This window comes from Chiloscyllium plagiosum, unplaced genomic scaffold, assembly GCF_037043375.1.
Source record: "Chiloscyllium plagiosum isolate Xiang-an unplaced genomic scaffold, Cpla_swu_hap1 HiC_scaffold_3, whole genome shotgun sequence".
Taxonomy (NCBI): domain Eukaryota; kingdom Metazoa; phylum Chordata; class Chondrichthyes; order Orectolobiformes; family Hemiscylliidae; genus Chiloscyllium; species Chiloscyllium plagiosum.
Genome location: NW_028270141.1, coordinates 76,740,302 through 76,884,480, shown reverse-complemented (window position 1 = coordinate 76,884,480; position 144,179 = coordinate 76,740,302). Strand labels below are relative to the sequence as shown.

At 42.4% G+C, this 144,179-nt stretch overlaps 1 protein-coding gene and 1 long non-coding RNA gene across 8 annotated transcripts; one reads left to right on the top strand and one right to left on the bottom strand.

Moving 5' to 3' along the window:
- The first annotated feature begins 54,984 nt into the window (after positions 1–54,984).
- On the top strand, positions 54,985–136,096 carry pkib (protein kinase (cAMP-dependent, catalytic) inhibitor beta). Of its 7 annotated transcripts, XM_087976074.1 has the most exons (4): positions 121,944–122,058; positions 125,951–126,078; positions 132,380–132,554; positions 135,432–136,096. In XM_087976074.1, exons 3-4 carry the CDS (start codon positions 132,407–132,409, stop codon positions 135,509–135,511), a joined length of 228 nt encoding a protein of 75 aa, XP_087832200.1. In that variant the 5' UTR covers positions 121,944–122,058; positions 125,951–126,078; positions 132,380–132,406; the 3' UTR covers positions 135,512–136,096. The 7 variants fall into 7 exon arrangements, with proteins under 7 accessions (XP_087832211.1, XP_087832214.1, XP_087832195.1 ...); XM_087976085.1 differs by lacking the exons at positions 121,944–122,058; positions 125,951–126,078 and adding an exon at positions 54,985–55,082; XM_087976088.1 differs by lacking the exons at positions 121,944–122,058; positions 125,951–126,078 and adding an exon at positions 72,037–72,058.
- Positions 78,418–123,024, bottom strand: LOC148150607 (uncharacterized). The gene is made up of 3 exons (XR_015753616.1): positions 122,872–123,024; positions 103,428–103,600; positions 78,418–78,562 (listed from the first exon to the last, which is right to left on the bottom strand). It is a non-coding gene; the product is annotated as an uncharacterized LOC148150607 (long non-coding RNA).
- Positions 136,097–144,179: the final 8,083 nt, after the last annotated feature.

The following is a 144,179-nucleotide window of genomic DNA, read 5'->3' as shown; positions in this document are numbered from 1 at the left end:
GCGGTGGGATCCCGTCCGCGCTCACCCCAGCCCGGACGGAATTTCAAATTGGCCCCAAGGTCCCGTACTTCCCGCGGGAGCCTGTGCCCCACAACCTGAGCCGCCTCCGAAATTTTAACTTTGTTTCGTTTAGGGAGGTGGAGAGAAAGGCCCTGTATCGACTGCTGCTGCACACCATCCACCTCTTCTCCCTCATCCACCGTCCGGACACGCCTTGGCGTGCCCATTTGCCACCGGGCGGTGGGGATCCCCACTGGAGGGCTCTCTACGCGGGAGTCCTCCCCCTTTCTCTCGGGGATCTGGGGTGGAGGGTGCTGCACGCAGCAGTCCCCTGCAACCGCAGATTGCGGTGGTTCACGGACTCCCAGCCCAACTGCTTGTTCTGTGGCGCTGTGGAGTCCGTGGACCACGTGTATATTGGGTGTGGGCGTTTGCACTCCCTTTTTGATTTTCTGAAAAACCTTCTCCTCTGTTTTTGGCTGCACTTCAGTCCCACGCTCCTGATCTTTGGGCACCCGGTACGGAGGAAGGAGGGCAGGTCTGAAGACCTCCTCGTGGGTCTGCTCCTGGGCCTGGCCAAACTGGCCATCAACAGGTCCAGGCAGCGGGCCGTGGAGGGGGTCGTTAGGGCCGACTGCCTGCCCCTCTTCCGCGGTTACGTTAGAGCCCGGGTGTCCTTGGAGAAGGAGCACGCGGCGTCGACCAACACCCTGGAGTTGTTCAGGGAGAGGTGGGCGCCGCAGGGAGTGGAGTGCATCATTTCTCCCTCCAATTCTATTTTGATTTAGTCCCTACCCTCCCCTTCACTGTTTTGATCACACAGCACTGTCCTTTGATGTGAAGGGCAGTGTTTGTCACTGGCCACCCGGGTGTTTTCCTGTCTTCCTGGTGGTGGAAACTGAATAAAGATTCGTGCACTTTGTGTCTTTCACAGTGTCTTACACCTGCACACACACACCATGGGTGCTGGGGATAAAATAAGCACTACCGCAGTTAGGTGGTAGTGTAGGGTAAAGAAAAAAAATAAAATAAGGAAAAAAAAAAAAAAAAAAAAAAAAAAAATCCCCCCCGGTCTCTCTGGGGAAGAGGCACCGGCCCTCGGAGGGGAGGGACTCTCCTGCAGCGCGCCGACGGTGCTGCCCCTCTCCGGGGGACGAACCTACGGTGCCCCTCGACTGTCCCGCACCGCGGCCCGACTCGCCCAAACCCCCGGGGGCTACAGAGGGCCTCCTGCTGCCTCGAAAAAAAAAAAAAAAAAAAAAATAAATCCCCCCCGGTCTCTCTGGGGAAGAGGCACCGGCCCTCGGAGGGGAGGGACTCTCCTGCAGCGCGCCGGCGGTGCTGCCCTTCTCCGGGGGACGAGCCAACGGTGCCCCTCGACTGTCCCGCACCGCGGCCCGACTCGCCCAAACCCCCGGGGGCTACAGCAGGGCCTCCTGCTGCCTTGACTCCTCCGGCCCCTGGGGAGGACCTCGATGACCACGAGGGCCGTGGTGCGGGCGACGACGGAGGACCCTCTGCTGGGTCGTCGAGCGGTGGAGGGGAGGAGGGTGTTATCCTCGCTCCTCCCTCCCAGACTGTTTTTCCGGGGGCCTTGGCCCTGGGGGACGACCTTTTCCTGGGGGATGACCTTTTCCCCGAGGAGCCAGGCGTCCCGGTGTCGGGAGAGGAGCGGGGCCCCGAGCCTCTGCCGCCCGACGACCCGAACTCGGGGCGTTCCGGGAAGGGGTGCGCCGAGGAAGGTACCGCCGGTGACCCTGGGGGTGGGGTCGCCGGGGGTTTGAGGCCGGTTGGCGGCGCCGGACCAGCCCCCATCCTCTCGGTGGGGGAGGGGTCGGTGACCGAGGGCGACCTCCCGGAGGAGGGTTCGGGATCGGTGGCGGACACCGGGGACGACGCGGACTCCGTCTGCAGTGACTTTTGAGTCCCAGGTGCCCCCCACCGATCTCCCCCTCATCCCCCTCGAGGAACTCCGGGAATTTGTCGAGGAAACTCTGAGTCGCCGGGATAGAGCCCAACTGGCGCTCGACCGCTGGAGCTCCTTTGAAAAAGTTTACTGGTCGACCCTCGCTGCCCGCCAGGCGCCTGGGCTCGGCATTAACGAGCGAAAGCGAGTCAGGAACTTCCTGGGGGCACTCCTGGTGAGGGCGAGGGACTTCAGTGCCCCTCCCTCGTCCTCCCTGTAAATAACGGGCTTGTTAATTGTACCGGTGGTGGTTGCACAAAGCTTCCGACATGGAGACGACTATAGCCAGCCTCAACATCAACGGCAGCAGGGAGTCACAGCGCAGATTCCAGACCCTCTCGGTCCTTCGGGATGGGAGGTATGCGGTGTGCTTCCTGCAAGAAACCCACACTACCCCGGGAGACGAAGCCACCTGGCTCCTGGAGTGGCGAGGGGGGGGTCTACATGAGTCACCGCACCCGCAGATCTGGCGGGGTGGCTATCCTGTTGGCCCCGCATTTTCAGCCGGAAATCTTGGGGGTCAGGGAGCCAGTGCCAGGCCGTTTGCTTCACCTGACGGTTCGGCTGGGGGGCGCGGTGCTTCACTTGGTGAATGTCTACGCTCCCCTGGCCGGGCCGAGGCAAGCGAGCTTCTTCGAAGAAGTGTCCGCTCATCTCGCTTCCATCGACGAGAACCAGTGCGTCGTCCTCGGGGGAGATTTTAACTGCGTCCTCGAGGGCAGGGACCACGGCGGTGCCCGCACTGGCTGCGCGTCGGGGAAGAGGTTGGGGGACTTGGTCAAGTCCTTCGACCTGGTGGACGTCTGGCGGAATCACCATCCCGACTCCATCGCCTTCACCTTCGTGAGGCCTGGGGTCGGAGCGTCCAGAATCGACCGCCTGTACGTTTCGCGGGCGTACGCCTCCTGTTTTCCGAAGGCCTCCACGCGGCAGGTGTCGTGCACGGACCACCACCTGGTGTGGGCGGAACTCCTTCCGTTCGGCGCCAGGCTGGGCTCCGCGTACTGGCACTTTAACAACCTGCTGCTGGAGGACGAGCGGTTCCAGGACTCGTTTCGTCGTTTCTGGGCCGGCTGGAGAAGGAAGCGGGGAAGCTTCCCCTCCCTGAGGCTATGGTGGGACGTGGGCAAGGCTCACGTCCGCGTCTTCTGTCAGGAGTACGCGAGGGGGTCGACGAAGAGGCTGAAATCCAGGATCCGGGAGTTGGAGAGGGAGTTGCTCGACCTGGAGTCACGCCTCGGTCAGCCCGACGCGGACCCGGCCCTGCGCGGGGCGTACGAAGAGAAGAAGGCCGCGCTCCGGGACCTGCAGCTCGTCGGGGCTCGGGGCGCGTACGTGAGGTCGCGGATCCAGCTCCTCCAGGACCTGGACCGCGGCTGCCCCTTCTTCTACTCGCTGGAAAAAAGGCGTGGCACCCGTCAGCAGCTCCTTGTGCTGCTGGCCGACGACGGGTCCCTCGTCTCGGATCCGGAGGGCGTCAGGGCCCACGTCCGGAACTATTACACGGCTCTGTTCTCTCCGGATCCGTCCAGCGAGGATGCTCGCAGAGTTCTGTGGGAGGACCTGCCGCAGCTCAGCCCGGAGGACGCCGGAAGGCTCGACGCTCCCGTCACCTTAGAGGAGCTGACCGGCGCCCTCGACCGGCTCTCGAGGGGCAAAACCCCGGGGCTGGACGGGCTGACTGTGGAGTTCTTCAGGGCGTTCTGGGACGTCCTGGGGAGCGACTACGCACAGGTCCTGGGGGAGTGTCTAAATGCCGGACTGCTGCCCCTTTCTTGGCGCAGGGCGGTCATCGTCCTGCTGCCAAAGAAGGGGGACCTTCGTTCTTTGAAGAACTGGCGTCCGGTCTCCCCCCTCAGCACGGATTACAAAATCTTCGCCAGGGTGTTGTCTTCTCGCCTGGCCTCCGTGCTGGCCCACATGATTCACCCGGACCAGTCCTACACGGTCCCGGGCCGGAGGATACACGATAACGTCCACCTGGTCCGGGACCTGATCCATTTCTGTCGACGGGCTGGTCTGCCGAGCGCCTTCCTGTCTCTCGACCAGGAGAAGGCGTTCGACAGGGTCGATCACGAGTACCTGCTCGGGACTCTGCGGCATTCGGGTTCGGGACGCAGTTCGTCGCCCGGATCCGACTTTTGTACGCCGCCGCAGAGTGTCTGGTTAAAGTTAACGGGTCCCTGACGGCGCCACTTCGCTTCGGGAGAGGAGTGCGTCAAGGCTGCCCCCTGTCCGGCCAGCTGTATTCCCTGTGCGTGGAGCCTTTCCTGCGCCTCTTGCGGAGGAGGTTGTCGGGGCTGGTTCTGCGCGGCGCGGGCACGGGGGTGGTCCTCTCGGCCTACGCCGACGACGTGCTCCTCACTTTCACCGACCCGGCTGACCTGGGGAGGATGCGCGAGTGCCAGGCCGTGTACTCGGCGGCATCTTCCGCCAGGATCAACTGGGCCAAATGTTCCGGACTACTGGTCGGCCCGTGGCGGGTGGACTCTCTGCCGGAGGAGTTACGGGGGTTCAGCTGGAGTACCACCCATCTCCTCTACCTGGGGGTCTACCTCGGCCCGGCCGAGGAATCCTGGCCGGCCAACTGGCAGGAGCTGGAGGCCAAAGTCTCGGCTCGCCTAGGCCGCTGGACAGGACTGCTCCGAGTGCTATCTTACAGGAGTCGAGTGCTGGTCATAAACCAGCTGGTGGCCACCATGCTGTGGTACCGGCTGGTCACTTTGGTCCCTCCTCCTGGCTTTGTCGCTGACATCCAGAGAACGTTGGTCGATTTCTTCTGGGACAAAAAGATGCACTGGGTCGCCGCGCAGGTTCTGAGTCTCCCTATTGAGGAGGGCGGTCAGTCACTGGTGTGCGTCCGCACCCAGGTCGCGACCTTCCGCCTTCAGACCTTGCGGCGATACCTTTACGTCGAGCCTCCTCCTAAGTGGTGCGCCCTGGCGACCGTATTTTTTCCGCCAGGTGCCTAACCTCAACTACGACACGCAGCTCCTGTTCATCGACCGTGACGGTTTGGAGGTCGCCCTCAAGACGCTGCCTGTCTTTTACCAGGATCTGATCACTGTCTGGAACATGGTCGAATCGCGTCGCGCCTACCCTCCGGCTGGAGTAGCGGCTGTCGTCAGGGAGCCGTTGCTCAGGAATCCGCACCTCCGTACTCGCGGGTTCGAGTGGCTGTCGGAGGGGAGGGCCGCGGCGGCGAGGGTGACCAGGGTCGGGGACGTGCTGGGTGCCGGGGGCCTGGGCTGGACGCTGCCGCAGGACATAGCAGGCAGGGCAGCGGTAGACGTCCAGTACGTGGCCACCGCCATCCGACGCCTTAAAACGGCGGTGCTCGGACCCGACGTAGTGCACCAGTTGGAGGACGCTCAGGTGTGCGGTGGGATCCCGTCCGCGCTCACCCCAGCCCGGACGGAATTTCACATTGGCCCCAAGGTCCCGTACTTCCCGCGGGAGCCTGTGCCCCACAACCTGAGCCGCCTCCGAAATTTTAACTTCTTTTTATTTCACTAAACGAAACAAAGAGCCCTGTATCGACTGCTGCTGCACACCGTCCACCTCTTCTCCCTCATCCACCGTCCGGACACGCCTTGGCGTGCCCATTTGCCACCGGGCGGTGGGGATCCCCAGTGGAGGGCTCTCTACGCGGGAGTCCTCCCCCTTTCTCTCGGGGATCTGGGGTGGAGTGTGCTGCACGCAGCAGTCCCCTGCAACCGCAGATTACGGTGGTTCACGGACTCCCAGCCCAACTGCTTGTTCTGTGGCGCTGTGGAGTCCGTGGACCATGTGTACATGGGGTGTGGGCGTTTGCACTCCCTTTTTGATTTTCTTAAAAGCCTCCTCCTCTGCTTTTGGTTGCACTTCAGTCCCACGCTCCTGATCTTTGGGCACCCGGTACGGAGGAAGGAGGGCAGGTCTGAAGACCTCCTCGTGGGTCTGCTCCTGGGCCTGGCCAAACTGGCCATCAACAGGTCCAGGCAGCGGGCCGTGGAGGGGGTCGTTAGGGCCGACTGCCTGCCCCTCTTCCGCGGTTATGTTAGAGCCCGGGTGTCCTTGGAGAAGGAGCACGCGGTGTCCACCAACACCCTGGAGTTGTTCAGGGAGAGGTGGGCGCTGCAGGGAGTGGAGTGCATCATTTCTCCCTCCAATTCTATTTTGATTTAGTCCCTCCCCTCCCCTTCACTGGTTTGATCACACAGCACTGTCCTTTGATGTGAAGGGCAGTGTTTGTCACTAGCCACCCGGGTGTTTTCCTATCTTCCTGGTGGTGGAATTTGAATAAAGATTCGTGCACTTTGTGTCTTCCACTGTGTCTCCCACCTGCACACACACCATGGGTGCTGGGGATAAAATAAGCACTACCGCACTTAGGTGGTAGTGTGGGGGTTAAAAGAAAAAAAAAATAAAAAAAAGGAGGGCCATTATCTTCCTGAAAGAAAAAAAAAATAGACTGCTGCTGCACAGCATCCACCTCTTCTCCCTCGTCCACCGTCCGGGCACGCCTTGGCGTGCCCATTTGCCGCCGGACGGTGGGAATCCTCAGTGGAGGGCTCTCTACGCGGGAGTCCTCCCCCTTTCTCTCAGGGATCCGGGGTGGAGGGTGTTGCACGCAGCATTCCCCTGCAACCGCAGATTGCAGTGGTTCACGGACTCCCAGCCCAACTGCTTGTTCTGTGGCACTGTGGACCACGTGTATATTGGGTGTGGGCGTTTGCACTCCCTTTTTGATTTTCTTAAAAGCCTCCTCCTCTGCTTTTGGTTGCACTTCAGTCCCACGCTCCTGATCTTTGGGCACCTGGTACGGAGGAAGGAGGGCAGGTCTGAAGACCTCCTCGTGGGTCTGCTCCTGGGCCTGGCCAAACTGGCCGTAAACAAGTCCAGGCAGCGGGCCATGGAGGGGGTTATTAGGGCTGAATGCCTGCCCCTCTTCCACGGTTATGTTAGAGCCTGAGTGTCCTTGGAGAAAGAGCACGCAGTCTCCACCACTGCCTGTGGCGCCCACCTTTCTCTCAGGGTGTTGGAGTGCATTATTTCCCCCTCCAACTCTTTTTTGATTTAATCCCTACCCTCCCCTTTTATTGTCTGATCACACAGCATTGCCCTTTGATGTGAAGGGTACTGCTTGTCACTGGCCACTCGGGTGTTTCCTTTCTTCCTGGTGGTGGAAATTTGAATAAAAATTCGTGCACCTTGTCTCTCACTGTGTCTCACACCTGCACGCACACACACACACACAACATGGGTGCTGGAGAAAAATAAGCACTACTGCAATTAAGTGGTAGTGTGGGTGTAATTAAAAAAAAAACAGGAGTGTCAGAGGATCTGATAACAAAGAAAAAGAAAATAAACAGAAGCAACCAGCAATGAACAGGTCCAGGCAGCGGGCCGTGGAGGGGGTCGTTAGGGCCGACTGCCTGCCCCTCTTCTGCGGTTGTGTCAGAGCCCGGGTGCCCCTGGAGAAGGAGCACGCGGTGTCCACCAACACCCTGGAGTTGTTCAGGGAGAGGTGGGCGCCGCAGGGAGTGGAGTGCATCATTTCCCCTTCCAACTCTATTTTGATTTAATCCCTGCCCTCCCCTTCACTATTTGATCACACAGCATTGCCCTTTTGAGAAGGGCACTACTTGTCACTGGCCACTTGGGCCTTTCTTCCTGGTGGTGGAATATAAATGAAGATGTACACACTTGTTGTTTTTCACTGTGTCCGAGATACCTGCACACAAATAACATGTGGGAAATAAAAGAAAAAAAGCAGGAGTGTCACTCTATGAGCCAGCTCTGAACTAGCTGGGTCAATGTCATGTACTATGCAGATGTAAAATAACAGTGATGTGGTGATGGGATTCCAGCATTCATGAAGTAATTTCATATCTGTTTCTATTCATTGCATATCACTGAGAAACATATCATGATATTGGGTCATTGATTCAATGCACAGAGAATTTTGCAAAGCTAAAATAAATGTTTTCACTAACTAAGGCATCAATATAGAATACATTTTGACCAGCTGGTCATAGAAGCAAAAGTATCATAGAGTTGTAATGCATAGAAACAGACTCTTTGGTCCAACTCATCCATGTCAACTAGCTATCTCAAATTGATCTAATCATATTTGCCAGCATTTGGTCCATATCCATTTAAACGTTTTCTATTCAGAGACTCATCCAAATGTCTTTTAATGTTGTAATTGTACCACTTCCTCTGGCAACTCATTCCATACATGAACCACCATCTGTGTGGAAAAGTTGCCCCTAAGGTCTCTTTTATATCTTTCCCTTCTCAACTTAAACCTTTGCCCTCTAGTTTTTAACTCCCCTACTCTGGGTAAAAGACTTTGGTTATTCACCATATCCTCACTGCTCATGATTTTATAAACCTGTATAAGGTCACCCCTCAGCCTCCAACAATCCAGGGAAAATAGCCTCAGCCCATTCAGTCTCTTCTTATAACTCAAAACCTCCAACCCCAGCAATATTCTTGTAAATCTTTTCTGCACCCTTTCAAGTTTAACAACATCTTTCCTATAACAGGGAGACCAGAACTGAATGCAGTATCCCAAAAGTGGGCTAACCAATGTCCTGTATAGCCACAACATGACATTCCATCTCCTATACTCAATACACTGACCAATAAAGACAAGTGTACCAATTGCCTTCTTCACTAATCTGTCAACCTGCAACTCCACTTTCAGGGAACTATGAACTTGCACCTCAAGGTCTTTTTGTTCAGCACACTCCCAGGACTTTACCATTAAATATATGAGTCCTGCCCTCATTTACATTACCAAAATAGATAAATGTGAATTACCTCACATTTATCTAAACTAAACTCCATCTCCCACTCCTTGGCCCATTATTCCATCTGATCAAGGTCACATTGTACTCTGTGATAACCTTCTTCACTGACCACTATACCACTGATTTTGATGTTATCTGCAAACTTACTAACTTTTTTGTATCCAAATGGCTGGCTCTCCTTGGTTTCCATGTGATCCAACCTTGCTAAACTTTGTACCATGTGGAAGCTTGTTGAACACCTTGCTGAAGTTTTTTTCACATCTGCACTATTTGAAGACTGGTAAGACTTTTCTCAACAGAGCTGGAAGATCAATAATCAATTGTGATTCACCAATTAGACACCATCTTATCTTGAGAAATTATGATATTTGATGACTGTTCAAGATCAGCTCAAACATTTACTGTATTATTCAGTGCTGTCAAAGGTTTGTCTGTTTCCTAAGACCAGAAGATGTAGGAACAGGAGTAGGCCTTTCAATCCTAGTAGTGTGTTGTATTTAATGAGGTTGTGGCTGATGTGATAACCCTCATCTCCATTCTTGTGACTTTTCCCCATTAGCCTGGATTCTCTTACTGATTAACAATCTCTCTCTATCACCATTGAATATACTTAATAAGCCAACATCTACAGCAAAGGGATTCATAGATTCACTACCCTCTGAGTGAAAAAATCCCTTTATCTCTGTTTTAAATGAGTGACCCATCTACTTGACTTTCTGAATCACATCGTTTTAACATATATCTTCACTATCCTGTTTGTGGGTGTTTTATGTTCTGTAAAACTGCCATAAACCATCTTTTATGACCATATTATCACATTAGGAATAAACGTTTGGATGATGTGGAGTTTGTAAAATCCAAAATTCAGATTTTCTGCATAGATTGTGCCAAATCTTCTGAAATGTTGGAATCATTATAGCATAGACATTTTTCTTCTTTTTACTTACTGCTATTCAGAGATCTGAGTTTCTGGCCCAACATTTGAATTCAGGCCTCTTCTAAAATGTGGAACATAGCTTTTCAGGAACCCTCCAGCATAATGTGTGATCAACATAGGAGAACAAACCATGCTCCCTTTTTACAGCAGTAACCGGTCTATTCGGGTTCAAAGGCTCAAAGTCTCAGAGAAGAGAAGAAAATAAGTGTGGAAGCTAAGTGGGTGAGAAAGTAGGACGAGGGAGTAGAATTCCTTTGAATAAGGATGTATTTATTGTTGTGAATGAGAGAGTAGGTGGCAGGTGGGTAATGGGAATGAGTGCCAAGTAGATGAGGGATAGAGTGGCAAGTGGGTAATGAGGGTGGGTGGCTGGTGAGTGAGCACATAGTGGCAGGTAATTGAGTGGGGGAATAGGGTGTCAAATGGTTGAGGACGTAATTTGGCAGGTGAAGAAATAGGATGGCAGGTAGGTGACAGAAGTGGGTGGCAGAGGTTGAACAGGTAGGGTGGGTCAGGTATCATGGTCAGGTCAAAGAGTCTGGGGGAGGTGTTTTGGAAGGCTGGTGGGTAAAGGCTGGGTGCTTGAGAGAGGGAGGTGGTTGAATGTCAGGAGCACAGGGCTTCTCGTATATCCAGGTAGGGAGATGGTCAGCTGCCAATTGCTGAGGTGTCAGTGTTTGGGGAGGGTGGTCGAGTCTGGATTTTGTGGATGCATCAGACTGAGTGACCAGGATGAGTGATTGAGGATTCAGTGTGTGTGATCAGGAATTCAGTGTGAGTGATCGGGAGATCAATGTGAGTGATCAGGGGATCAGTGTGAGTGCCCAAGGGATTGGTGTGAGTGGTTGGGGATCAGTGTGAGTGATCGGGGGAATCAGTGTGAATGACCGAGGGATCAGTGTGAGTGCCCAAGGGATTGGTGTGAGTGGTTGGGGATCAGTGTGAGTGATCGGGGATCAGTGAGTGATTAGGGGAATCAGTGTGAGTGATCGGGGGATTGGTGTGAGTGATAGGGGGATCAGTGTGAGTGATTGGGGAATCAGTGTGAGTGATTAGGGGAATCAGTGTGAGTGATTGGGGGAATCAGTGTGAGTGATTGGAGATCAGTGTGAGTGATTGGGAATCAGTGTGAGTGATTAGGGGAATGAGTGTGAGTGATTAGGGATCAGTGTGAGTGATTAGGGGAATCAGTGTGAGTGATTGGGGATCAGTGTGAGTGATTGTGGATCAGTGTGAGTGATTGGGGATCAGTGTGAGTGATCGGGGGATCAGTGTGAGTGATTGGAGGGATCAGTGTTAGTGATTGTGGATCAGTGTGAGTGATTGGGGATCAGTGTGAGTGATCGGGGGATCAATGTGAGTGATCGGAGGATTAGTGTGAGTGATTGCGGATCAGTGTGAGTGATTAGGGGAATCAGTGAGAGTGACTGAGGGATCAATGTGAGTGATTGGGGATCAGTCTGAGTGACCAAAGGATTGGTGTGAGTGATTGGGGAATCAGTGTGAGTGTTTGTGGATCAGTGTGAGTGATTAGGGGAATCAGTGTGAGTGATTGGAGAGATCAGTGTGAGTGACTGAGGGATCAGTGTGAGTGACTGAGGGATCAGTGTGAGTGATTGGAGGGATCAGTGTGAGTGACTGAGGGATCAGTGTGAGTGACCGAGGGATCAGTGTGAGTGATCGGGGATCAATGTGAGTGATTAGGGGAATCAGTGTGAGTGATCGGGGGGTCAGTGTGAGTGGTTGGGTATCAGTGCGAGTGATTGGGGGAATCAGTGTGAGTGATTGGGGATCAGTGTGAGTGATCGGTGGATCAGTGTGAGTGATTGGGAATGAGTGTGAGTGATTAGGGGAATCAGTGTGAGTGATTGGGGATCAGTGTGAGTGATTGTGGAATCAGTGTGAGTGATTAGGGGAATCAGTGTGAGTGGTCGGGGGATCAGTGTGAGTGATTGAGGGAATCAGTGTGATTGATCGGGGGATCAGTGTGAATGATTGGGGATCAGTGTGAGTGGTCGGGGGATCAGTGTGAGTAATTGGGCGAATCAGTGTGAGCGATTGGGGATCAGTGTGAGTGATTGGAGGGATCAGTGTGAGTGATCGGGGATCAGTGTGAGTGATTGGGCCTCAGGGTGAGTGATTGGGGAGTCAGTGTGAGTGATTGGGGATCAGTGAGAGTGATCGGAGGATCAGTGTGAGTGACTGGGGATCAGTGTGAGCGATTGGGGATCAGTGTGAGTGATTAGGGGAATCAGTGTGAGTGATTGGGGATCAGTGTGAGTGATCAGAGGATCAGTGTAAGTGACTGAGGGATCAGTGTAAGTGACTGAGGGATCAGTGTGAGTGATTGGGGATCAGTGTAAGTGATTGGGGATCAGTGTGTGTGACCGAGGGATCAGTGTAAGTGACTGAGGGATCAGTGTGAGTGACTGAGGGATCAGTGTAAGTGACTGAGGGATCAGTGTGAGTGACTGAGGGATCAATGTGAGTGATCGGGGATCAGTGTAAGTGATTGGGGGATCAGTGCGAGTGACCGAGGGATCAGTGTGAGTGATTGGGGATCAGTGTATGTGATTGGGGGATCAGTGTGAGTGATCGTGGGATCAATGTGAGTGACTGAGGGATCAGTGTAAGTGATCGGGGATCAGTGTAAGTGATTGGGGGATCAGTGTGAGTGACCGTGGGATCAATGTGAGTGACTGAGGGATCAGTGTGAGTGATCAGGGATCAGTGTAAGTGATTGGGGATCAGTGTAAGTGATTGGGGATCAGTGTAAGTGACTGAGGGATCAGTGTAAGTGACCGAGGGATCAATGTGAGTGATCGGGAATCAGCGTGAGTGATCAGGAGGTCAGTGTGAGTGATTGGGGATCAGTGAGAGTGATTAGGGGTCCGTGTGAGTGATTGGGGATCAGTGTGAGTGATTGGGGGTATCAGTGTGAGTGATTGGGGAAATCAGTGTGAGTGATTGGGGATCAGTGTGAATGATTAGGGGATTAGTGTGAGTGATTGGGGATCAGTGTGAGTGTTTGGGGATCAGTGTGAGTGACTAGGGAAATCAGTGTGAGTGACTGAGGGATCAGTGTAAGTGATTGGAGATCTATGTGGGTGACGGAGGGATCAGTGTGAGTGATCGGAGATCAGTGTGAGTGATCAGGGATCAGTGTAAGTGATTGGGGATCAGTGTGAGTGATTGGGGAAATCAGTGTGAGTGATTGGGGATCAGTGTGAGTGATTAGGGGATTAGTGTGCGTGATTGGGGATCAGTGTGAGTGTTTGGGGATCAGTGTGAGTGATTGGGGGAATCAGTGTGAGTGACCGAGGGATCAGTATGAGTGACTGAGGGATCAGTGTAAGTGACCGAGGGATCAATGTGAGTGATCGGGGATCAGTGTAAGTGATTGGGGGTTCAGTGTGAGTGATTAGGGGAATCAGTGTGAGTGATCGGGGGGTCAGTGTGAGTGACCGAGGAATCAGTGTGAGTGATTGGGGATCAGTGTGAGTGATTGGGGATCAGTGTGAGTGATTAGGGATCAGTGTGAGTGATTAGGGGAATCAGTGTGAGTGATCGGGGGATCAGTGTGAGTGATTGGGGATCAGTGTGAGTGATTGGGGGAATCAGTGTGAGTGATTAGGGGAATCAGTGTGAGTGATTGGGGAATCAGTGTGAGTGATTGGGGATCAGTGTGAGTGATCGGAGGATCAGTGTGTGTGACTGAGGGATCAGTGTAAGTGACTGAGGGATCAGTGTGAGTGACTGAGGGATCAGTGTAAGTGACTGAGGGATCAGTGTGAGTGACTGAGGGATCAGTGTGAGTGATTGGGGATCAGTGTGTGTGACTGAGGGATCAGTGTAAGTGACTGAGGAATCAGTGTGAGTGACTGAGGGATCAGTGTAAGTGACTGAGGGATCAGTGTGAGTGACTGAGGGATCAGTGTGAGTGATTGGGGATCAGTGTAAGTGATTGGGGATCTGTGTGTGTGACCGAGGGATCAGTGTAAGTGACTGAGGGATCAGTGTGAGTGACTGAGGGATCAGTGTAAGTGACTGAGGGATCAGTGTGAGTGACTGAGGGATCAATGTGAGTGATCGGGGATCAGTGTAAGTGATTGGGGGATCAGTGCGAGTGACCGAGGGATCAGTGTGAGTGATTGGGGATCAGTGTAAGTGATTGGGGGATCAGTGTGAGTGATCGTGGGATCAATGTGAGTGACTGAGGGATCAGTGTAAGTGATCGGGGATCAGTGTAAGTGATTGGGTGATCAGTGTGAGTGACCGTGGGATCAATGTGAGTGACTGAGGGATCAGTGTGAGTGATCAGGGATCAGTGTAAGTGATTGGGGATCAGTGTAAGTGATTGGGGATCAGTGTAAGTGACTGAGGGATCAGTGTAAGTGACCGAGAGATCAATGTGAGTGATCGGGAATCAGCGTGAGTGATCAGGAGGTCAGTGTGAGTGATTGGGGATCAGTGAGAGTGATTAGGGGGTCCGTGTGAGTGATTGGGGATCAGTGTGAGTGATTGGGGGTATCAGTGTGAGTGATTGGGGAAATCAGTGTGAGTGATTGGGGATCAGTGTGAGTGATTAGGGGATTAGTGTGAGTGATTGGGGATCAGTGTGAGTGTTTGGGGATCAGTGTGAGTGACTAGGGAAATCAGTGTGGGTGACGGAGGGATCAGTGTGAGTGATCGGAGATCAGTGTGAGTGATCAGGGATCAGTGTAAGTGATTGGGGATCAGTGATTGGGGAAATCAGTGTGAGTGATTGGGGATCAGTGTGAGTGATTAGGGGATTAGTGTGCGTGATTGGGGATCAGTGTGAGTGTTTGGGGATCAGTGTGAGTGACTAGGGAAATCGGTGTGAGTGACTGAGGGATCAGTGTAAGTGATTGGAGATCAGTGTGGGTGACGGAGGGATCAGTGTGAGTGATCGGAGATCAGTGTGAGTGATCAGGGATCAGTGTAAGTGATTGGGGATCAGTGTGAGTGATTGGGGAAATCAGTGTGAGTGATTGGGGATCAGTGTGAGTGATTAGGGGATTAGTGTGCGTGATTGGGGATCAGTGTGAGTGTTTGGGGATCAGTGTGAGTGACTAGGGAAATCGGTGTGAGTGACTGAGGGATCAGTGTAAGTGATTGGAGATCAGTGTGGGTGACGGAGGGATCAGTGTGAGTGATCGGAGATCAGTGTAAGTGATTGGGGATCAGTGTAAGTGACCGAGGGATCAGTATGAGTGACTGAGGGATCAGTGTAAGTGACCGAGGGATCAGTGTGAGTGATCGGGGATCAGTGTAAGTGATTGGGGATCAGTGTGAGTGTTTGGGGATCAGTGTGAGTGACTAGGGAAATCGGTGTGAGTGACTGAGGGATCAGTGTAAGTGATTGGAGATCAGTGTGGGTGACGGAGGGATCAGTGTGAGTGATCGGAGATCAGTGTAAGTGATTGGGGATCAGTGTAAGTGACCGAGGGATCAGTATGAGTGACTGAGGGATCAGTGTAAGTGACCGAGGGATCAGTGTGAGTGATCGGGGATCAGTGTAAGTGATTGGGGATCAGTGTAAGTGACCGAGGGATCAGTGTGAGTGACTGAGGGATCAGTGTAAGTGACCGAGGGATCAATGTGAGTGATCGGGGATCAGTGTAAGTGATTGGGGGTTCAGTGTGAGTGATTAGGGGAATCAGTGTGAGTGATCCGGAGGTCAGTGTGAGTGACCGAGGAATCAGTGTGAGTGATTGGGGATCAGTGTGAGTGATTGGGGATCAGTGTGAGTGATTAGGGATCAGTGTGAGTGATTAGGGGAATCAGTGTGAGTGATCGGGGGATCAGTGTGAGTGATTGGGGATCAGTGTGAGTGATTGGGGGAATCAGTGTGAGTGATTGGGGGAATCAGTGTGAGTGATTGGGGGAATCAGTGTGAGTGATCGGGTGTCAGTGTGAGTGATTGGGGATCAGTGTGAGTGATTGGGGATCAGTGTGAGTGATTGGGGGAATCAGTGTGAGTGATTAGGGGAATCAGTGTGAGTGATTGGGGAATCAGTGTGAGTGATTGGGGATCAGTGTGAGTGATCGGAGGATCAGTGTGAGTGATTGAGGATCAGTGTGAGTGATTAGGGGAATCTGTGTGAGTGATTGGGGATCAGTGTTAGTGATTTGGGATCAGTGTGAGTGATTGGGGGAATCAGTGTGAGTGACTGAGGGATCAGTGTGAGTGATTTGGGATCAGTGTGAGTGATTAGAGAAATCAGTGTGAATGATCGGAGGATCAGTGTGTGTGATTGGGGGAATCAGTGTGAGTGATCGGGGGATCAGTGTGAGTGATTGGGGGATCAGTGTGAGCGATTGGGGATCAGTGTGAGTGATTGGGAATCAGTGTGAGTGATCGGGGGATCAGTATGAGTGATCGGAGGATCAGTGTGAGTGATTGGGGATCAGTGTGAGTGATTGGAGATCAGTGTGAGTGATCGGGATCAGTGTGAGTGATTAGGGATCAGTGTGAGTGATTGGGGATCAGTGTGAGTGATTGGGGATCAGTATGCGTGATCGGGGATCAGTGTGAGTGATTGGGGATCAGTGTGAGTGATTTGGGATCAGTGTGAGTGATTAGGGGAATCAGTGTGAGTGATCGGGGATCAGTGTTAGTGATTAGGGGAATCATTGTGAGTGATCGGGGATCAGTATGAGTGATTGGGGATCAGTGAGTGATCGGAGGATCAGTATGCGTGATCGGGGATCAGTGTAAGTGATTGGGGATCAGTGTGAGTGATCGGAGGATCAGTGTGAGTGATTGGGGATCAGTGTGAGTGATTAGGGGAATCAGTGTGAGTGATCGGGGATCAGTATGAGTGATTGGGGATCAGTGTGAGTGATCGGGGGATCAGTGTGAGTGATCGGGGGATCAGTGTGAGTGATTAGGGGAATCAGTGTGAGTGATTGGAGCATCAGTGTGAGTGATTGGTGGAAATCAGTGTGAGTGATTAGGGGAATCAATGTGATTGATCGGAGGATCAGTGTGAGTGATTGGGGATCAGTGTGAGTGATTGGGGATCAGTGTGAGTGACCGACGGATCAGTATGAGTGATTGGTGATCAGTGTAAGTGACTGCGGGATCAGTGTGAGTGATCGGGGGATTAGTGTGACTGATTGGGGAACAGTGTGAGTGACTGAGGGATCAGTGTGAGTGATCGGGGGATTAGTGTGAGTGATCAGGGATCAGTGTGAGTGACTGAGGGATCAGTGTGAGTGATCGGGGGATTAGTGTGAGTGATTGGGGATCAGTGTGAGTGATTGGGGATCAGTGTGAGTGATTAGGGGAATCAGTGTGAGTGATCGGGGATCAGTGTGAGTGATTGGGGATCAGTGTGAGTGATCGGGGGATCAGTGTGAGTGATCGGGGGATCAGTGTGAGTGATTAGGGGAATCAGTGTGAGTGATTGGAGGATCAGTGTGAGTGATTGGGGGAAATCAGTGTGAGTGATTAGGGGAATCAGTGTGATTGATCGGAGGATCAGTGTGATTGATTGGAGGATCAGTATGAGTGATTGGTGATCAGTGTGAGTGACCGAGGGATCAGTGTGAGTGATTAGGGGAGTCAGTGTGAGTGATTGGGGATCAGTGTGAGTGACCGATGGATCAGTATGAGTGATTGGTGATCAGTGTAAGTGACTGAGGGATCAGTGTGAGTGATCGGGGGATTAGTGTGAGTGATTGGGGATCAGTGTGAGTGACTGAGGGATCAGTGTGAGTGATCGGGGGATTAGTGTGAGTGATTGGGGATCAGTGTGAGTGATTGGGGATCAGTGTGAGTGATTAGGGGAATCAGTGTGAGTGATTGGAGGATCAGTGTGAGTGATTGGGGGAAATCAGTGTGAGTGATTAGGGGAATCAGTGTGATTGATCGGAGGATCAGTGTGAGTGATTGGGGATCCGTGTGAGTGATTGGGGATCAGTATGAGTGATCGGGGGAATCAGTGTGATTGATCGGAGGATCAGTGTGAGTGATTGGGGATCAGTGTGAGTGATTAGGGGAATCAGTGTGAGTGATTGGAGGATCAGTGTGAGTGATTGGGGGAAATCAGTGTGAGTGATTAGGGGAATCAGTGTGATTGATCGGAGGATTAGTGTGAGTGATTGGGGATCCGTGTGAGTGATTGGGGATCAGTATGAGTGATCGGGGGAATCAGTGTGATTGATCGGAGGATCAGTGTGAGTGATTGGGGATCAGTGTGAGTGATTGGGGATCAGTGTGAGTGACCGACGGATCAGTATGAGTGATTGGTGATCAGTGTAAGTGACTGAGGGATCAGTGTGAGTGATCGGGGGATTAGTGTGAGTGATTGGGGATCAGTGTGAGTGACTGAGGGATCAGTGTGAGTGATCGGGGGATTAGTGTGAGTGATCAGGGATCAGTGTGAGTGATTGGGGATCAGTGTGAGTGATTGGAGATTAGTATGAGTGACCGAGGGATTAGTGTGAGTGATTGGGGATCAGTATGAGTGACTGAGGGATCAGTGTGAGTGATCAGGGATCAATGTAAGTGATTGGGGATCAGTGTAGGTGACCGAGAGATCTGTGTGAGTGATTGGGGATCAGTGTAAGTGATTGGGGGATCAGTGTAAGTGACTGAAGGATCAGTGTGAGTGATCAGGGGATCAGTGGGGAGTTGGGGGATAGAGTTCAGATTTGTAGTTAGCCAGGAGTTGGAGGAGGTTTCCATCCCTGTAGCTTTTCCTGGCTAGTTCCTGAAGTGAGAATAGGCAGAATGTTCCACAATCTCCAACTCTATCTCAGAATTATGGACATTGTCAGAAGATGCTGGGTAATTACACACCCGAAGTGTAGACTTTCCAGCAGCATATCGTTGCATCAATTGCGGAGGGGACCCACAGCACACTTGCCAGGACCTGTCTGGTCTCCAACTCTATGAGGTCAGTAGAACCTGGCCAGTATCTCTCTTTAGGATTTCAAGGAATTGTTCCTAAATAAAGAGATGAACCCATTGTACTTCAGCAGGGAGAATTCCTGACAATGTTTTGATGAAATTAATCAGGAGTATTTGATGTAAATGATAGACGTCAATGGCACAAAACTCTCCTAAGCCCCTTCCTGTCCAAACTTTCCTTAACATTTTAAAAGAAGGCCATTTTTACCTTCCACAAGAGGGCGCTGTACTCATAGTATTGCCACAAGTTTGATAAATGTCACAAAAGAAATTCTCTCAAAATTGGGCTATGTCAGTTTCAGAGAGCTTCATGGAGAGTTTCCCTTTGTGAGCTCTGGCAAATTATTTCATGGAGATTTATGCTGCTCGCCTTACAAATATGTACCACATCTCCAAGGCACCACTCTTGTGATAGCTTACACTCACCAGCAACAGAAGCACTGGACATTGCAGCATTCATGAGGGAAGTGAATGTATTGCAGCCAAGTTTGTGGATGACACAAAACTAGGGAGGAAGGTGAATACCGAGGGTGACAGAGTCTGCAGAGAGATATAGACAGTATGTGAGTGGGCAAAAACTTAACAGATGTAACAAAATATAAGAAAATGTGAGGTTATACACTTTGGCAGGAAGACTTAAAGGAATTGAATATTATTTTAAAGGAAAAAGACTACAGAAAGCTGTAGCACAGAGAGATTGGGAGTCCACGTGTATTGTTGTGGTTCTGTTCGCCGAGCTGGGAATTTGTGTTGCAGACGTTTCGTCCCCTGTCTAGGTGACATCCTCAGTGCTTGGGAGCCTCCTGTGAAGCGCTTCTGTGATCTTTCCATGTGTGTGGATTTCAAATGTTAGCATCTAAGTTCAGCACTTAAGAGGGAAGGCAAGTGGAACTTTGGCCTTTATTTCAAAGGGAATGGAGTGTGAAAATAGGGATGTCTATAATTATGTAAAACTATACTAAGCACTAGTCGGCCCACAGCTGGAACGGTTTTGGGTCATTTTATCCACGGAAAGATATACTAGCATCTAAGGCGGTCCAGAGAAGTTTTGCTCGATTGATCCTGAGTACAGAGGCATTGTCTTATCAGACAAAGTTGACCAGGTTGGGCCTAGACTCATTGGAGCTTAGAAGAATGAGAGGAGACCTTATTGAAAATGGTTCTTAAGGAACTTATCAGGGTAGATGCAAAGAGATTGTTTCCCCTTCTCGGGCCAGAGGGCATAATCACAGAGTAAAGGGGTAATCCAGTTAAAACAGAGATTACAAGAAATTTCTTCTCTCAGTTGGCAGAGAATCTATGGAATTCTGTGCCGCAAGGAGTTCTTAAGGCTAGATCATTCAGAATATTCAAGGCTAAGATCAATAGATTTTTAATCATTCACAGGATTATTAATCAGTAAAAGAAAGGAAAATAGAGTTGAGAATGATTAGATCAAGAATGATCTCATTGAGTGGCTAAGCAGACTCGATCAGCCAAATGACATAGTTCCGTTTCGATCTCTTATTGTCTCCATGCCTCTTTAAATCAAGTTTACACCCCAGATGACAACCAGTCGAAATGCTGCAAGCCAGAAATTTCCTTCCACGGTTCCTGTGTTTCAAGAATTTTAAAGGAGGTGCTGAATAGAGGCAAATTGGCATCCAATTTTACCAACAGGGAACTGGAGTCCCTTCAGGGTGGAATGGTGGAGAGAAGGGCCATCCTCTTTTCACCAAAGGAGACCATGGTACCAAATCCTGCCAGTCTGTCCAATGTTGTTTTCCAGATCAGAGCCAATTCTTTTGCCAACCAGCAATGGCACAAGAATGTCAATGACTTCTGTGCTGCATAAAGGTAAGTGTCACCATGTTTTCTCTGCCACCTTACATTCCTAACTCTGCCACTGCACCCACCTCCCACCATAATTCAGAGTTTACCACTCTCACAATTGCAAGCACTATCTTGTTAACTCTCACTTACCTGGGACCGCTCAACATGTTTCCCCCACCTGCACGAATAGCAGTGCCAGCCATTTTCATCTCACTCAAGCCCTCCTGTACAATAATGCTCCCATTTGCATCCAAGCGTGCTGCCTCCAATCCCCACTACAACACAGCCACATGATAATGCCTCCATGACCTTTACTGCACAAACTTCATGATTCAACATCCCGATTGATATTGGCCAGAGCCCTGACTGATCTCTACACAGCTCCTCAACTGATTTATCACTAATCTCAGACAGGTTGGAATCAAGCTCTGAACTGACTGTGGCCCACTGTCTGGATTGCAATAACATGGAGCTCAAACCCTCACTACATCAAATAGCCAACTGCAGGAAACTACAGACCAGCCAGTTTAATATCTAACATAGAAAATTTTTTAGAAGCTCTTATTAAAGGAGCTACAACAGTATTCATGTCAAGTTTAAAGAAACCAGGCAGAGTCATCATGGTTTTTAGAGAATGAAATAATTTTGACCAATTTCTTTTGAGAAGACGACACATGCCGAAGATAAAGGGGAGCCAGGGGATGTTCTGTACTTAGATTTCCAAGACAATTGTTAATGTACTGCGCCAAAGTTTATTGTGGGAAATGAGACATTTTGGTGTAGAGTGAAGCATGTTGGTGTGGTTGGAAGATTGGCTGCCTAACAGGAACCAGAGTATAGGCATAAATGGGTCTTTTACAGGTTGGCAAGCTGTGGTGCTACAGGGATTGGTGCTGGGACTGAAATTGGCAGGAACCTGGATTGTATTTACTAGCATGTCACAAATACTCATCAACACTCCAGCAATGATGGGATTACCTAAAAATGGGAAACAAGTTTGTTTACAACTCTGACTTCCTATACTTTCTCCAACCTCTGGTTGATACCAACTTCACTAATTGAACTACATCAGAAAATATTTTTTGTGCAAATACTTATAGTGTTAGGCTGAAGCCAGTCTATATTCAGTAGTTTAACAGAAGTGTCATTCATAAATAGTTTACCATCTTGTTTATTAGAATCTACAATGTTAGGAGTGAAGGCTCAATTTGGCTCATGAGCTTGTCCACAGGAGACAGCACACTGACTGATTTAAGAAAACCTGACCAGGTCTGGTAAACAGGGCTTAACTTAAAAGAGGGAGCCGCATAAATGGGGAAGGAATCTAAAGAGGTACCAACCTAAAAGGGGCAAGAACTGAAAAAAATGAGCAAAGAGATACGCTGTGTGAAAATGAAAGGTAGGGTGTGGGACTCAAAGGGTGTGATTGTCAGGGTGCAATTCTCTGGAATGGAGGGTACAAATTGTGAATGCAGAGAGCAAGTCATTGGTGCAAGGGGGACAATGAAGACTGGGAGCTGGACATTAAGAGTGAATAAAGGACAGTGTTAACATAACATGACTAGAGAGGCTGTCAACTACATCTACAACCTTGATGGATTTAAATGAAACTTCATATAATATGCACGCAGGAGTACAGTGAAAATGTCCATTTACCAGATTTGGTGTGTTGCTTCCCTGGTGCCAGGATCAAGGATGTCTCAGAAAGGGTGCAGAATGTTCTCACGGGGGAGAGGGGCCAGCAAGAGGTCATTGTCCACATTGGACACAGGAAAGGAAAAGGTTGAGATTCTGAAGGGAGATTACAAAGAGTTAGGCAGGAACTTAAAAAGGAGGTCCTTGAGAGTAGTAATATCTGGATCACTCCCAGTGCTATGAGCTAGTGAGGGCAGGAATAGGGGGATAGAGCAGATGAATGCATGGCTGAGGAGCTGGTGTATGGGAGAAGGATTCACATTTTTGGATCATTGGAATCTCTTTTGGGGTAGAAGTGACCTGTACAAGAAGTTCGGATTGCACCTAAATTGGAAGGGGACTAATATAGTGGCAGGGAGATTTGCTAGTTGCTCGGGCGGATTTAAACTAGTAAGGTGGAGGGGTGGGACCCAGGGAGATAGCGAGGAAAAAGATCAATCTGAGACTGGTACAGTTGAGAACAGAAGCAAGTCAAACAGTCAGGGCAGACAGGGACAAGGTCGGACTAATAAATTAAACTGCATTTATTTCAAGCAAGAGGCCGAACAGCGAAGGCAGATAAACTCAGGGCATGGTTAGGAACATGGCACTGGGATATCATAGCGCTTACAGAAACATGACTCAGGGATGGACAGGACTGGCAGCTTAATGTTCCAGGATACAAATGCTACAGGAAGGATAGAAAGGGAGGCAAGAGAGGAGGAGGAGTGGCATTTTTGATAAGGGATAGCAGTACAGCTGTGCTGAGGGAGGATATTCCTGGAAATACATCCAGGGAAGTTATTTGGAACTGAGAAATAAGAATGGGATGATCACTTTATTGGGATGGTATTATAGACCCCCGAATAGTCAGAGGGAAATTGAGAAACAAATTTGTAAGGAGATCTCAGCTATCTGTAAGAATAATAGAGTGGTTATGTTCGGGGATTTTAACTTTCCAAACATAGACTGGGACTGCCATAGTGTTAAGGGTTTAAATGGAGAGGAATTTGTTAAGTATGTACAAGAACATTTTCTGATTCAGTATGTGGATGTACCTACTAGAGAAGGTGCAAAGCTTGACCTATTCTTGGGAAATAAGGCAGGGCAGGTGACTGAGGTGTCAGTGGGGGAGCACTTTGGGGCCAGCGACCATAATTCTATTAGATTTAAAATAGTGATGGAAAAGGATAGACCAGATCTATAAATTGAAGTTCTAAATTGGAGAAAGGCCAATTATGATGCTTTTGGGCAAGAACTTTCATCACTGATGTCACACCACTTCCTCCCCCACCAATGCCACTCACCTGCATTCTGCTGACACACGCCCCACAGATCCCACTGTCACCATCCCCGCCCCCAGAACCCTGAGGGGAACATCACCCCTGCTCATAAATCCACCCCCATTCCCTCTACCACCATGCCCACTCCAGTCACAGGCTCTGCCCCCACTCCCAGCTCCACACCTATACCAGGTCCCAGGTCCTAGCTCCCAGCCCTGCTGAGATTTCACCATCCCCCCAGACCTTCCCCTCACTGAGAACAAACGATCAGTCCACAACAAAGGCCTTGCCTTTATCCCCCTCCGTCCACAGATCAATGAATTTAAAACGTTGTGCACTACTTCCGCCGCCTCCGCCTCCGAGCTTACTTTTACAACCAGGACTCCCGCCCACCTTCCGAGGACCCCTTCACCCACCTCCAACACACACCATCCACCTGGACACCCCGTGCTGGCCTAATACCCACCCTTGACCTCTTCATTACCAACTGCTGCCGGGACATTAACCGCCTCAACCTGTCTACCCCACTCCCCCACTCCAACCTCTCACCCTCACAACGCGCTGCCCTCCACCCCTTCTGCTCCAGCCCAATCTCACCATTAAGCCAGCGGATAAAGGGGGCGCAGTGGTAGTCTGGCGCACTGACCTCTACACCGCTGAAGCCAGACACCAACTCGAGGACACCTCCTCCGACCGCCTCCTCGACCATGATCCCACCCCCCATCACCAAACCATAATCTCCCAGGCCATACAAAACCTCATCACCTCAGGAGATCTCCCACCCACAGCTTCCAACCTCATTGTCCGGGAACCCCGCACAGCCTGATTCTACCTCCTTCCCAAGGTCCACAAGCCTGACCACCCTGGCCGACCCATTGTCTCAGCATGCTCCTGCCCCACTGAACTCATCTCTACCTACCTCGACACTGTCCTATCCCCCCAGTCCAGGAATTCCCCACCTACGTTCGAGACACCACCCACGCCTTCCACCTCCTCCAAGACTTCCGTTTCCTCGGCCCTCAATGCCTCATCTTCACCAATCTCTCTACACCTCCATCTGCCATGACCAGGGCCTCCAAGACCTCCATTTTTTCCTCTTCTGACGTCCCCAACAGTACCCTTCCACTGACACTCTCATTCGTTTGGCTGAACTGGTCCTCACCCTTAACAATTTCTCCTTTGAATCCTTCCACTTCCTCCAGCCCAGGGGTAGCCATGGGCACCCATATGGGCCCCAGCTATGCCTGTCTCTTTGTTGGCTACGTAGAACAGTCCATCTTCCGTAGTTACACCGGCACCACTCCCCACCTCTTCCTCCACTACATTGATGACTGCATTGATGACCATGAGGAGGTTGAGCAATTAATCAACTTCACCAACACATTCCACCCTGACCTTAAATTTACCTGGACCATCTCTGACACCTCCCTCCCCTTCCTGGACATCTCCATCTCCATTAATGATGACCGACTTGACACTGACATTTTTTACAAACCCACCGACTCCCACAGCTACCTGGATTACACCTCTTCCCACCCTACCTCCTGCAAAAATGCCATTCCATATTCCCAATTCCTCTGCCTCTGCCGTATTTGCTCCCAAGAGGACCAGTTCCACCAAGAACACACCAGATGGCCTCCTTCTTTAAAGACCGCAATTTCCCTTCCCACGTGGTTAAAGATGCCCACCAACGCATCTCGTCCACATCCCGTACCTCCGCCCTCAGACCCCACCCCTCTAACCGTAACAAGGACAGAACGCCCCCGGTCCTCACTTTCCATCCTAGAACCTTCGCATAAACCAAATCATCCGACGACATTTCCGCCACTTCCAAACGGACCCCACCACCAGGAATATATTTCCCTCCCCACCCCTTTCCGCCTTCCGCAAAGACCGTTCCTTCCGTGACTACCTGGTCAGGTCCACGCCCCCCCAACAACCAACACTCCAATCCTGGCACCCTCCCCTGCCATCGCAGGAATTGCAAAACCTGCGTCCACACCTCCATCCAAGGCCCCAAAGGAGCCTTCCACATCCATCAAATTTTCACTTCCACATCCACCAATGTCATTTATTGTATCCGTTGCTCCTGATGCGGTCTCCTCTACATTGGGGAGACTGGACGCCTCCCAGCAGAGAGCTAGGGAACATCTCCGGGACTCCCGCACCAATCAACCCCACCATCCCTCCCACTCTGCTGAGGACATGCAGGTCCTGGGGCTCCTCGACCGCCGCTCCCTCACCACCCGACGCCTGGAGGAAGAACGCCTCATCTTCCACCTCAGAACACTTCAACCCAAATGTGGACTTCACCACTTTCCTCATTTCCCTTCCCCCCACCTTACATCAGTTCCAACCTTCCAGCTCAGCATTGTCCTCACGATCTGTCCTACCTGCCTATTTCCCTTCCTGCCTATCCCCCTTCCCGCCTATCTCCCTTCCCTCCTATCTCCCTTCCCTCTATCTCCCTTCCCTCCTATCCCCCTTCCCGCCTATCCCACTTCCCGCCTATCTCCCTTCCCGCCTATCACCCTTCCCTCCTATCTCCCTTCCCTCCTATCTCCCTTCACCCATCTCCCTTCCCTCCTATCTCCCTTCCCGCCTATTTCCCATCCCCCTATCTCCCATCCCGCCTATCTCCCTTCCCGCCTATCTCTCTTCCCGCCTATCCCCCTTCCCTCCTATCTCCCTCCCCTCCTATTTCCCTTCCCTCCTATCTCCCTTCCCTCCTATCTCTCTTCTCGCCTATCTCCCTTCCCTCCTATCTCCCTTCTCGCCTAGCTCCCTTCCCTCCTATCTCCCTTCCCTCCTATCTCCCTTCCCGCCTACCTCCCTTCCCTCCTATCTCCCTTCCTGCCTATCCCCCTTCCCCCTATCTCCCTTCCCTCCTATCTCCCTTCCCTCCTATCTCCCTTCTCGCCTAGCTCCCTTCCCTCCTATCTCCCTTCCCTCCTATCTCCCTTCTCGCCTATCTCCCTTCCCTCCTATCTCCCTTCTCGCCTAGCTCCCTTCCCTCCTATCTCCCTTCCCTCCTATCTCCCTTCCCTCCTATCTCCCTTCCTGCCTATCCCCCTTCCCCCATCTCCCTTCCCTCCTATCTCCCTTCCCTCCTATCTCCCTTCCCTCCTATCTCCCTTCCCGCCTATCCCCTTCCCGCCTATCTCCCTTCCCTCCTATCTCCCTTCCCACCTATCTCCCTTCCCTCCTATCTCCCTTCCCACCTATCTCCCTTCCCTCCTATCTCCCTTCCCGCCTATCTCCCTTCCCGCTTATCTCCCTTCCCTCCTATCTCCCTTCACCCATCTCCCTTCCCTCCTATCTCCCTTCCCGCCTATCCCCCTTCCCGCCTATCTCCCTTCCCTCCTATCTCCCTTCCCTCCTATCTCCCTTCACCCATCTCCCTTCCCTCCTATCTCCCTTCTCGCCTAGCTCCCTTCCCTCCTATCTCCCTTCCCTCCTATCTCCCTTCCCTCCTATCTCCCTTCCTGCCTATCCCCCTTCCCCCATCTCCCTTCCCTCCTATCTCCCTTCCCTCCTATCTCCCTTCCCTCCTATCTCCCTTCCCGCCTATCCCCTTCCCGCCTATCTCCCTTCCCTCCTATCTCCCTTCCCACCTATCTCCCTCCCCTCCTATTTCCCTTCCCTCCTATCTCCCTTCCCTCCTATCTCTCTTCTCGCCTATCTCCCTTCCCTCCTATCTCCCTTCCCTCCTATCTCCCTTCACCCATCTCCCTTCCCTCCTATCTCCCTTCTCGCCTATCTCCCTTCCCGCCTATCTCCCTTCCCTCCTATCTCCCTTACCTCCTAGCTCCCTTCCCGCCTATCTGACTTCCCTCCTATCTCCCTTCCCATCTATCCGCTCCACCCTCCCCTCTGATCTATCCCCTCCAATCCCATCCCCATTCACCTACTGTACTCTTTTGTTACCTTCCCCCACCCTCCTCTCTGACCTATCACCACCCCATTCATCTATTGTACTCTTTGCTAATTTCTCTCCACCACCCCCGGTCCCCCCTCTCCCTCCCTTATTTATCTCTCCACTCTGGAGGCTTCCTGCCTCTATTCCTGATGAAGGGCTTTTGCCCGAAACATCAATTTTCCTGCTCCTTGGATGCTGCCTGACCTGCTGTGCTTTTCCAGCACCACTCTGATCTGAACAAAGAACTTTCAAAAGCTGATTGGGGGCAGATGTTCACGGGTAAACGGGCGGCTGGAAAATGGGAAGCCTTCAGAAATGTCAGGATGAAAGGAAAGGCTGATTGGTATAGGGAATGCTGGATGACCAAAGAAATTGAGGGTTTGATTAAGAAAAAGAAGGAAGTATATGTCAGGTATAGACAGGATAGATTGAGTCAATCCTTAGAAGAGTATAAAGACAGTAGGAGTATACTTAAGAGGGAAATCAGGAGGGCAAAACAGGACTTGAGATAGCTTTGGCAAATAGAATTAAGGAGTATCCAAAGGGTTTTTACAAACACATTAAGGACAAAAGGGTAACTAGAGAGAGAATAGGGCCCCTCAAAGATCAGCAAGGCAGCCTTTGTGTGGAGCCACAGAAAATGGGGGAGACACTAAACAAGTATTTTGCATCTGTATTTACTGAGGAAAAGGTTATGGAAGATATAGAATGTAAGAAAATAGATGGTAACATCTTGAAAAATGTCCATATTAGTGGAGGAAGTGCTGGATGTCTTGAAATGCATAAAAGTGGATACGTCCCCAGGACCTGATCAGGTGTACCCTAGACCTCAGTGGGAAGCTAAGGAAGTGAGTGCTGGGCCTCTTGCTGAGATAATTGTAACATCGATAGTCACAGGTGAGGTGCGGGAAGACTGAAGGTTGGCTAACGTGGTGCCACTGTTTAAGAAGGGTGGTAAGGACAAGCCAGGGAACTATAGACCAGTGAGCTTGACGTCGGTGGTGGGCAAGTTGTTGGAGGGAATCCTGAGGGGCAGGATATACATGTATTTGGAAAGGCAAGCACTGATTAGGGATAGTCAACATGGCTTTCTCCATGGAAAATCATGTCTCACAAACTTGATTGTGTCTTTTGAAGAAGTAACAAAGAGGATTGATGAGGGCAGAGCTGTAGATGCGATCTACATGGACTTCAGTAAGGCGGTCGACAAGGTTCCCCATGGGAGACTGATTAGCAAGGTATAGATCTCATGAAATACAAGGAGAACTTGCCATTTGGATACAGAACTGGCTCAAAGGTAGAAGACAGAGGGTGGTGGTGCAGGGTTGTTTTTCAGACTGGAGGGCCTGTGACCAGTGGAGTGCCACAAGGATCGGTGCTGGATCCACTACTTTTAGTCATTTATATAAATGATTTAGATGCGAGCATAAGAGGTATAGTTAGTAAGTTTGCAGAGGACGCCAAAATTGAAGGTATAGTGGACAGCGAAGAGGGTTACCTCAGATTACAACAGGATCTTCATCAGATGGGCCAATGGGCTGAGAGGTGGCAGATGAGTTTAATTCAGATAAATGTGAGGTGCTGCATTTTAGGAAAGCAAATCTTAGCAGGACTTATACACTTAATGGTAAGGTCCTAGGGAGTGTTGCTGAACAAAGAGACCTTGGAGTGCAGGTTCATAGCTCCTTGAAAGTGGAGTCACAGGTAGATAGGATAGTGAAGAAGGCGTTTGGTATACTTTCCTTTATTGGTCAGAGTATTGAGTACAGGGGTTGGGAGGTCATGTTGCGGCTGTACAGGACATTGGTTAGGCCACTGTTGGAATATTGCATGCAGTTCTGGTCTCCTTCCTATAGGAAAGATGTTGCGAAACTTGAAAGGGTTCAGAAAAGACTTACAAGGATGTTGCCAGGGTTGGAGGATTTGAGCTATAAGGAGAGGCTGAACAGGCTGGGGCTGTGTTCCCTGGAGGTTCGGAAGCTGAGGGGTGATCTTATGGAGGTTTACAAAATTATTGGCAAATCAATAGAATAAATAGATAAAGTCTTTTCCCTGGGCTGGGGGCGCCTAGAACTCGAGGGCATAGGTTTAGGGTGAGAGGGGAAAGATATAAAAGAGACCTAAGGGGCAACTTTTTCACGCAGAGGGTGATACGCGTATGGAATGAGCTGCCAGAGGAAATGGTGGAGGCTGGTACAATTGCAACATTGAAAAGGATGGGTATATGAATAGGAAGGGTTTGGAGAGATATGGGCCGGGTGCTGGCAGGTGAGACTAGGTTGGGTTGGGATATCTGATCAGCATGGACGGGTTGGACCGAAGGGTCTGTTTCTATGCTGTACATCTTTATGCCTCTACGACTCTATGTCAATGATCAAGTGCTGTCTTTGTCCCATTCAGGCTTACTGTGCAAAGCTAAGTGTACTGTAAGTTTTGTTAGTTATAAAGAAAGGTGAGTGAGTTGGTGGTGCATGAGCCACTAATGGTCCCTTTCTGTTTGAAACATGAACCATGGTGGGTGTGCATATCTCAGTGTGAAGCTCTTCATTGTCTCCAGACAATGAGGAGAAAGTGAGGGCTGCAGATGCTGGAGATCAGAGCTGAAAATGTATTGCTGGAAAAGCGCAGCAGGTCAGGCAGCATCCAAGGAACAGGAGAATCGATGTTTCGGGCATAAGCCCTTCTCCAGACAATGAACCTTGGAACCAAAATTGAATCTTTATGGCTGACCTGACTTTACCGTGTTTCACATCCACTATCCATATTAATTTTTACACTGAAAGATATGGTCATGATTGCTTGTGGCTGGGATTTTTAGCTACACCAACAGATCAATGCATGATGTCCACTTACGCATGATGTGACAACAGACATTGTGTGTATGTCTGTCTCATACTATTGGCATTTGAAGGACCGAACATCAAACAAAAGTACAATCAGCTCCCTCAGAGAAAAAGCATTCTGGGTGCTGCGGCGGCCATTTAGAATTTGGATTGCGCACACGTAACTTGGATGAGGACGGAAGGCAACACAGACTGAGTCACAGGCTCAGCGTCTTAATCTAGGTAATCCTCTCAAACCTTCATATTCCTTTCCATCTTGGCCTCCTTGTCAATCCCAATGGCTTTGGTCTTCCTCACATTCCTATCTAACTCTTATATTTAACTTATTGCCAGAGAATGAAAGACTTGAATCTTTTAGTAGAGAGTGGACAAAGATGCAAAGTATCAGTGGACTATATGCCAAGCCTCTACCTTCTGTCCTTCACGAGAAATGTTATATTCCATCTCCCCATGTTATCCCTGAGCCCCAGTTTAGTTCTGGCAAACATGGTTAAGCACAGTTTCCCCATTGAAGCAAGGGCTGGTGGGTCTGCTAAGGATCCTTGACCCTCCTCTGCCCTCTCCCAGTACCCTATGCTCTCCCGTACTCTCACTTTTATACGTTGAATTGCACCCTCTTCATAGTTATTGTCCCCTCTGCTTCCAAGCACTTAACTCCAATCCCCACAATGAATTTCACCAACCTCCTCACCACAGCAGTGGCCCAGATACCTCTCCTTCATATTCAGTGATTAGACCGTTGGATTGGCCTTGGTCCATTCTTGACTGTCTTAGAAAGAAAGTCCTGAGTAAGGAGCAATCAGATCTTTGACTAATCTCTGTGCAGCTCCCTGACTGATTTACTGCTAATCACTGGACTAGTGAAGTGGACCTGCAGGACTGACCGTGGCCCACTCTCTGGATTGTAATGATATGGAACCCCTGACTCTGATCAAGCCAAGCACCACATCTAACAACTTTCAAGGCCCTGGACTAATATTAGATAATGCCCTTGACTGATTGTGGTGGGACCCCTCCCTGGCTGATGACAGTCATGTTGAGTGACTGAGGATTACTCCCTTAAACATTGAGAAGTGGCCATTTGATTGAAGGACGTGCTGTATGTTTGCGGTGTAAGCTGCTGTTACATATTGTAGATGTCACATTGACATAGCACCGTGCCATACAGCAATATATTCACCCCCTTGATTGATCATTGCTGGCAGCCATATCAAGCTGCCTCACTTGAGTCTCACTGAAATTCAAGGTGAATTCTGAATTATATGGCAAGGTGCAAGGCAAAAGTCCTGTGAAAATCCAAGTACAGCAAGGTGAGTTAGTACTTAAGAGAATAAGCAAAAATCCTTGAGATGCATCCTGCTTTAGTTCATGAGATGTCTGTCCATATGCAAGCAGCTTGCCGGGACCATCACAATGCATGGTGGAGGTACAACCCAACATGCAGGACTGAAGTTGAGTAGTACATTCTAAGTGAATGGGAAACATGCCTTGATGATGTGGTGAGGCTGGTGCTATTCTGATGCCAAGCATTGTGGAAGAAGGATGCAAATGACTGCAAACTGAAGCCACCAGCTTTCAGCCTTTCATGTTACAAGTTGTTGCTGCCTAGTTTCTCTCCACCACCTGGGAGAATATTTTTTTGATTAGGTTACATTAGATTACATTACAGTGTGGAAACAGGCCCTTCGGCCCAACAAGTCCACACCGACCCGCCGAAGCATAACCCACCCATACCCCTACATTTACCCCTTACCTAACACTATGGGCAATTTAGCATGGCCAATTCGCCTGACCTGCACATCTTTTGGACTGTGGGAGGAAACCGGAGCACCCGGAGGAAACCCACGCAGACATGGGGAGAACGTGCAAACTCCACACAGTCAGTCGCCTGAGACGGGAATTGAACCAAGGTCTCTGGCGCTGTGAGGCAGCAGTGCTAACCACTGTGCCACCATGCCGCCCACGAATAGGCAGCTACATATAAATGAGGCAAAAATAAATAACAATGTAATGTTAATTAAGTTAAATGGACTGCACATTGCTCACTGGCAAGATTCCGATCTCACCATTCAAACTTTGCATGGAAATTTGGATAGTTTTATCTCAACATTAGGAATCCAGTTTTCTGGTCACACCATGTTTTTCTAATTGACTCACCATTGGCCATGCTGCTCAGAGGCTGGGAAAATTAAGCTGATCGATGTGGTATAAAGAAAGTGAGGCTATAAGATACAGTCAGAGGGGCAGAAAGGATCTACAGCATATTGGCACTTACTCTGACTGTGAGAGATCATTCATCCTCTTGTGGCAATGCATCCAATCACACCTTCGGATTGATTGCGCGCTGCTTGTGATGAACTTCCATGAATATAACCACATAACCACCATTGCGCAACCACACTAAAGTCCCTCCTGCCTTTCAGGTTGCTTATGACACTTAATCTCAAAAGAGAATGTATCGCTTTTGATTCTGGTGGAAGTCCAGGCCTTTTATATGTTTGCATTGTCAAGATCTTCCTTCAAAAAGAAAGAAGCAGAAATTTACACTGTGTTAAATTCACTGACCCAGCGAATTCACATCTGTTTGGGAATCTGCATTCAAAAATGAGTACAGGGATCAAAAAATTATTGTTTCACACTTAGTTGCCTTGGTTATCCTGTAGGAGAGATCTTGAATGAGATTTCGATCTCAAAAGCTGTTGGTTTTTCTTTCTGTCCACAATACTGCAATGATTGAAATCCTTCTGACCATTTATGGTTACATAATAACTTACAAGACTTGCTGACATTTTGAATAAACTGAATCGATGAATTCATGGGATCGTTATGTAAGAATGATATTCTTCTTTGTCAGTGTATTGAGCTATACTGTAAAATCTGTAGAAATAATGTCACACTTCAAATAAAAAAGCTTTATTTGCATTTAGATTGCAGATATAATGGTAAAAGGAATTGATGAAGCTATATATCTCTGATGAATATATGTGTGTCATGTACAAGATGAATTCTCTTCACATGAACACATCTATGATTGAACAAAAACTGCATGATTGTGGAATGAAATGCACATGAACAGCTCTTAATGCAGGCCTCAGGGGAAGAGCGCAGCAGGATTGTAGCATAACAGGAAACCTTTCAAGTGTTTTCAAGTCACAGGAATAAAGACACATGACCAAAAACCAAGACAAAAAGACCCATCGACTAAGCAAGTAAAATGGAAATTAGGAGAAAAGAATAGGACTCTGCCTTTGGGATGTGACATAGGAAGTATATAACTCACATGTTCTGTTAGCTGCTGTTTAGACTTTCCTTTTGTCCAGATTTGTCCTGCTTTTCTCGTAATAAGCTGTTCCATAACTGAAATGCAACATTCTCAATCCACCCCAAGGTGTACAGTCCAGATCAACTAAAAAAGGAAATTTCTGGGCCACACAACATTTTCCAGATACATTCTGACATTATGGTGTCTGAAAACAGGATTCCATAGCAACAATCCTGAGATTTCAGAACCTTCTCACAAGATCACAAGTGAGGCTTAATTATACTTTGAAATCACATCTCTAGCAATAAGTTCACAAAAACTGTCTTTTTTGCTATTTATATACAAATGAATTGTTCACCTGTCTTGTCAATGGTCTTAGTATTGTAGAGGAATAGAGTTATACAACACAGAAACAGACCCTTCGGTTCAACTCATTCATGCTGACCAGATATCCTAAACTGATCTAGTCCCATATTCCGCTAAGTCTTTCCTATTCACCTACCCATCCAGATACCTTTTAAATGTTGCAATTGCACCAGCCTCCACCACCTCCACTGGCAGCTCATTCCATACACACACCACCCTCTTTGTGAAAAGGTTTCCCCTCTCATCCCTTTTGAATCTTTCCCCTCTCACCTTAAACCAATGCCTTCTAGTTTTGGACTCCTCTACCTTGGGAAAAATACCTTGGCTCCTCAACTTATCTGTGTCCCTCATGATAGAGGGATGTCTAAGGTCATCCCTCAGCCTCCGACGCTATAGTATTGTCTGTTCTGTCTTTGTTTCATACGTTTGCTCCAAAGTAATTCACAAGCTTAAAGACTTTGAAGTTATAATAACGGATTTAATATTACTACACGTGAATTTGACTGATTTACAATGGACTATCATAGAAATGAATAATCATTTCCATGGTACTAAATCAACATTTACAGGGAAAACACTATAGATAGAAAGAATCCAATTGTTACTTCCAAAAAAAGACACTGTTATAGTCTTTGCTGCTTAGATAGTTCTACTCAGGCTAACTCTGGTTACACACATACAACTAAATGTCTATTGTTGTTGTTATTGAAGGAAGTCCAGAGAAGATTTATTCAACTGATACCAGCTGGAGAGTCTGCCTTATGAGAAAAGGTTGTATAGGTTGGGGTTGTACTCATTAGAACTTAAAAAAATGAGAGGTGACCTTATTGAAACATATAGGATTCTTAGGGGACTTGACAGGGTCAATGTGGAGAGGCTGCTTCTCTCTGTGGGAAAGTCTAGGACAAACGGCATCATCTCATAATAAGGGCTCACACATTTAAGACAGAGATAAAGAGGAATTTCTTCTGTTCGAGGGTAGTGTATCTGGGAAATTCTTTACCATAGAGGATTTTCTAGGCTGAATCATTAAGTGTCTTCAAGGCTAAGATAAACAGATTGGCATAGCCAAATGGAATTTCATTTGAAGTAAGTGAGCTCCAGCCTTTCTTTCAAATAGCAGCTGGCATGTCAATTTCAGTGAGATGGTAAACCAACAGACTCTATTTTGATGCAAGTACATTAGATCTGGAATCAGAGTACATCAGTTGAAACCCTAGGAAGGAAAGCAACTTGATTCAATCCAAAGAAACCAAAAGTAATTTAAAAGCAATTATAACAGTCACCAAAAGACAAAAAAATCATCTGTGTTCCTTTGGAATTTGCTTTGTGGAATAACTCCACAGAGATCAAGTCACCCTTTATTTACATGTGGAGAGTCCTTGACATTGATCTAGTTCCCTCAGAGCCAGATCTCAGAGTGAACAGGAAATCTGGCACTCCTGCTCTTTTTCTGCTTTTCTAAGAGCTATGTTCAGCAGGAACATTCTTTGTCTCTGTTCAGAAGGAACTTTCCCCACAGTACACTGGCTATAGCCAGCCAGCTCAGAGTCAACCCCATGAATTGAGGAGATTCTGAGTCCCCTGTTTATATTTGTTTGTTAACCCTGCACTACTGTTATACAGCAGCAGTGCTTATTTTACTCCACAGCCCCCATGTTGTGTAAGTGTAAGTCCGGGGACTGACAGTTGTGCAAACAGTTTTATTCAATATTCCCACCACCAGGAAAAACACCCATGTGGCAAGGGAACCAGTTACAAGCAAAGTTCAATTGGGACAATGCCTATGGTACACTCCTGTTCTTATCTGTCAGCCAAGGCTCCCTGATTGGACCAAATTACCTAGCCCTATCAGAGAACTTATATTATCTGAGGTCTACCTGGCTGACCTCTTTGCAATCATTATACTTTGGAAACTACAATGAGTTGGAATCCTAAAACACTTCCATGTCCTCCATATACGCCAATTCTTGTGAATTTGATATGAGAGACACATGTTCTCAGTCAAATTTGGCCTTCCTCTCATGCTGAGTTTCCTGCTACTTATATTTGCTTATAGTCAGGGTTTCTAACTATCTATTTGCTGATTGTGTTTAGAATCATAGAATCCCTTAAGTATAGATGAAAGGTCATTCAGCCTATCAGGCCCACACTGACCCTCCAAAGAGCATATCACCCAGACCCAAACCCCAATCCTATTCCCATACTTACGGTGGCTAATATACCTAACATATACATCCATGGACACTACAAACAATTTAGCTATGAGCAATCCATCTAGCCTGTACAACTTTGGACTGTGGGAGGAAACCAGAGCACTTGGCAGAAGCCCACGCAAACACAGGAAAAACATACAAACTCCACACAGGCAAAACCTAAGGCTGGAATCAAACCCAGTTTCCTGGCTCTGCAAAGGTAGCATTGCTAACCACTAAGCCACTGTGGGTCATGCCATGCAAAGTAGCTCTGATTACCTTTAGAAAAGTAACTTGCGTTAAAGGCTAAAAATAGTGAGACAGAGATTTGGACTGCTGGCAGTATCTTGTGTCATTTTATCTCCCTCTCTGTTCAAGTACAATGGAAGCCTGAGGGAAGTGAGTTAACGTTTTAGTCTAATATCCAAAGAACTGCATGCCTCCATTCCTTCACTGCTTTAAAATCAAATGTTTTAGTGTTGTTTACTTCCTTATTATAGTTGGCCCCTCACTTTTCTGCAATCCTTCCCTCTCTATTCAATTCTCTCAATCCTCTCTGCTTTAAAAAAACACTTCCTGCAACATTTCTTCTGTTGAGTGTCACATTTCTCAACCTATTCTGTTTTAAATTGCTTATCAGCTTGCCATCCACTGTTTTGCACCATTCAACGTTGATCACTTTGTGAAATGTTTCTGTGTAGAATTACAAATTGCTGTCTATTAGTACAAAAAGAGCAATGCATTTGTACCAATTGCTCAGTATCTGTTATTCTCCATTATCATGTCCATTTTTATTTAATCTACTTCATGATACTGACTACTTTTTCTGCTTCCTTTGATTTTTCCCATGTCACATCGAATTGCCGCATTGCTGCTTGATCAGTGTTCTCCAACTCCATTGATATCAAGCATTATTTGTTGGGACTTTATAAAGCTCTGGTTAGGCCCCATTTGGAGTACTGTGTCCAGTTTTGGTCCCCACACCTCAGGAGGGACATACTGGCACTGGAGCTTGTCCAGCAGAGATTCACACGGATGATCCCTGGAATGGTAGGTCTAACATATGAGGAACGGCTGAGGATCCTGGGATCATATTCATTGGAGTTTAGAAGATTAAGGGGAGATCTAATAGAAACTTACAAGATAATACATGGCTTGGAGAGGGTGGACGCTAGGAAATTGTTTCCGTTAGGCGAGGAGACTAGGACCCGTGGACACAGCCTTAGAATTAGAGGGGGTAAATTCAGAACAGAAATGCGGAGACATTTCTTCAGCCAGAGAGTGGTGGGCCTGTGGAATTCATTGCCGCAGAGTGCAGTGGAGGCTGGGACGCTAAATGTCTTCAAGGCAGAAATTGATAAATTCTTGATGTCACAAGGAATTAAGGGCTACGGGGAGAATGCGGGTAAGTTGAGTTGAAATGCCCATCAGCCATGATTGAATGGCGGAGTGGACTCGATGGGCCGAATGGCCTTACTTCCGCTCCTATGTCTTATGGTCTTATGGTCTTATGGATTTCAACTTATCAAACACTAGCGCTCCATATAACTGGGATAACACTGTAATACAGTGACTTGTCTGCACCAATGCCATTTGAGTTTACTTCAAAACATTATAAATTAAAACTCATCTTTGGAACTGTAATTGAAACTGTTATATTAACTGGACAGCAACACATATGAAACACAAATATTGCAATGGGGGGGGGCGCAGCTTGAATGGATCAGAGGCTTTCCACCAATTGGTTATTATTAATGTGGTTGCATTAACTTCATTACTGCTATCATATTTCGAATAAATTGAATTTGGAGATGATAAAATATTAAGCTAGAGTAATAGGCTAAAGTTCATTCAATGCCGATGAAGCTGTTCCTGTCAACAGTAATTGTGAGGAAGGACAATCCTTCTAATATGTGTAGGGATAACAGGTACGATTTTTAAAAGGATTTTAATCAATATTTTCAGATACGGTAATAGAATTGTAAATAATTTTGACTTGTTAGAGCTTAAATAAGCACTTATAAGTTATACGAGCTGTCAACATTTTTTCATATTAGTTTGAAAAGAAAATGTAGCTTATGATTTTATACAAAATTTCTTGATTTTAAAAGTGTTTATCTCATGATGAGATTGTAGGTTTGGCTTGTCTGCCACAATTTGACAATTCTTTACAATTTTCGATATAATAAGGACAAGTCACAACATGCACTCAGATTTAGTGCATTAATGAGGCTTATGGCAGTGAGCAATTCAAGCCTCCCGTGCTTTCAGCATAAGGCCCATTGGGAGACCCAGAGAAAGCACAAATCTGGAACAGACTCAGCTACAAAGACAACACCAATGTGTTCAGACATACAAAAATGCAAATGAATGAACGAAGAGTTTAGACATCCATTTTCCTGCATGCCCTTCCATTTCTGGCTCCTGGGTGAATGCACCAACATTACACTTTGCTTTCACGTATCTGAAATCACTTGTATTTCTGAGTCCAAGTCACTTATAAAGAACACATTTGCCCCTAGCCCAGCCTTTCCAATGGAAGCATCTGTCATTTTGAAACATGCGAAAGGAAATTATTTATTCGAAATATTCTTGCATCTTCAGGCGGCTCCCCTCAAAGAAAGCCAGATGACCTACTTTGAGATGGATCTGGTTAAAGTTCAATTGTCCTTTCTCCTTCCCCAATCTGATTCTCTGATTGGAAAGGGATTGAGTAAATTATCTACTGGTCCAGAACTGTAACGTTGTAAGGCAAATCTTAAAAATCTGTTTTCCCAGCTTGTTATATCAGTAACCAGAACTGTATTAGTTCCTTCACAAAAATGAGGGGAATTATTTTTGTTTATGCAGTTTATTTGGTTGTGTAATTCTAAAACATCGAGTTAAACCTGATTTTTAATAGAACTATAAAAGAACTGGATCAGTATAGATTATGTCATTTTATAGTAAAACCAAAAGTTAGCTATAGGTACAGTAATTCAAAGCGATTTGAATTTTATTTGTCCCAAAGTTTCAGCTTTCCTCTTCCCTTGGAAAAGCTATAAAAGTATTTAGCTTAGAAGAAAGAGGCACAACGAACAAAAAAGGACATATGAACCCATTAGGACCCTTAATCGGAATGGGATAGGAGTGAGGGCAGGAAATTATTATCTAAACAACATCGTTAAGATAAATCAAATCTATCTATCCATCATGTGCTCGATCACAACCTCACCAAGTCCTTGCCTATTACTGTATCTCACTTGATAGCATGCTTGCGTCTGACATAAGAGATTGTGGGTTCAAACTCTAGGCCAAAGACTTAAGCATACAATCTGTGATACTAGGTAAATGCAGCAATGTTGGAAGTGCCCTCATATTAATGTAACATTAAAAGATGGCCCAATCCTAATCTCAGGTGAATGTAAAAGGTTCAATATCTTTATTTGAAACATGACCCTCGAGTACACTGAGGAAATGCTGTACTCTTAGAGTTGAGAAGTTGAAACTACTCCACTCCCAACATCCCTCAGAATCCCGCCTGTTCTTTTAGGCTGATATGAAACATCCTCTATCCTGCACAATAGATAGCCAACCAATATCATAAAACAGGTTAACTAGTTATCACTTCTGATTTGTGGAATTGGCTCCCATGTTTCCTACTGTAGGGACTACACTTCAGAAGTATCTCATTGGCTGTGAAGTGCCTTGGGAAGTCCTGACTAGTCAAAGTTGCTATTTGACTCCAAGTTTTTTCTAGCTTTCATCTTACAGTATTCAGAGTTGCAGATGCATCTGAATGGCGGCACAGTGGCACAGTGGTTAGCACTGCTACCTCACAGTACCAGAGACCTAGGTTCAATTCCTGCCTCAGGCAACTGTCTGTTTGGAGTTTGCACATTCTGCATGGGTTTCCTCTGGGTGCTCCGGTTTCCTCCCACAGTCTGTGAATGGGTTTGGTTGGGTTGCTCTTCAGAGTGTCGGCATGGACTTATTAGGCTGAAGGGCCTGTTTCTACACTGTAAGTAATGTTGTCCTTCTGCACAAAAAAAGCATCAAATTATCCAGCACTTTAAATTAGAAAAGCTACAATAAATGATTGTTGGAACCTTTTTAAATGCAATTCAGCCTCAAATTATCCAACAATTTAAATTAAGTGTCCCTAAATTTCCATAATTAGATATCAAGTGTCTTTTGATCCATTAATACATCCTGTTTCAACAGCATAGTGAACAAATATGTTATTTTCGGATGATTTGTTTGACTTGGATTCTTACATCAAAACTTTTTTGATCTCTGCCTGGCATTTGAACTCTTCACCTTGGTGACCAATTTGCCTGAATGATCTTTGTCAATTTCCTTCACAATCTTGGCAAGCACAAAGACTGACTGAAATTACAAATAAATTAATTTGTATGGGAATAATATGGAAGGGCCTTAGATTTGACAACTTGGCTTCGGTTACTGATCAGTTAGAGATTTCCAGTTTTCTGATCTATTTTCAATGATGTTTTCTGCAGAGACAAGTTAGCTAAGGTGTTACTGTGTTACAGACACAGCACATTCAGATAAACAACCTAACAGCAGGTGCACATCTGCATCTCTTGGCTTTATGTCGCCAAGTTATCCCTTATCGAAATCTCCAAAGACCAGAGATTATACTGCGTCTGCAAAACACATGCCAGAATGTGCAGCAATAAAGATTAGAAAGAAAGTTATTATCAAATAAAAGTACAATGATTCTGGCTCTTACAAGCTGAAAATTAGTGCCATTGTATTTCCTAATAATTTAACCACCATTTAAAATGTCAAGTTATTTTTGTACTTGGGCTCTGCAATATAATTATCAAATAATGTTATATTGAATCCAGTAATTGTGAGCACAGTATTTTGTAAGTTACACATTAGCTCCTTACCTCCTTCAGCAACAAACTCATAAATGAGGACTGCAGATGCTGGGGAGAAATGAAGGCCTTCTGCCCCAAACATCGATTCTCCTGCTCCTCAGATGCTGCCTGATGTGCTGTGCTTTCCCCATGACTAAGGCTGCTATAGGAAAGATATTGTTAAAGGGTTCAGAAAAGATTTATAAGGATGTTGTTGGGATTGGAGGGTTTCAGCTATAGGGAGAGGCTGAATAGACTGAGGGGTGGCTTTATACATGTTTATAACTCTATGACTCTGACTGTGTTTTGACTATGTAAGAGAGCTATTGATTTTACAAGACAGCTGCAATGTTCCACTTGTGTTTAATTTCCTCTCCTACTGTCCATCACACTACAGGAGAGAAATCTGGGGGGAAGTTCACCAGCTGATGGAATATATTGGTTATCAGTCAAAAAGTGTGGTGAAAGATTTGGAGGAGATGCTGCAGCATCGAGCAGGAAATAAAGCGAAAGTTTGTTTTTGACTCACAGTTATCCATGACTGCCGTACTGGGCCAAGCAAAGTCAAACTGTTGATATCATTTAACAGAATCTTTGGAAGGGATGTAAAGAAGCTAAAATTGATACACTGCATCACCAAGAGTATGAGTAAAATCCTTTGCATGCTGAGTATTTTTTGTGATTTCCATCACTTATGTTATTTTCTTTTCCTCTACCAGATGCTTAAACTATCATGACGGAGGAATGAATTAATTTTCATCTCTGCGCTTCAAAAATTGCAAAGTGATAGAGCAAGAACAATTTTAGGAGAAAGTGAGGACCACAGATGCTGGAGATCAGAGTCGAGAGTGTAGTGCTGAAAAAGCACAGCAGATCAGACAACATCTGAGGAGCAGGAGAACCGACGTTTCGGGCAAAAGCATTTCCTGATGAAGGGCTTTTGCCTGAAAAGTCAATTCTCCAGCTTCTCGGATACTGCCTGACCTGCTGCACTTCTCCAGCACTACAGTTTCGACAATAACAATTTTAGGCAACATTTAATTAAGCAAGCGATAAAATTGTTAACCACACTCACATTAAATGGAAAGACCTCTGTTCAAATAAGATGTGGATGAATTTCAATAGAGAAAGGGATTCAAGGATATGATCTCTTCTTGTTTCAAACATGCAGATATATTAGGGCCATTTATACATTTAAATGTGAGCTGTAATGATATAACAATGATTTAATTGCAGGTACAAGTAGCAGAGCAACAATTGAAAATGTAAGATTATTGAATTTTTTTGGCATTACACTTGGTAAAGTACAATCTGAATCATGTCTTATTTTATAAATTTAAAAGGATCTTGCTAAAAAAAATCAATGATTTTCACAAGAGCAAAGGAAGTAAAAGGAAATGAAAAATGGTTTGTCAAGATGGCTTGATCCTGAACAATGAGGAGGTTCAGATTTTATTTCAACTTTGAAATGAAATGGAAGAGCACAATCTAATTAAAGCACCGAGTTTTCACAATGTAATACAGTTATCCATGAGATTGTATTCAAGGATGGAACATACAATTACATTCAGTCATGAATTATTAGTTCGTCATGATTAAAATTAGATGGTTTCTGACAGCATACATGAGTGCTGCTTACTCTATTCAAGAGGAAAAAAATAATTAGAGCTCACTTTTGGTATAGTGATCAGAGTTTCTGCATCCCGTTCTCTTCAGGCATGCAGAACATACTGAGGCATTGATTCTAGAGGTGAAAAGGAGTAGAGATCTATGTTTTTACAGATGATAAAACCATACCTCCCTGCCCCAAGGATCTAGCTACAATGCTGGTAAAAGATCCATGTCCTTACATGGGTGATCAAAGTCAATCAACGTATCTTCAAAAAACTAATCCCTTCTCCAATGTATCATCGGCCCCTCATGATGCCAATGCCTCCCACACCCCCATAACTCACTCATTACTAATGTCTAACTATCAGAACTCACATATAACATTTCATTTCCTCACACTTAGATATATACCAATACTAACTCCTCATACTAACTTCTTGCGATTTCCACATTCATCCACATACCTCGATGCAGGTAGATCTGAATGCCCTGAAGAACATTAACTGACATTTTTCTATCTCTCATGTAATAGAAGGTGACACATAACAGAAGAGGGTAGTTCAGAATCAAGGAGGGCCTTCTGGAAGAGATAAGTGCATTTCGTGAGGCCTGCTGCAACTGAGACTGTTGCATACACCATTACAGAGAACATTCATAATGACTGTATGCTCCATCATGTTCCTTACGTTCAACCTTCTTTTACACTGGGTGCGACTTACACTCCTGTCCAGCACAAAAATTGAACCCAGTCTGATTCTATCTTGGCTGGCTAGCTCTATGGTAGTCCTACAACCTATGCTACTGCACCATGCAGTTCTACATGAATGGCTGAAGTATGGCTGATAGAAGGCTGCTAACTGTCACTGTGCACAATTGCAGATGGTCTTGAATGTCAATGTGGATTGGGTCTGGGCTTTGACACCCTAGGTTTGTACAGCACTACCTTGGTACAGGTAGCAGCTGTCTGGGCTGGCAAGCTGAGTCGCAACAGCATGGACATTAGCAGAGAGAGGGTAGTTAATTCAGGCACCCCCATGCCATAGTCTCTCCACTTGAGCTGAAGCATGAGTAATCCTAGTAGTCTTTCAGAGGACAAATTGCTGGTTTTCTCTGTGAGGCTGTACATCCCTTTGCACACTAATATGTCACGAGGACAAGAACAGTCTGAACCTGTGTCACAACAACAGTGGACCTCATGGCCTCCATCTGATCTTGCACTGTTGCATTGAGATTTTGGATGACTTTTGCCTATCCTGAAATGGAAGTTCATACAGCAAACAGCATAGGCTTCATAACCATGGGCCAGCAGGGGCTCTCATCAAGTTGATACTTTCATGCTGAAAAGGGTGGTCCAAATACTGGGCAAAGCTCTATGCCAAGTTGGTATCAAACATCCAAAGCTCCATAATGATGATGAGAGGCTGCGGGGCACTGAGCATCTTGGCCCACCTTGGAACTGTCATCTGAAAGACAGACCACTGAAGAAATGGACAAAGGTATATGACAGCAAGGTTGTGGAGGTCACAGGTAACCCTTGACATAAATTCTGCTGAGTACCAGAAGGTCCATACAGCAGAACTCTGGTTTTGTGACTCTGGTTTTCTCCACCACATTCTATACTTCTCTGTAGATCCTATTAAAGTTGTGATCTAGAGGGGGATCGTTAACAAGGTGTGCAGTGTGTATGCCTTGTCCCTGAGCAACCAGCCCTGATTCAATGTGTTGGACTAGCACTGGAGGATAGCGCTCACTGGCACAGAATGAATGTCCTGTTGCTGCTACCAGGTTACTGGGCATTCATTGAAAGAATCTCTGAGCATGACCATTTTCCAATTAATAGATAGTAACTCTTGCAGTCGTGGAATATTTGCTGATGCAATGCCTTGTGTGTGCAATTGATTGCTTGTTACACCACTGAGAATTCCTCCCACCTGGAAGACTCCCCTTGCTTCTCTCTGGTCAGGAAGAAGATGATAAGAGACCACTCTCCTCACATACATCATTTGTGATTGATATAGTGATATCGTGATAGATGATGAGTTTTGAAATGTTCCTGACATCACTTGGTTCTGTCTAAAAGCATCCAAACACATAAAAATCAGGAGCACTGGTGCTAACAGCTACTGGGCATTGCCAACCTTGTGCTCCTCTGCAGCTGAACGTTGGAATGCAAGAGATGACTCAGTTCTGTGATTGTCTCCTTGTTGAAACATAAGCCCCTCAGGCACAGGTCCTGGCTGAAGTATTCTCTAAAGATTCTTGGTGAGAGAGTCTTCAGCTGAGAGTCCTCCTCTTCATCCCGTCACTTAAATATTCTTCTCTTCTTCTCGTGCTCGCCCATGCTGCAGCTCCAGTTGCAATGCTTTAACAGTCAGATTTTTACAAGGTCACGGAGACTCCAGTGACCTTTAGAAGTGATGAGTGGAAGATAGATCCAGAAGGCCTGGTACTACTTCCAACAGGTCCTATTTTCACTGGGTTGTGGGGGAGGGCATGGATATGGTTCACACTTGAGGGAACCGGAACCATTTTTGAACTCAGCACTATATTCAAAGAGATCACATTTTCACTAGATCGCATTTTCACTTGGGGATTGTGAATTTTAGAAAGGCTATAATTGCTCTTGAAGAGTTAATAAAGTCAATAGAAATGTCAAGCTGTTAAGTTAATTCAAAACTTAGAGTCAGAGAGCTGTGTAACATGGAAAGAGACTTTCAGCCCAACTCATCCATGCTGACCAAACGTCCAAAATTAATCGAGTCCTATTTGCCTTTTAAAATATTATGAAAATAATATTTTATTTGCTCTGTTGGAGCAGCTTCAGTAGCTGTTTGTTTAGATAGTCCCAAATGCTATTATTATTGAATTAGTAATGAATAGCTGCTTTCACAATCTATCATTATCTCAGTAGTGATTCTAAGTTTACAGTTTGATTTATTACCTCTGATGTGGGTTATGAGTATAATTGTCTGCTTATATGACAGATTAAATGCTTTCGAGGATTTGAATGTATTGAAAGAGCTTTCATGAATGGGACTCTCTTTATACATACTGAACACTACAATGATGCGAGGAGTTGACATGATTTGGCACTAAATTGACGTGGGGGACATAAAGGGGATTAGTGGTGTCATGGGTTGGCATGAATGCTAACAGAGGACATTAGTGGGAGGTATAGTTTGCAAAAGGTTGACATGTATGGGCATTGCAAGTGAATTGGGATGAAAACATGTGAGGGCTGTGGGTAAGAAGGCCTGATGTCTAACAGAACAACTGAGTTGAAGCTGCAAAGAACCAAGGCAGGATTTTATAAACAGCAAGTTTCAGCAATCCCTAAACTCCATGTAAAGGTAACAGTCATCCTTAGCATTACGCACTGACTCCGCATGCTCGAATATATTTGGGTTAGTGCATTCAGAAGCAGCTGTCCAGCTCCTCCATACCTGTCACCACACCCCCCATTACCTTCTCCAAACCACTGTCATCTCCCTCACACTATCCAGCATCAAGTGAAAATTGAACAACCAGGGGCACTTTTCCAGACATGCATGCACTTAGGTGGACATTTCCAAGCTCCAAGGCCCCAGCTTGGGAAAGAAAATTCATCCCAAGGGTTTTGGAATTTTTTATTCACTCATGAGATGTGGGCATCACTGGCTGGGCTAACAATTGTTGCCTGTTTAGAGACGTCATAGAGAAATTGGTCATGAGTTGCCTTCTTGAACTGTTGCTGTAGACAGATCCATAATGCCATTAAAGAAGGGAGTTTCAGGACTTTTACACAGTGATGCTAAAGGAACAGCAATATATTTTCAAGTCAGGATGGTGAATAGCTTGGAGAAGAACTTGTTCCCATATATCTGCTGCCTTTGCTCTTTTAGTTGGAAGTGGTTGTCGGTTTGGAAAGTGCTGTCTAAGGACCCTTGGTAAGTTTTGCATTTAAACATTGAAATTTGGAAAGTACTGATCAATTTGCCATGTTGCTCCACTGCTCCTTCTCTGAAGGATTCAATATTAAACTCCATGTAAAGGTAACAGTCATCCTTAGCATTACGCACTGACTCCGCATGCTCGAATATATTTGGGTTAGTGCATTCAGGTATAAATCAATCTTTAATTATGATGTGGCAAGTTGTAGTTACTGTCAACCAACCTCTCCGGCACTGAAAATGGAATCTTGCAAAATTTTGTTTATACTTTCATTCCTTCAGTGTTCGTTCTTGCTGGAGATTTTTTTTAAAGCAATAGAACTAACTAGATTTTAAACATTTTATTTATCTCCTTTATGTCTCTCCATTATCCTATCATTCCCTCTCTTTATTTTTTACCTTTTACATATAGTTCGGCATTGAATTAAATATTTTCATTCATTCTTCATCTTTAGATTCTATCTGCCTCAATGAGAATTCTTCAGTCTAAGACATCCAATTTCTGACCTATTTATGGAATGGTCTCATTTATAGAAGAATGGTAGAAACCTAGAGCCCCTTAGAAGTGGGATGGCAAATGGATGAGGGCAGTGTTGCATCAAGGATCCTCATAAGGATCAAGGGTTCATCTTGGTGAAAGCTATATTTGGGAGATTTTCTGCCACCTTTCTTGGCACCATACAAAGTATATTTAGTCTAGTTTACTGAATGTTGTTTAATGAGAAGAGACTCATATCTGAAACAAGACGTAGTTTATTGTATGATAGTTACCAGGTACAAGTTATAATGTTATGATGAATATTATTGCAAGACTATGAGGGAAAACTCAATGTTAAATCTTACACCTTCGAGACTTAAAGCTGCTTTCCCTTCTAAATAGCATTGTATGTGTACTTATATGAAATGTATTGCTAGCTCACCATGACCAGGGCAAATAGACATGCCCAGCTGGCGAGGCCCACATTCCTGACTAAATAAAACAAAGTCCCCATGACATCATCATATTGGGTGGTGTTTATTACATTCTTCAGCATTAACCCTTTCAGACTCTTACAATCATATGCAACATGGGGACATAGTGGGAAGGAATTTGGAAAATGGGCACTAGCAATATGCCAACCCTTGTCCATGCAACATAAGATATGAACAAACATATGACCCAAAATAATGAAGCATCTAACTTTAGCATCAGGATACAAGAGATGCTATCCTCGCCATCGCTGTGCAAACTTCAGCATCAAGTCAACATTGAAGAGGACATAAAAAGTCCTTGGGTATTGGCAAACATTCTTTTGCCGGTGACTAGAAAATCCAGATCAATCCAATTAATAAAATGCCTCTCTAGAGATATTACCGCACTGGTATATGTTCTGTTAATAATTATAAATATGGCATTACATTGACCTTTTCTTTTCCTCTTCCTTCAGCTGGGGAATGGAGTCATTCAGAGCTGAAAGGGAGGCCATTTACCTCATGTAATCCATTACAGCTCTTCGCAGAGCAATCCAGTCAGTCCCATTCCCCAGCTTGAACACCGTAGCCCTGCAAGCTTATTTCCTTCCTTCATTTGGTAGGGTGGAGACAAGCAATGATTTCTCTTTGAAATCATTGTTTGTCTCCACTTCCACCACTCTCGTGGACAGAAAGTGCCAGGGCATCACTATTCAATAAATTAAGTTCTGGTGCTGATTAGTACAGTATGATCTACATTGCCCTTAGTTCCTTTGTCCAGATCAATAATATATAACGAGAATAGTTGTGGTCCCAACATGCTGGAACTCTACTCAGCAACAGCTGCTATCCTGAAAAAGACTGGTTAATCCCTACTCTCTGCCTTCTGCCAGTCAGCCAATCCTCTATCCATGCCAGTACCTTGCTCTCAACTCTGTGGTCTCTTATCTTATTTAGCAGCCTTCTGTGCAGTATCTTGTCAAATGCCTTCTGGAAATCAAATAGATTATATCCACTGGCTCTCCTTAGTCTAACTTGCTCATTATCTCCTCAAAGAATTCTAACAGATTTGTTAGGCAAGACCTCCCCTTGATGAAGTAGTGCTAACTCAGCCCTATTTACCATGCACTTCCAAATACTTCACAATCTCATCCTTAATAATTGACTTTAATATCTTATAGGTAAAAGCAATGGCTGAAGATGCTGGAAACCAGAGTCTAGATTAGAATGGTGCTGGAAAAGCACAGCAGTTCAGGCAGCATCTGAGGAGCAGTAAAATCGACGTTTTGGGCAAAAGCCCTTCATCAGGAATACAGGCAGACAGCCTGAAGGATGGAGAGATGAGTGAGAGGAGGACTGAAGTCAGGTAAACTAGCCTATAGTTTTCTGTCTTCTGCCTTCCTCCATTCTTAAATGGGGGTATAACATTAGCTATTTTCCAAGGTGGTGCATTGGGTGCATAATGGGGAGCGTCCACTCAAAATAACTCTTTGTCCTTGTTTCTAAACATCTCTGACCTCACCTGCCCAGAGAACAGTACTTCTCATGCCTACTAACCCTGACGTGTAGGATGCTACCAACATCCATAGCCACTGAGCTGATGCCATGGCTCATAGTGGCTGCCAGCCTCTCATTGGCCAATGACTTCAGGCGGCATGGGACATTATAATTTCAGGAAGGGATCCCAATGGAATGTTGACCAGATCACTACTTAAGTATCCGACTGGAAAGATACAGAAGATTCTCAGTTCCAAGGGCTTGGGAGTGGGTACATATTCCAACCATTTTTGTTTCACATATAGAAGATAAAATTGAAAGTTCACCCCATTGTCATTGTTTGGGAGACAAATTGTTTGTCCTGGTTTCTTATTTACCAGACCTGTCAGGCATAGGGGTACTGTAGTGTGATTGGGAGGTGAGTGGGGTCATTCAGAAGGTTGACTCTATACATTGCACAGTTTTTACCTGGAGTCATTGGGAGTGGAAAGACAATAGACAATAGGTGCAGGAATAGGCCATTCTGCCCTTCGAGCCTGCACCACCATTCAAAAGGACCATGGCTGAGAGTTGGTCATAGGAAGGGATGGGCAGATTCCAGAAAAGGAACATATTGCCAGGACCCCAGGGACGATGTGGGATGGTGATAACTGGAGGAATAGAGAGTGTGAAGTCTACGGAGAGGGAAAGACGAACTATTGAAGCTGTTTCAGTGATATCATTTTAATACTAATTTATTCAGTATTTTTGATTTATACAACTTATTCAGTAATTTGTTCAATAATTTATTCTGTAATCCAAGATGATACGAGAGCATGGCAACATTATACATTTTTCACTGTTCCCAGGTTTAATAAATAAATCTAAGTCTAAATGAGAGAAAACTGAGGACAAGGATATTAACTGGGGAGGAAGGGGATTGATCAGAGGGTAGACTGTCAATCAGGGGTTTGGAAATGGAGTTCTGATTCTGAGAGCTGGGAATAGGGCTGATCAGAGACAGGGGTATAGGGTGAGTAAGTAGGGCACAGATAAGGGAATGGCAGTTGGGCTGTGTAGTAAGGAGCAGGTAGGGTAGTTGAAGGTTCCGAGGTCAGTGAGATAGGGTTGTGCCGGTTGTGGGTATTTGATGCCAGATGAGGGTGGCCTCAAGTCAGGAGGTTATAGGGAGGTGGTGGCTGGATGGATGGGAAATCTGAAGCCTAGTTTGATGAGGGAGGGCTGTCTGATTAAATGTGTTGCTCAGAAAAACTAGATCCAGTGGATAAATATAACTTGCTGGATTCACATAGCCCTTAAAAGGAATAAACTGAAACTTGGACAATCCAGCTGACTACAGCTGGAGTTGAAGATCCATATAACAATGAGATGATCATCACATCATCTTTTACAAATATTTTACAGGAAAGGAGTTATAAATCTCACTTCATTGGTCTTTCAAAGAGTCATTTATCATTGTGATTCAGTGACTAATTTTCAACATCATTTTTTTACATCAAATTGTCTGAACCAAAAAAAATGAACAATGTCAAAAAAAAAGAGGGATGCAGAGAAGTGCCCTGCCTAAGGGTCTCAGTAGAAAACCATTATGAAAGTCAATGATAGTTTGGGTTGTCTCAAAATAATTACAGTGTGTTGGAGAAAGGTTAATGGCTGCTCATTACATTGGACATTCATCACGTCTTTAGGTTTTGGAATTCTTTAAGATGTTAAAATATGTAATCTCATTCAATCTAATCATGTCATCTTCATGTAAACATTCATTCCATGTGTGCACATTTTCTGCCGCAGAGGACTCAGATGAGGACTTTGATGAGGCCGTGTTCAGAGAAAGATGTGCACACAGAAATACTTGGTGTATTGGTTGAGAAGTATGGAGGAAATAACATCTGCTGTGACTAGTCTCAGGGCAAGCTTCCTCAATTTATTATTTCTTTAAGCAAGATACCTCACATTGTCAGGCTCCCAGGTGAGGAGAGTGAACTAGTTTCCCTTCTTTATTCACCCATCCACATGATTAATTGCAACAAGGTTAGTTTTAAAAGGATCCCTGTTTTTCTGGATACCTTTCTCCCAGACCTAAATGATCATATGCTTTAGAAGGAACCAATTAAAGCAGACGTCAAATTACTAAAAAGAGTGGATTTATTGGTTACTAAATAAAGAAAAAACTGACACAACACATACATTAGAAATAAGTGAGTCCAAGAAGTTAAAGCTAAAAAGGAAATCTACACAGATTTGTGTCTGAATTGTTTGTGAAGAGCAGCCATTGCAATGGATGTCACCAGTTGCATTGACATCAGTAGTTGATTGAAATTCTTGGCTTTGTCAAATGATCAAAACTCTTTTGTTGTGATTCTTTGCAAGCAGTTGGCTGGCTGGCAGCACTTAGAGTAAGGGGCAGTCTTTTCCCTTGCTTTATCTGCAGTGTAGGGTTGTTTTAATTACTGTACAGAGAATCCCTACAGTGTGGAAACTGGCCCTTTGGCCCAACAAGTTCACACCGACTCTCCCACCCAAACCATTCCCTATTACTCTACATTTACTCCTGAATAATGCACCTAACCATCACATCCCTGAATGCTATAGGCAATTTAGCACGGCCAATTCACCTAACCTGCACATCTTTGGATTGTGTGAGCAATCCACAGCACCTGGAGGAAACCCATGCAGACACAGGGAGAATGCACAAACTCCACACAGATAGTCACCTGAGGCTGGACTCGAACCCAGGTCCCTGGCGCTGAGAGCCAGCAGCTCTAATCACTGAGCCACTGAGCTACCATGTTGCCCTTACAGTTCTCAAAGCTGTGATTATCACACTAAACAGTCCATTCTCTAGAACATCAAACCATTGCCATGCACAAACTCATATTGTGTTTTTTTCAATATTCCTGCAAGGCAAAAACACAAACATTCTGAAAGGTAGCTTTCTGCTGAAAGAAAAGAGATAGTCAGCCCCCTCATTAAGTCTGTTTGAAGTTTTCTTGTCACTATATTCCATGAATCCCTCACAGAGCTTTGTCAGACAGTAACTGAATGTACATCTGAAGTCATATTTTGGCTGCTGCAATTTTTTTGTTAAGAAAACACACATTTTGGAGTTGAAAGTTAACAATATCATGACCCATTATCATGACTCATCACACAGTGCTTGCCTTTTTTACTGCCTTGGCTTCAACCCTCTGTACAGTTTCTGACCCAGTGACAATGGCAGTGCTGCTTCCATTCCTGTTGAATCCTTAGTGCCCAGTGACCACCAGTTTCTCTGCTGTCCTTGTGAGATTACAGCAATGAACTAGAAATTCCAGGGACTCATCTGAACACCTTTTTTAACATTCTGAAGTATTCCCATCATGCTTTGATATTTAATTCAATATTCCTGCTGATACTTCTTGGTTAGCCTCAGTACTACTCTTGAGCAGCTTTTCAGCTGCTAATCCTGTCTGCATAGATGCCAAATATTGAAGCGGGCACACTACACTGTTTGGATTTCCTAGTTACTGCAGCTTGTCATGGAAAACCAAATGGAAAGTCAATGACGAAAACAAGTCTAATGAATGATGGCTGCTCTTCATGTGTTGATCTGTTTCATTTGCTGCATGTACCATCGCAGTACATGCAATATATATTGTATGCAATGTTATACTTCATATGGTAGACAGAGTACACACTCACTGATCAATAGCTGCTGCTCAGAAATGCCAGATCTGAGAATGAACTAATCAATATATTGTGATGATTGTCATACTCATGCAATATGCACTCAGGGACTTTGGAATATAAAATTGAAATGGACATTTTACCTTAAACAAAAGATGAAGAATGAGCCCTTTATTTTTAAAGCATATTAGGAGACCTTCTCTTTCCTTTATAGATGAAGCTAGGCATAGCTAGTCCTAGAGCTAGTCTTTCTGTTTGAGCAAAGCATTTACATGCAAATGAACATCAGGGGTATTTCAATGAGACGTTAATAAAATGTAATTGAACTTTGCAGTAGATTGATGGCTGCCCTTAAGGAAGTTCAACCATGTCTTGTCAATATTTGATTTTAGAGTGAATGGGAAAAGAATGTGGGTGTAAAAACTTTATTCAGATATTTTCTCATCAACATCTGGAGAAGTTGGGACTTCTATCACAAAGATATGTGGAAGGGTGAAACCTGGCTCATAATTTGGCAATGGTCAAGTCAATGATCAAGTCAGGGGAAAAATTGGGACAGTAGTAATTTTACTAGTGATGAAGAAGCCAGGCTCGTGTTCTGGACATGGGTTAAACCCACCATGGCAGCTGGTGAAATTTAAATTCTATTAATAAATCTGGAATATATAGTTAGTTGCAGTCATAATGACTATGAAGTTATTATTGATTGTCATGAAAACCCATTTGGTTCACTAATGCCTTACAGGCAAGGAAATTTAATCACCCAATAGCTGGTCAAGATTCAGTGATAAAGTCAGCAGTCTATGTGATAAGTTGAAAACTACACCAGTCTGTGATGGGTTCATACTTCTGAGATATTTGTATGCCATGAAGACTCATAATCCGTAGTGAGATTATTTTCAGTAAAGACCTACCTTCAGCAGCACCCAAAAATCTCTTGGCACCCAGTTCATGATTGTTTAAAGGTGGCGCATGTTGATAAACTGTGGCTCCATTTATCTCCTCAGATGGATATAAAAGATGCCACACTACAATTTTGATGCAGAGCTGGGTGGTTATTTTTGGCCAATATTAATTCCTCAATCAACATATCAAGAACTAAGAATATCTATTCATTATCCTATTACTATTTACTAGAGTTTGCTGTTGTTTTTCCTACATTACTATTTACATTTTCATCCCCATTCAGAAATCAATAAGAGCATTATAGTTGGAATTCTGACTTATCCCTGTAGTTAAAAAAAAAGTCACACCAGATCTGGCCATTCAGGGATAATTTGCATTACATTGTTTCTGAGGATGAAGTAGTCACTGCATTGTGTCTTGAATGGCATGTACCTATGAGGGAATGGCAGGGGGTTGTCTTATGGGCATTACTAACCTTGATGTAATAATTTTGTGTAAGGGAAGGACTGTTTCCTTTGTTCGGAGAGAGCTCTTGCCATGACGCCATAAGCCCTGTGAGGTGTGTGTTAAAGGTTCCTCCGGAAAGTTTGTACTGTACTGTGTTTAACAAAATTTTGGTTGTTGGTGTGTTGCAGTTGCATCAACTGTGTAAGGATCTCAGAAAAAAGAACTGAACAGGTAATGAGTAGGAAGGATTTAGAGGGGTATGGGCCAAGTGCTGACAAGTAGGACTAGATTAGGTGAGGATATCTAGTCGGCATGGAAGAGTTGGACCGAAGGGTCTGTTTCCGTGCAGTACTTCTCCATGATTCTATGACTCTATGACAACACAGTAACTGCACTTAAAAAGTACTTCTTTAGCTGTGAAGCGTTTTGAGAATGCCAGTGATTGTGAAAACGTTAAACAAATGCAATACTTTATTTTAAATGGTGTTTTTTTAAAATTTAACAATACTGTATTTGAAGTATTGGAATAAAAAGTTCACCTGACAAATAATTAAGATTGAAATTGACTCAGCATGATTAAAAGTGTAACTTATTTTGATATGTGTCTTGCTTAATTGTAGCTATAACTCATGTTTACTTGTTTTTGAAAGCTGTGTCGTCATGGTGATAATGATGGTAAATGCTTCCTTTTAGATTTTGCTGAGGTTGACAGCTTCAGAAATGTCTTTTGTCTTAATATCTATTCAGTGGTAATTGATGTTTACCACATTAAATTTAATACTTCTAAATAATTACCTTTATTGCAATTATTTGGAATTTACCAATGGAATTGTTAATCATGGGGAGTTTTTATTTGTTTGAATTTTTAATTATCTCTCACACAAGTAATTGGAAGCATATATGGCAGCCAATTTTTCTTTTGTATTATTGTTAAGCAATTATTTTACCAAATCATTATGATGTAAAATTGAAAAATAATAGGCTTGAGTATTGCTTCAGACCTGTCTCCATTGTGAGGCATGAATTAAGCTTGGCTGATGTCACAGTATCACAGAAGCAATGTGATATGCACATCAAAATCAGCCAGTCAGAGAGAGCCAGTAACAAATATAAATGAACATGTGTTCTTCTGCTGAACCTTTCCCTCTGGATTTTAATCACTACACTGACTGCTGAGTGGATAGGATAAGCTTCTTGAAGCTCTGTTGCTTGGTAAGTAAATACATAAAGCCAGTTTTGTACAGAAATTGATAATATGCTGAATTCAAATTCTTACGATGTTTAGTTTTTAGCAGAATAGCTATGTGGATTCATCTGTCACAATTGAAATTTTTTAGATCATAACTGAAAAAGTGAAAAGATTGCTTGAAAAATGGAAATCTTTAAATTGTTTCGTAAAATGTAGAACTTATGCTTCATACATTTTGATTAATGATCTATGAAACAATAATCTATATAAAATTATTTGACTTGTAGGTTTCTATCTAATTGATATTATTTTGTTAATGTTACACAAATCAAGTGCAAGTGTATCATTAGTCATAAAGATAAAGTCTGGGTTTTCATTTTCCAGATGGTTTTTTATATCATGTTAACGTGTCAAGGTGATTCCCATTGACAATGCTTATCACACACCCTGGAGAAAAATTGCCACTAGATTATCATTATTCTGAAAAGCATTTAATCTTGTTTGTCATCACCATTAGTTCCAGACACCTGAGCACACAGTTCAACAAAGCTAGAGATGATACTAGAGAATGTTGAGGCAGCAGTACAATAGTTTATTTCAAGGGACTACTTTAGATTCTAAAGCTTCAGTCAGGCTGGTGTGTTATAGTTTGCACAGAGTAGGTTATGATAGCAACTTGTTTATTTCAATAATCATTATTAATAATGTTCATTTTGTTAAGCTATCTGCACAGAAAACAGTGTAAAAATAATCACAGTCTATTTGCCTGGAAATCAAGGTAATACTTCCTCCGCCCTGTTTGCATTACACATAATTGTTTAAGACATGATAACTCCTAAGTTTTATATTCATACAAGCATTACATTTACATTTGCGGCATTTTTCTTGGTGCAAATTACTTTTAAAAACAAACAAGTAGAAACTATTTTAGAAAATCCATGATGATAGCTACTTCAGATTGCTGATAAATGTAAAAATACAAGTAGAAAACTAAAAATTAAATCTTCTGATCTCTCGATCTTCAGAGACTATATGTATAACTCAAGATATGCATTGTAACCTGTGGAAGTCAGGAAGCTCTGAATCCCAGGGCATTTGAACATAAAACAGACATCTCTCCTGGTCTGAAGAGCTCTCTGACTGAATTAAACAGTTCCATTGTAATTACCCAGATAGTTATTCAGGAAATGTTAGACAAAACAAATCCTCTAAAACTTGGGTAACTACAGAATGACCTCACTAATCATTCATACTGAGTCTCACCCACCCACCCTCAAGCCTGACTAGCTATCTAACACTTAAGTACCTCTCTTGAACCCACCTCCCACCATACTGATCCCCAGGTTACACCCCGACTTGACCCAAATTTGCCATCTAAGACCATGCAAAGTTGCAACCATGCCACTATATCTTCCAAACAGTCAGAAACCCAAGTAAACAACTACCTTCCCATTCCTCAACTGAGAGTACTTTTCTGACTCATATATCCACTCAGCCACCAATTCAAAGCCTTTGTTCATCTACTACCCAATCACCACTCAGGAACATCCAAAAGTACATTTGACACTTACATTCAGCAGTTAGTGTCTTAAAAAAAAAGGGGCATGTCTTCTGTGCTGATCCTCTTCACAGTTCTCTGCATGGAGTTCTGTGCAGAGCAAATTCATCAAGACCTTTATAAATGTTATCAGGTAAGCATGCAGTTTTCTGACTGATTTGCTTCACGTATAATGGTTCTGACAGTGATTGGAAGATGGGACCATATAATCAGCGTCAAACAACTCCATCTGAAAACTGTTATTTTAAGTGGTTCTGTCTAAAGCAAAGGCTTGTTGGAAAACAAATCCATCAAAAGTTGCACAAATAGCTACTATTTTCAACATAACTTAAGGAAGAAATGTCTACACCAGAAAAATCACAAGAAACTAGTCTTCTGCCGGGATTAGCTTTTTCTAAGAATAAATATATTCAAATAGGAAAACCAGATAGAGTCATTTTATTATTGGAGAATAATGATTATTATTTTAGAAAATGTATTTTTAAGCAACAAAATAGCTAGTTCAAAAATATTATTGCGGATATCTCCAATGCAATGTTCTGGAAGTTTTACTCCATATTCTTGATGCTTTTTTTCCCTTTGAACTGTGAGTCATTTACCTATTTGAAGGCAGAAAATTTACTTAGTGTCAGATATCATTTGTTCCTGTTGCAAAGAAGACTTGTGATGCCAGCATTCCATGAATATATGACAAAAGTTTGAAGTTAGTCACTGGTATAATTAGAGATGGGTGGTCCCATAAACAGCACAGATCCTCTAGAATGCCTGGTGAATTGTGTTAGGAGATGAGGATTTTCCTGTTCTTCACAATAGAAGCACAGTTAAAATAAGTTCATTAGAGTATTGCTACTGAGCAGATTTTCCTGTCATCATACATACCGAGGTGTATTGAATTGATCAAGTAAACCACACAGAGACAGAATATACCGTGGAGCCCTTTCATCATGCATGCATGTTTATTTAACTATGTTTATTACTCACATTTTCTTAGCAAAGAAAATCAAACCTTTTGCAACAGTAAATGAATAGGAGAGTTTTAGCACAATATTTTGGAAAGTTAGTTGTCTTTTTGTAATTATTAATGAATAAAATATTTGCTATTGAGGGTAATGCTGCAAAGTGTTGTATGTTCACATAGTCTGGCCGTAACAACGATGAAACATCAGCAAATGACTTCACTGTAATTTGAAAACCAGGAAGAATGAATTGATTTTTGAACAGAATCTGCAACTCAGTGCTTTCGATAGGCTATTGGATAAAAACAATGCACAAGGGAATGGGGACAAAGAAGAGGTTTGGCACTGGATAATGGTGCTCATTTGAAGAGCCGATACAGACATGATGGACTGAATGACCTCCTCTTGCACTTCAACTATTCTGTGATTCTGTGAAATCTAAAGCAATATTATCAGTGATTAGCTAATATTTAGTGGCACCTTATAAATCATCCGTAAACCTAAACTTCTTAATTCCTGGTGACACAGCACCACTGGTTACAGGCCTCCGGTCCAAACAAGCAAACTTCCACCACCACCCTCTGTCTCCTGCCATCAAGCCAATTTTGTATCCATTTGGCAAGCTCACCCTGAATTCTATGTGATCTAACTTTACTACCACACAGAACCTTGTCAAAGGATTTACTAAAGTCCAAGTATACAATGTCTACTGCTCTGTCCTCATTAATCTTTTTAGTTACTCCCTCAAAAAACTCAGAGTCTAGATTACAGTGGTGCTGGAAAAACACAGCAGTTCAGGCAGCATCCGAGGAGCAGGAAAATCGATGTTTCGGGCAAAAGCCCTTCATCAGGAATAGAGTCTCTATTCCTGGTGAAGGGCTTTTGCCCGAAACGTCGATTTTCCTGCTCTTCGGATTCTGCCTGAACTGCTGTGCTTTCCCAGCGCCACTCTAACCTAAACCCTGGTTTCCAGCATCTGCTGTTCTTGTTTTTACCACAAAAAAAATCAATCAAGTTTTCCTCACACAAAACAATACTGACTATTTCTAATGTTTCCAGGAATGGAGAGCTTGACATACAAAAATAGACTGGAAAGGCTGTGACTTTTTTAACTGGAGCATAGGAGGTTGAGGGCTGACCTTATTGAGATTTATAAAATCATGATGGGCATAGATAAAGCAAATATCAAGGGTCTTTCCCTCGGATGGGTGAGTTCAAAACTAAGGGGGCATATTTTTAAGGTGAGATGACAAAGATTTAAAATGGACTTAAGAGGCAACATTTTTACACAGAATGGTTCATGTGGAATGAACTGCCAGAGGAAGTGCTGGATAGTGATAAGTACATGAACAGGAAACGTTTGGAGGAATATGAACCTATTGCACACAGGTGGGACTAATTTAGTTTGGGAAAATGATCATCATGGACTGATTCTCTGGCATCATGAAGGTATGGTCCCAGTCTAAACTTACAGAAACATGGGCCAGGACTTCTAGAAAGAGATGTGAACAAAAGGTGAAGGCTGGATTTTTGGATTGTGGAGACTCCATGGACCTTTAAATATCCAGCCTTCACTTTTTGTAAACATCTCTTTCTGGCTAGAGTTTGTCGGCATATGGTTTGAGTCTCAGTCAGCATCTGTTCATGCCTCAACCAATGATTATTTAGGATCTTTCTCTCACTTGCTTGCCAGAAGAAAAGTGAGGGAAGAAGACCCACTAATTATAATAAGAAAAGGGTAGTACTAGATAGTTTCATGTTTTATTAGCCTGTGAATTGAGTTTACCTATATTTTGTACTTTCATATTTTTCATCTGCAAGGGGAAGGCTGGACAACTGCAATTCACTGGAAACTGTGTTCTGTTCTTTCTTTTGCATTGGTTTCAATTTGTTTGATTCAACAGAGTGGTTACCAATTTGTCTTCCAGGAGATAGAAAAACAACCTTGGCATCCTGTCCAAGATCACAGTATTTAGTAAACGCAATAAACAGTTTTAATATGTCTGACTTTATAACTAACTTTAGACAATAAAATCCATGCTGATTATGTTGCATACTTGTGGAAATGGCCAGTGAATTTGATCCCAAAAGAATATCTCGTGCAAACAAAAAATTTGAAGAAGATTCATTTCACTTAATTGAAGTATCTCATCACTTCTTTAGAAATGCCTAATATCTGGATTATTTTAGGTGCAAGAAAAGCCAGATAGGAAATTTGCCTCAACCTTGATATGGTTCCATAGCTTCAGGTTTTTTTTCTAGTTTTATTGGTCACAATTTATATGGCTGAGAACAACCAATTTATGGATGGATGAAATCTATTGTAACTTGTTTGACTCTCACCACCTCTTCCACCTGCAAAATTGCGAACTATGGTTGCAAAATTGAAACATAGTTGCCAAAAAATGATGTCAAGCCAAAATGACAAAATTAGCGATAAAATGAGGAATGGGTCCAGCCTCCACAACACAAGGATCATGTAGAACTTTCTACTCTTGCTGGTAGCAAGCTTGGAGGCAAAAGGTGCATGCAATTAGGTGAATTACCTGAGCTCTTTGGCAGTCTTTGTCCTTCCCCAAAACTTACAATTAGTGTCCACTTAAGGACCTCACCAAGCCTCTGTTGGTATTAACCTGGCTGCAGATACACATAAATGGCAGCAAAAAAGATCAGGATCACATGTCACCTCTGGTTGGGACGTTTCATTGCAATAATAAACATAAAGTTCAAAGTCTGTGAGAAGATTTGTAGCTCGGGTGCTCGTTGTTGTGGTTCTATTTACCGAGCTGGGAATTTGTGTTGCAGACATTTCGTCCCCTGTCTAGGTGACATCCTCAGTGCTTGGGAGCCTCCTGTGAAGCGCTTCTGTGATGTTTCCTCTGGCATTTGTAGTGGTTTGAATCTGCCGCTTCCGGTTGTCAGTTCCAACTGTCCGTTGCAGTGGTCGGTATATTGGGTCCAGGTCGATGTGCTTATTGATTGAATCTGTGGCTGAGTGCCATGCCTCTAGGAATTCCCTGGCTGTTCTCTGTTTGGCTTGTCCTATAATAGTAGTGTTGTCCCAGTCGAATTCATGTTGCTTGTCATCTGCGTGTGTGGCTACTAAGGATAGCTGGTCGTGTCGTTTCGTGGCTTATGGATGCGGATCGTTAGCTGTCTTCCTGTTTGTCCTATGTAGTGTTTTGTGCAGTCCTTGCATGGGATTTTGTACACTGCATTGGTTTTGCTCATGAGCAACAGCCAGGGAATTCCTAGAGGCATGGCACTCAGCCACAGATTTTGCCTGAAAAGATGGTGGAATCAGAGTCCTTTGATATTTTTTAAGGCAAAGGTATGTACTTTATCAGGAATAGGCAGGAATGTGGATTTGAAGTTACTATCAAATCAACCATGATCTTATTGATTGACAGAGAAAATTCTAGTGGCGGAATGGCCTACTTCTGCTGCTAATTGTATGTTTGCATGTATTCACATTGACTTATCACTTTGAAGCTTTTTGGTTACTGTGTGAAATAGAAAAATCTCACAAACTGCTTAGCCAAAAGCTTTCAATCAACTTAAGTATTTCATCTTAATAGGCACTTGTTAATTACTGAAATGCAATTAAGTGTTTGGTCACCTAGTAATAGTCAACATAAAATAGAAAGGCTAATTGGCATGCTCACTCATTTTAAGTAAGATGCACTATGGCAATGTTTTGCAAAACACAATTGGATGACATTTATTCTGATAAATTGCGGCATGAATAGAAAATGGAATACTTCATTTTAGTTTCACATCAACATTTTTACTTAAATTATTGGCAGGAAAATTCCACCGGGATGCCTTTTCGAAAACGTTAACAGAGGAATTTTCTGAAATAAATCTTGGAAATTTCAGGAAAGATAGGATGTGGACATATCAACCCAAATTACTAGCAGTGCTAGATCATCAGTAAAACAATTGAATTCAGACATCTTCAGCTGTCCATCCTGACATACTTGTAATTTTATAAGGTGATGTTGCTTTGCAATTAAAAAGTTGCTGTTTAAAAGGAAAACTGTTACAAGTAATGTTATTTCTATGTAGAATATTTTATACTGCTCAAGCACTGAAGTAGGTTACATGTGCTCATTTACCATAAAATATCCTATGCACAATTGAGCCACATTTCTATCTACTAAGGCTTGATATTACAAAATACTTCAGTGCTTCATTTCCATTCAAATCAAATAAGAGCTCCGATTCCTGTGTAGTTGCACAAGTTCTAACAGGTGAATAGTTATTAGGAAGAAGGCCCTGGCTGTCACTTCTGCCTGTGAAAAATTCTCACAAAATGCCCAAGGCATTGTTCATAATCTCGACATATCGAGTCATTAGGTATCTTTATTAATACTAGAGTGGCCACCCCAAATCAAATGTTTCTAATTCTAACCTATGTGGTTTGATGTCATCATGGAGTATATTCCAAAGCAAACTCTAGACCATGGCTGATGTTTGGTCCAGTTGGGAAGCCAGCACATAAAAATACTGAAGACATTGTTTTCTGTCAGTAAAAAGGAATTTGATCAGATGTTGCATCTTTTCAAAAAAAGGGGTCATGGTAACAGCCAACCTGTGCTCTATCCCATGGCAACACCCTGAGCACTCAGAATTAATATGGCTGTCTAAGAAGTAAGGTTAAAGATAACTGTTCTGGATGCATTTCCATACCAATAATGGCCAATTAATCAGGATCCGTTTGTCATTCTGCATAAAATGGCATCTTTCCTAGCTTGTTTCTTATAGCCTAATTCTGACAAGTGCTGAATGAAAACCTTTAGCTTCTAGTCTCCTACTAGAATGTTTAGGTTCTGTATTAGAAAGCATGTATTCATTATTCAATGTCTTTAGTGGGCATGAATGTGTAGCTTTCTCAAAGGTTAATCACTTGCCAATAAAAATCATGCTCTCCCTGATTCTATAAGATGCCAGTTTATTTTCAAATTCTGAAGTTTCTGCTAAGCTTGTGAAAATAATCATATCAATTCCTAAAACTAGTAAATCGATCACTCTTCTATTGGATGAAAACTCAAAACTATTCATACATGAGGGCAAAATAAATATGCTTGAAATGAAAATGTTGTCTCAGCTTTTACACTCAGTGGTTCAGTAAATCAGTCCATGCCTTTATCCCATCTCAGATTACTTTTATGAGCTCAGCAATCGGACATTAAGACCCTGTGAAACACCTAGAATGGTTTTCTGCCATCTTGCCACTTTCATTCCAGAACAATGAAGTCGTGAAAAAACAGTTCAATAGGAATCTCATATTTAGTAACTCAAAGTAAAACTATTCTGAAGCAACATACTGTCGGTTCTAGAAGGTTGGAGTCAAAATAGAATAAGCTGGAACAAAAACAGAAATTGCTGGAAAAACTCAGCATTTGTAGAGAGAAAGCATTTTGGGTCCAATGACCCTTTTTCAGAACTTATCCTCTCTTTCTGACAGGATTTCAATTTTAATCCTTTTTCTCTTTCCCCGTCAATACTTTTTTGTTACTCCTAGTGTTTGACAATGTATTTTGGCAAAACTGGCTTCCGAGCAAAATCATATTCATCAGTGACTGGCTGTGGCTCAGACTCACCACCATGTGGATTTCAACTGAAGTTTCATCCTTTGTGTTTTGAATCCACCCAGGATCACAGGTCTCTCTGTGATGTGCAGTGCTCATCAGACAGCTGCTCTCCCTGCATCCTGAGATCCACACTCATTGCCATTCATTGCCATTTGCACACTCTCCAACTTTCTCTCCATCAGCACCACCTCACACCGGCTCAGAGCTGCCATGCCCTTCACCACCAATTCATCCTCTGGCTCATTTAACATTCTAACAAAAAGCTTTTTCTTTCCCTTTCAGGCATTAAGGAATGCAAGATGCATAAACTGAGATATACCCATGTCCCACTGGATCCCCCGCCCTTCCCTTCACTCTGACTCCATCCACTCTCCCAACCCCACCTCCTGTCATATATTTACTATCCCTTCTGACATTTTGCTCTCTGATGCTGAATGTTTTGTACTCAACAAAGGTCTTAGTTTTATCTCTCTGCACCTCCACTTCGATGAATTTCAGGCACAACAAGACATTGAGTTCCATTGACTTGCTCTCTGTGGCCATTTCTTTGAACAGTACTGCTCTTCCTATCCTACAGAACACTTTATGCACCTCTAACACTCTCTCTCTACTTGGACCCCTTCCTCTGGCCTTTTACCTGCACTTGACCTGTTCATTGAGAACTTTTAACGTGACGTTGGTAATCTGAATTTCTCTGCCCCCCCACACACATACCCTACCCACCCCACCCTTACCCATTCCAACCTATCTCTCTCTGAACTGACTGCAGTCTGTGCCCTCAGGTATAACACTGACTTTGTAATCAGGCCTGAAAAATGTGTTGCTGGAAAAGCGCAGCAGGTCAGGCAGCATCCAAGGAGCAGGAGAATCGACGTTTCGGGCATAAGCCCTTCTTCAGGAATCTTTGTAATCCGGCCTGCTGTTTTCTATCCGACCTCCTCATATCCCCCCCGGACCATGACCCCACCATTGAACTCCTGACTCTTATGACCACAACAGTCACTAAACTCATTTCATTTATTTTATTCATTCATGGGGTGTGGGCATTGCTGGATGGTCAGCATTTATTGTCCATCCCTAATCGTCCTTGAGAAGGTTGTGCCTTCTTGAACCACTACAGTCCACCTGCTGTGGGTTGATCCACAATGTCATTAGGGAGGGAATTCCAGGATTTTGATCCAGTGACAGTGAAGAAAAGGCAACATATTTCCAAGTCAGGATGGTGAGAAGCCTGGAGGGGAACCTAGAGGTGGTGATGCTCCCATAATGCCCTTGTCCTTCTAGAACAAAGTGATTGTGTGTTTGGAAGGTGCTGTCTAAGGATCTTAGATGAACTTCTGTAATGCATTTAGTAGATAGTACAAACTGCTACCACTGGTGATGGAGGAAGTGGATGGTACTTGAAGATGTGGATTTGGTGATCTCCCCCCACAGTTTCCAAGCTCATAGATCACAGAGCCCATTTCTACCTCCTTCTCAAAATTCACTAACAGGAGTACCTGTGCAGATCCATTTTTCTGCCTGCTACTGCCTCACAGAACTCATCTCTTCCTACCTTGACTCAAAATTTTCTCCTCTCCAGTCCCTTCCCATTTACATCAGCGATTCCTCTGACACTTTATGTCAGTTTCAGAATTTCCAGTTTATGGGCTCCAGTTGCCTCAACTTTACCATGGATGTGCAATCCCTTTACATTGTCTATCCCTCACCAGGTTGGTCTCAGGGCTTTCCACTTCTTCTTGGAAAGAAGGTCTGTACCGCCCCTAGCCACCAATACCCTTCACTACCGATGGGGTTCAGGTAACAAGCATGCCTTGTTCCAGACCTACTCAGGTCTGTCCCCACAAAACTTTCCTCAGTACATTGATGTCATTATCAGTGCTACTTTTCTCTCTGTCTCTCTCTCTCTCTCTCTATCAAAGTTTATTAATTTGGCTTCCGCGTTCCACTGACCTCTCACCTTCATCTGGTCCATCTCTGATTCATCCCTTCCCTTCTTTGACATCTTTGTTTCCAGTTCTGGGGATAGGCCTCCACTAATATCTCCTATAAACCCACTGCCTCCCACAGTTACCTTGACTCTACATCCTCACACACTGCTTGCTGTAAAGACACTATTCCACTATCCCAGTTTCTCCATTTTTGTCACTTTTGTTCTGATGAGGCCAACTTCTACAAGGGAGCCTCCAAATTGTCCATGTTTTTCCTCAACTGAGGATTTCCCACCACTGGACTTGACAGGGCCCTCAGCCGGGGTCAACCCATCTCTCGTACTTAGGCCCTCACCCTTTCTCTTCTCTCCCACAGCAGCAAAAGGGTCCCCCTCATCCCCACTTACCATCCAACCTGCATTCACATTCAAGGGATCATAAAGCCATCATTTCTGTCACCTCCAGCGGGATGCCACACCGCATATTCCCCTCCCCTTGCTTGTCAGACTTCCGCAGGGACATTCTCTCCGGAGACCTTTGTTCACTCCTCCTCTAATCCCAACACTTCCCTACACCCTGATGTCACCTTCCCATGCAATCACTGATGGTGCAACATCTTCCCCTTTCATCTCCTCCCTCCTCATTATCCAAGGCACCAGACAGTTGAAGCTCTAATTTACCTGAACTTCACTCAACCTTGTCAATCATAATTGCTGCTCACAATGTGGTCTCCTCTACACCAGGGAAACAAAGTGCAGGCTGGCTAACTGCTTTGCAGAACACCCACATTCTGTCTGTAACAATGACCCTGAGCTTCCAGTTGCCTGCCACTTTAACACACCACTGTGTTCCCTGGCCAACATCTCTGTCTTGAGATTGCTGCAGTGCTCAGTGCAAGCTGGTAGAACAGCATCACATTTTCTGCTTGGTTCCCCTGCAGTCTTTAGGACTCACTGTCAAGTTAATTATTTAGGGCCTGAGCACCTTCTCCCATGTTCTTACCCCAACCCGCGCACACAATGTTTTGTAACCACATGGTCTTCTACCACAACCATCCCATTGTCAGCTATTAATGCTCCCCATTAGCAGTTATTGACTCCCCCAGGCTGAATTTTTCCCATTCCTTTCTATGTCCATCTGTTGTTTTCTCTCTCTCTGGGCTCCATCTCCATCTATCCTTTACTCCTCCCCCCTTCCTCAACCCCATCTTCAGCATAAATACCAACCTTTTCCGAGATACAATCACTTCTGAAGAAGGCTGACTGTACCTGAAATGTTAACTCTGCTTTCTCTCCACAGATGCTGGCTGACCTGTTGAGTTTTTCCTGTTTTTTTATGATTTCCATCATCCGCAGGTCTTTGGTTTTCTTAGTTTAGAAAAAGCTGTAGATAGTCATCAGGTGAGGTAGCATCTCTGAAGTGGGAAAGAGAGGGTTGAGTTTTTCACAAAAAACAGAAATTGCTGGGGAAACTCTTCAAGTCTAGCAACATCTTTGAGAGATAAACAGAGTTAACATTTTGAGTCTCGTGACTCCTCTTTAGAACATGTTAACTCTATTTTTGTCTCTCCACAGATGCTGCTAGGCCTGCTGAGTTTCTCCAGCAAGTTCTGTTTCCATTTCAGATACCCAGCATCCACAGTTCTTTGTTTTGGTTTTGGATTTTTAATCTGAAATCAGCAACAAGATCATTTCTGGATCTCAACCCCACTCCCTGTATGCTTACAAATGAGAAGCTATTTCAATATGCAATGCCCCGAATTGGAAAGTGTGCACAGTCTGAGATTAGGATTTGGCACTGGATTTCAATTTTCAAAGATGAACAGCAGCCATGGTTGTATTTGCCTTAATCTTACAGATTGGATCACAGAGAAGTTCAGTGCACCAGCATCCTCATTGTGCACACAAGTGGTCAAATGATTTTTCACAAGGCAACAGATCTACACTAGTTGAGCACCTCCATTATAACAAGCCTGATTTTTTTTTTCAACATTTTCATTCGGCTTCCCTCTATGCTCCTGACGCATGTTAACCAGCATGCACTAGACTGTTCATTCTTCATGCTTATGGCTTTCCAAATCTCTTCAGGTCATTGACAAACACTCAAACATATTTAATTGCTGGCTATCACACACCATGAATCTGACTTCACCCCAATAGATAGAGAATGCCTGCTGACACCCTCAAAGCCCTCTCAAAATCTGACTCAGAGCTAACATTTCAGTTCATGACCCTTTGTCAGTGTATGAGTGTCGACTCAGTATGTGAACCCTCAGAAGTAGATGAGGAGGGTTAGAGCAGAACCTAATGGATATGAATGCATCATTAAAAGATAAACATTGTTCAAGTTTAGAAATTACTATTGACAATATCAACAGATGTGTTTGTATTAAATTTCTTTACCCACTGTTCAATACAATGATTAGTGCATTTACCTGAAATGGGTAACACCTCTTAAAATGTGAAAAAAAACGAGCACATCAATTTATTGCGTCTCCATTTATTGGTTTTGGTGATTTCCAGACTAGTCTTCACCATTTTTAACTGAAAACTTCTGTATTTTCAAAATCTCGGTTAATTAGATTTAATCTATTCTTTTAAGGATAAGATACAAAGCACCACTCAAATACTAATTCATCACAAAAATAGAGAATTGAGATGCATGTGAAGTTATTATACCATGTGTAAATAAGGTTTTTGAATAGATTTCTTATGGGCGTAGATTATCTACTTGCTTCTTGGTTGTCAAACTGCTACTGTGGATCGACTGGCCAGTATACTAAGGTTAGCTTTATATTCTCCCGAATGGCCATAATAGCTATCATTGACTTTTGGAAAAAACAATCTGGTTTTCTTATGTCTTTGGAATGGGGGGAAATCTGCCAACCTTACCTGGTCGATCTATGTATAACTTCCAGCAATACAGTTGATTCTCACCTGTACTCTCTTCAAGGACAATTAGAAAAGGTCAAGACATTTTGCCCTGACCAGCACTGCCCATATCCTATTAAGTTAAAAAATGCATCCAGCAAGGTCTGATTTTAATCTTCTATTAAAAGCAATGGTAATCACTTTCCATTTTGTCTACCTCACTAACAGCAATTTTAATTCACAAACAGGAGAGAGTTTCAATCTGGCAAGGAGTTGTATTTCAAACTTAACTCCCATTGCATTAAACATGCCCTCTCCTGATTTTACTGGAAATGAGGCATATAAAGGGCAACAAATCGACTCCCAGATTAAATCAGTAAAACCTTTCAGTTCCACTTTAAGAACCTTTTTAGTTCAAACTCTTATCAGTCATGTTTCCCTGACCTGAGGAGCCCCCGAAGTCATAACATGAGTGTCTTTATTGAACAGCTCATGGACCAGGAGCAGCTTGAATGATATCTTCCAGCCGACAAGCTTCTGACCTGATAACTCATCTGCTTTCTCTCCTCTGCAATATATCTCTCCTTTCCTGAACACAATTGCTCATTCTGAAATTACAACCCGATATGCATTAAGGTTAGTTATTTCTGGAAACTAACAGCCATGGGGTCACATAACAAATCAATGTGTCCACTTGTTATTACTATTCACAGTATATTTTTAATCCTTTTATGGGATCGTTGGTGGGGCGGTGAGTGGGGCATTGAAATCCATCTGTTATAGATGTACTCAAACCCTTTGGAAAGCTGTGCCAGGTTTTTGGCAATGAACCTGAGGAATGGTAATATACTTGCAAGGTAGGTTGGTATCATCATAGGTGGTACATACAGGTAGTGTAGTTCCTGTGTATTCGCTACCATGTACCTTCTAGATTATAATGATTGATGGTTTGGAAGGTGCTGTCAGAGTTGCTTTGTTGTGAGTTGCTGCAGTGTATCCTTTAGATGGCACGTTTTGATGCCCTTGTAAAGCTGGGGGGGGAAGGAATGACTGCTTAAAGTTGTGGATGAAGATCCAGTCAAGAGGGCTGCTTTGTCCCGAATGGTGTCAAGCGTCTGGAGTGTTGCTGGAGCTGCACTCATCCAGGTAAGTGGGGAAATTTCATCACACTCCTGACTTGTGTCTTATAGTTGGTACACAGGCCTTGGGATATTCAGAGACAAGTCTCTTAATGGAGAACTCTCGATGTCTGACTTGCTCTTATGGCCAACTACTTATATTCCTATCTCCAATGTAAGCTCCTTCAGAAGCCCCTGGAAAAAAACCCAATACCTGTTTAGATAAATATTTTCTTTTGTGAAAATCCCAGGTTTTGGATATTTACTACCAACAGGTATTGAACCCTCTCTCTTTAAAATATACTCTCATTACCTACCTCTCTTCTCAAAAAATACTTCATCTTATCATCATTATAAATTATAATCCTGTCTGCAAAATCTCTTTCCTCGCTAAATAATTTGAATATTTTATTACCTTCCAAGTGTCCCCATCTTTTCCAGAATTCCCCTGGTGAATCCCTCCTATCATGTACACACATTGTCTCAGACCTGTAGTACTATCTGAGAAAATCACCAATGACATCTGATGTGGGATTGTAACAATGCGAAAGTTTCTCTGCTTGTCCCTCTTGATCTCTTTGCAACCTTGGACATGATCGACCACACCATCAGCCAGCTAGGTAGGATTGCTCTCAACTTGGTTACATTCTCTATCTGTTGAAAGCTAGAAAATCACTTGTACAGGCTTCTTTTCCTTCTCCCTCGCCTGGGCAGCCCGTCAGAATCTATGTTTGACCCCATCCTATCACTGAGTTATACTCCTCCCCGGATGACATGTACAGAGACATCATTGCACACTCCCTCTCTGCCACCTTTCATGATTCCTTCACTGTTGTTAATTTCTCAGATTGCTTTTCTGACATTCAATATTAGATGAGCAAAATAAATCATGCTAATACTGAAGCCATTGTTTTTGATCCCTGCTCCAATCTCTATGCTTTACATACCATCACTCCATCGGATAACAATCTGAGATTAAGCCATACCCTGTGTGAGGTTTCCTAATTCATTATAATACGAGATGGGAAGACTCAAACTGTTAAACTGTTAAATTGGGTTCTCTTCTTTATTCACCCACCTCTCGGGAATTTGGAACAAAGTAAATTAAAAAAAACCCTATCCATGTGGATACCTTTCTCCCAAACCTAAATGAACTTAAAGCTTAAAATGAGTCAATTTTACCAGACATTCTTGAATTAACAGCAATAGTTTTAGTTACTAGACATGACATTAAGTGCTGGCAATGCATGCTGATTAGAAATAAGAGGAGAGTACAAAAAGTTAAAGTTATGCAGATCAGTTTATGAATTCTTTGCTAACAGTGGATAGTTGAATGTTGTCGCCATTGCGATTGAGATTACCAGTAGTTTTGTTGTCACATTTCCCTTTTGTCTGGCTGCTTACAAGTTGGCTTCGCACACTCGATGAGAGGATGCTTAGTTTTTAAACTCTGACTTCCACAACATACTAACACTTGAACCCAGGCAGGTACACATGAGAACGCTCAGTCTCACAAATACACTTCAATTGAGTTAAAACTGGTTTTGCGATCCCTGTCCTGGTGTAATCTTCAAAGGGTTAAGCACTATATGTGCCTGCAGTTTGGGACATAGCCTTCTGGGAGTGGTTTGCTGTTGAACAAAGCATTGCTAATAATGTCAAGCACTCAACAAAGTCATGGCTGATCTGATTGTGGCTTCAACTTCATATTGCCCACCTCCTTTGATAATCATTGACTCATTGGTTAGCCAAGAATATATATACCTCTGCCATAAGAGATATTGATGATCTTGTCCACTTTGCCCTCCGAAGAGATTTCCAAAAACTCCTGACTCTCCGAGGGAATAGAATAGTAATCTCCATTTTAAATGGGAAAGCTCTTATTTTTAAATTGTGTACCTAGTTTGTTTTAAATCTGACAGAGATAAATTTTTGTTAAACAAAGTTATTAAGAGATATGCAGTTAGGCCTCAGATCAGCCATAATCTCACTAGATGGCAGTTCAGGCTTGAATGGCCAAATCATGTTTCTATGTTCCTATGTTCCTAGTTCTAGTCTCTCAAGTAGGAATAAATACCTTCTCAGGATCCAGGCTGCCAGCTCACCTCAGGATCTTTTAAGTTCCAAAAAGATCATTTTCTTCTGAAATCCAAAGTACAGACCCAATCTGTTAGACCATTCACAGTGTCATAGAGTCATACAGCACAAAAACAGGCCCAAAATCCCAAACTAAAGGAGTCCCACTTGCCTGCACTTGTCCCACACCCATCCAAACCTTTCTTATTCATGTACTTATCCAAATGTATTTTAAACATTGTAACTGTACTTGCATTGACTACTTCCTTTGGAAGTTCATTTCATACAAAAACCACACTCTGTGTAAAAACGTTGCCTCTCATGTCTTTTTTAAATCTTTTTCCTCTAACCTTAAAAATATGACCCCTGTCTTAATATCACCTAGCCTAGGGAAAATACATCTGCTATTCACCTTATCTCTACCCCTCATAATTTTATAAACCTCTATAAGGTCACCCCTCAACCTCCAATGCTCCAGCGAAAAAAGTCCTAGTTAATCCAGCCTCTCCTTATAGCTCAAACCCTCCATTCCTGGCAACAGTCGAACGAACTTTCTAACATAATCAGTTACAGGGCAAAACAGATGCACAAAACTTGAACCACCTCCTGGAGTAGCCTTTTGGGAGCCTTTTGGGAGACAAATCTATTAAAGACTCAGTTTTATAATACAGTTACTATAATAATGTAGATGATGCATTGCAAGGCATAATAGTGACATCTTGTGGAAAAATATCACCTTGAAACTCCTGCTTGGGCTGTATATCTTGTGTTGTTGTTTTGGATAATCCTGGGTTGGGCATGTGCCAGCCATTTGGCTTTGGTTTCCCTGGGATTATTCACTTTCAATATCAGTCGCTTTGTTCAATTGGTTATAAACAAACGTCTGTAGACTGGTAAGTGACCTTTCAAGTTTCTTTAGTTGTCAATGAAATTGTACTTGAGAAAACAGAAAAATGATGGAAATGACGGGATTACAGTCAGATAGTTATAATGGCAGCTGTTTTCAACATGACCACTTTGTTGAAACACTTCCATTTGACGTCTGTGCCTGGTAACTATCACAGATCTAGTGTCAGCCTTGTAAACATTATGTGGATTACATGAAATGGTAAATTCAGCATAACCAATTGTTTTTCTGCAGCTCTAAATTTGGTAAAGATAATTTAGGAGCAAGCTACTGATTTGCAAACAAATTTAGCGACTTTACAGAGTAACATAACCCAACATATTAATAACTGTGTAAAGGTTAGGCCTCAAATATGTCTGTATCAGCAAAGAACCAGTTAAGTGCAGGAGAGTATTCAGCAAACTCTTTTATCTTTCATTTGTTTTTGTCGTTCCTTAACCCAAGTGACCATGGGTAGTGCATTCAAATCAGGCAAGTGCACTTAAAATAACTACTCAAAATGCAGTGTAGATTTGTTAATTTACAGACTAATTAGAATAACCAATCAACACCCATAAAATGTCTCACGCAATAATGAATGCTGAACACTCAAGTAAACAGAAAGAAGAAAAGTGACTGTAGGAATATTTTACTCAGAAATGCAACTGAGCGACATTTAATTGAAGCACTCAGTCGGTGATGGTAGAATTTTGATTTATATGAGTATTACTATGAGCGGTACTCCTATTCACTGATTCAGTCTTTATATGGGTTATATATTTAATGATTGAAGAGAAGCTTTTTTATTCTAATTTGATTTGCTCAGGTGACGTAAGAACAATCCAAGTTCTAATAATAACACATCTACTTCTATTGACCAAATTTGTGTTGTGCAAATGCAAGTGTTGTTGCTCTGTATTTAAATTTGTTTTTTTCAAATTAAACTGCATATGATTTACAAAATCAGATCAATCTGGATAGAACTGCTGATTTACTATCTGTAGCAACATTGTAAATTGTTACATCAAGGCTTCTTGTACAGTATTTCTAATGAAAAGACAGCAAATTAACAAAGACACTGTACTTATTCTGACAGGCGGAATTTGGTTTCAAAATTACCGGCTTATATAATATTGCTTTAGTTGACCTGTCACTGAATTTTATATTGACTCAGCTTTTGCTAATCATTTGCTCAGTAATTATTTACACTGTGCTCCCATGCATGCACGATTATATTACAGTATTTTATGTTGTGCCACATCAAATTGTTTTATTTGGAGTAAACTAAAACAGTCATATTTTTCCCAAGCTGCAATTTTCTTCTCATGGCGATGTAAATCAACAGCATTTTTGTCTTATGCCTCACTGAGTTAGTGCACTAGAAATCAAGTCTCTCAATTCCCTGAGTCATTATAAAAGTTATAAGTTTTAAGAAAGTACACAGAATTCCTTGATTTACCTACCTTTGGTCCCAAGATGACAGAAAAATGGACCAGATTTCTGTACTTAACTAGAATCACTTTTTTTTTTACCAATAAATAGACTCCAGCAACAGGTAAATATCCATAAAACATTGACATATAACTCTACTAGTTAAAACTCTAACACACATACAAACGCACACACAAATGCACACAGACACACACATATACACACATACACACACAGACACACGCACACACACATATACACACACAGACACATACACACACACACATACACACATGCACACAAACACATACACAAACACACACAGACACACACACACACATATATACACACACACACACAGACACAGATACACACACAGACACACACAATGGGTGTTCTGGATGGAGAGAGCTGCAAAAGCAGTTTAATGGTCTCTGTCCACAAGATCTGCTGGTTTGGTTCTGCTGATCGCAATGCTGCTTACTGGTCTTTCTTCTCCTGGTGCTTTCATTGGTTTGCAAAGGTGGCTGCTTCACAATTAAAGAAGTTCTGATCTGTTAATTAAAAGTCACAGCTTACTTCACCTGTTCCAACTAAAGATTAAGCTTGTTTCGTTCAGGCTTAAAAGGATTTCAATTGTGGAGAACACAGTTCGTGAGCTTCTCACTATTCTGCTCAAAGCCCCTAGCTCTCCAGTTGTCTGAGAATAAGTCACATAGTTGTTGGCAGGCAGAAAGCCGTGCATCGATAACTTGTTATTAGTCCCCCAGGTGAATCAGCTACTTGTTGCCAGCTGAATCACCATTTACACACACCCCTTACCTCCAGACAATCTGCAAACTACACCTTACCTCCTGCTCTAACAGGCTGCTGTGTAAACGTCACTTACATTTAGTCACAGAAGTCTACAGCGCAGGAAAAGGCCTTTTGGCTTATTAAGTCTGTGCTGATCAAAAGTGAGCACCTAACTATTGCCTAAAAGACAAGGAGTATCAGGTTACTTGCTTTCGAATATGGCAGTAATCCATTCAGGAATGACTAGTTTTAAAACAGTTCATTTATCATTTCAGTCCATAATTAAAATTACAGAAAAATAAAAAGGCACATTATCTTTACATCAACAATGAATTTAATGTGGCATGCTATGAGATTACAATCCCATAAGATTATTTTAAAAATTCGTTTGGATTGAGGCAACACTATGTCAGCATTTATTGCCCATCCCTAATTGCCCAGAAGGCAGTTCAGAGTCAACTGCATTGATGTGGGTCTGGAGTCACATGTAGGCCAGACCAGGTAAGGATAGTGGTTTCCTTCCCTAAAGGACCTCAGTGAACAGGATGGGTTTTCCTGACAACCAGCAATGATTTTGTGGTCATCATTAGACTCTTAATCCCAGATTTTCTTTGTTGAATTTGAATTCCACCATCTGCCATGGCAGGATTTGAATCCAGGTCTCCAAAACATTACTGGACCTCTGGATTAACTGTCCAGTGATAATACCACTAGACGATCACCTCCCTGTATATATAGGACATTGATAAGATATAGGATCAGAATCAGTCCCATTTTCCTGCATTCTCCCCGTAACCCTTGATCGCCTTACTCATCAAGAATCTCTTAATGTCTGTCTTATGGACAGTCAATGACTTGGCCTTTTGTGGCAATGAGTTCCATAGATTCACCACCCTCTGACTAAAGAAATTCCTTCTCATCTCAGTTCTTAAGTTCCTTTCACACCATGTCCTACTCTCTCCTACTAGTGGAAACATCTTCTCCATGTCCACTCTATCCAGGCATCAGTATTCTGTAAGTTTCAAATACATCTCCCCAATCCCTCTAAACTCCAACATGTACAGACCTAGAGTCCTCAACCATTCCTCATATAACAAGCCCTTCATTCCGGGATCATTCTTGTAAACCTCCCCGGACCCCCTTCAAGGTCAGCACACACTCCCTTATGATGGTACCCAAACCTACTCACTATATTCCAAATGTGGTCTGAAAGTGTCCTTAAAAACTTCAATGAAATGAACATTAATACTGTATTTGCCTTCTTAACTGCCAACTGAACCTATATATTAACCTTAAAATAATCCTGAACTAAGACTGCTAGGTTCCTTGCTCTTCAGATTTCTGAAGTCTTTCCCCATTTAGAATATAGTCTTTGCCTTTATTCTTCCTACCAAAGCACATAACCTCACATTTTCCCACATTGTATTCCACCTGCCACTTCTTTACCTTCCCTGCAAGTCCTTCTGTAGCCTCCCCACTTCCTCAATACTACATTTCCCTCTATTTATCTTTGTGACTTGACTACAAAAACCAGAATTGCTGTTTGGAATATTGTAGGGGTACCCAGGAATTCTGATGTTAAAATGCTGACAGTTCCCAAACTTTTCCTTCCCTTCTCCATTAATACAAATGTGCGGTATAGACTCCAAAGACACTTAAAACAGTAACTGCATGATCACTTGTTGAATAAGCTTGTATCTCTGCAAAGTTTGTATCATCTCCTCAGATCTTAAGTCCACCTTGATCTTTTGGTTCTCACCGAAATCCAATTTTTATTCTTTTCATAATGACTACATGACTGTACCTTCTCTATCATAAAAGCGTGTAGATTATCAGCTTGAAAATTCTATTTCTCTATTCATTAGTTTTCTGCCAGTGTTTTATTACATCTGCTAAATGCTGTAGCAGTGTAGAGAAAATGGATTTTAAATCCAGCACGAGAGGTGCTCATTTTATTTTGGAACTGGCAAGAACAATTGAAAATGATTCCTGCTGCCTTGCTACCTCAGTATACCTTGTGCGTGCCTATACATCATATAGCAGCATAGGAAATAGGAACTTGCTTGCTTCACCATTTGACCAGATTTCCTCAGTGACATTTTTCAGCACTATTCACATATTCCTTGATGTCTTCACTATCTATTGATCTCAGTCTTGGGATGGGAATGTCCAAAGATTCACCATTCCAAGTGAAGAAATCCCTCCTCATCTCAATCCTAAATGGCCTGCCCCTTACTCAGGTTATCTATCCTGGTTCTACACTCTCAAGCAAGAGGAAACATCTTGCCTGCAATTACCCTGTTAAGATCTGAAAAAAATCTTGGCTATTACAATGATATCGCCTCTCATTCTTCTAAATTTTAGAGAATTCATCGGAATCTTGCTTCAGTGGACAATCCCTCCTTTTCCCATTTCCTCCATGGAAAATATGTCCTTCCTTTAGGTAGAAAGATACACAATATTCCATCTCACCAAGGCTCTGTAGAAATGCAACCAGTCATAGAGATGTACAGCATGGAAACAGACCCTTCGGTCCAATCCGACCAGATATCCCAACACAATCTAGTCCCACCTGCCAGCAACTGGCCCATATCCCTCCAATTTGCAAGCAAAACTGCTTGTAATAAAAACCAACATAATATTTGCTTCCTAATTGCTTGCTTATCCTACATTTAGTGGTGCATAAACAAGGATACATCAACATTTTCCAATCTCTTTCTCATTTAAGAAATATTTTGTATTTTTTTCATATTAAAGTGGGTAACTTCTCATTTTTCACATTACATTCCATCTTCCATGTTCTTGGCAAATTAGCCAACCTAAGTCCCCTTGAAGTCTTAGTATCCTCAGCACAACTCATATTCCCAATCAGTTTTATCATCGACAAACTTGGAAAAATCATATTTTGTCTATGAAGCCAAATAATTGTTATTGATGGTGAATATTTGGAGTCTTAGCACTGACCCTTGCAATACTTCACCGGTAATCTAAGAAGGAGCTGTTTATTCTGTAAGAACTATGAATTTCTTCTTGTCTCTTTAAAATCTGTAAACTGCAAAATTATATTTTGTTTAAAAGAAAACAGTGATTTAAGAGGGTGGCTGCATAATTTCACAGCAAGGAATTCAATATCTATTGTGAAGTTTGCTTTGTAGCTATGATTCGTGCAGTGTGAGGATGATCAGGAGCCGCAACATTGTTTACAAAAGAAACTGATTGGTTTTCAGCTAACTGGGCAGGTTGGACTTGGAAGCAAGTTATAGAAACACACACACAGAGAAAGAGAAAGATGCAGAAGGATTCCCTTCAGTCGAAACTGCCTGTTCTATGCAAAAATAACCTCAGTTTCAACTTGGCCAAAAGTAGTTGCCTTTCCTGTAGCACTGAGATGTGACTTTTGATAAATTAGAGACATTTTCCGAGTGAGTCAGTCACTTTGTACTTCTTACAAACCAGTGCAGCCTTCCAGAGAAAGACAATTGAATACCAAGAGCCTGGGTAGCTGAAATAGAATCATTGGAACAAATCAATCAGAAAGGGGTGTGTGTGTGTGTGAGAGAGAGAGAGGGAGGGAGAGAGAATGTGTGTGTGTATGCTGTGTGTGTGTGAGAGAGAGAGGGAGAGAGAATGTGTGTGTGCTGTGTGTGTGAGAGAGAGAGGGGGAGAGTGTGTGTGTGAGAGAGAGGGAGAGAGTGTGTGTGTGTGTGTGAGAGAGAGAGGGAGAGAGAGTGTGTGTGTGAGAGAGAGAGAGAGGGAGAGAGAATGTGTGTGTGTGTGTGAGAGAGAGAGGGAGAGAGAATGTGTGTGTGCTGTGTGTGTGAGAGAGAGAGGGGGAGAGTGTGTGTGTGAGAGAGAGGGAGAGAGTGTGTGTGTGTGTGTGAGAGAGAGAGGGAGAGAGAGTGTGTGTGTGAGAGAGAGAGAGAGGGAGAGAGAATGTGTGTGTGTGTGTGAGAGAGAGAGAGAGGGAGAGAGAATGTGTGTGTGAGAGAGAGAGGGAGAGAGAATGTGCGTGTGTGAGAGAGAGGGAGAGAGAATGTGTGTGTGTGTGTGAGAGAGAGAGAGAGGGAGAGAGAATGTGTGTGTGTGCTGTGTGTGTGTGAGAGAGAGAGAGGGAGAGAGAATGTGTGTGTGTGAGAGAGAGGGAGAGAGAATGTGTGTGTGTGAGAGAGAGGGAGAGAGAATGTGTGTGTGTGAGAGAGAGGGAGAGAGAATGTGTGTGTGTGCACATGTGTGTATGTGTCTTTTGGTTCTTCATTTTCTGGGAGGCTGTTTTCCATATCTTCCTCTGTGAAGACAAATAGAAAAAAGTATTTCAGTTTCTCTATCATTTCCTTATTGTATTACAAATTGTCCTCTATTGTAATGGATCCACATTTGTAATTATAGAAATGTTCATGTTTTTCACTGGCTCATTTTCACATTCTGTTTCCATTTGTTAGTTTGAGAAATGATCTCATTAAGACATACAGGATTCTGAAGGGGCTTGAAAGGGTAAATGCTGAGAGGATATTTCCTCTCATGAGAGAGTCTAGGAGCAGAGAGGTAGACATGGAATAAAGGGGCGCTAACCTAAAACTGAGATAAGGGGGAATTTCTTCTCTGAGAGGTGTGGGTCTTTGGAACTCCTTGCCACTAAGAGCTGTGGAACTAGAGTTCTTGGGTATATTTAGGGCTGAAATAAATAGATTCTTGATCTGTCATGGAATTGACAGATCAATTGAGGGTTACGGGAAAAAGTCAGGAAAGGGGACATGAAGAATGTTGGATCAGCCATGATCCTATGGAATGGCAGAGCAGGCTCAAGGGGCTGAATGTCCTCCTCCTGTTTCTATTTCTTATGGTTTTCATTGGTCCTTCCTTGCTAAATTCAAAAATGGTCCCAATGCTCAAGTTTACTAACTTTTTACTTTAAATTTATAAGAATTGATCTTTAATCTATTAAACAATCTTTGACTTCCTATTGGTCACACTTGGATTACTTTTCCTCTGGGCTTTTTATGCCTCAAAGTATGCATATTTGCAGTAAATCATTTAATTCTTTAAATGCTAACCTTTGCATGCCTATGATACATTTTAATGTATCTTCTCAAATCATCGCAAGCAATTTGCTTTTGTATCTTTGTGGTTTCTTTGTTTAGATTTAAGACCTGAATTTCAGGCTGAACAAGGCCATTTCAAAACTTGATGTAAAATTCTGCATTATTTGGTCTCTCTTTGCTAAAGTCTCCCGTGTTGGGATTATTAATGAGCTGTTTCTTGTGTCAAATATTAGATTTAAAATAGCCCATTGTTTAATGGATTCTTAATGTTCTGTTCTAGAAAACCATCTTTTATACATGACAGGTCCTCCACAGCTCAATTCTAAATAGGTTTATCCAACCTATTTGTTGGTTGAAGATTCTCATGATTAATGCATTACTCATCTCCTCTAATTTCCAGATCTATGCAATGCCCTACATTATCTTATGATTGGGTGGACAGAATCAAAAGTGCCTAGCAGTGTTTGCTTTCCCTCTCCTGCTTCCTAGCACTATTCAATCTCATCCTGAATTTCTGATCAATATTCTCACACTGATCTCAGTGCTCCTCTATCTATTTTCTTTTTTGCTATTATTTCCAAATTTCAAAAAGCCTTGAATATTCAATCCCCAGACTTGATAATTCTGAAGCTACATCTACGCAATAGCAGTTAGATCATATCCATTTACTTCTTTTTATGCTGCTAATTCTGCATGCATTCAAACCAAATGCCTTTAATCTTTCTTCAGAATTTTGATCTTATTTAATGTTGGCCTTCATTTCTGTTGCCTTTCAAATTCACATATCTGCTTTTCTTTCTACCACCAACAGCTATGCTTCTCTCCCATCTGAATATTCTCTCAGATTTCTTGCCAACCAATGGTAAACTGTTCCCAAATAACTCCTCCCAACTATGCTGAAGATATTCATCCTAATGTGGAGCCCATCTTACAGTACAGGTCCAACCTGCCCTGCAACCAGTCTCCATTCCTCAAATCCAAAGCCTTCTCTCCACCTCCACCAAATTTTCAGCCATTCATTCATTTTCTCTCTGCACCTGTTTCTGTCCTCACTAGCATTATGGATTATTGCCTTCAGAGTCTTGCTCTTAAATCTCTTTATTACTTCTCTAAACTCTGCTTATAAGATCTCATGCCTCTTTCAACTCCTGTCATTGTTATTGATGTGGACCATGATCTTTGACACTTCACCTTCTCCTATAAAGAACTGAATGAGATCCTTGACGCTGGCACCAGGGAGGCACCAACAATCTGGAGTCATGTCTTTAGCTGCAGAAACACTTGTCTCCTCCCCTACCCAAAATGAAACCCTGACCACTGTTGTGCATCCACTCTTCTTCCTTCCCTCCTGTGAAACTGCCTCATCCTGTGCCAGGGACAACCATAGCTGCACATACCTAATGAATTACTGCCCTCAACAGAATCAAAAACAGAAAATCAATTATTCAGCAAGATGGCGTCCTTGGACTCCTGCATTATCTGTCCATTAATCACCCATTCTCTCTGACTGTACTCTTAAGTGACAGAGTGGCCACTTCACTAAGCATGTAGTCCTCTGCCTCATGGATGTACCATAGTAATTCTAGCTATTGGTTGAGTTCTGAAACCTAGAGATGGTAATATTTTGGATGCAAGAAGCATCCCTGACTTTCCACAGAATGCACAATATTTCTCCTATTTCTTTTTGAAAGAAGAGGATCTCTGCCTCAACCATTCCTTGTGGCAATGCATTACATACTCAAGTAATCCTCTGAAAAGAAATTTCTCCTAGTATCTCCTTATTTTTAGTAACAGTCTACAATTGATGACACATAACTAACTTTACCACCAGAAGTATTGTTCTTACCAATTCACCTTATAAAACTTTTACTTGTTTTAACATGCTCTTTTACATTTCTCCTTCACTTTTGCATTAATAGCTTCAAAAACTGTTCTTTCCGTCAGAGGCTACAGCTTCCTATTAATTGATGTATCAATATTTTTATGATGTTAATGCTCTTTCTGGAAGGGGAAACTTACAAAGTGAACTTAGAACTACATCTGTGATCTGACCAATATTTCATACAAGATTATCTTCCCTGCAATAATCTTGTAGCCTGGCCTATTCAGATTTTAATTGTTTTATCTACTTATACTTGCAGCCTTCTTTGGATTCGAACTTTTTTTATTATTTGTACATCACCACAATTCAGTATTTCTCCATTACACATGCATTCACTTCCTTTGCCAAATAGAATAGTTTGCAAGGTTAGATCACATGGAATCCTGGGAAAGTTAGCCATTTGGATACAAAATTGGCCTAAAGGTAAGAGGCAGCAGGTTATGGTGGAGGATTGTTTTTCGGACTGGAGGCCTGTGACCTGGGGTGTGCTGCATGGATTGGTCATCTATATAAATTATTTGGATGTGAGTATAGAAGGAATGATTAGTAAGCTTGCAGATGGCAGCAAAATTGGTGGTGTAGTGGACAGTGAAGAAGGTTATCTCAGCATGCAATGGGGCCTTGATCAGATGGACTAATAGGCCAAAGAGAGGTAGATGGAGTTTAAATTAGATAAATGTGAAGTCCTGCATTTTGGTAAGGCAAATCAGGACAGGACACCTTGAGGTGGAGATTTGTAGTTCCTTGAAGATGGAGTCACACGTAAACAGGGTAGTAAAGAAGATATTTGGTACACATCTTTATTGGTCAGTGCACTGACTATAGGAGTTGAGAAGTCATGTTGAGGCTGTGCAGGGCATTGGTTAAGTCACTTTTGGAATACTGCATTCAATTCAGGTCTTCCTGCTATAAGAAAGATGCTGTTAAACTTGGAAGCTAACAGAAACGATTTACAAGGCTGATGCTGGGGTTGGAGTGTTTGAGCTAAAAGGAGAAGCTGAATAGGCTGGGGGGGGGGGGGGGGTGGGGGTGGTTTCCCTGCTGCATTGGGGGCTGAGGGGTGACTTTACAGAGGTTTATAACATTATGAGGGACATGAACATTTTAAATAGCTGAGGTCTTTTTCACAGGGTAGGGGTGTCCAAAATTAGAGGACACCAGTTTAGGGTAAGAGGGGAAAGGTATCAAAAGGACCTAAGGGGCAATTTTTTCATACAGAGGGTGCTGCATATATGGAATAAGCTGCCAGAGGAAGTGGCGGAGGCTCATACAATTACAATATTTAAAATACATCTGGATCGGTGAACAGAAAGGATCTTGAGGAATATTGGCCAAATGTTGGCAAATGGGACTATTGCGATGTCTGGTCAATATAGACAAGTTGGGTCGAAGGGTCTGTTTCCATGGTGTGCATCTCTGTGCCTCTAAGGATATATTATCTTACATTTGTATTCAATCACATCTGCCATCTCTCTCCCAATCTATTAATATGCTCAAACCTCCCTGAAGTATTTTATGCTGCTGCTTGTTACAAAAAGCCTCTCTATTTGAGTCATTAGTAATTGTCACGATCATGCTCTTTCCAAGACTAAAGGATCTGTTTGAATTATAGAATCATAAAATGATTACAAAACAGGAGGCCATTCATCATTTGGCTGTCTGACTCTCTGTCAGATTGGAATCTGATGACTGAGGTTTACATGACATTTAGGAAGGAATGGCTGGAGGGATGGTTCCATTAATTGATGATTTTATTAATGCAATAGAGATAGTTGACCCAAATTCAGAGAATCAGAAAACAAAAAAAATGGCTTGGGTAGAGCTGATAAATGAAAAGGCAAGAAGTCACTTTGGGAATGATATCCAGGCTTCCTAAGAATAACCACAAAGTAGGGCAGAGTATAAAGGGAGGGATAAAGAAGGAATGACAATGATAATGGATAATTCCAATTTATGAATGGATTGGAAAAAAAATAAATGGGCAAAAATAACCTAGATGAAGAATACTTTATAACTAGTTTCTGAGAATAACATATTTTTGAGCCAACCAAAACTGGTATTATGCAATGAAATAAGAATAATCAAGGTCTCAGTGGAGATGACTCTACATAGCAGCAAGCAGACTTTGATTGTACTTTACTTCATTTTGAGGGAGAGAAGAGTGGGTCCAAGACTAATGTTTTAAGCTTAAATATGAACATTCAAAGGCATGAAAGTAGAGCTAGCTAAACAGGACAGGCAAATTCGAATAAGAGAAATGTCAATAAAGATTCAGTGGCAGGCCATTAAAGGATATTTCAAAATACATAGATTAGATATATTCCAATGGGAAAGAACGTTTGGAAGGGATGTCTCACCATCAGTGGTTCACTAAAAAAGTTAAAGCTCGTATAAATCTTAAAGGAGAAGCAAAAAAACTGCACAAAGACAGGTGGTAGTTCAAAATTGGATGAAATGTAAAGGAGAAAGAATAACTAAAACATTAATAAGTGAAAATTAGAGTATGAGAGAAAGTTAACAAGAAATAAAAATGATAGCAAGAGCTTTCTCGGCATATCCAAAGAAAGAGTGAATTAATGAAGTGTGTATATGGGATTAATAATGGAAAATAATGAGATGGCATATGAATTTACCCAGCACTTTGTATCACTCTTGACAACAGAAATTGCAAGTAACATCACAAAATATCTGTACATCAGGAAATGGAAGGTAGGAAGGTAGGAAGGAATTTAGAAAAATTAAAGTCACAAGAAAAGTGTGACTGAGCAAGCTTTTGGAGCTGAGAGCTAACAAAGGTCTTGATAGACCATGATAGGGTCTTAACATAACTGGCTAATCAAATAATTGATGCATAGTTTTAATTTTCCAAAACTTCCTTGATTCAGGGAATGTTCTGTTACATTGAGCATAGTAAATGTAATTCATTTTTCAAAAAGCTGTTTATTGGTGGAGACAGATAGCAGGAAACTGTAAGCCAGTTAATTTGACATCTGGGAAATTATTAGAAGCTATTGTGAAGGTGGCTACAGCAGGCTACTTCAATAAATTGCACAAAGCAGGCCAAGTCAGCATGGTTTGTTGGAAGAGAAATCATGTTAACCAATTTGAAATAATGATGTCGTGGCTTGGAGAAAAAGCTTGCAGATACTTGTAGTCCTGTGGAATTGCTGCCCTTTTCCTCCTAATTGGCAAAGGTTATTGGTTTGGAAAGTAATGTTGGAGGAACCATTGTACCTTACTGCAGTGCATCTTGACATTACACATATCTGCCACTGTGCATCGGTGGAGGGATGAATGATGAAGGTTGTAGATAGAGTGATAGATGTTGTGGTGAAAGGGAAATGGATAGCACAGTGGCTCAGTGGTTAGCACTGCTGCCTCACAGGGCTAGGGACCTGAGTTCAATTCCACCCTCAGGTAGCTGTCTGTCTGGAGTGTGCTTGTTCTCCCCATGTCTGTGTGGGTTTCCTCTGAGTGTTCCTGTTTCCTCCCACAATTCAAAGATGTGCAGGTTAGGTGAATTGACCATGCTAAATTGCCCATAATGTTCAGGGATATGTAGTTTAGGTGCATTTCTTTGGGGTAAATGTAGGGTTTTGGTTGGAAGGTCATTGTGGACTTGTTGGGTCAAATGGCCTGTTTCCACACTATAGGGATTCTATGACTTTATGAATATGTGCTTATGTTTCCAGAAGGAATTTATTGAGGCATTGCAAAGATTGTCATGGAAAGACATAAATGGGTATTTTTCTGGTTGCTACAAAGTAATGAAAGGTGTGCCATGGGGATCAGTACTGGGGCCCCAACATTTTAGAATTTACATAAATGATTTGGATGAAAGGTTAGAAGGTATGGTATGCTCGCTAAATTTGTTTATGGCCAAGGCAGATAGGAAAACAAACTGTGAACAGGTTAGTGGAAACGTGGTGTTAAGGCAGAAGATCATCAATGACTTTATTAAATGGTGAAGCAGGATCAAAGGGCAGTATAGCCTACTCATGCATCTTATTTTTAAGGTCATATCAACATCCTGACACTTACCATTAACCTTGAAACTGAAACAGACCAACTACAAGAATTCTGATGTGTGCAACTCAGCTCCTAAATCTCTCAAAGCAAGTCCACCATTTATAAGAGTGTGATGGAATACATTCCATTTGACTGGATGAGTGCAACTTCAACAAATCTCACGATGCTTGATGCCATGTAGGACAAAATAGTCCATTGATTATCACCCTATCCAGAACCATCAACATTTCCTCTCCATACTGATGCAAGTGGCAGATGTGTGTCCCATCTAGTTTCACTGCAATAATGCTCTGAGATTCCTCCGATATAACCTGCCAAAACCAATGACCTCCTGCAACCAGGAGGAGAAGAACAGATTAGATTACTTACAGTGGGGAAACAGGCCCTTCGTCCCAACAAGTCCACACAGATCCACAACCCACCCACACCCATTCCCTTACATTTACTCCTTTACCTAACACTATGGGCAATTTAGCATGGCCAATTCACCTAACCTGCACATTTTTGGACTGTGGGAGGAAACCCACGCTGACACGGGGAGAACGTGCAAACTCCACACAGTCAGTCGCCTGAGGTGGGAATTGAACCCAGGTCTCTGGCGCTGTGAGGCAGCAGTGCTAACCACTGTGTCACCGTGCCGCCCACAAGCAGCTGCATGGGAGCATCAACACCTTCACGGTTTTTCTCCAAGCCATGGACCATCCTGACTTGGAACTGTATCATCATTCCTTCACTGTCACTTGGTTATAATCCTGGAATTCCCTTCCAGACAGCACTGAATGTACCCACATGCTATGGACTTCAGTTATTTAAGAAGACAGCTCACTACCTTCAAGGGCAATTAGGGATGGGCAAAAATTGCTGGCCTAGCCATTGACACACACCCTGTTAATTAATAAAATATCTTGAAACAGTTCACTATTCTGAGCAACATCCATTTCCCATAATTGTTTCCTGTTCAATTTATGCTGCAACACAGCACTGTACCTGAAATTCCCCAACAGACCTTTACTGAATGCTGCTGAGAAATTGTTACACTACAGCAATTTAAACTCAATATTCATCTAATGAGTCACCTCCACAAAAATGTTGATCAGAATTTCTGATATAATTTGCCTAAATCCATCCCAGCTGGCCTTGATTAATTCATGACTTGTTAAATTTGCATTAATTTAAATCACTGATGATGAATACTAGGAAATCGGTCACAACATTAGTTAAACTGGCCTATTACTATTCGGAATTTCTCTCTTTTTCTCTTCTTGAAGAGATTTGCATTCACTACCCTCCAGTCCTTTGCCATAATTTGCAATATATCGTAAAGCTGTGACTAGAGCCTCTTGCTGTCTCTTGTAATTTCTTCAACAGATTGAAATAAATGCCATCAAGCCAAGTAATTTGCATTTACATTTTCCTAACCTTTGGAGAGCTAATTCATTTTCTAAAATTATCTCCAACAATTCCATCCTTTAGCTCATCTGTATTTTCATTTGTGAAAGAAATGCAAATTGTTTATTTAATAACTTTATCATTTCAACTTTCGCAATTCATCTCTTTCCTCGCATCTGGACACAATCAGCTACAAAGATGGAACAGAGTTAATACTCACCCAAATCTATGGTGACTGTTCTGTATTTAAAATATACTGCAAAAAACGTTACGGTTTTGTTGGCAACATTGGCACTAAGTTGAAAGTGGCTTCAGGTGGCAGCAAAATGTGTTGCATTCAAGTTATACTGAAGATGCTACTGATGGAAAGCAGTGAACGAGTCGTGCTATTTGTTATTTCAGATTTTTGGTCAATTTTGTAAGAATGGAAATGCCAGTACAGGAACATTGTGTCGAAGAGATGTGTTGTGCCCATTTACCATCTACAGTGGGCACAAAGCCTATCAATGAAGTATCCTTTGTTCAATTTGCATAAGAATTGATGTCACAGCTAAGTTATTGGGCCTTTTGTAGACATCCATAGACATTAGACATTTGGATATTTAAGTTAGGAACCTGACATTTGATAAAAATAACTGTTCATAAAATTTGTTGATGTGCAGTTTGGCACTGGGACTAACAAATTGTTTAGTACCTCCTACAAAACCCAGTGAAAATTAAGTTTAAAGATGGCCTTAAAAGTAATTTTGGTAGACTCAGCAGGAATAGGATCATTTGAAGGGATCACAATCTATAACTTGCTGGAAGAGGATTTCCAACCCGTTGTAAGATTCAGAGCTGAAAATGTGTTGCTGGAAAAGCGCAGCAGGTCAGGCAGCATCCAGGGAACAGGAGAATCGACGTTTCGGGCATAAGCCCTTCTTCAGGAATCTGAAGAAGGGCTTATGCCCGAAACGTCGATTCTCCTGTTCCCTGAATGCTGCCTGACCTGCTGCGCTTTTCCAGCAACACATTTTCAGCTCTGATCTCCAGCATCTGCAGACCTCACTTTCTCCCGTTGTAAGATTCACCCAATTTCCCTCTCCAATAAATTCTGATAATGTGTGGATGGTCTATTTCACCATATTTCTGTCTGGAGCAATGTTGTAACTGACCCACATGGGCTTACCATTCTGCAAACTTATAGTTACCAGCTATTTATTTTAGGAATGCACAGTCCCAAGTGAAGGGAGTCAACTGGTATTTATACTGCACCTTGTTAAAATATTGAAGTGTTAATGAATTATCATTTTCCTTTAACCAACATTGCTTAATTCCATTAGTGAACCCCAGAATCATGTTGTCTCCACATTTTTTCACTGTATGATGGAAATTAATTGTAGCTAATTGCTACAGATACACAGCATGTTTGGTTTGGAAGATGTTCCAGTGAAAGACTGCAGCTGCAAATGTTGCTGCAGATCCTGCTGTCATTTCAAGTTTGTGATCCACATAACCAGCCTGTTCTTACGAGTGGACCCAATTCCTCTATGTACATTTGTGTGGCTATTACTTGATCTTGTGGGTCACTGAATTTGTTAGGGATTTGTCAGGCCAGCATTGGCACTGTCCTGGCAGCTTTTCTGTGCTGCTAGTAGATCTAAGGTTCTGTCAATCATGGAATTACACCACAATAATTCACAATGATGATTGTGTTGAAGTGATTCCAGATGAGATTGTGGCTGGCACAATCTGTGAATGATTATCATTTTCTAGCACTAAAATAGACCTTTTTATTTAGAAGGCCAAGAGATATAAGGTTTTAAAACTATCCAGGAGTTCAAAGGTATAGACAGAGAGAAGATATTTTCAATTGACATTCTCTCTCTAATGATGAAGTAGCTCCCCATTAAACAGTACAGGCTAGTCACAATCAATGAAAGCTTTGAGTATACCAGGGGTCCCCACTGAATACCAAAGCCATTAGCAGAGAGTTCTTAGTATTGTGTTGTATGCTTCAGTTGTGTAGATGAGCAGACAATGTTCAAGTTTACAAGCAGATTGCATCACTTGAATTAGAGATAGAAAAATCATGTTCCTCTCCAAATGCAAACAAGACAATTCCAGAATTCAGAGATCATGAATACAAAGCAGCTTCTATCCAATCAATAATTTAGGAGAAATTTATCTCTCCTGAGAATGATTAAAATATGGAATTCTAGATCTAAGGAATAGTTAAGTCAATTAGCACATATGGGAATCTAGATCAATCAGAAGGAAGGAAGGTATGGTGATAGGATGAAATATAACAGGAAAGGATGATGCTGAAAAAAAACAGGAATTGCTGGAAAAGCTCAACAGATCTGGCAGCATCTGAAGAGAGAAATCAGAATTAACCTTTTGGGTCTAGTGACCCTTCCTCAGAACTTCAGGTCCAGACCTTTCCTCCTGTTCTAAGGAAGGATCACTGGACCCACAAGGTTAACTCTTATTTCTCTCCACAAATGCTGCCAGACCTGCTGAGCTTTTCCAGCAACTTTTGTTTTTGTTTCTGATTTCCAGAATCTGCAGTTCTTTCAGTTTTTGTTAAGGATGATGCTGAAGTGAAACAAAATCACGAGCATAGACCAATTGGGCCTCTAGATTAGAATCCCTACAGCGTGGAAACAGGCCCTTTGGCCCTACAAATCCACACTGACCCTCCGAAGAATATTCTGCCCAAACCCATTCCTCTACATTTACCCCCTAACCTACACATCCCTGAACGCTATGGGCAATTTAGCATGGCCAATTCACCAAAGTTTTGGATTGTGGGAGGAAATCGGAGCACCCAGAGGAAACCTGCGCAGAAATGGGGAGAATGTGCAAACTCCACACAGTCAGTCACCTGAGGCTGAAATCGAACCCAGGTCCCTGCTGCTGTGAGGCAGCAGTGCTAACCACTGAGCCACCGTGCCAGCCTATTTTACTATATTCAGGCAAATCGTACCTGTGCAGTTATATGGAATCTAGCAGCTAGTTGCTGCAGGTTGAAATACAGCTGATTCCAGCTTGCTATATGAACTACAAATGCAGGCTGACAAAGCTGTAAAAAAAAAACAATGCAGACTGGGCAGTCAACATGCTGAATCTACCTCCAACGGTGAATTAAAAATTATTTATGTTTCTGAGTTGGCATTATACAGGCTGAATTTATTCTCAGGTATTTGTCCATTTTTCCAAATCATGGCTGTTAGGACATTTGCCAAACATGTTTTAAGATTAAGCGAGAGTGATTACTTCTGAGAAATATTCTTAATGCTACATAATTTCCACTGTGAGAAATATGGCAGGTACAGCTGACTGTTTTAGGATAAAAGCACCATGGCTTTTACAATAGGGTTAGGTAGGTTAGACTTAGTAACAGGAATTCACTGACATGATAACCTTGCAGTTGCACACCAACTTCATGTTAAGGGAATAGAACCTTCTGCTGTTTCTGTTCAGCACTCCCTTGAGGTGTGCCCACAGAGTAATGTGTGAGCTATTGATGGCTGCCTTGTGACACTGGGAATCTTGCAACCCTGACAATGCCATATATCTGCTCCTCCCAATTCTCTGTAGAACTGAGTCAAGTAAAGCTCTCCCTCATCATATAAAGGAGCTTGTGACCTTGCTGATACAGTGACATAGAGCAAACAGAGAAATATTGGTGATGATGAGCCTCGGTACATTGTGTGGCCTGCCCAAGTACAGCATTGGAATACTGTGCCTATGGCTGTGTCTTTAGATATTAAATTGACATCTTTTCTTATCTGTTTAAGTGATAATTAATGGCACTTTTAGAGAGTGCAAAGATTTTATAATGTTTTGATTATCATTCCTTACTCCATGAATATTACTAAAGTTATCTTAGGAGTGTTGCAAAATGTAATTATATCTTTTCTTTCATTCACTGTAACACTGAAGTGAATATCATAACAGGATTGAGGTAGAAGCACATCTGAATTGACTCTGCACAGGATGCCAGGAGCTGGAAATTTTAGATTGATGTGAACCTGGCAAGATGAAGGAGTTAAAAAGGTAAAAACAATGACTGCAGATGCTGGAAACCAGATTCTGGATCAGTGGTGCTGGAAGAGCACAGCAATTCAGGCAGCATCCGACGAGCAGCAAAATGAAGGGCTTTTGCCCGAAACGTCGATTTTGCTGCTCGTCGGATGCTGCCTGAATTGCTGTGCTCTTCCAGCACCACTGATCCAGAAGATGAAGGAGTTGTTTTCCAAGTCAAAGCACAACCTATTCCAATCATTCTGCAAATTTGATATATCAGTTCCTTAGGTCATAGTTTCAGATCACAGCTATGAATCAATTTGGAATTATTCCAGCAAAGGCAATTTCCAATACTCGAAAGGATTTAGGGATATCGTGAGAAGTGGTTAAATGAGATCTATGGACAAATGGAAACAGGTTTGCTGAGGCTAGGTGGCCTTCTCAGCCTTCAAATATTCTTGCTTTTTTTTGCATATTCCTTTTTCCATTCTTTCCTAGGGGTAGGCAACTTTTTGTGGTGAGCTGCCCTAGATTGCAAATTGTGCTTAGTTCCCTCATGGTCCTGAATGGCTCTGCTACTCACTTCCTTCATCAATCAAATGCTGAAGGGCGATGTGGAAAAACCAACTGATTCTTCATATCTTTAAAATGTTACCATCGCCCCTTTATAGTAGAACGAAATTTTGAAATGCTCCTGAAAATTTTTGTAATGAGGGAGAGGGTCACTGTTTTAACCAAATGGTTAACTGTAGATAATTGTTTACATGCAACTGTAACTGTAGCCATTTTATAGTTTGCTACCAAACATCCAACACTAATTAGTTTGACACAATGGATTGTCATTTCTCTTTGAAATACAGCACAAGAAAAAATAGTGGTGGACAAAAAAATGAAACTGCAAGTTCTAGAATACTCAGAGTGTATGAGAATGTATGTAATAATGGAAGTGATCAAACAGAAGAAAGAGACTCCTAATGACAAAGGTTAAAATGACTTGGATATGAGAATGCAAAGAAAAATTTCAAGATTTGCTAATGATACAAAGTTTGAAAGCATGAGGATAATAATTTTGGTCAGCTCAACATCGTGGGCTGAAGGGCCTGTTCTGTGCTGTACTGTTCTATGTTCTATGTTCTAATATCAACCCAATGTACTTAAACGTCCCTGAAACCTGATCGGCAATTTTAAATACTGTTTTAAGCCCAGTTATGACATTGCTTTTCAAATTCACTTGTTACTATCGTAAGAAAGCATTTATGGACAGCATAAAGATGCTTGAAAGTTACCCCTCTACCCCACGGTGTCAGTAAAACACAAAAGGGTCAGAATTCAATTGAAAACAGCTTAATTTTAATAAAATGGACCTTACCGAGAGGAACCAAAATCCAGATGTAAATTTCGGCCTCTTTAACACTTAGCTTAATGCCCCCTTTTGGAAGAAATGCGTCTCTTTCAGCAGGTCTCCTTGCAGATCTATATGTATAACTAGGAAACCTGCCTTTTTACAGAATAAACCTAATGAGGCAAATTTGATTTTGCCAACTGAATCATAATTTGAAGAACCACCAATCCCAGAGGTCAGCCATTCCACTACAAATGCAATGGAAACCGGAAGGTGGGTAGGGGCGGGCTGCCTTAGAGCGGTCGGAAGGTGGGAGGGGCGGGGGCTTGCTGGGTCTGTATTGTCTGCACTTTTGTATGTAACGGTATTGTCTAATGTATAAATGTCATTGTCACTGTCTTGTCACACGTGGAACTGGGATTTGAGGTTTGTCCTCCTCTCCCTGTAAAATGGTTGAACGGTAGGGTTCGGGGCCTAGCTTTGCTGCTCCCCTCCCTTGTAAAACTGCTGTCTTTTGTGTACAGCTGTCAATGTTTTTTGTAAACTGTTTTGTAACTTGTTTAATAAAATAAAAAAAAAACAAATGCAATGGACCAGCAGCAACAATGACCACAGTAGCAACAGTTATTATGGCACCAATATTCCCGAGAGAGTCAAATGCACTTTAGAAAACAGCAGATACCAGACAAATAGCCAACACCAACCCATACACATACTATCAGAAGATCTGAACTATTTCAAGATTATTTGTGTATTGTGTGTATAGGGACAGACTGAGGAAAAATGTATTTGATGACTAGGATCATAAACCCTAGACTAGGGTCTTGGTTTAATGAGCAGCAGTGATTTCAATGCTGTTAAATGCTTTGGTGGCTTGAATGACCTATAGTAGGTACCTCAAAGCACAGGAGCAGTGTCACCAATTCTTCAAATGCCCCTCTAAACCCAGAGGCAAAAACACTAAACCAACCACAACACCTTCTCCCAAGTTAACACAACCAGCATCAAGGTGCTGTTCAGTCAAACTCAGCTTCACCAAATAATTCTACAATTTTATGATGGAATATGTTGGCCATATACCTAACATCAGGCTCATAAAGCAGCTGTGTTCTGTCAAGAGCTCAGTCATACCAGGAAGCAAAGTGGAAACACTTTGCTGATATCATAAGACCATTCCTGAAGAGGTCAAACACAGCTGCTAATTCATGGGGGTCCTGGCTTGAAACTAATCAAGATGGAGAAGTCTTGTTTGGGAAGGAGTCACACACATCAGCCGACTTCATTGGGGATGTGTAGAGGTGAAGCCAAATCATCCAAGAGAGCACATAAACGCCCAAACTATCCATCTACCCTTCAAGCATCTGCTGGCTGCAGGTGGCAGCATCTGCAGATTGTGCATTGAACTTATCTGCCATCTCCGAACCCATCAAACCAGGTTAGAAGGATGTCTTCCTTCTGGCTAAAACGAAATAGAATAGACAAAGTTGGAACAGTCTAGAAAGTACAGGTTTTTATCCCCACGATTGATCATTTTTTTCTATGGACTATGTCAAATACTTTCAGATGATAGGGCATGCATTTAGTTTCCTTTCTTTTAGGAAGAGTGAATGTTTGGATAAATCTCTGTACACTGTGACTTGTCATACCCACATAGACTCTTAAAGTACTAGGCATTGTGTGTAGATTATGCCATTAAGTACAGGAATATATGATTCTTACAAGTCCACATAAGCAAATATGACCACCACATTCGTGACATCACCAATACCAGTAGTCACACACTAACTGGATGCTAAGGCCTGAAGTTTTGTAATGAGGAAGAGGGTCACTGTCTTAACCAAAACAGTAACAAAGTCTGTGCAAACTAGGCACCCACTATTAATGCCAGTGTGTGGTGAAACGGTTAAAAATTATGTCCCAATACATGTGTGAATCTAACCGGAATGGAGGTGTTGCTTAGTCCCGTGTGAATCTTATTACACACCTCCCCGTGTGAATCTTCTTATCTGTATGTAACCAGAATGGAATGTGTTTTTTAGCCTTGCTCTGCTGTTCACATGAATGTTTATATCTGGAAAAGAGTATATCAGCTGGAAAAGTCTCCAGTTCGGGGAGTCTGCTCCGGGGTTACGTTTAACCGCCGAGCGTGGGTTGTTGGCAACCGCTCTACGAGAACTGACGGCTCCCAGTAACATGTAGAGTGAGTATAAGCCAGACCCGTTGGTTGTGGCGACGCTGCGGGGAATAAAATGCTCATATTCTAGCAGACTCGCCTCTTGGTCGTTTGTTCTGTGTCAGACTACTCTCCTACGAACCTGACCTTGAGAATTTTTTAAAACATTTGGCGTAGTCGAGCAGGGTCAATCGCAATTGAGGAGAGATTTTGATACAGAACAATGTTTTGGAAAAAGACTAAGAAACCAGAAGAACAAACTGTGGAGGTCCCGACCGTCCCGGGATGGCATGGATGTGGGCATGTACGTGGCAGTTTGTTTGAGAAATGGTGGGGGGCGACCGGAGGAACCCCAGGGTCGCTGCTGTCCACCCTTGAGAGGATCCCAGTCCTGCCGAAGAACCCCTTGCCTGGGGTACAGCGGAGGATGTGGGCATGTCCAAAAAGCTGAAGCGGAGTTAACAGAATTGAATGGGATTGAACTGAACTGAACTGAGTGGAACTGAAGTGAATCAAATTGAACGGAACAAAATGGAACTGAGCTAAATTGAATTGAAATGGACGGAACTGAATTGAACACAATTGAATTGAACTGAACAGACCTGAACTGAGCTGAATTGAACTACACTGAATTGACTGAACTGAAATTAACTGAAACGAATTGAACTGAATTAAGCATAATGTAACACATGTATTGGGCCAAGCAGTGGAATGTGGTGTAAAATTATGTCCCAATACATGTGTGAATCATAATGTAACACATGTATTGGGCCAAGCAGTGGAATGTGGTGAAACGGTTAAAAATTATGTCCCAATACATGTGTGAATCTAACCGGAATGGAGGTGTTGCTTAGTCCCGTGTGAATCTTATTACACACCTCCCCGTGTGAATCTTCTTATCTGTATGTAACCAGAATGGAATGTGTTTTTTAGCCTTGCTCTGCTGTTCACATGAATGTTTATATCTGGAAAAGAGTATATCAGCTGGAAAAGTCTCCAGTTCGGGGAGTCTGCTCCGGGGTTACGTTTAACCGCCGAGCGTGGGTTGTTGGCAACCGCTCTACGAGAACTGACGGCTCCCAGTTCCGGTAACATGTAGAGTGAGTATAAGCCAGACCCGTTGGTTGTGGCGACGCTGCGGGGAATAAAATGCTCATATTCTAGCAGACTCGCCTCTTGGTCATTTGTTCTGTGTCAGACTACTCTCCTACGAACCTGACCTTGAGAATTTTTTAAAACACAGTGAAAAATGAAGGTGGATTGCATTTGTATGTTCATGGTTTTTGAAGAAGCTGCATATGCTAAAATGTAGTTACTTTCAAATAATCCATTTTTTTTCCCATGAGGTGTCTTAAACATAATCGGAAAAAGCCTAAAGCTGCTAGCATTTCTTAGAGGTATATGGTACCCTTTCAGAGAGGTAAACTTACCATCTGGATAGGCCCAGGCCATCTTTGGGACAGAATAAGATGCCCTTTAGCAGAAGTCTGATAGCTTTTACAAAAACTGAAGAGCCTTTGGAGTAGTTAGAAGTGGACAAGTATGTAAATAATAAATACTTAAGTTAATTCTAAATAAGTTTGTCAGAGGAACTGGCAAATTGTCAAGGCAACTGTTAAGCTCATTAAAATTATTACATGCTCATTGGAGCTGTCAAGTTTATTGAACTGTCAAGCTGTCAAGGAATTTAACTGTCTTGGACTTTATTTTTTCTAAAGTCTATCTGTAGTGTAAAAAGAAGTTTGCTATTTCACTCTATTGACATAAGCCTGAGTACTATCGTTATTGGGTTTATTATGCATGATGAATTTGACAACCTATCACTGCGATGTGGCTGCCAGTTCATAGTTTGATTGATAGATCTAAGTCTTACTAAGAGGCTTAACTGGCACTATGAACGCAAATACTTGTTTTTCATTAGGATTTGAAGAAAGTTGAATATGGCATAAGTCCTGAACTGTGTCCCTTTTGGATACTGAATGAGTTGGCATGAAGAGTGTAGTGGCAAAGGGTGGTGGGTGAGAGTATACTTTAGCATAAATTGGAAAGGGGGTATAGAAGGCCATGGGGCAGGTGGAGGGACATAGGGTTCCACTGGAATCATGAAGAGCTATTATGTGGAAAGGTAGAAGTGAGTTGAGCATAAAGTTGCATTTGTTGCCATGAATAGGGAATGGAGAGTATGGGGTTAATGAGTGAGGGTGTGAAGACTGAAGGGTTTTTTTGAGTTTTAACAGTGGCAATGAAGTCCCAGATCACTGAGTCTAGCCGTTCACAGATCTACTTCCATACGCTGCAGACACACTATACCTGCCTCTAAACTCTTTCTGGAATCAGTGGACCTAAGTCCCCTTAAGAACCATACGTTCCAAACCTCCATCTTGGAGCAAATATTAGACTCGCTGTGGCATTTTTTTCCCCACATTGGGTTTGTATTGGTCTGTGAATATCCTCGACTCTCCAAAGCAAAGATCCAGGCCCAAGGGTTTGAAATCAGTTTTCATTTGCATAGAAGTGGTTAAAAACAGGTCTGTCATAGCGACTTGAGTGCAACCTATTGTTCTATGCACTTATTCCATGATCTGATTGAAACTAATGTCCTGTTCACTTATTTATCTGAGTCTTTCCTTAGTTTCTATGCTAAACTGCAGGCACACATAAGCAGCAAGATTTTCAAACATAGTCCTCTGGTTCTGTGAAGCCTGTTGACATGATGTGAGCAGAAGTATGATGTTGCATTTAGAGAGATTATTTCTCAACACAAGGGTGTTTACCATTTTCCCAGCTCCAAAACCAGACATACCAAGATATTTCCAAAAGGCACTGTGCACAGAGAATACAAGATACAATTATGTAGCTTCCTTTTAAAAAAATATTCACCATTAGAACACTACATCTTTGTTACTGAGATTTAATTTCTCTAAATTATTGATGAGTGCCAGTGATGTTTATTCTTTTCATTTATTATGCCAAAAGATCCAAGCTTTTGAGACAAGTAAATCTTGTTTCTAATACGTTAATCATTTCTATCAATTAACCTGTAATCGCTCCAGTTGATAACCTAACATTTGTTTGTGAAAATACTCACACTATTGACAACAAGGTTATTGCAGTTCAATGGGTTGTTTTGGAAGTGTTAACATAGCAGCATCTCAGCAGGTGTTGTTCCTGGAATGTTTCATTATAAGTAAAAGTGATAGGACAGCTGCCAAATAAGGCAGCTTTAGCCTGCAGCTGAAAACCAACCCAATTTTTTTCTGTTACTGTAAGTATATTTTCTGAAGCAATGAAATTCAAAATTGATTTCTGGAAAGTGGCTTTGTACAAGAGAAAATGAAGTTTATTATATAAAATAGTTCTTTGAAGTATACAGCCAAGCTACATCAACTAAGTACATCCAGTCCTTTTGCAAAATTTACAGCTGTTTTAGAATATTGGTACTTAATTGATGTTTTACAGTTGTAGCATATTTTTTCTTGTTATTGTTAAAAGAGGCTTGGAATCTAATTAGTGCCTTTAGCAGTAACTGAGAGAGGAGGTACAGTCAGGCAATGTAATTTAATACTTGATAGGCAAGCACAGTTTACACTAATCATTCAAGGGCACTTTTAGTCCATCAGCACCTGCAATAAACAGCAGACAACAGTCTTTGCCAAACATTTCCAGTAAGATCGCTTCAAAGAAAGGGAGACCAGAGTTAAGTTTATCTCGGTAGGTGAGTCAGTTCTCTATTACTATCATCAAATGAGTAATGCAAAACATATAAATATTGTGCCTGGTTTTCTATTCTTATATTAACATGTAAAAATAATTGTTTGCGCGATTAAGCATTCTTAAAATAAAAGCTTGAATGAAAGAGTTTGAACATCAGAAGCTTATAAATGAAAAACTTGAAAAAGTTAATGATGTTACTTGAACCTATAATTAGAGTACAGATTTGCTTTGAATGTTTCTACTTGTCTATATATATGAAGATATGGTATTATTCATTTTTCCTACTTCTGGAATATGACTACCCAACAGTACACTCCATGTGCTTAATAAGGTAAATCCTTCACAAATGTGAATTATTTGATTTTCAGCATTTTTATTTAGGGTTCTCAGGACATAATTTATTTGAGGGAAATTGTATTCATGATGTTTTTTTTACCCATTTTAAAGTTTTCATGCAATCTCTTTCCACAATGTTAGTAGTATTTCTTTATTTCAAAACTGCTCCGGGGAAACCTGCTTTCTACAACTGCTTTAGCAGTAAGGCAGTGAACAACATCTGCTTAAATGAGTCTTTTAATTAATCCAATAGTTCTGGGTCTTGCTGAAAGCCAATTTTAGTCAAGTCATTTTAACCTCAACTTTTAAAAAATTGCTGTTGAACTGTCTGTTTTGTAGTTGCACTATGGTTTATATGGTTTATATGTGGTTCATCCTTCATTATTTTGTTTCCTGAATAAAATATATTTGTACAGAACTTATTTTGAGCTAAGGTTGTTCAATAAATTGTGATTTATAATGCTGTTTGCTTCATCCAATGTAAGAATAAAAAGAATTGTACTATGTAAAATAAAGTTTGCATTTTGTTTAAAAGGATGTGAAAGCTTGGCCTATAGCTCTAAATGAGGTTTCAGATTTCTCTGTAAATGTTAATTGTTCTGAACTGGATGCTAACAACAGAGATGAGATAGTTCTTCTGTCAGTGTTTGGAATACTGTCCCTCTATGTGCAGTACAAACCATAAGCTTAACCCTAACCATATCTGATTGGCCATCACCTAATGAAAGGAGGTGAAACTTCAAGGGGTAGAATGGCCTATAAACGTGGTATATGTTATCAGTAATATTGCGTTTAAGTTAAAACATTGAATTCAGACTTTTGTAATCAACAATCATCTTTATCACATAAAAAGACACAAAACAAATTGTTAATTATAGATCAGGATAACCAAATAGAGTACTTTTAAGATTGTGCACATTAAAAGTTCCTAATCCAGCAGAAAATATTGAGCAATAGTCAAACAATATAAGCTTGACTTCTGTTAAAGAAAATTCCTTCATTACATTTATTATATGTAGATGTCCCATATTCATTTTATTATTATTATTAGATTTTATTCTTCATTTTGGATGAACCTTGAAAGGCATAAACAGTTGGAAGGAATTGCATTTTCCAATATTTGTGTTTGTTAAAAGAAAGGTTGTGATGATTACAAACGGTTTCCATTTACAAAACCTACAGGAGAAATAGAAAACGTTTGTTGCTAAGCAACAGTATTGTGTAGGAGCACTTATCCTCTGTGCATATAAAAGGGAGGCAATTAGTGAGTCAAGAGTGGCAGGGACAGTAATATAAAAAGAATTAACTGTCCTTTTAATTAAATGTCTTTATTTGGGCCGATTGAGGTAGGGAGGCCAGTATGAAAATTATCGCAATTGTAGTTGTTCACAACTTAACAAGTGAGGACACAACATGAGATTGGAGAGCTGCAGTAATTTTGGTGCTATTTCCATGGTTTAGTACCAAAATGGCATCCACAGAACTTCAGGTGAAGGAGTTAGCAAAGGTGGGCCAGAAGCAAGATGAGTGGGCAGAATATTATGCCAGTCAACTCTAAGCAGCACAAAGGGAAGGAAACTCCTCAGTAGTGGGAATTTGAACAACTTGCGGGTACTTGCTAATTATTTTCTGCTGGTTGAATGTGTGCAAGTGCTTACTGAGGAGATTGTTGTAATCTGTGAAGTATGCAGGCACTGGGACCACAAGTGGGAAAGTCTTCAGTTGTGGACTCTGGATACCAACAACCAGCAACTGGTAGTTGGCAGAGCTCACCACTACCAGTCTGCTGCAGGGTTGACGGAAGCCTGTTAAGTGTCAGTGGAGCAGACCACATTTGTTCTTATAAAATGTCCTCGAGTATTCTGAACCAAGGGGGCCTGATTTTGGACTCTGCCGTACCATCTCAGCATGGAGAAGCTATAGTCTTGGTTGACTGGCTGACAAAAAAACAGCAAGGGCTCTCATGGAGTGGTAGTGTTGGGAGCATAAGTATTGTTATCCTGAAAAAGAACAGAAAGTTTTTACTCCGATTCTGACAATCTGTTAGAGGATAGATTACTGGACTGTTGTGACAGCCTGCGAGCTTCTTGTGTTCAGAGCCATTGTGGCACCAAACCGTTTATACAGTATGGAGTTGAAGCTTCCTGACCTCAGTTTGAGCATTCAGACTGGATTCTGCCAGTGCTACAATTCCTATTCAAAGTCCTGTGGTAATTGGTATGCAACCAGCTTTTTCCCAGCTGTGCTGTACCCCCCTTGGATAGATTTCCCACCAAACTGGGGCTTGATTGTGTGCAAGGTCTGGTCATGATCAATTTTTGAACAAATTATTTACATAATTATAGACTTCATTATTCCTTAAAGGATCAAAAATGACAAAGGCACGTTCTCTTCATAAATCCTCAATATTAAACCTATGAAATGTAATTTCTTTACTTCTATGAGGAATTTACTTTGTGAATAACTCCATTCTATGAGATCCTAATATGAAATAATTCCAGAGATGAGACCCGGAACCACATTTTTGGCATAAATTTGTGAAGTGCAACAACTTCTGAACTTAGATAATAAACTCAAGCTCTGTTTCATGTATCAAACTTGAATGGCTTAGCATGCAAGTCCAGTTCCATTTCATTGATCTCTCTTCATTGGTTTTCCATCTTCTTATCATTTCAAGCAGGGCCTTCTGGTTTCTTCTGCGTTAGACCACATACGAGCAAGCCTTTGAATACAATCCTGGTGGCCTGTTTGTTAGAAACGTGATCTGTTTGTGATTGTATCTTTTTAGACTTAGTCCAAGACACTATTCACAGTTAATTCCTTCATGTAACCCCGTCTGCATGTAACTGTAATTTATTTTGGTATCTGACACATCTACCAGTCATTGTTTTAGATGTGAGCTGTTTGGTCTGATCTTCAACAAAGGTCATTGAGAGAAATGCAATCACAGAGTACTCTAGATAATGATGACTTACAAATTTATTCTAATAGCATATTCTTTCTAGATTGTTGGTCTTGCTCAGGGTCAGCCATTTCATAATGATAAGCTTCATTAACAGAGAGATTTGACATATTATTTTACATCTTTCTTACTTTACTGTTATTAACAGCAATAATTATTTACAGAATTCCAACAAATTATCTCTACAAGCTACTCTTACAGTTCTTACAGGCCTATCTAATGCTGTAACCCCAAAGGCTTTACTGTCTTCATCATTGACATAGAAAGAAACATTCCATTTATATCGCAGTTTTTAAAATCACCAGATGTTTCAAAGCACTTTATAGCCAATGAAGTACTTTTGAATGGTAATTACTGTTGCAATATAGAAATGCAATGGTCAATTTGTACGAAAGAAGCTCCCATAAACAGCAATGTGATAATGATCAGATATTTTATTTTGCAAACTAGAGATAAATATTCAAGTCTACTTTTCTTCAAATAGCTTCATGAGATATTTTACATTACCAAAGAGGAGAGCTGAAATCTCTGAGCATCTTTATTCTTTATTTGTTCATGGGTTGTGGGTGCCATTGGCTGGGCCAACATATATTGCCAATCTCTAATTGTCACTTGATTAGCTGACTTTCTGAGGGCATTCCAGAGGGAAGTTAAGAGTCAATCATATTGCTGTGGGTCTGGAGTCACAGATAAGGATGACCAGATAAGGATGACAGATTTCCATCACTAAAGTACATTACTGAAACAGATGAGTTTTTACAGCAACCAAAGATGGTTACATTAAGCTAGTTGTCTTTTTTATTCCAAATTTTCATTGCCTCAAATTTCACCATCTGCCATAGTGTTCCCAGAGCATTAGCTGGGTCTCTGGATTACTGGTACAGAAATAATATCATTATGCTACCACCCTCTAAGCATCTGAACTAAAAGACAGCATCTCCATTCAAATTGCTGTTTGGCAGTACAGAACTTGACTATTGTTGCAAAAAGACATTTTGTCAAAGATTTTTGTCTTGTACTCATCAAGACAATTTGCAAGAATAACAATTCAATGGAAAAAAATATACTGATTGAACGTTTTTTCCCTTTAATTGATGTATGCATCCATTTTCAGCAATGCTCACTATAATATTTCTTCAGAATAAGACTGAAATGCACGACAGTATCAGTCTTAATTTGCTGTTCAAGTTCTGGAGTGGGGAACTCAGAAGCTTGTGATCCATGGCAAGAATGTTTCTAAGTGAGATACAACTCCTAATTCATATTGAAGATACCCCAGATGAAGAATATTAAAGTGATAATTCTCACAACTGCATTTGGATAATCTATTATTCATAAGTTTCACAATGACATTCACTACAAACAATATCCTCACAAGATTATTTTTATTCATTGGCAGAACTTGATCCATTGATTTGTTCTATTTGGACCTCCTTAATGGACCTCTTTCCAAGAGAATTAGCAGCATCTTTGCATTGATATTAGGATCTGCAGGCACTTGGTCATAATACATACAGTGTTTGTAGAAAGTACAAGCATTAACAACTTTAACATTGTGTTGTTATCAGTGAGGTTAACATAAATAAATAATTCATCAGAGAGAGAAGTTCCAGTTTTTTTTCTAAATTGAATAACAGTTCGTACTTTTGTAAATAAATTCTGAGCATTGTCTAGAGTAAATGCAGCAATTTTCTTTTTGGTCAAAATTTATAGAGTGGGAATAATGAATAGAAAATAGAATTATTTTTAATTAATAATTTTTCTGCACTCACAAAATTCCTCTTATGAAAGAAAAGCAAAAATATGTATTGAGAAATCATTTGTGGATCAGTGAAGACTCACTTTAAGTCAGCTTTTACATCAATTACCTGGCTAATTAATATATTTATAATATCCCGTTAACAATTAAACCAACTTTCAAATTCTAAGTAAAATGGGGAATAGATGCATTGATGGAAATATCCCTCTCTTCTTAACATTCTTCTAATTTGCTAAGGATGATGTAGGTTCTCAATGTCATTAACTTTCAGTTAGATGAATAATGATCTTTACATCTGTACTGCAAGTTATAAATAATTCACAATTGACTTATCAGGTAATTCTATAGCAAGCCATATTTTACCGTTCTTCAACTTTAATCAAAGTCATATGTCACAAGTTCCTGACTTAGAAAAGATACTCATTGGATAATACTTGACAATCAATCAATGATGATACATTGATATGTTTTCACATACCAACAACCTTTAAAATACAGTAGCGCCTTGACTTACAAATTTAATCCGTTCCGGGAGCCGGTTTGCGAGCCGAAAAGTTTGCGAACTGAATCAATTTTCCCATTGTTTGGATATTTCCGGAGTCTTTTTTCTTTTGTGTCTCTTGGAGGTTGGTGATGCCACAAGAAAACAATCCAGAGAAACTTGTTTTTTCTTTGTTGCAGAATTTTCTGAAAATGGGACATCACATCGTCATTTAAAATGTTCACCTTCGTTCGTACCTTGAATTTCGTACGTACGTTGAAGCAAAGTTTTACGTACAATCTTGTTTGTAAACCGATTTGTTCGTGAACGGGGTCGTTCGTATGTCGAGGCGCTACTGTACATCCTTTTGTATGTTTTGAGATGATATTAATATAATATCTCTTTTAAGTTTGTTATGGTATGCTACCTTAGCAGGTTTTATGAAGCAATCCTATATGCGCAGCATTTAGTGGGAGAAACGGGTTAAAAGCACAAGGGCTATCTGTGCTTAAATATTCTGAAAGAAGAAAGTTTGTGATCTGATTAAAGATATGTTGCTTTTTCAGGTTAACAAATGTTTGAGGTTTATTAAATTATTTGCTAAGAAGGAATTCAGAATATCTCATCTGATTAAGTTTGTTTGTGGCTTGAACAGTGTAGGGGCTGGATTTAGCTCTCCATGCAGCTGCTGCCCTGTCCAAGGAGGTAAAAACAATGACTGCAGACGCTGGAATCCAGATTCTGGATTAGTGGTGCTGGAAGAGCACAGCAGTTCAGGCAGCATCCGAGGAGCAGTAAAATCGACGTTTTGGACAAAAGCCCTTCATCAGGAATAAAGGCAGAGAGCCTGAAGCCCTGTCCAAGGAGGCAGACAGGCAGTCACATGGTTCACTGCACTGATGCAGCTTCAGAGCAGTGGAGGCCATTGTGTCCAAAGATTAAGAAGACAAGTTGTGTTTATAAGCAATAACGACCAACAATTGGCATCTTGCTGCTGCTTTGCCATTCTATATGTGAAAGTGTAAACCATGAAGCGAGATGATGTTGGCACTGAGATGGCGCACTCTGCATTTATCACCTAACTCTGCCACCCATCTCACCACCGTTCAGACCCCAACAATTTCCACGCTGGTGTTTGTGAAAGGTGATAATATGGTACGATCTTAATTTTATAGTTTGTCAGCAGTTTCCCTTCATAATTGACAATGTCATTACTTAATTATGTAGCGTTATCTGGAGTGGTACAGTGCAGAGTATTGGTCATCTTTTTAAGGAAGGATGAAAGTACATTATGGAGTTGGTTCAGAGAAGGTTTACTATGCTAATGCCTGGAATGGGAGGGTTGTCTTATAAGAAAAGGTTGGATAGATTAGACTTGTAACTGCAGGAATTCTGGACTGTAAGGGGCAACTTGACAGGAACATATAAAATCCTGAAGTCTTGACAGGGTGGGTATGGAAAGTTTGTTTCCTGTCATGGGAAAATCTAAAACCAGGAGTCATTCTTTAAAACAGAGGATTTTTTTCTTTCACAGAGTTGTGAATCTTTGGTGCTTTCCTCCTTGTAAAACTTGGTGGAAACAGAGTCCTTGAATATTTTTGAGACAGGAGTAGATGGATTCTTGTTAAACAAGAAATTGAAACATGATCAATGGTAGGTGAGAATGCAGATTTACAATCGGATCAGCCATGATCTTATGACTGGTGGAGCAGGCTGACTGGTCTATTCCTGCTTCTTGTCTCTATGTTCGTATGATTGCAGATCTCCGTGGCTTTCCACATCGTGGGTTGTCATGGGTGCATCTTCATCATTGCTCATTGTGTTGTATATTAGCTGTCTGTTAGATTCACTGGCACCACTCTCTTTCCTCTACACAGCCGGCTTGGTCCAAATGAGTAAAACTACCTGGTTTTCTATCAAGAAAAGTCTGTTATCTTAAAAAAGATGCAGTTTATTGCCTGATTGTAACTAATTAAAAGTTATATTGATATAATAGATATCATTACAACGACTACAAGGAAAACTCAGATGTTAGATCTTAGCCTTTCAAGATCCTAAGCTTTTCTCTGACTCGGTCACGTACACTCTCATGGTGGATGGTACTTATGGCACACCTCATTATAAGTCTTGTTGGACCCTTACAGTTTTATACAAAGTGGGCAAGGATGAACCCTTCATTTTGTTAGTCAGGCTGGGTCTTTCTCACTTGCTGTTTAGTTAAAGCTGCCTTGCTGTTCAAAGGAAACAATGCAGCTACTTCAGGTTTCTCTCCACGTTTTCATTTCTTGTGCTTTTTGTCTCCAAGCTCATTGTGATCATGCCATATTTCATCAGGTTTATTTCTGAGGACTCTTTGAATCTTAATTATTGCTGTCGCCCAGGCAGAGTCCATGCTCAAGTTCTGAATACATGACTGCCTCAGGGTTTTTAACATTAGCCCTGGTACTACATGGCCATCTACCTGGACTGAATGCAGAGTGGTTCAGTTTCAGACATTTCTGCTGGTTTGTAGTACATCGGTGTTGGGCTCTTTATCCTCCTAATGGTGCTCAAGAGACTCCAAACAATTGCATGTGGCACCTGTCCACCTGCTTGGTGTATCTGGAATAGGCAGTCCAGTAGCATTCCAAAGTTCCCTGGATGTGGGATAGATTCTAGTGGATTGGAAAACTGCTAATATAGCACCTTTATTTTTAAAAGGAGGGAAGCAGAAAGTAGAAATTATAGACAAGTTATTTCTATCATCTGTCATTGGGAAATTACTAGAATCCATTATTGACAAAGAAATAATTTGGGAAGTCAAATGCAATCCATTGGATCAGTATGGTTTTACGAGTAAATTGTCTTTGTTTAATTTCCTGGAGTTCTTCAAAGATGGAACAATGTTAGTTAATGTGGTGCCACAGGGTTTGGTCCTTGGGCCCCAACTATTTCCAATCTATATTTTAATGCCTTGAATGCGGGGACAGAATGCACTATAGCCAACTTGCAAATGACGCTGAAATAGATGGGAAAGTAAGTTGCAATAAGGAAATAAGAAATTTACAATGGATATGGATAGATTAGTTGAATGGGCCAAAATTTGGCACCCGGAATTTAATGTGAATGTATATAATATTATCCATTTTGGTTGGAAATATAAAAAAAGTAACTTATTATCTAAATGGAGAGAAACTTCAGAGTATTTCAGTGCAGTGTACAGAAAAACTAATATGCAGGTACAGAAAATAATAAGGAGGGCAAATGGAATTTTGGTATTTTTTGCTAAAGAAATAGAGTATAAAACTGGAAAAGTGTTGCTGTAATTTAGTGAGATTAGTGCATTAGCAAAGGAATTAGTGAAAACACACCTGGACTATCGCTTGAGGAGAGATACAGTTGCATTAGAGGCAGCCCAGAAGAGGTACACTAGATTGATTCCAGAGGTGAGGGGTTTCTGATATGAAGAGAGATTGAGCAATTTATGGTTTTTCTCTTAGTTTAGAAGTTGACAAGAATGAGCGATCTAACTGAGGTATATATGGGTTTGACAAAGTAAATGTAGAGAGAATGTTTCCTCTTGTGGGGCAATTTGGAATGAGAGGTCATAGTTTTAGGATATGGGTTAGCAGATTTAAAATGGAGATAAGCTTAATGATATACTTCAGACTTCGAGAGACCTAATCTTTATACAAAGTGACATGGAATTCTATTTATTTTTGGTACTTCCAGAAATTCATTAAGTGGACAACTAAATGAAAACACTTCATTTTTTTTTAACTGTGCTGCAACACGGTTTAATAAATAGCCACACTAAACAAGTGAATAATTCTTCTTGGAAATCAATGTGAAGTGTCTTAATTTAAATCTCTATGTTCTTGATTTGTTTTATTTATCGAAAACAAGTAATTCAAACAAAGTGAAAATGTATGAAGCAGAGGAAGACTCAATCACCGTTGGTAGCAGCAGTTAGTAACCCAATAGATTAATTAAATTCAATATTCTTACTGATGCAATTCTCTGTATTATGTTAATTATTATTATTTGAAGCTACATTTTGTAGACCTGAAAAATCTCTAACATATTGTTTTACTCTTCTGCTACCACCTGCATCAGATTTATTGAGATAGTAATAGAAGATAAGGTCCACCCATTAGAGTTGATCCAAGTAAATGAGAATTCAAGGGATACCAAAATTAATACAAGCATGACGTCAGGTTGGATTAATAATACATTATGGAGGAACTCAAATTTCGCCAGGGACATGGAAACTAGGAGAACAATATGTAGAGCTGGACTAAAAGATACAGGGCATAAATATTTGACAATGTTTGAAATTAATTTTGACCAATATTAACATTTGTTCTGTTACTCATGTTAATCTTTATATTTCAGATAGAAGACAATAATTTATTGGTGCTGTGTGCAACTATATATTGATAAAGTCTTTGCTGCCTTTATTTTTCTTAAAATATATTGATTTAACTTAGGAACAATTGAAAATAAGAGGCCGATATAACTAAATATTTGGAAACTTTCTTGAAATAATACTTGCACTGCGCTACCCAGTGGAAAAATCTGCTAACAGTGCCAAATCAATTTGCCTATTGATACAATACATTTTCACAGAGCAAAGTGCCATCTAGCATTTTCCTAGGTGGTCCACCATTATTTATGAGTCATGTTAGTAAACATTGGCAGCATGTTAATTCAAGGAAGGAGCATAGGGAAACCTGGACCTGTTCTCCCCATTATTTCCAGTTGCAATTTCCAACAATGCTCACTAATAATTATAAACAAGAACCTTGCTAGTTTTGTTTTCTCTTTTCTAGTCCAGGCAGTGGTGCAATAATTACACTGCCCAGATTGAGGCTAGCAACTTAGCACAGAACAGGGATGGTACCTGGGAGCACAGTTCCCCTCCATAAAGAATTACGATTGGAGAATGTGGTGATGTATGTTTGATCAAAATCCTTCACATTCTTTATTTAAATAAATGCAAAAAAATAGTATTAATGAGATACCTCTGTATCTCGTTATTTCATGTCATGGGGTAGAAAAGGTCAATGTAGAATATTGAAGTATAAAAGAAGAAGGTTTGTTTGTGAGTCACTGATTCAGGTATCTTTAGGCAGAAGCACTTTGAATCCCTGGGGCAGGCAGGATTGTGGGTCACCACCAGAGCAAACCATGCGGCATTCAATATTGGAGAGAACGATATGTGATACAACATTGCCTGCCCCTGGGCAATCAACATAGTCTGCACAATGGTGCTAGAAGTGGCAATATTCAAATACATTTCCTTGTTTAGTATGTATAAAAACAGAAGGTAAGAAAACAAAATGCTAAGGTACTGTGGCAGTCAGGCCCTTTGCCTCTGTTTACAATTCTGACTTGTCTGTCCTAATATTAGAATATATGCATTTGGGGCAGAGAACATCAAACAACCCCTCAGAAGGCTGAACTGATGAATCAACATTCCTATCTATCCTCAATTATCGTTCACCCCTTGCTTAAGACTTATGACTCTGATAAGTTGCATGTCTCCAGCTCATGAACTCTGAGCTTCGGCTGCCCCCTCCCACAGACATATACTGCAGACTTGTTTATCCTGGGTCACATCTGCGCTCAGGAGCTTCCACATTCTGCAAATGCAACATATCAGCACATCACATGTCAAGCATATATAATCCTATTTGCTGCTTTGCTTATTCATGTGCACGCCCAGACTGCAGCTCCAGATCCCAGTCGAGTATTTCAATGTCATTTTTTTGACTTCTGTTTGCTCCACTTGTTCTTTCTTTCCCCTCTTTCTCTTCCTGTCTTTCAGTGCTATCACTTTTCATTTCTTCTTCTCAAGTACTTTACCTCCTTAAAAGCCTGCCATTATTCCTCTAGATTCTGCAATCTTGACCCTGCTTTGTACTTGAATCCTATTTGGATATGCCAACAGTTTACATCTACACCTTTGTCCAAAAGACCCATTCCTTGCTACTTTTGAGTATCAATCCCAAACGGCCAATTTCCCAATCCCAAATGGCCAAAAGACCCATTCCTTGCTAATTATGAGCATCAATCCCAAACGGCCAATTTCCTCTGTCTCTTGGCACCTGTACCAGTATGCTCATTGCAGGCTCATTTTGTCCACATCCACCCAATCCAATTCATTACATCTGCCACTGTCTGCTCAGATTCAGAAGATTTGTCATGGTACTTTGTTTTATACTTTACTTTCAACATGTCTGTTTTTCTATTATTTGAAGTATTATTGTGGATAATTTAATTGAATCTTGTCTGTTAAAATCCTATCATCTTTCATTCTTTGAAACTCCAGCAGAGATAGGCCAAATTTATTTAGCCTCTCAACTTAGGACAACCCTTATCCCAGAAACCAATCTCGTGTAACAAACACAGAAGCTGGAGAAACTCAGCAGATCTAGCAGCAACTGTGGAGAGAGAAGCAGAGTTAATGTTTCAAGTTCTTCTTCACAATGCAATCTACTGAAACCTGACTGTACTGTCTTCAATGCAAGTATATCCTTCCTAGAGTATGTAGATCAAAACTGCATATGTTATTTCAGGCATTGTCTCACCAACGTCTTGAGGAGTTATACTAAATTTTCCTTACTTTTGTGCTCCACTCCCTGACAATAAAGTTGAACATGCCATTTGCTTTTCTAATCAGTTGTTGAATCTGCATGCTAAAGGTTTCATTTTTTTTTTAATTCTGTTTTTTATTCAAACTACCAATGTGAATATCCTCACAGTTTCCCACATTGTACTTCATCCAGATGGTCTTCAAAATTTGCTGAACCAGACTTCAGTGTGTGCCTTCACATGACCAACAATACTTTCCAAAGAGTGTTGTTCTGCAATGCACTTATTTCAGGATTTTTTTAAGGTGACTCTTTGTTGTATGTACTGACCACCTTGATATTAGTATTCTGGGACAGTTCCTCAAAGGAGATATACTTGGGGATTTTGAGGCGTCCTCCATATGGGAAATGTCCATTTAAATTGAAAGCAAAAAATTGTGGATGCTGGAGATCTGAAATAAAAGCAGAATGTGCTGGAAAAAAATCAAGAGATCTCGTAGTATCTGTAGAGAGAGATCTCCAAGGACATGATTATCTGAATACAGAAGCTTTCTGACTATTTCCTCTAATGTTGGTGGAGGCATGCAGTCTACAGAAGTGACGATGTTCCTGAAGCAACCTTATTTTGATTTCTTCAGATATATCTCTAGTGGCTTCCTTAATCAATGCAACAAAACAGACATTGAAGAGTTGGGGACCCACAACACATCCTCAATTGATACTGTGGATTATTGCAATGAAATTGGATATCTTGCCACTGTCAGATACATATCCAACCATTCTATCACAGACAGCAGGTGCAAGTCTTTGACAGTGCTGAAAATTTGACATCCTACCTTGGAGTGTATGTGCCAGACAGCAGATCAACTCACAGGTCTGAATGTTACTACCCTTCTGCCAGCATACTGAAAGCAAAGAAGTTTATAAAATAATGTGGCTGGTGTTCCTATCATGTTCCTTTCCAGCCCCAAACTGTCTCCCATATTCCATTGGATAGCAAAGGAATCAAGTAACTGACCCACCCACCTGCTCTTCAACCTATGGAGACCCTTATGTGACCAATTAACGAAGAGCTTCATTCTGCCACTGCTACTATTTAACATACAACAGGGGAAAGCAGAAGCAAGGAGGACATCCCAGTAGGTTTCACTGTGAATGTTACTGTCAGAGAGAAGGGGGCATACCTCCTTTGAGGAGGGGATCCTCATGGCAATAGACCCACCGTCCAAGATCATAATTGCCTTTAAGCCTCCACTGTGGCCTCTGAAACCTGGCCCCTACCTCCTTCACTCCCTTGCTTTACACAGAAGGTCCATCTAAAACTCTTTACAAACCTCCATGATACAACTTCCTCAGGATTTAACACAAACATGGCTGCCTCTTGGTCCTAGTGTAGCTGTGATTATAGAGCAGCTGCCAGTCAGATTGCCCAGATTTTCCAGGTGGGTGTGGAACTCCCACACTGGATCAAGTAAGTCTGCTCCCATCATCTTCTCATTGTGGGGCACCTGGTTTCTGAGTCAGCACAATCAAGACCAACTTTATTTCAATGTCTATCGGTCTATCATCAGCATCTATGGATCTGACCAGACCCCGACACCCAACCCTACCACATACACTTGGTCACTATTCCACCCCAACTTGACATCCCTTGACTGCATTTATTGGGATGTATTCTATATCAGAATTCAGGTCTAAAAGGTTGTGGAAGGTAAATAGGCAACCTTTTGTCTAATCTATATGATCATATGATATAGGACCAGAATTAGTCTTGCTGGCCTCATTGAATCTGCTCTGCCATTCGATCATGACTGACATGTTTCTCATCTGCCATCTCCTCAGGGCTTTTGATCCCCATACTAATCAAGAAATGATCTATCTTCCTCTCAATGACACTCAATGTCTTCGGTTCCACAGCATTCTGGGCAATGAGTTCCACAGATTCCCCACCCTCTGGCTGAAGATATTTCTCCTCACCTCAGTTCTAAAGAGTTGTCCCTTTACTCTGAATCTGTGCCCTCAGGTCTTAGTCTTTCCTACTTGTGGAAAGATCTTCTCTATGTTAGTTTTGTCCAGGCCTTTCAGTGTTCTGTGAGTTTCAATAAGATCCCTCTTCATCCTTCAAAACTCCATAAAGCACAGATACAGAGTCCTCAACCACTTCTTCTATGATAAGCCCGGGATCATTGTTGTAAACCTCCTCTGGACCCTCTACTCTTAGATGTTCCCTTATCTGCGGTACCTGAAGTTAAATTCCTGACCTTTTCAATACTCTCTGTCCTATTACTTGTTCTAGGAATGTTAACAACCTCTCCAGAGCCCTTCTCCCCTTTACCTTTTTTCTAATGTTACGGTTTTCCAATGGCAGCTGAACCCAGCTCCCACTATTTAACTTAAAGGCTTGGTTATTTTTATTTGCCTGGACTCTGGTCCCAGCATGCTTCAGGTGGACCCCATCCTATTGGAACTGCTCTCTCCATTTACAGTACTGGTGCCAATGTCCCATGAATTCAAACCTGTTTCTCCCACATCATTCTCTGAACCATATGTTTACCATCTATAATCTTGTTGACACTGTGCCATTAGCTCATGTCTCAGACTGAAATTCAGAGATTATTGTCTTTTTGTTTCTGCTTTTTAATTTAGTCTCCAGCTGCTCATATTCCCTCAGCAGAATCTTTTACCTTTTTCTATCTCTTTCCTCTGCAGCCCAGATGACATATCCTGAACACAGGCACCAGGCAGACAATATCTGGGACTTTGGGACTCTCGATCCTGGCCATAGAGAATAGTTTCCATTCCTTTGACTGTACTATCCCCAATTCCAACTACATTTCTCTTTTCTCACGCACAGCCCTGCCTCCCGCATATTGAATGACTCCCTGTACCATGATGCTATGGTCAATTTGCACATTCTCTCCACAGCCCTTACTGTCATCTGCAAGGGAGCAAGAATTTCAAACCTGGTGGACAAGCTCATGGGTTGATGTTCCTTCAGCACTCTTTTCTGGATCCCTTGACCTGTCTCATCCTCCTGACACTGACCACTGACTAAGTTCAAAGTAGTTCATCTAAGGGATGTGAGTGCCTCCTGAAATGCAGCATCCTCACATGTCAAAGCTCAGACTCCAACTCACCAACCCTGAGCAGGAGTTCCTCAAACAACTAGCACTTGCTACAGATGTGGTCACTATGAACCACAATGGGGTGCATCAGATACATCACCTGGCATCTTCATTTTTATTTAGATCTTTTAAAAAATCCTACTTGTCTTTTAGTCTGTAATCTGTAAATATTTATCCTATTTACCTTCAATCTGAAAGTAACCTATACCTAGACAGGCAAAGTAGCAACTGTTACCGAACAATGAACCTTATGATCTTCAGCGATGTTACTGTTTTGTGTTGGACCCTGAAACTGGGCTTCAATTTATTCTATTAAAAAAGACTTACAATCTGTGAGCCAACAAAGCATTAAAAAACATTGTTCCCCTTTGATTTCCTAAAATGTCTCCAAAGTTCCCAAACTATATATTCACTCGGTCTATGTCGCCCTCCGGATGTGACCGTGCGCAGCTTACCAAAATAGGAACACTGACCCAGATCTGAAGATTTGGGCAGTTGTGGTTTGGAACTGTTGACATGTCTAAAAACTTGCAATAGGTCAGAGAGTATTGAAAAGGTCAGGAATTTAACTTCAGGCACCGCAGGTAAGTAAATTTCTGAGGAGGCAACTTCATCAACTCTCAGGTTATGGAGGTGGTAAGCGAGTGCCTCCTTGTAGTAGATGTCATGGACAGAAATGCTCCCCTGAGAAGACTTAACGTGTATGCCCCGGTGGTAAAGAGTGAAATGTGGCCATCCTGCAGCAGCTCCCACTGCTGCTGGAGACACCCAGGCCAGCCATTCTTGGGCTGCATCATGGGCCCCAGTGAAACCTGTGCTGTATCGGCAGGACGATCTCAGAGAGCTTTGCGTTCCTCAGGGATATGATCACATGTGTGCAGGACATGGGGTGTAAACGGCTGCCTCATCAGCCTGGACCAGGGGAAGGCCTTTGACACCTACTTGTGGATGTGCTGTCCAAATTGGGCATTGGGGAAGGAATCTGAGGCTGGGTCTGAATGCTCTAACCAACATCATTAATGGACTCTCAGTTAATGGGTGGGAATCAGAAAAGTTCCTGATCAGATCCAGAGTCAGGCAGGGCTGCCCACTCTCTCCTGCCTTGTTTGTGTGTTGTATAGAGCCCTTTGCTGAGTCCATCAGAAAGGATTCAAGCTGAATTGCTTAAGTGACATATATATGTGATGTATATAAAGTTATTTTTATGAATGAAGTGTATTTTTGAAAGTAAAAGAAGTACAATTTAAAGGGCATCAAATAACTGCTTTAAATGTATTACCTCCTGACTGACAGCTCATGGACTGCAGCGGTTTAAGAAGGTAGCTAATCACTATCTTCTCAAGGATGACTAGGGACAGGCAATAAATGCTGGCCAGCCTGCAACGCCCACATCCCAAAAGGAAATAATAAGTTAGCTAATTTTTAAAATACCACACTTGTACACTAGGTGTCAGTCTGCATCAATATGTAATTTATCCTTGGACTACTTTTGTATTTTTATCTTGGTTTGTTTAGCAACACTTCAGCCGCAAGCTTTCAAAGTTTGCCTGAACATAAAAGCTGCTGAGATAGTTTGGTTTGTTTATTTCAGCCAAATCACAAAACAAAATTTCATATAAACAGTTCTGATAAAATATTTTTACTGAAATAATTTATTGTGATAGGTTCAGAGAACAGGTTAATTTATCCATTGATGGCAGGCAATTTGTTATAATCTGCTGATCTATTTTTGTTCAGTATAATCTCCTTAGTAAAATTAGTAGTTCAGCCTAAAATAGATTATCAACACAGTGCTTTTCTGTTGGTTTTGTGAGGTCAGGAGTAAATAGAATTTTTCAATGATAAAGGAGAACACTGTTCATCGTATTGTCTGTTATCCCACATGTACAGGCTATAAACTGCAGCTTGAGTTCACAGGAGGCACACCATAGCTCTCTAGAAGTGAATGTTTGAAAAACCATGATTTAAGAAAGTGAAGAATGGCAAAATTATAACACTGGTAATCTTGATTTCTAACTAAATTAATTTTGTCCCAATATTAAGTGGCTAACTTACTGAAAATTATTTTGTTGGGCAGAATGACGGACTGGTGTAATTTTATTTTCTGCTATTTCATCCTTTCTGTGATTTACTAGTTTGCTAATAGGATTACAAACATGAGTACGTAAGCAACAATGCCTGTCATTATAAAATCGCAGAGAAAAAATAGTGCGGCTAATTTAGTAACTATCTCCCACAAATTTTCTGTATGTATACTTTGTTTTAACTACAATGAAAATTTGAGAGCCCAGAATGGACTTTTGGGAATGAAGTTATCGCAGCCTCTAACCAAACTACTGGAGTAAAGGTGGGGAGAGGAAGCTGGAGCAGAGATGAGATTATGGTCACCTTATATTGGATTTTCTCACATTTCAAGTTCAATTTCCTATTTTATAAAACTCACAAATAGCAAGTAAATGAAGGACAATTTTATGAACTCAATCTGCCAATTTGATCTCTGGACCTAAACATAAATTTTAGAGTGTTGTATGCCTTTCATTTCTATTCCCTAAACTAAGGGTTGGGGGGCTACATTTCGCTGACTATTGTAATTAACAATACACTGAAATGATCATAACTGTGCATTCCTTCTTTTACTTTCTGTTGTGTTTTCACTTCATGATTGTTAATTTCATGAATCAAGATTACTTGTTTGTTTGCATTATTCTTACAGTGACTACCTGGTCAGGTCCACGCTCCCCAACAATCCACCCTCCCCTCCTGGCACCTTCCCCTACCACCGCTGGAATTGTAAAACCTGTGCCCACCACCCCCCCCCCCCCAACCTCCATCCAAGGCCCCAAAGGAGCCTTCTACATCTATCAAAGTTTCACCTGCACATCCACCAATATCATTTATTGTATCCGTTGCTCCCAATGCAGTCTCCTCAACATTGGGGAGACTGGACACCTTCTCACAGAGCACTTTAGGGAATATCTCTGGGACACCCGCACCAATCAACCACACTGCCCTGTGGCCCAACATTTCAACTCCCTCTCCCACTCAGCTGAGGACATGCAGGTCTTGGGCCTCCTCCACCTCCGCTCCCTCACCACCCGACGCCTGGAGGAAGAACGCTTCATCTTCCGCCTCAGAACACTTCAACCCCCGGGCATCAATGTGGACTTCACCAGTTTCCTCATTTCCCCTCCCCCCAACTTATTCCAGTTCCAACTTTCCAGTTCAGCACCATCCTCGTGACCTGTCCTACCTGCCAATCTTCCTTCCCACCTATCCGCTCCACCCTCCTCTCTGACCTATCACCTTCATCCCCACCTCCATCCACCTATTGTACTCTTTGCTACCTTCTCCCCACTCCCACCCCCCTTCCCATTTATCTCTCCACCCTGGAGGCTCCCTGCCTTCAGTCCTGATGAAGGGCTTTTGCCTGAAACATCAATTTTCCTGCTCCTCGGATGCTGCCTGACCTGCTGTGCTTTTCCAGCAACACTCGAGATTCTGATTTCCAGCATCTGCAGTCCTTACTTTTGCCTGCATTGTTGTTACAATTCACTACCTGCTACCATAATGCCTCTTCAATAAACCAGCCAAATAAGCCAAACCAGCCCAGTCCTGAGTTTTCAGACATTAGTTGAATTAAGAAAAAGCCAACTATCATGGTGCACTGGGATCCATCTAATAGTCTAGGTTAAGATTATGATTTGGATTGCTGAAGAAAAAAAAATAGAGATTTTAAAAAAGTCAATATTGTTCTTTTACAAAGAGAGAGAAGAGGTAGTGGTGGGGCTGTGAATTAATATTTAAGATAAGGGATCTTGCTGCCAACTTGCTACCATACATCAATGTAGGATTTTTAAAGCCAATTTGAATATAATTGTTCCTTTCAGGATCTGACTATATGCAACACCACTCCAAGTACAAGTGTGTTCAGACTAGGTTTACCAGTTTAATAAATTATCATAACAGGCACAACAGAAATTACACTTAACCAGGCAGTAGAGTCAAATGCTGCACAACAAAATACCAGATCTCTCAATTGGTAGGGTGCTATCTCAACATAGAGTCATAGAGAACGGAAAAAGACCCTTGAGTCTAACTCATCCATGCCAACCAAATTTCCTAAATTATTCTAGTTCCATTTGCCAGCAAGTGGCCCAAATCCCTCTAAACGCTTAGAGTCATAGAGTCATAGAGATGTACAGCATGGAAACAGACCCTTCAGTCCAACACATCCATGCCGACCAGATATCCCAACCCAATCTAGTCCCACCTGCCAGCACCTGGCCCATATCCCTCCAAACCCTTCCTATTCATATACCCATCCAAATGCCTCTTAAATGTTGCAATTGTACCAGCTTCCACCACATCCTCTGGCAGCTCATTCCATACACGTACCACCCTCTGCGTGAAAAGGTTGCCCCTTAGGTCTCTTTTATATCTTTCCCCTCTCACCCAAAACCTATGCCCTCTAGTTCTGAACTCCCCAATCCCAGGAAAAAGACTTTGCCTATTTATCCTATCCATGACCCTCATAATTTTGTAAACCTTTATAAGGTCACCCCTCAGCCTCCAAAGCTCCAGGGAAAACAGCCCCAGCCTGTTCAGCCTCTCCCTGTAGCTCAGATCCTCCAACCCTGGCAACATCCTTGTAAATCTTTTCTGAACCCTTTCAAGTTTCACAACATCTTTCCGATAGGAAGGAGACCAGAATTGTATGCAATATTCAGGTACAGCTGCAACATGACCTCCTAACTCCTATACTCAATACTCTGACCAACAAAGGAAAGCATACCAAATGCCTTCTTCATTATCCTATCTACCTGCGACTCCACTTTCAAGGAGCTATGAACCTGCACTCCAAGGTCTCTTTGTTCAGCAACACTTCCTATTCATCTATCCATCCAGATGTCTTTTAAATGTTGTAATTATACTAGCCTCCACCACTTCCTCTGGCAGCTCATTCCATACATGCACCACCTTCAGAAATGAAACAATTGCCACTTAAGTCTGGTTAAAATCTTTCCCTCTCACCTTAAACATATGCCCTGTAGTTTTGGACTCCATCACCATGGAAGAAAGACCTTGTCTATTCACCCTATCAATGCCCTTCATTTATTTTATAAACTTCTAAAAGGTCCCCTTCAACTCTTGACACTCCAGGGAAAACAACGCCAGCCTATTCAGCCAGTCACTGTGGTTCAAACACTCCAGTCCTGGCAACATCTTTGTGAATTTGTTCTGCACCTTTTCCAGTTTAACAACATCTTTCCTCTTGCAGGGAGACCAGAATTGAACACATTATTCCAAAAGTGGCCGAACCAATACTCTGTATAGCCTCAACATGACATCCCAACTCATATACTCAATGCACTGACCATTAAAGGCAAGCATATCAAATGTCTCCTTCACTATCCTAATAATCTGTGATCTCTACTTTCAAGGAACTATGAACCTGCACTCCAAGGTTTCTTTGTTCAGCAACACTCCCTAGGCACCTATTAAGTGTGTAAGTCTTGCCCTGATTTGCCTTTCCAAAATGTAACACCTCACATTTATCTAAATTAAACTCCATCTGTCACCCCTTGGCCCATTGGCCCATCTGATGAAGGTCCCGTTGTACTCTGAGATAACTTTCCTCCCTGTCCACTACACCTCCAATTATGTGTCACTTGTACACTTACTAACCATATATCCTATATTTATATCTAAATCTTTTATGTAAATGACAAAAAGCAGTGGACCCAGCACCGACTCTTGCAGCACACTGCTCAACACAGGCCTCCAGACTGAAAAGAAACCCTCCACTACCACCCTCCATCTCCTATCTTTGACCAATTTTGTATTGAATTAGTTAGCTTCCCCTGGATCCCATGTCATAGAGTCATACAGATGTACACTACGGATACTGACCCTTCAGTGCAACTCATTCTTACCCACCAGATATCCGAAATTAATCGAATCCCATTTGCCAGCACTTGGACCATATCCCTCCAAACCTTTCCTAATCATATGCCCATCCAGGTACCTTTTAAATGTTGTAATTGTACCAGTCTCCACCACTTCCTCTGGCAGTTCATTCCATACACGCACCACCCTCTGTGTGCAAAGGTTGCCCTTAGGTCTGTTTTAAAATCTTTCCCCTTTCACTTGAAACCTATGCCCTCTAGTTCTGGACTCCCCCACTCCAGGGAAATGACCTTGTCTATTTACCTTAGCCATGCCCCTCATGATTTTGTAAACCTCTGTAAGGTCACCCCTCAGCCTCTGACGCTCCAGGAAAATAGCCCCCATCCTATTCAGCCTCTCCCTATAACTCAAACCTTCCAACCCTGACAACATCCTTGTAAATCTTTTCTGAACCCTTTCAAGTTTCACAACATCCTTCCTACAGTACAGAGACCAGAATTGCACACAATATTTCAAAAGTGGTCAAACCAATGTCCTATACAGCCGCAACATGACCTCCCAACCCTTATACACAATGCTTTGACCAATAAAGGGAAGCATACCAAACACCTTCTTCACTATCCTATCTACCTGTGACTCCGCTTTCAAGGAAGTATGAACCTGCACTCCAAGGTCTCTTTGTTCAGCAACACTCCCCAGGACCTGTATATATGTCCTGCCCTGATTTGCCTTTCCAAAATGTAGCACCTTACATTTATTTAAATTAAACTCCATCTGCCACTCCTCGGCCCATTGGCCCACCTGATCAAGATCCCATTGTACTCTGAGGAAACCTTCTTCACTGTCCACTACACCTCCAATTTTGGTGTAATCTGCAAACTTATTAATTATACCTCCTGTACTCACTTCCAAATCATTTATATAAGTGACAAAAAGCAGTGGACTCAGCACCAAATCTTGTGGCACACACTGGTCACAGGCCTGCAATCTGTAAAGCAACCCTCCACCACCACCACCAGATCTTCAACCTTCAATCTAGATTAGAGTGATGCTGGAAGAGCACAGCAGTTCAGGCAGCATACGAGGTGCAGTAAAATCGATGTTTCGGGCAAAAGCCCTTCATCAGGAATACAGGCAGAGAGCCTGAAGGGTGGAGAGATAAGTGAGAGGAGGGTGGGGTGTGGAGAAAGTAGAATAGAGTACAATAGGTGAGTGGGGGAGGAGATGAAGATGATAGGTCAGGGGGGAGGAGGGGTGGAGTGGATAGGTGGAAAAGAAGATAGGCAGGTAGGACAAGTCATGGGGACAGTGCTGAGCTGGAAGTTTGGAACTGGGGTGAGGTGGGGGAAGGGGAAATGAGGAAACTGTTGAAGTCCACAATGATGCTCTGGGGTTGAAGTGTTCCGAGGCGGAAGATGAGGCGTTCTTCCTCCAGGCGTCTGGTGGTGAGGGAATGGCGGTGAAGGAGGCCCAGGACCTCCATGTCCTCGGCAGAGTGGGAGGGGGAGTTGAAATGTTGGGCCACAGGGTGTTGTGGTTGATTGGTGCAGGTGTCCCAGAGGTATTCCCTAAAGCGCACTGCTAGGAGGTGTCCAGTCTCCCCAATGTAGAGGAAACCGCATTGGGAGCAACGGATACCTTCAAGCTTCAAGCTTCTACCTTCAAGCCTGTTCTCCCTGTATTCCATCTAATCTAACCTTGTTAGCAGTCTACCATGAGGAACCTTGTCAAACACCTTACTGAAATCCATATAGATCACGTCCACTGCTCTGTCGTCATTGGCCCTCTTTGTTACTTCATCAAAAAACTCAATCAATTAAGTGAGACATGACGTCCTACACACAAATCTATGTTGACTCTCCCTAATCAGTCCTTGCCTTTCCAAATATGTGTAAGTCCTGCCCCTCAGGATTCCATCCAACAACTTGCCCACCACCGATGTCAGGCTCACTGGTCTATACTTCCTTGGCTTGTCCTTACCACCTTTCGTAAACAGTGGAACCACGTTAGCCAACCTCCAGTCTTCCAGCACCTCATCTGTAACTACCAATGATATTAATATCTCAGCAGGAGGTCCAGCAATCACTTCCCTAGCTTCCCACAGACTTCTAGGGTACACCGATCAGGTCCTGGGGATCCATTCACGTTTGTGATCTAACCAGTCTACCATACAAAACCCTGTCAAATGCTTTACTGAAGTCCATACAGACAACACCCACCACCCTCTTAATTAATCTTCATTGTCACTTTTTCAAAAAATTCAATCAAGTTAGTGAGAGAGTTCCCACACACAAAGTCATATTGACTATCTCTAATCAATCCTTGCCTTTCCAGATACATGTAAATCCTCTTTCTTCTGTATTCCTTCTGATATCTGCTTCCTGCAAACACAACTCTGGAAAGTAGGACTTATTAACCCTTTCTAAACTAGAACTCATAACATTAGAGATGTCTCTGAAGCATGGGGCATGCATGTACAGTGCATGAACAAATTATGGTTAGGTTTGGAATGCATGTACAGTGCATGAACAAATTATGGTTAATTTTGGAATGCATGGGTACTGTATGCTCACTTCCATTATCTATTAATTTATTCTTTTATATGTCACTCAACTTATAAGATCATTGCTCTTAAAACTGCTTGTCTGTCTTAACTCACCCATTCCATAGATAGCTCCCAAGAGAAAATGGTACCGATAAAGCAATTTGTGTATCAGCTTTTGCATGTAGTGTCACTTTCCAGCGATTAATTATCATTGCAAATATCCCAAACAATAGGTTTGAACTTTTAAGATGTCTTTAATTATTAATCACTAATTATACATCACACCACTTCATTGTGTTTTATCGCTAACCATTGAGATAGCAAAACATTTTATCATATAATCCTTGCCTACTTGTTTATTATAGAGGGATGTATGCGGTCATGTCCTCATGAAAGATGCCCTGAGTTCGTCGCCTGAAATCTTGCTTATTTGATCCAAATCCCTTATTAAATCAAACACCTATTGATGACTCTTTGTCTGAAAGGCCATCTGCTCAATGTGTTTTCTGCCTGTGAGTACTTGGAGCAAGTTATTTTAAAACAAGGAACACAGTGGGGAAGTGTTGAAAACCATATGACATAAACTAATCCAGAAAGTTCAGAAATACTAATAGATAAAATTGTAAAGTAGTTTAATCTCAAGTTTTACAAAGTAAGTACAAAATATCAGTTCAAGTAAACAATGTCTGAAAGGTGAGACAGTGAGATATCCTTATAGACCAAGTCAATCTTTAACTTTTGTGCTGTATTTCTTGAAGAAATAAACTGCTTACAAACCTAACCACCCATTGCTACAAAAGTTATCTCTGAATAAACCCACCAAAAAAAGTGATTGTTTTCTCAATAAAACCCTACGAATTAAAAAAAAACACAGTTGTCATCTGTCTTTCCTCTGCTGATAATGGTAGGTTCTGAAGACTACGTAACAGTCTGAAAGAATGGATTTTGACCACTTAAAACTAACAGGGTTTGTCACTTTCATTCTGGTCAAAGACTCATGGTGCATCCTTTCGTTAAGTGACACATTGATTTCCCTCCATCAAAGTTTTTTCCGTGGCAGATACCCAAAATAAGACCATTAGAAATAAGAACAAGTGTATGTTGTTCAGTCTCTGGGGCTTGCTCTGCCATTTGATAGGAGCATGGCTCATCTGATATTCCCCTTGCACACTTTCCTGCCTTTTCTCATAACCTTGATTCACCTACTGGTTAAGAATCTTATCTATCTCAGCCTTAAATACACACAAGGATATTGCCTCCACAACTCTTTGTGGGAAGGAATTCCAAAGATTCACAACTCTCTGAGAGAAGAAATTCCACCTTACCTCAGTCTTAAATTGGTGCTCCTTTATTCTATGCCTTGTGCTCCTAGTCTCTCCCATGGGGGAACCATCCTCTCAGCATATCCATTCATTCGAACTGGCCTGATGTGTCCTGTGCACAGAAAGCAGGATGCATCCACTCCAGCCAATCACTGTCCATCAGTCTACTTTCAATCATCAGAACAGTGATGAAACTTATTATAAACAGTGCTATCAAGCAATAACTGCTTAGGAATAATCTGCTCACTAATGCTCAGTTTAGGATTCAGGCCTGCTCAGCTCTTGACGTCAGATTACAGCATGGAAAAGAGTTAAAACAAGAAGGGAAGTTAGGGTAATTGCACTTGACAATAAGGCAGCATTTGATTGATTAAGGAATCCAAGTAAAACTGAAATCAATAGGAAGCTGTAGGAAACAGTGGGAATTGTTTGGATTCATACCTAGCACGAAAATGAAAATTGTGCTTGTTGAAGGTCATTCACCTCAGTCAAAGCACATCTCTGCTGGAGTTCCTCAGGGTAGTGTCTTCAGCCCAACCATTTTCAATTGCTTCATGAATAACCTTGTCTCCATCATAAGGAAGTGGGATGTTCACTGATGACTACACAATGTGCAGCACCGTTCGCAATTCCTCAGATCCTGAAGCTGTCTGTAGCCAGGTGCAGTAACACCTAGACAGCTTTCAGTCTTGAGCTAATAAATGCCAAGCAGCATTTTTACCACAAAAGTGCTAGGCAAAGACCATCTTCAAGAACAGAGAATCCAACCTTTCTCCCCTGATATTCAATGGCATTACCACTCAAGAAATTCAACACCATTCAGTTCAAAGTTATCACTTGATTGACACCATCTTTAACAGCTTCAATACTCACTCCTCCATCACCAATGTGCCTGATCTGTGTACCATCCACAATATGTAGTGCAGCAACTTGCCAATGCTCCTTAGACAACAGCTTCCATGCCCATGACCACCTAGAATGACAAGGACAGTAAATACATGGGAAAACCACATGCAACCTTCCTCCTAATCAACAAACCATCCTGATATGGGGTTATATCACTATTTCATCACTGCTGCTGGGTCAAAATCCTGGAATTTTTCCATAACAACACTGTGGATGTATCAATATCACAAAAATTGCCGCAGTTTAAGAAAGCAGCTCACCGCTATCTCCTCAATGGCAATTTTAGCCCCATTAGTTGCCCTAGAACTTTTTTCAAATGATAGTTATTGCATTTATTTCCTACACCATTTAGTGCCTGATTATTTAATATTTTGGAATACTACCAATGTCATCTACCATGAAAACTGCTGCAGAGTACTTGTTCAACTCCTCCGCCATTTCCAGGTTCACCATTCTTATTTCCCAGTCTCACCATTCTTATTTCCCAGTCTCAATCTTTAAGGATATCATAATGACCTCCTTCTGTGCTATCTCATTTGATGTTTCTACATCATGTAAATCACTGGTTAGGTCCAATTTAAAAATTATCCCTGGACTTTCAATGTGGACAGTAGGCATGCCACTACAGAATATGTTGATTCTCCCCCCAACCTGGAATAAAGTTCCCAATTGGCATCAGGAGCTCTGTGCTGGGGTATGTCTTTCCCCCAGAGATGTTTAATTGCTGCACTGCCATGTCTGCAGCTGAAATCTCACCCCTAAGGGCAACTGGATGCAGCGGGCACTACCTGTATTCTAATGTGGCCTGCCCAGAAGATTGACACTGGATATTCCAGAGGCAGGTAAGTGGGCCCTCAGATGACTTGCTAGCCTGTGAGGGCAGGATTTGACAACAAGCTCCTGCAGGCCCTTCTTCTTCCTGATTCTGGGCCTGAAAACATTGGCAAACGTGAGGACTGCAGATGCTGGAGATTAGAGTCGAGAGTGTGCTGCTGGAAATGTCTGTCCCGAAGAAGGGCTTTTGCCCTTGTTCTCTTGTTCCTTGGATGCTGCCTGACCTGCTGTGCTTTGCCAGCAACACACTCTCGACTGAGAGTATTGGACCCATCCTAGTAGGTCACTGTAAAGCCTATTAGGTAACCTCCCTGTATGTTAGGACCCATGCTAGCTGAATATCACTGACAATGGAATGATGTCCTGAAACAGCCGGTACTCTCACTTGAGCACTCGCCAAGTAAGTGCTACCCTTCCCAACCTTGATTTAACTGGAGGAAGGTGAAAAGGTGTGGAATCTCCGGTCTGTATTTTCCCACATGATCACATGACCCACTATACCTAAGCCATAACTCTGAACTTCTCGCATGCTGGAGTCGGGGGGGGATGGGGGTGTGCATCATATTCTGTTCTATATTGGTATTAGGCACAGTACACTTAAAAAAGACATTGATGGAGTGGTAACATTGCAGAGAAGAGAACTAAGTAAGTGAAGTTGAGGTTGAGACCTTAAGGTTTCAAATTAGAAAGCAAGATTCAGAATACACATGTTCTCTTTACACTTTAGAGCCATTTGATGTTGATGTATTATGTTTGTTAGGGCAGAGAAGAAAATTTTTTTACTCTGCACCAAACCCAGTGCCTAAAATTAGAAAATGCTCCATTCTCCTGCACTGAGACCCGTTAAAAGAGGAAACAAAAAACAAGTGACAAGTTGTGAGTGTATTCAATGGATCGTTAGGAAACTAGTACTGATGTAATTCTGATGTAGCCATTAAACAGGCAGCTTTCACTAATATTTAAATCAGGCATTAAAATGCAAATTTTCTGACCTAGTTTCAGAGTTCTCCAGACAGTCAGCTTGTGTTTCCAAAGAGAGACATTCACATTAGGATTTCAATGTGAAAACAAGCCTAAGCACTGATTTCTATCACCTAATCTTGTGAAAAGACATATGTGCACTACATCTTAAATCATTTTCAGTGAAAAGACCTTAACAAACCAATGATTGGAGCTAATTGTTTACTCCTTCAACACTACAATTTTTCCAATGAAGGCTCAAATACATTTGAATGCACATCAGAATTTATGCAAATGCAGTGGGAATTATCTATTTACTTTATGTTTTTTGGAACTCTTTATGAATATAATCTCCAATTTACTTTGTGTTGTGATTTTATAGCAATGAAACCTGAAACTCTCTTGATGATCAATATCGGAGCAAATTACTGCAGTTGCTGGAATCTGTATTGAAAACAAGAAATGCTGGAGGTCCCAATGGATTAAGCAGCATCCATGGAGCAAGAGCAAGTAAATGTTTCGAGTCGAGACGATTGTCCATCAGAGCTGAAGTGAAGTGTGGAGGGGGTAGCATTTCTGCAATAGTGAGGGCCAGTGGGAGTTGAAATACTCAGGGAGAAAGGGTGCTAATAGTTCAGATTAAGTGATCGGAAGGCGAGAATGGCAGAAAAATGGTGTGTCTAACTTCCAGACTGGAAAGAACAGAATGGAACAGGGGGGAGAGGAGAGAGGGAATATAATATGCAAAGCTAAAAGAAAGGGAAGGTGATGAACTCGACTCCACTCTGCAGCAACATCGATTCACCTTCTCTCCAAGCTGTGCCATTCCTCCATTTCACTGCATCCTTCATCTCAACTGTCACCTCAACAAAAGACTTTTTCTCTTTCCTTCAGGATTCAAGGCTCATCAGCTCTAGCACCTCTCCTGTGCTTCCCTCCTCTTTCCCCCTCTAGGACCTGTCATTCAGAGCTGATCCCTTACCCTCCCTTCTTGCCCATCCCTTCTCAGCCCTCAGATGACACCCGTTTCTGTTCCCAAGAGTTTACTCCATCCAGTCTCAGACCTTATCTCCTGACCTTCCCCTCTCTGAGGCTGAATGTACTGTCTTCAGCAAAGGCCTCAGCTTCATACACATATGCCCCCACCTTTCAGGATCACCATTAGGGGGAGCTGTTTTTCCGCCATCTCCATCTCCATGCACACTTCTTTGGGCAGGACTCCCCCCTCATTTCACTGATCCTATCACTCACCTTCAGTGTTCACCCTCCACTTGGACCCCTTCCTCTGGCCTCTTACGAGTCCTCAATCTCTTCATTGAAACCTGCTGGTGTAACATTGACCATCTAACTTTCTATGCTCTTCTCACCCACTCTAACCTGTCCCTTTCTGAAATTTCCACACATTGTTCTCTCAGGTCCAACCTTAACTTTGTTATCAAACCCACTGACCAAGTTGGTGCTGTTGTAGTTTTGTGCACTGATCGCCACCTTGCAGAGGTTCAACACCAGCTCTCAGACACTTCTTCCTATCGCCCCGCGCCCCAGAGCATGACTCCACATCTAAACATTAATCCATTGTTGCCTGCACTGTCACCAATCTCATTACCTCTGGGAATCCTTTCCCCATTGTCTCCAACCTTATAGTCTCCCAACCCCAGACAGGCCCATTCCAACATCCTTCCCAAAATTCACAAACCAGACTGCCTTGGTAGACCTATTGTGTCAGCTTGTTCCTATCCCACTGAGCTCATTTTCTCCGACCTTAACTCCATTCTTTCTCCACTTGTCCAGACCCTGCCCACTTACACCCACAATTCCTCTGATGCCATCCACCATTTCATATAACTCCAATAGAATGGTGCCACCAAACATATGTACCCCTCACATTCTTTTCTGTATTTCACAGCGATCGGTCCCACCCCCACCACCCCCACCGTACCTTCCCATGTAACCACAGAAGGTGTAACACCCGTCCCTTCACCTCCATCCTGCTCACCATCCAAGGGCCTAAACCGTGTTTCCAGGTGAAGCAGCATTTCACCTGTACCTCCTCCAATCTTGTGTATTGTATTCGCTGTACCCAATGTAGCCTACTCTGCACTGGAGAAATCAAATTCAGACTGGGTGACTGCTTTGCAGAACACCTCTGGTCTGTGCGCAAGCATGACCCTAGCCTTCCTGTAGTCGGTGATGTTAGCACAGTGTCCTGTTCCTATGCCCACTTATCTGTTCTCAGCATGCCGCAATACTCCAGCGAATCACAGCGAAAACTAGAGGAACAACTTCTCATCTTCAGGTTAGGCACTTTACAAACTTCTGGGCTTAATATTGAGTTCAACACCTTCAAAGAGTGAACCCATTTCTTCCCTTTCTTTCAGCTTTGCTTGCTACACTCTCTCCCCCAAACTCCAATGGGACTGTCTGTTCTTTCCAGTCTGGCAGTTAGACACCCTATCGTTATACCATTCTCACATTCCAATCACTTAATCTGAACTACCAACATCCTTCATTCCCCAGCATTCCAACCAGCCCCCCTGCCTCACTACAGCATAAATGCTGCCCCCTCCACATTTCACTTCAGCTCTGATGAAGAGTCATCTAGACTCGAAACGTTAGTTTGCTCTCTCTCTCTATGGATGCTGCCTGAGCTACTGTGATCTCCAGCATTTCTTATTCTCTTTGTGTTCACTTGCGTTAAAATCTTGGCCCATGTACAACTGATTTCTTATGGAATGTTGCTGAAATATTAAGATTTTCTAGTGAGAAGAGTAAGAATGGTACATTATTCATTGTCTGGTCTAAAACATGAGCTGTGATTTAATGCACTTCGCCATTGTGTATTTGGGGACAAGGGGGATTCAGTCAGGCAGGAGAGTTGTGGGTGATTTACACTGACAATGTCCCATCTACACCCTCTTTATTCAGGTGCTGCTAAGATAAGCAGAGAACCTGCTTACACTTCTGCCAATTGGGAACTTTAGGTGGGAAATTAATGCCACTTTAAGGGCCTGCTACTCAGGTTACTGGTATTTAGGATAGGGATGACATGGTGGCAATGTCACTGAATAAGCCATCAAGATACCCAGGCCAAGACTCTGGGGACATGGTTTTGATTCCTACCCCCCATCCCTGTTGGTAAATGGTGAAATTTGAATTCAGATAATAAATTGAAATGAATAATTGAGTTCAATTAATAAATCATAGTAACTTATTAACAAAGCTAGTTAAAGGATGAACATGACACTATTGTAGATGGTTGTCTCATCTGGTTCACTAATATTCTGTAGGAGTGGAAAACGTACTACTGTATGTGACAGTAATTCATGGCAATATGGTTGACCCTTAAATGCCCTCCGAAATGAGTAGCACACTACTTATTCATATCTCATTATGAAAAAATCAAATACAAGGACTGAAACCAGATGAATCACCCAGTATTAACAAAATCACTTTTAAATTACAATAACAAATGCACCTCTGCCCATCTTGCAAAAACTACCTGACAAACATATGGGAGCTGGTGCCAAAAAGAGAGAGGGCTGTCTTACAGACTAGTGAAGAACAGCCTGATATAGTCATACTTACAGAATCATACTTCACAAACATTGTCCTGGATGTCACCATTCCCTGGGCATCGTTGTCCCAATAGCAGGAAAAATCCACCAGAGGTGGCAGCTTGGTGGCACATTGTCAAGAGAGAGTTGGTCTGGGAGTGTTCAATGTTGATGCTGGATCTCATGACATCTTATGGCAGCAGGTCACACATGGGCAAAGAAACCTCTGCAAACAATATCCCAGACAATACCATCACCATCCCGGATATGTCCTGTCCTACTGCCAGGGCAGACCCAGCAGAGCCCATGGCACAGGGGCACACAGTTAGCAAGGAGTTGCCCTAGAGGTCCTCAACATTGACTCTGAAACCCATAAAGTCTCATGGCATCAGGTCAAACATGGACAAGGAAAGGTCCTGCTGATTACCACATAGTGTCCTCCCTCAGCTGATGAATCAGTGTTCTTCTATGTTGAACACAGCCTGGAGGAAGCACTGAGTGTGTCAGGGACACAAATTGTACTCTGAGTGGAGAACTTCACTGTCCACATGTTCAATGCACACATTCTATATCCGAAGCGCTCTACCCCCTTTTATTTTCCAGTTAATCATGCATGCATCTAGGTCCACACTGAAACAGGTTTTAGATTCTTTGTTTATGTTATTGTGTGGTGCTGGAGGCCATTTCAAAATTCATTAGCAACTGTTGTAGTTGTGGGTATGCTCGTTGAGCTGTGAAGTTGATTTGCAGACATTTTGTCCCCTGTCTAGATGACATCTTCAGTGTTTTGGAGCCTCCTGTGAAGCGCTGCTGTACTGTGTCTTCTGGAATTTATTTGGTTCCATTCTTGCGACTTCCGATTGCGGGTTCCAGTTGTTTGTTGTAGTGGCCGGTATATTGGGTCCAGGTCAGTATGCTAATTGATGGAGTCTATGGATGAGTGCCATCTATCAACAAACACATAGACCTAGACCCAATATATCGGCCACTACAATGAGCAATCGGAACTGACAACCGCAAGTAGCAGAAACGGAACCAAATAAATTCCAGAAGACACGGTACAGCAGCACTTCACAGGAGGTTCCAAAGCACTGGAGATGTCACCTAGACAGGGGACGCAAATCAACTTCCCAACTCAGTGAACATCCCCACAACCACGACAACCGGCACCCAAGCTACAAATCTTTACACAAACCTTGATCATTAGCAACAAACCACAACATACAGTCGATAATGTCAGGCACTTGGCAACCAACTCAGGGACTGTTGGAGGCTGAGCCTGAAAGCCAAGCTTTTAGTTTTTTGCTTATTATGGAGCCAGGAAGAGTCAGAAGTCAATAATGATGTTTTTTTTTAAATGTATCATATTTTGTGCTCTTTTCCAAGTATAGTGATGCTTTTGGAAATAATCTTCTTGTGGGAATACTATTAGAGACAGAATTTGGGATTTTGAATTTTCAGAGTGGTATTTTTTAAAACCACCATTTGCCATTGCGAGTCATTTATTCTGTTTTTTTAAATGAACAGTGACCTCTGCTGGTAATATTTTTAAGTGAACCTAAGCTACGTTGGTGTTTTGCAACTTAGGAATGATAACAATAGTAGAATTATCTTCAGTGTTCTCTGCTCACATATCAAAATCCACGATCAATATGCTATTACTGAGCTAGTACAATATGATAATGCCATGATTGTTCTTTGTAAAGTAGAACTAAGATTGTTGGTCAGTTGATTCCAGAAACCTTTTCAGTCGCGATCTTGAAATGAGAAATTCAACTAATTTATCTGTAATAAGATAAGATGTGAATTTTTTTTCAACACAAGCTCCACTGCATTTCTGTAAGCCAGGTTTGACTGTGCAGGAAGCAAATACTTCAAAGTTCAGCTTTAGGTTTGAAGTGATCTTGCGTCACTTTAATTAGCCAGTATAATTGAAATTTAGAAAGATCCACGTACATAGAAAAACATTTGGCATTTTACTAACATTGGGCAGACAATCTAGATAATCATGGACAAGCTGAATTTGTAAGAATTTTAAATTTACCAGCATTTATAAGCCTGTCAATAAAACCTCTTTTATACCTTGTTAAATGTAGAAAGTAGAATTGTTCTCCCTATGGCAGCTGAATTAGTTGGATAACTCGTGTGATTGTCACACTTGGTTTTCAAGCCAGGTATTAATATCAAAAGAAAAGGGCCTTCTGCCATATGAAGCAAACATGAAAGAGGATTCTGAAATAGTTTTGCATTCAGAACGTGTTTCTAACCCTGCAATGAATGGGAAGAAAAGGTCTGCGAGTACCAATAAAGCTGCCAACGTTGTTAGCTGATATAGTTATGAACTGTTTTAAGAAGAAACTCTATCTTGTGAAATATATCTCTGGTAAATCATAATAAGAAATATGACCACTAATACCCCTCAAGTATTATATATTTTAATTTATTTCTTAAGATGTTCTAAACTTTTCAGTTTGAAACCTGAATTGCTGTTCATCTCTCCAGCTAACATATTATTTTCTGAGGTGGCATTTAATGAAAACATTTTTTATTTGCAGTGGAAACGTATCCTCATAACCAAGCATTGGATTGACTTGAGGAAATATGCAAGCACATATGAAACAGAGAACAGTGTAATAAAGATTTTGTTAGTTGCTTTGACTGCATGAGCAGAGTGACCCAGACTATAAGCTCCACATCCATCTCACAAGTTCCTGCTACTTAGGCAATTTTTCTTCGATTGAATATTTACTACCTTTGACAAGGATGTTTTCCCATAACAACAAATAATCCCACTTACTTGCAAGGGATGGACAGTTCCACATCTCATTTGAGTCCCTGTGTGATAGCGAATCTGCCACTGACAAATACAAAATAGGAATGATGCAAATTAGGTTTTCGCATGAAATCAAAATCTGATCTTATATCTCTTCAGTGAATGTAGATGAGTTGAATATGAAACAATTATTACAAACGGATGTGTCATCTGTGGCTTATGAGAGAGCAAAAACAGTAAAATAAATAGTAATATATAGAAATGAACTACAGGTCATACTCGTCCACTAGAAATATCAGACCCAGTATGTCTCATTTGCCAGCCTTGCTGGTTTCCTTGTGGGTGAGGCTATTATAGTTTCACTGCTCTGGGACATGTTAGTGCTGTATTTATTTAAAATTTCAGTGGGGGTGTGGGAGGAGTGGTGGGAAGTGGAATAAAGGTTAAGTGCCATGATTTCACAATCTTCCCAATTTTCTTTCAGCTGTTGCTATGAAGAGACGACTCCGAAATGACTGATGTGGAGCCTGGTGTCACAGATTTTGTCTCATCAGGACGAGCAGGCCGTAGAAATGCCTTACCTGATATCCTTGGCTCTCCAGCAGGAGTCAATTCAGCTGATTTACCAAACAAGCTGTCAGAATTATCCATAAACACAGGTAAAGATTGCAGCCAGGAAAGTCTGACAGTTAGCATTGTCTTCTTTGGAACTCCAAAGGAGAGTCATGTTGGAATCAAAATACCACCTCTGCATTGAATCTTACATTTTTTATTGGCTAAGTTTGAGGTCTCTCAAGTTTTTTGTAAGTTTTTTTTACTGCAAAGCCTTAAATATTTGCACTGTGTCTTACCAAACTTGCTTTATAAACTACCTACCTGCCTCTATGGCATCTCTTATATTCATTTCCAGCTCGATCTTAGGAAGTGTTGATGCCAGAATATCTTATCACTGCCAGGGTATTCCAGAATTAACTGGCATCCCTTGCATTATCTTTAAAACCTATTGGTTCTTGATATTTGCCCTCAATATCCAGATGGAGAAATCAGTGCCCTTCACTTTGTGGGCACATCTAAAGGTCCTGCTGGATAGGGTGGTGCAGAAGTGGGATGCCATCGTCCCCCAGAACCAGAGGAGGAGACCACAACACCAGAGCATGCCAGCCTGGTCTGAGGTTATCATTTGGGTTGAAGGAATGGTCAGGAAATGTAGGAAAAAGGTCAATGTTCTTCTCTACTCTGCCAGGGTAAGTTTCACTATCTTTTCTCCGATAGCTCACACTCTGATACTCCCACCAAGGCTCATGCTCTACCACCCTTGCTCTTGCCTACAACATCTTCATTCACTTGCTGTCACTCCAACCCTCTATTGCTCTAACTCTGCAGGGCCTCTGTCCTGCTTACTCACTTGTTTGTGACACCTCCCCATCTGCACCAACAATGACTGTGCCACCAACTTTCATCCCCGTTAATACAGCCTCTCTCTCACTCCAGGGGGAAAACAGCCCACAATAAGGCAGTGGCTTGAAGATAGTAAGGACTGCTGGAAGTCAGAGTCGATAAAATGTGGACCTGGAAAGGATCAGCAAGTCAGACAGCATTGGAGCAGGAAGCAGATCTGGCACAATGTTCCATTTTCCTTCTCACCTATCTGCTCAACCCTTCCCACTGACCAATCACAATAACCCCCTAACTGTTTCGACCCATCATCATCCCACCCATATTTTCCCCAGTCCCACCTCACTTTCTCTATTTATTTCACAGTTCCCTTCCCCCTCTGCAGCCCTGATGAAGGGTCCCGATCTGAAATGTTGACTTTTCTGCTCATCCGATGCTGCCTGACTTGCCGGGCTTTTCCAGCTCCATACTTTATCGACTCCCATAATAAGGCAGGAAAGGACAAGCTGAGTAGAGAGCTCCCTGACATTTGGCACCTCTCTCCTAATGTGTAGAGCATCCTGACTCTGATTGCCCCGAGCAGCTGACAGACTATCCAAGCCCCTGGACTAGTATGAAAGCTGCCTTTTACTTACAGAGCTGGAACCACTTTGAGTGAAGTCCATGCACTTTGACTTGAATGAGGCCAAATAATAACCATGCCAAAATTCCTGCCTTTGTGTCTTTGCTAAATGGTAAGTCAAACCAGAAATAATAGGAGCCTGGAATCTTCGAGTGAGGGGACAAATGGAAAATGCCAAGGCCAAGCAAGGCAGGGATACTGCAAGCATCTAGGTAGTTTCAAGTGATTGAGCACTATGACAGCATGTGAAGAAACCAGCAATGTGGGTGCAGATCAATCCATGAGCTGTGTGCATGCCCCTGAATGCACAGAGCTGCAGCATTACAATGATTGTTGCTGGTGCAGCACAAGGTGCAGAAGAACCCTCTAAGTGAATCAGAAGTATACAACTAGGCTGCTTAGAGTTTGACATATTTCTTATACCAGTATCTGAGGACAAGGGATGGACACAGCCAGTACCTATGAAGTATGCCCTGAGATGTTGGTACCTGATGTTCAACACAGAGGTCCGGTGGAGAAAGTTGCTAGTTGAATTCACTCACTTTTTGTTGTGACTTCAGCAATTGAACATCTATATAGCTTTATTATACTTTGAGTTTACAGTTCCTTCAATAAATTTGCCAAATTAAATTGTCAATTTATACAAGTGTTACACTAGCCCTGGCTTCCAACAATATCCCATGCTGCAGCTCTACAAATTCTGTGTATATGCAAAGTTTGAATAAGTATCATATTCCTTGACATTACTACATGGACCAATGTAATCTGGCTAGGTGGATGGTTATGCAGCATTAAAAGGTAACCATTTCATGAGTTTAAATTATAGTGGAAAGTGGAGTGTTGTGCCAATTCTGCTGTTTTTTGTCTCTCTCACTGTGTTTGATAAGTCTCATTGAAGTCAATTAATATATCCTAACTTCAGCAAATTTGTTCTGGAGTCTTGACACTACATTTGTGCTGGAATAAGTATGCGAGTCACACAAAATGCCTCACATATTAATGCCAACAATGATACATCAGCACCTGAAAGCACAGCTTATGATCTAAGAACTAGTTTACTGATAGGAATGACAAGTACTTTTCACATAAAGGTGCTTCTATCATCATCCACAAATTTGTTGAGACAAAAAATGAACATTTGTTCTCAGAAAGTCAGCCCATAAATTAGGAGATAAGGTTTTTTTTTGTGAAGACTTCCCTTAATAAGAGGCATAAACAAGAATAAATAAACCAATTCCACAAATTAAACATGAGTGTTCATTACCACTTTATTAACAAGGGTATTGGATTTTGAAAAGTAGGGCTTTTACAAAATAAAAATAACTGGGTAAAGCAGCCTCGCTCAGAGCTATCTGGACAAAATTGTTATGATTACAACAAAACTCACATCGGTTATTGGTCATAAACATTCAAAACAAACCGTACTATTTGTTTTTACAACTATACATTGTAAGCAATAAGTCATTGCGGTATATATTTTTTGTTTCTCTTTATTCATCTTATTCTTGATTGATCATAGATGGAGCAGAAGAAAAAACATCTGTGTCAGAAGAACCACCAAAACCACAAGAATGTGAAGATAAGGACAATACATCATAACAGGCCACTGAACCACAACACTGCGTAACATATCATTTTCACAAGTGACACCAAATTGCCCAGATTTATACAGCAATGAAATACAAGAGATTGCCACTTCAAGTTGAAGCAAACTCAGCATTTCTTTTTCTTGACAGTTTGGGGAGAAATTAGATAGAATTCTCAAAATGATAACATTGCAACAACCTGTTTCGTTGTAACTGCTTCTGATTTTTTTTTTGACTGATGGCATTTATCTACACATGGATTCAAATGATATTTATATAACTCAGTAAAATATAAGAAATGTTGTGGATAGAATATGTGCAGGTATTAGTAATTTGCAGTTTAACTTTTAAAATTAATTTAGAGTTTATTTTCTTATCTAACAATAGCTTCCGTAAAATGCAATATAAAGAAATTATCGTATTTATTATTCTAAAGCCACTTACCACATTCTGTTCTTTGTGCTGTTGTACTGTCTTTCATGTAATTAACTTCCAACCTTTATGGACACTACCTGCTTTATACTGTTGTAGATTGTATGGCATTTGCAAAAACTTTTAGATGAGATTTTTGATAAAAAATGTTTTCATTTAAAATAAACGTGCTTGTTTTGTTTATTATTTTTGAAAAATATCCCTTGTAATCATGAATTGAAATGTAAAGCTCAAACATTTCTTATGCAAAATATGTGGATGATAGGAATGATGAGTGGGGAGCAATTGGATTGTAGCAGACGGAAGTTAATGTGGGAAGTAAAACGTTAAAAGAGTTTACAGCGTTAAAGCTTTCTTTTCTGTCTGGATTACCAAGGTTTGTTATGTAAATTGTTTCTCTCTCGTTCTGGATGGGACAAATGTTTTAATGTAAGGGACACAAAACATAATTAAATGAAGAGACACAAAATATAATCAAACATGGAGGACAATGCCACTTGAAATTGCTGTATAAATATTTGCTGTGACTAAATTTGCAAAGAGATTTCTCTTAGTTGAATACTTTTCTCTGCATATGTTTGGAAAACTATTATATTTCATACAATCTGCCTCTGGAATGATGTTTGAAGAACTTACTATAATTGACATAATCGACAAGGTCTCCAGGATCTGAACAAGAGAGGGACTCAGAACTAACAGAGGATGGGTGAGTACATTTATATACCACCTGTTAAATAGGACCTTTGAAGTGACAGACCACCGCTTCAATTGACCAGGAATCTGAACCATAATAAGGAGAGCAGATCTGGCATATTAAAGTTGATGCAGTGCATACGGTTGTTTCTGAAGTAAGTGGAAGTCATTCCTCGGGTAAACACATAAAGACCACTGGGCAAACAATAGGGAACAGAAGGATGTCCTAATAGATGGATTTGACTGAGAGAATCTAGCCATGATGGAAACGGACAGCAAGTGGCACCACAACAGTCACTCATGGAATACTTAATGGAGGAACATAAGAAGACTGTAACAAAGGTGGTAAAAATGCTTGAGACTCAATTGGAATCAAACAAACAAAAGCATTGGTAGGGAAAATAAACAAAACATATACGAGAAAGAGAATTGTCAATCTACAGCATGAACACATGAAACAAATACAGAACAAACATGTATGACTCTGTGATTTTCTAAACCTCTGCACTCTAGTAGCATTTGTGGAGTGGGAAATAGAGTTAACGTTTCAAGACCAGTATGATTCATGTACACATGAAGTTGTATAAACTGCAGTAGAATTCAAGAAAAATAAGCAGTACTTGGAGGAGCAATCAATAAAGGCCAAGCAAGCAAGTGCAGGGTGTGCAACAGTCATGAGGAAAGAAAATGGACCAGAGGAACTCAGCATAATGATAATGACATGGATATTGAATGGCGTGAGTTAAAGAAGGAAGTAAGTACGGAGGGGTAGTGAAGTGATGATAATGACCTGTATTGATATCATTCTGAAGCATGTCTAAAAGGTCAGACCAGGATCTAAGGGCTCTCAACCTGTGTTAGAATGGACAGACACTGTTAGACACTGTACAAACTAAGACAAGACAAGGATTAGATTGGGAATGATAAAGAATACACTGAACACGTCTGTCTATAAATCATTCAAACCATGAAAGGAACAAGTGATTTTAAATTAAATGCCTTGAAGGAATACCACATTTTGGAGCAAATTGGAAGAAATGCAAATAAATTCGTCAAATGCATTCTAAGGTATACATATATTGGTGAAACATCTCCCCAATGTCTTGGAAAGCTGTGCAGTAAATAGCCAAGATTACTCATGGACATAGACCCTGAAAAAATAATTGACAAAAGTATTGAGTTTTAAAACTGACAGTTTTGAATCATTTGGTGGGTTGGGGTGGGGTGGAGTGGAGTGGAGTGAAGTAGGGGGCAGTGGGCTGCTATAGTGGACAGTACCCTGAACAATGGAGAAACTGCAACTGAGGTTGTCAAATCAAAGTATAGGATATATGAGGAATTTCCAGGGTTCCCTAATCCAGGTAGGGATGATACAGTGTTCCAGAAAATGTAGAAGGAGGGTCTCAATGGGGCCATTAAAACATTTTGTGAATGAGTTCACCTGGGCACATGATCTAAAAACCCAAGTAAAGCAGAGGAAGGATAGGGACAAGGTGAAATGCAAGAATTGTGGAAAGTTAGGTGTTATGTGAAGGGAGGAAGTTGCAAGGGCCAGACCTTCTGACAATAAAGAGAGACATGTTCAACAGCACTTTCTCTTACCTCATCTCTGAACAGGCAAAGGGGCATCTACATTGACAACTGGTCAACTGTTCCTCACAATCATTAAGATATTCTGTATACTCTGAGTGGGAGGCAAGTTTGTTGAAGCTAGGAGTGATTCAATGTTGCAGGAACTAGGGGTGGGCAAATGTATGGTGGATGAAGGATAATGAAGTATAATTTGACATTATCCACTTTAGTGGCAAAAACAGAAGGCGATGTCATTATCTAAATGGATCGTTTGGGAAAAGGGTATGCAAAATGAAACCTGGGCGTCTTTATATACCAATCACTGAAAGTACATATGTAGATGCAGTAGGTGATGAAGAAGACAAATTGTATATTGGCTTACATGCAAGAGGATTTGAGTACAAAAGCAGAGATGTATTGTTGCAATTGTAGAGGGCCCTGCTGAGATTACACCTGGAGTATTGTGTGACTTTTGATCTCATCTGAGGAAGGGTATTCTGGCTGTTGAGCAAGTGCAATGAAAGTTTAGCAGACTGATTCCTGGGATGGCAGGACTGCTATATGAAGACAGACTAGATCAGTTATAACTATATTCTTTGTAGTCTAGAAGAATGAATGAGGATCTCTTAGAAACCCGTAATATTCTAACAAGACTAGACACGGTGAATGTTCAAGAGGATGTTCCTGTTAACCGATAAATCTGGAACCATGGGTTTAAGCATATTGGCCTCGACCATTTAGGACTATGATGATGAAAAATTTCTTCAGTACTGATCTGATGGAAATCTCTGCCAAATAAAATGGTTGAGGGCAAAACATTGAATATTTTCAGGCAGGAGTTAGATTTGGTTCTTAAAACTAAAGGGGTCACAGGGACTGGGGAGATTACAGGAGGTTGAGCAATTCATCAACTTCACCAACACATTCCACCCTGACCTTAAATTTACCTGGACCATCTCTGACACCTCCCTCCCCTTCCTGGACCTCTCCATCTCCATCAGTGACGACCGACTTGACTCTGACATCTTCTACAAACCCACCAACTCCCACAGCTACCTGGATTACACCTCTTCCCACCCTACCTCTTGCAAAAATGCCATCCTGTATTCCCAATTCCTCCGCCTCCGCCGTATCTGCTCCCAGGAGGAGTGGTTCCACCATAGAACACACCAGATGGCCTCCTTCTTTAGAGACCGCAATTTCCCTTCCCACGTGGTTAAAGATGCCCTCCAACGCATCTCAACCACATCCCACACCTCCGCCCTCAGACCCAACCCCTCCAACTGCAACAAGGACAGAACGCCCCTGGTGCTCACCTTCCACCCTACCAACCTTCGCATAAACCAAATCATCCGCCGACATTTCCGCCACCTCCAAACAGACCCCACCACCAGGGATATATTTCCCTCCCCACCCCTCTCCACCTTCCGCAAAGACCGTTCCCTCCGTGACTACCTGGTCAGGTCCACGCCCCCCTACGACCCACCCTCCCATCCTGGCACTTTCCCCTGCCACCGCAGGAACTGTAAAACCTGCGCCCACACCTCCTCCCTCACCTCTATCCAAGGCCCCAAAGGAGCTTTCCACATCCATCAAAGTTTTACCTGCACATCCACTAATATCATCTATTGTATCCGTTGCTCCCGATGCGGTCTCCTTTACATTGGGGAGACTGGGCACCTCCTAGCAGAGCGCTTTAGGGAACATCTCCGAGACACCCGCACCAATCAACCAAATCGCCCAGTGGCTCAACATTTCAACTCCCCCTCCCACTCTGCCGAGGATATGGAGGTGCTGGGCCTCCTCCACCGCCGCTCCCTCACCACCAGACGCCTGGAGGAAGAATGCCTCATCTTCCGCCTCGGAACACTTCAACCCCAGGGCATCAATGTGGATTTCAACAGTTTCCTCACTTCCCCTTCCCCCACCTCATCCTAGCTTCTAACCTCCAGCAACTCGATCCCCTGACCTGTCCGGACTTGTCCGACCTGCCCAGCTCCTTTTCCACCTATCCACTCCACCCTCTCCTCCCTGACCTATCACCTTCATCTCCTTCCCCACTGACCTATTGTACTCTATGCCACTCTCTCCCCACCCCCACCCTCCTCTAGCTTATCTCTCCACACTTCAGGCTCTCTGCCTTTATTCCTGATGAAGGGCTTTTGCCCGAAACGTCGATTTTGCCTGTCCTCGGATGCTGCCTGAATTGCTGTGCTCTTCCAGCACCACTGATCCAGAATCTGGTTTCCAGCATCTGCAGTCATTGTTTTTACCAGATTACAGGAACAGGTTACTGAGTTGGATGACCATCCATGAGCATATTGAATAGCAGAACAAAGGGCCAAATTTTCTGAGTTTTAATGTTGACTGGCAAGACAGCATTCTTAATTTCTCTTGAGGTGATGGTGAGCTGCCTTTTTGAACTGTTGCAGTCCATGTAGTGTCGGTAGACCTGCTATTTCATTCAGAAGAGAGTTACAGGATCTTGCCCAATCCCAGTGAACGAATGGGATATAGTTCCAAGTCAGGATGGTGTCCAGTTTGAAGGGAAACTTGCAGTTGATGTTGTTACCATGAATCTGGTGTCTTGTTGTTGGAGGTGGTACTGGTCAAAGATTTGGAAGATGCGGAGCCTTTGTGAGTTGCTGCAGTAAGTATTGTAGATTGTACACACTGTTGCCATTGGGTGTTCATGGTGGAGGGATTGAATTTATAAGGTGGTTCATGGGAACAAAGTCAAAAGTCAAAACACACAAATATAATGTGAGTAGTATCTTGACAGGTGGTTTGGATTCAGCAACAGTACTGTCATTGAATCTTACAGGCAGCTGGTTGGATAAAATCAATGCCTTGTAATTGCTTGGTAGGGATGCTACGTACCATTTACCAACCCAAACCGAATGATATCTAGCTCTTACTGAGGATGGACACAGACTGCTTCAGTACCTAAGGAATTATGAATTGTGCTGAATATCGTGCAATCTTCAGCAAACATTGCCACTTCTGATCTTGTGATGGAAGAAGGCTGAAGCAATTGAAGCTGGTTGGGCCTAGAAAATGGGTGTGAGGAACTCCGACAGTGATCTCTTGGAGCTGAGATGATTTAACCCCAACAACAATAGTGTTCCTTTGTGGGAGATACGATTTCATCCAGTGGAGAGTTTCTACCCTGATTCCCACTGACTTCAGTTTACCTTGGAACACAGTAACCTAGCTGACATTGAAGTACAGCACTGAGGGAATACTGTACTGCTGGAAGTGCTGTCTTTCAGATAAGATTTTAAACCATGTCTTAATCCATCCTCCCAGTTGGATGTAAAAGAACCAATGAAAATGCTTTGAAGAGAAGCAAGGGAATTATCCTGTGTAGTGGCCAATATTGATCTCCCAATCAATCGCACACAAAGATTAAAGGGTAAAAATACTGTAGATGCTGGCAATCTGCACCAAACACAGAGAATGCAGGAGAAACTCAGCAGGTCTAGCTGGTAGTATCTGCAGAGAGAGAGAGAAACAGAAGTTTTGAGTTCGGTATGACTTCTTCAGAAGGGAAGAACAGAATTAAAGCACTGAAGAAGTCATACCGAACTTGACATGTTAAGTCTGGTTGTCTCGTCATGGATACTACCAGATTTGCTGAGTTTCTCCAGCATTCTCTGTGTTTGTCACAGAAAGATAATCTGGTCATTACCACACTGCTCTTTGTGGAGGCTTGTTTTGTAGAAATTAGCTTCTTGCTTCCTACATTGCAACAATTATTATACTGTACATCAGAAATTGGCTTTGGTGTGTGGTAACTCACGGCAATGCAACCTTTTTTTTTACATTGGATAGCAGAATTTTAGCAGCCAGAGTTTTGAGCTGCCCTTTCTGATAAAAGAGAATCCCACAAACTGGGCTCCAATCTCCGCACCGTTGCTCCGAAATTGCGCTGCAATGCGATCTCTAACAGCTACACACCGCCTGGCTGCTGTCGAAGGAGGATCGTTTCTATTAGCAACTACACCTCCCGGGAGATGGGAAACAAATTGATGGCAATGAAGGGACGAGACAAGGAAGAAATCGACAGTGTAGAAGTGTAAAGAAAAAAGGAATTGAAGGCAATGAGGAAACTGGAAGAGGGTTCAGTTACAGTGGGTCCATCACAGTTTGACCAGACTCTAATGTTTCCCTCCTGGATGTGTCCAGCTACGCGAGTTGTTACTTTTAAGATGTTAATAATGTGACATGCAAACTCTAGCAAACTTTTTCAATTCCATTGCAGGACCTGATTCCCCAGTTGCCAATCTCAGGCATTTACCGTAACTGGAGTGTGCCCAGCTCCTGATGCAAAGGTGAACCGTCGGTCCTGAGAATGGTCCCTTGACTTGAAACGTTAACCCTGATTTCACTGCAGCCAGACCTGACGAATTGTTCCAGCAATTTCTCTCTTTTATCCCCGGGAGTACAATGTGGTCAACGCGGAGGTTCATGTCTCGCCAGAACGTGAGCGACAGGACTGTCTAAACAAGGTCTTGTGGGGTGTTAGCAAAGTCCCAACAAATGCTTCAGAATAGGAATATTTCATTCGTCTGACGGTCAAGTCGCCATAGCCGTAACCAGCCCACAGCGCTACTCTCTCATTAAAACACTGCTCCTTCATCTAGGTAGCTGTGGAGCAGGATCGTAAGGCACAGAATTTATAGCAAAATGTCTCAATGTCATGCAACTGAAATGATACACTGAACAAACTTAGATTGCTGTTAAATCTTTCATCTTTTAGAATGGGTTGCAGGTTTCGGTTGATTAATATGTAAACCCCAGAATTTCCTTCCAGTTACATTCTCCAGATAACTTAAGGTTTTATATATAAAACAAATAACAGCTCAGACAACCGTAGCTATCTGATGAAGGAGCAGCGCTCTGAAAGCTCGTGCTTCCAAATAAACCTTTTCCACCTATCCACTCCACCCTCTCCTCCCTGACCTATCACCTTCATCTCCTCCCCCACTGACCTATTGTACTCTATGCTACTCTATCCCCACCCCCACCCTCCTCGAGCTTATCTCTCCACGCTTCAGGCTCTCTGCCTTTATTCCTGATGAAGGGCTTTTGTCCGAAACGTCGATTTTGCTGCTCGTCGGATGCTGCCTGAATTGCTGTGCTCTTCCAGCACCACTGATCCAGAATCTGGTTTCCAGCATCTGCAGTCATTGTTTTTACCTTCCAAATAAACCCGTTGGACTATAACCTAGGGTTGTGTGATATCATGGCTCTCATTAGAGAGAGACAACTGGTGGTGGTTTAACCTGAGGGTCACCAGGCGAGGGGAGAGGTTGAAAAGGAGAGTCCTTCATGGTAAACTCAAATAGTGATGGGAATTCAAAGCACTGCTTGGCTAACCTACTGCCTACCCAGCTGAGCTAAATTGTACAGCTATGTCGTTAGTATGTACTCCCTGTTCCATTATCGCTATAGTAAACGCAATGCAGAAACATCCAACTAAGAATTGTACCCCTTCACTTCCAAACACCCCTTTCCTTTGATTTGTGTTCTTTAAGGTGAACAACAGGTGTCGCTTCGCCCATTACAACTGTGCAGGGCTCAAATTCACTCCAATCCCATCCGTCATTTGTCACAATCAGCTTAGATCCGCTTATCCAAAATGTACAAACAAAAATCGACACAAGTCACCGAATTCTATCATTGCAAACACACAATAGGGCAACTAAATTAAAATGTATTTAGAGGCTATCTAAATCATTACTTCAGAAAATAAGTGCATCACACGTTGAATAAGTGAAAATGTGGATCTTTAGTACTAGCTCTCTGAGATTTGCATACATTAACAGTGTTGAAACATTCATCAATAAAGTATTGCACAAAACAAACTTATTTCTATTTCTTTATTGTCCGCTCACAATGTCCGTTAATGAACTGGAAAAAGACAGTTTGCGGCGGTGATCTGGCGGTATAATTCGTAAATGCAACGGAGACAATAATAA

Coding starts and splice junctions, on each gene's coding strand:
- pkib (XM_087976085.1), top strand. CDS start 132,407: ATGACTGATGTGGAGCCTGGTGTCACAGATTTTGTCTCATCAGGACGA. Junction 132,555..135,431: donor AGAATTATCCATAAACACAG/GTAAAGATTGCA, acceptor GATTGATCATAG/ATGGAGCAGAAGAAAAAACA.